The following is a 144,179-nucleotide window of genomic DNA, read 5'->3' as shown; positions in this document are numbered from 1 at the left end:
GAGGAGGCAGCCATAGTGTGTGATGAGGAGCCCTGTATACACTGAGGGGGCAGCCATAGTGTGTGATGAGGAGCCCTGTATACACTGAGGGGGCTGCCATAGTGTGTGATGAGGAGCCTTGTATACACTGGAGGCTGCCATAGTGTGTGATGAGGAGCCCTGTATACACTGAGGAGGCTGCCATAGTGTGTGATGAGGGGCCCTGTATACACTGAGGAGGCTGCCATAGTGTGTGATGAGGAGCCCTGTATACACTGGAGGCTGCCATAGTATGTGATGAGGAGCCCTGTATACACTGAGGAGGCTGCCATAGTGTGTGATGAGGAGCCCTGTATACACTGGAGGCTGCCATAGTGTATGATGAGGAGCCCTGTATACACTGAGGGGGCTGCCATAGTGTGTGATGAGGAGCCCTGTATACACTGAGGAGGCTGCCATAGTGTGTGATGAGGAGCCCTGTATACACTGAGGAGGCTGCCATAGTGTGTGATGAGGAGCCCTGTATACACTGGAGGCTGCCATAGTATGTGATGAGGAGCCCTGTATACACTGAGGAGGCTGCCATAGTGTGTGATGAGGAGCCCTGTATACACTGAGGGAGCAGCCATAGTGTGTGATGAGGAGCCCTGTATACACTGAGGAGGCAGCCATAGTGTGTGATGAGGAGCCCTGTATACACTGAGGGGGCAGCCATAGTGTGTGATGAGGAGCCCTGTATACACTGAGGGGGCAGCCATAGTGTGTGATGAGGAGCCCTGTATACACTGAGGGGGCAGCCATAGTGTGTGATGAGGAGCCCTGTATACACTGAGGGGGCAGCCATAGTGTGTGATGAGGAGCCCTGTATACACTGAGGGGGCAGCCATAGTGTGTGATGAGGAGCCCTGTACATACCTCCCAACTTTTGCAAAGAGCAAAGAGGGACATGTGCGCCGCGGTCCCCATAGCCACGCCCCCATAGCGACCCTCCATAGCCACGCCCCCATAGCGGCCCTCCATAGCCACGCCCCCATAGTGACCCTCCATAGCCACGCCCCCATAGCAACCCTCCATAGCCACGCCCCCATAGCAACCCTCCATAGCCACTCCTCTACAGTCACCACATGCTGCTGACTGAATAGTGCCCTATATAGTATCCAATCCCCCCAAAAATGCCCTATATAGTATCCAATCCCCCATTATAGTGCCCCACATAGTATCCAATGCCCCCATATATGCCCCACATAGTATCCAATGCCCCCATATATGCCCCACATAGTATCCAATCCCCCACATAGTGCCCAATCCCCCACATAGTGCCCCACATAGTGTCCAATCCCCCACATAGTGCCCCACATAGTGTCCAATGCCCCACATAGTGCCCCACATAGAATCCAATCCCCCACATAGTATCCAATGCCCCCATAAAATGCCCCACATAGTAGCCTATGCCCCATATAGTGCCCCACATAGTAGCCAATGCCCCCATATAGTGCCCCACATAGTAGCCAATCCCCCATATAGTGCTCCACATAGTAGCCAATCCCCCCATATAGTGCCCCACATAGTAGCCAATCCCTCCATATAGTGCCCCACATAGTATCCAATCCCCTCATATAGTGCCCCATATAGTAGCCAATCCCCACATAGTGCCCCACATAGTAGCTAATGCCCCCATATAGTGCCCCACATAGTAGCCAATCCCCATGTATGCCCCACATAGTAGCCAATGCCCCCATATATGCCCCACATAGTAGCCAATCCCCCATATATGCCCCATAGTAGTCAATCCCCCATATAGTGCCCCACATAGTAGCCAATCCCCCATATAGTGCCCACATAGTAGCCAATCCCCCATATAGTGCCCCACATAGTAGCCAATCCCCCATATAGTGCCCCACATAGTAGCCAATCCCCCATATAGTGCCCCACATAGTAGCCAATCCCCCATATAGTGCCCCACATAGTAGCTAATCCCCCATATAGTGCCCCACATAGTAGCCAATGCCCCCAAATATGCCCCACATAGTAGCCAATAACCCATATAGCGCCCCACAGAGTATCCAATCCCCCATTAGTGTGGCCCCAGCGGAAAAAACAAAAAAACAGTCACTCACCTGTCCTCCGGTCCCAGCAGCTCCTCTCCCGGCAGAGCGCGCACTCCCGTCATCCTCCAGGGCGGGCAGCGGGGTACAGAGACACTGACTGTGCCGGAAGTGACCTGCAGCCTCTATATGAATTACTTCCGGTACAGTTAGTGACTCTGTACTCCGCTGCCCGCCCCGGAGGATGACGGGAGTGCGCGCTCTGCCGGGAGAGGAGCTGCCGGGACCGGAGGACAGGTGAGTTACTGGTTTATTGTTTTTTTCGCTGGGGCCACATATATTGCGGGACACGGGGGGCCGTTCCGGGACCGCGGGACAGCACCCCAAAAACGGGACTGTCCCGCGAAATCCGGGACGGTTGGGAGGTATGCCTGTATACACTGAGGGGGCAGCCATAGTGTGTGATGAGGAGCCCTGTATACACTGAGGAGGCTGCCATAGTGTGTGATGAGGAGCCCTGTATACACTGGAGGCTGCCATAGTGTATGATGAGGAGCCCTGTATACACTGAGGGGGCTGCCATAGTGTGTGATGAGGAGCCCTGTATACACTGAGGAGGCTGCCATAGTGTGTGCTGAGGAGCCCTGTATACACTGGAGGCTGCCATAGTGTGTGATGAGGAGCCCTGTATACACTGAGGAGGCTGCCATAGTGTGTGATGAGGAGCCCTGTATACACTGAGGAGGCTGCCATAGTGTGTGATGAGGAGCCCTGTATACACTGGAGGCTGCCATAGTGTGTGATGAGGAGCCCTGTATACACTGAGGAGGCTGCCATAGTGTGTGATGAGGAGCCCTGTATACACTGAGGGAGCAGCCATAGTGTGTGATGAGGAGCCCTGTATACACTGAGGAGGCAGCCATAGTGTGTGATGAGGAGCCCTGTATACACTGAGGGGGCAGCCATAGTGTGTGATGAGGAGCCCTGTATACACTGAGGGGGCTGCCATAGTGTGTGATGAGGAGCCCTGTATACACTGGGGGCAGCCATAGTGTGTGATGAGGAGCCCTGTATACACTGGGGGCAGCCATAGTGTGTGATGAGGAGCCCTGTATACACTGAGGGGGTAGCCATAGTGTGTGATGAGGAGCCCTGTATACACTGAGGAGGCTGCCATAGTGTGTGATGAGGAGCCCTGTATACACTGAGGAGGCTGCCATAGTGTGTGATGAGGAGCCCTGTATACACTGAGGAGGCTGCCATAGTGTGTGATGAGGAGCCCTGTATACACTGAGGAGGCAGCCATAGTGTGTGATGAGGAGCCCTGTATACACTGGGGGCAGCCATAGTGTGTGATGAGGAGCCCTGTATACACTGAGGAGGCTGCCATAGTGTGTGATGAGGAGCCCTGTATACACTGGGGGCAGCCATAGTGTGTGATGAGGAGCCCTGTATACACTGAGGAGGCAGCCATAGTGTGTGATGAGGGGCCCTGTATACACTGGGGGGGCTGCCATAGTGTGTGATGAGGAGCCCTGTATACACTGGAGCCTGCCATAGTGTGTGATGAGGAGCCCTGTATACACTGAGGAGGCTGCCATAGTGTGTGATGAGGAGCCCTGTATACACTGAGGAGGCTGCCATAGTGTGTGATGAGGAGCCCTGTATACACTGAGGAGGCTGCCATAGTGTGTGCTGAGGAGCCCTGTATACACTGAGGAGGCTGCCATAGTGTGTGATGAGGAGCCCTGTATACACTGGAGGCTGCCATAGTGTGTGATGAGGGGCCCTGTATACACTGGAGGCAGCCATAGTGTGTGATGAGGAGCCCTGTATACACTGAGGAGGCAGCCATAGTGTGTGATGAGGAGCCCTGTATACACTGAGGAGGCTGCCATAGTGTGTGATGAGGAGCCCTGTATACACTGAGGGGGCAGCCATAGTGTGTGATGAGGAGCCCTGTATACACTGAGGGGGCTGCCATAGTGTGTGATGAGGAGCCCTGTATACACTGAGGAGGCTGCCATAGTGTGTGATGAGGAGCCCTGTATACACTGAGGAGGCTGCCATAGTGTGTGATGAGGAGCCCTGTATACACTGAGGAGGCTGCCATAGTGTGTGATGAGGAGCCCTGTATACACTGAGGAGGCTGCCATAGTGTGTGATGAGGAGCCCTGTATACACTGAGGGGGCAGCCATAGTGTGTGATGAGGAGCCCTGTATACACTGAGGAGGCTGCCATAGTGTGTGATGAGGAGCCCTGTATACACTGAGGAGGCTGCCATAGTGTGTGATGAGGAGTCCTGTATACACTGAGGAGGCAGCCATAGTGTGTGATGAGGAGCCCTGTATACACTGAGGAGGCTGCCATAGTGTGTGATGAGGAGCCCTGTATACACTGAGGAGGCAGCCATAGTGTGTGATGAGGAGCCCTGTATACACTGAGGAGGCAGCCATAGTGTGTGATGAGGAGCCCTGTATACACTGGGGGCAGCCATAGTGTGTGATGAGGAGCCCTGTATACACTGAGGGGGCAGCCATAGTGTGTGATGAGGGGCCCTGTATACACTGGAGGCTGCCATAGTGTGATGAGGAGCCCTGTATACACTGAGGGGGCTGCCATAGTGTGTTATGAGGAGCCCTGTATACACTGAGGAGGCTGCCATAGTGTGTGATGAGGAGCCCTGTATACACTGGAGGCTGCCATAGTGTATGATTAGGAGCCCTGTATACACTGAGGAGGCAGCCATAGTGTGTGATGAGGAGCCCTGTATACACTGGAGGCTGCCATAGTGTGTGATGAGGAGCCCTGTATACACTGAGGAGGCAGCCATAGTGTGTGATGAGGAGCCCTGTATACACTGAGGAGGCTGCCATAGTGTGTGATGAGGAGCCCTGTATACACTGGAGGCTGCCATAGTGTGTGATGAGGAGCCCTGTATACACTGAGGAGGCTGCCATAGTGTGTGATGAGGAGCCCTGTATACACTGGAGGCTGCCATAGTGTGTGATGAGGAGCCCTGTATACACTGAGGGGGCTGCCATAGTGTGTGATGAGGAGCCCTGTATACACTGAGGAGGCTGCCATAGTGTGTGATGAGGAGTCCTGTATACACTGAGGAGGCTGCCATAGTGTGTGATGAGGAGTCCTGTATACACTGGAGGCTGCCATAGTGTGTGATGAGGAGCCCTGTATACACTGAGGAGGCTGCCATAGTGTGTGATGAGGAGTCCTGTATACACTGAGGAGGCTGCCATAGTGTGTGATGAGGAGCCCTGTATACACTGAGGAGGCTGCCATAGTGTGTGATGAGGAGCCCTGTATACACTGAGGGGGCAGCCATAGTGTGTGATGAGGAGCCCTGTATACACTGAGGAGGCAGCCATAGTATATGATGAGGAGCCCTGTATACACTGAGGAGGCAGCCATAGTGTGTGATGAGGAGCCCTGTATACACTGGGGGCAGCCATAGTGTGTGATGAGGAGCCCTGTATACACTGAGGGGGCAGCCATAGTGTGTGATGAGGAGCCCTGTATACACTGAGGGGGCAGCCATAGTGTGTGATGAGGAGCCCTGTATACACTGGAGGCTGCCATAGTGTGTGATGAGGAGTCCTGTATACACTGGAGGCTGCCATAGTGTGTGATGAGGAGCCCTGTATACACTGGAGGCTGCCATAGTGTGTGATGAGGAGTCCTGTATACACTGAGGAGGCTGCCATAGTGTGTGATGAGGAGTCCTGTATACACTGAGGAGGCTGCCATAGTGTGTGATGAGGAGTCCTGTATACACTGAGGAGGCAGCCATAGTATATGATGAGGAGCCCTGTATACACTGAGGAGGCAGCCATAGTGTGTGATGAGGAGCCCTGTATACACTGGGGGCAGCCATAGTGTGTGATGAGGAGCCCTGTATACACTGAGGGGGCAGCCATAGTGTGTGATGAGGAGCCCTGTATACACTGGAGGCTGCCATAGTGTGTGATGAGGAGCCCTGTATACACTGGAGGATGCCATAGTGTGTGATGAGGAGCCCTGTATACACTGGAGGCTGCCATAGTGTGTGATGAGGAGCCCTGTATACACTGGAGGCTGCCATAGTGTGTGATGAGGAGCCCTGTATACACTGAGGAGGCTGCCATAGTGTGTGATGAGGAGCCCTGTATACACTGAGGAGGCTGCCATAGTGTGTGATGAGGAGCCCTGTATACACTGAGGAGGCTGCCATAGTGTGTGATGAGGAGCCCTGTATACACTGAGGAGGCTGCCATAGTGTGTGATGAGGAGCCCTGTATACACTGGAGGCTGCCATAGTGTGTGATGAGGAGCCCTGTATACACTGAGGAGGCTGCCATAGTGTGTGATGAGGAGCCCTGTATACACTGAGGAGGCTGCCATAGTGTGTGATGAGGAGCCCTGTATACACTGGAGGCTGCCATAGTGTGTGATGAGGAGCCCTGTATACACTGGAGGCTGCCATAGTGTGTGATGAGGAGCCCTGTATACACTGAGGAGGCAGCCATAGTGTGTGATGAGGAGCCCTGTATACACTGGAGGCTGCCATAGTGTATGATGAGGAGTCCTGTATACACTGAGGAGGCTGCCATAGTGTGTGATGAGGAGCCCTGTATACACTGAGGAGGCTGCCATAGTGTGTGATGAGGAGCCCTGTATACACTGAGGAGGCTGCCATAGTGTGTGATGAGGAGCCCTGTATACACTGAGGGGGCAGCCATAGTGTGTGATGAGGAGCCCTGTATACACTGAGGAGGCTGCCATAGTGTGTGATGAGGAGCCCTGTATACACTGAGGAGGCTGCCATAGTGTGTGATGAGGAGCCCTGTATACACTGGAGGCAGCCATAGTGTGTGATGAGGGGCCCTGTATACACTGAGGAGGCTGCCATAGTGTGTGATGAGGAGCCCTGTATACACTGAGGGGGCAGCCATAGTGTGTGATGAGGAGCCCTGTATACACTGAGGGGGCAGCCATAGTGTGTGATGAGGAGCCCTGTATACACTGAGGAGGCTGCCATAGTGTGTGATGAGGAGCCCTGTATACACTGAGGAGGCTGCCATAGTGTGTGATGAGGAGCCCTGTATACACTGAGGGGGCAGCCATAGTGTGTGATGAGGAGCCCTGTATACACTGAGGGGGCAGCCATAGTGTGTGATGAGGAGCCCTGTATACATTGAGGGGGCAGCCATAGTGTGTGGTAGATTCCCTTTAAAGGTATGTGTGTGTGTGTTTGGGGGGGGGGGGGGGGCGCCGAAAAAAAGGTTCGCACAGGGCGCCATTTACCCTAAGGCCGGCCCTGTGTGCACCTCTCCTATACCTGGAGCATTTAGCTGCTTGTTCCTATAGACTAGGATACTGAGTAGAGATCAGCAAACTGTTTAGGTTTGCAAGATCAAGAATGATCTGCATTTTAATCCTGTTGTCTGGAGAAGTTGGATGCAGTTCGAGGACTGTCTGAAAATCATGGATGCAGCCTATTGCCTGAGTGGTACATTTCCATAAACTATTGTATTTAGGTGAACAGAATGCACATTAGCAATCAGAACGGCAGCTATAGCGATTCATGCCAGTTGCAAACCGAAATCCACCATTTATGTCAGGCTAAGATCTGGCTGTGGGATGAAGACTAGAGACTGGCATAAGACATGAGGCTATGGCTATTTTGGATCACATGGGTCTTACACAGCACGAGTGCTAGCCACAATGAAAAAAGGGACAGAATACATAAAATATGCACAAGCCAAAAAGACAGAAATGGCTGCACATCGCACCCATGGCTGACACGAAAGCTTATTCAGCTATATATAAAACCAACATCAGAAGTTAGTATGTAATTTGGCCAAACCATATTGCCTCATGTACCACGTGCAGGTCTTCTGATACACATGAGTCCCTAACCAAAAAACATCACTGTGCCAGTCAGCAACCACAATTCCCGCAAAACGTGCGCAAGCAGAGAAGGGGGGCCACGGAATGGCCCTGCAACTCCATTGTCACGGGACCAGACCCTAAAGGGCCCCCCCGGACCCCGCAGGCGCCACCGACGGAAAAAGTGGACGGTATAGGATACATGTTACTACTCTAGATTATAAGGTACTTGTTAAAGTAGGCTCCAACCGAGGATCCTGGCAAGGTGCCAGACATCTGTGAGGTCACAAGAGTGGTTGCCCAGCAGTCTCAGTAGATACAGCAGCAGTCTCAGTAGATACAGCAGTTGTCTAACGCTTTGCAGCTGCTCATCCTGACTCAACGAGCACCTCCACCACCCCCAGCGCCAGTGACGTCTCCTGTTGGGCCGAATCTAAACCTGCCGTTGTCATTGACTCGAAAATGTATAGGGGTTTCAAGTCCAATGCCTTCCTGGACTTTGGTTCTGCATGCAGTTTCATCGCGGCATCCCTGGTCCAGAAGTGGCACCTCCCAATAGTCCGGCAAGCCAAACCGTTGACCATCTCCTCAGTCATGCTGCCAGTCCCTGAGCAAACTAGTACAGTTCCAGACAGAACCGGTGATCCTTCAGGTGGGGGATTGCCTTCTACATCTTGTTCCGTTCCTCCTTGGCAATACTGTGGGGATTTCCTTGGCTGCAGCTCCACGCCCCCAACCTTAATTGGAAGACCAGGGAGATCTTGCATTGGGGTACAGATTGCTTTCACCGTTGTCTGCAGTCTTCCCAGGCCTGGACTTTTTCACCACCAACAGACTCCTCCTGCTTCAATACCAAGATCTGGGACACTTTTTTCTGAGAAGGAGGCTGACACACTACCACCTCATTGGCCATACAATCATCTACCGTCTACCTGGGTGGTAGAGTGTATCCACTCTCGGTACCAGAAACTGAAGCCTTGTCCGCCTACATCAAGAGAATCTTCAGAAGGGCTTCATCCAGAAGTCCTCCTCTCTGGCCGGCGCGGGATTCTTCTTGCCCAGAAGAAGGACGGTTCCCTCCATCCATGCGCTGATTACTGGGGCCTCAACAAAGTAACCTTCAAGAACCAGTACCCCTTGCCTTTGATATCCGAGTTGTTTGATTGTCTTCATGGAGCCTGGATCGTCACAAAACTAGATTTCGGGGAAAGCTTAGAACCTGATTTGAATTTGTGAAGGCAATGCATGGAACACAGCCTTCAACACTAGGGATGGGCACTATAAATACCTGGTCATGCCCTTTGGCTTGTGCAATGCCGGGCAGTCTTCCAGGAATTTATGAATTACATCATAAATGTACCTCTTCCCAGCTATCCTTCAGCTCCCCATCTGGCCAATCTTTTCCACCTGCATATCTTCTGTCTTCATGGTCTGCCTCTACATATCGTCTCTGTCAGGGGACCTTAATTTTTTCTCCAGATTTTGGCATGCCCTCTGTTCCAAGCTCCAGGTCAAGTTGGATTTTTGTTCAGCCTACCACCCTGAAACCAATGGATAAGTTGGGAGGGTCCATCATGCCCTGGGAAATTATCTCTGCTTTTTGTCTCTGCTCGCTAGGACAACTGGTCTAGTCTGCTCCCGTGGGCTGAGTTCTCTTAAAACCATCTGGACTCAAGTTCCACAGCCAAGTCACCATTCTTTATCATCTATAGCGACAAACTGCTCAAAGATTTTTTGTCCATTTGGGAACAGGCACACCAATCCCTTGCCACACAAATGCTTGCCACCAGTCATATTAAGTCCCAGGCGGACAAGAAGAGGAGACCTTCTATAACCTTTGCTCCTGGTGACAAGGTCTAGCTGTCTGCTAAGTAGGTGCGGCTGAAGATCCCAAGTTGGGCCCATGGTTCCTAGAGCCATTTACGGTGCTGAAGCGTCAGCAGAAGCAGGTCAGAGGGAGAAAATACTTTTTGGTTGATTGGAGAGGTTTTGGTCCTGAGGAAAGGTCATGGGAGCCTACATGTTAGACCAGGACCATATCAAGAAATTCCTGCAGGCAATAAGGAGGGGAAGGCAAAAGGGGGGGGTACTATCATGGCTGCAGTTACGTCCCATCCTCTGGGCCGCTGAGACTCTCTTTTTGAAGGTAAGTTTTGTAAAACCTCTTCTTCAGATTTCCATCTGCCATTACAAAGACTTCACAATGTTACAAAGCCAGGAAAATGGGACACGTTAAAAAGTTGTAAGTTGTACTTGAGTAGTTAGAGAAATATAGAAGGACACTTGTGTATCGGTTTAAGGTCACAATGCCACATTCTAAACCACAGTGTTTTTATTTCTAGGTCATAAGGTAGAAAATAAAAGCAAATCTGTAAAAACCATAAAATGGCAAATGTTCCAGCATGTGATCCTAGAATACAAATGGACGACTCTCATATGTAATGTCCTATAATGTATATACACCCTTTAAGAACATAACTTTTAAAGGGGTGTTCCACTGTTCCAGTGTTTACAATCATATACTGCTGGGGTTGTATAGAATAAGATCTATTCTCGTGCCCCACCTTCTGCCCTTCTGAACTATCTAGCACACTCATTTTCATGGTACCTATGGTTTATAGGGCACCGGGTATATGATAATATTAAAGGGACAGAACACAAAGCTGTTGCTTTACATCTGTCACGAAGCATGTATGTCAGCAGTGAAGGACACTTAGAAGGATTCTGCTCTCCTTTGGTTGCTTCTGATGAGCCCCTGCTGTGTATAATGCAGAAGGCCAGCTTGATAGAATTACTGAGACTGACACAGAGCGCCTGACTCAGCGAGTCATTAACAGTAAGCTAGAGATGCTTACCCCAAAACAAATCAACTAGAGCCAGAGATTTGTGGTTTACCTCTATTTAAAAATCTCCAGTCTTCCAGTACTTATCAGCTGCTGTATGTCCTACAGGAAGTGGTGTATTCTCCCCAGTCTGACACAGTGCTCTCTGCTGCCACCTCTGTCCATGTCAGGAACTGTCCAGAGCAGGAGAGGTTTTCTATGGGGATTTGCTGCTGCTCTGGACAGTTCCTGACATGGACAGAGGTGGCAGCAGAGAGCACTGTGTCAGACTGGGGAGAATACACCACTTCCTGCAGGACATACAGCAGCTGATAACTACTGGAAGACTGGAGACTTTTAAATAGAAGTAAAGTACTCTGGCACTTGCTGGCACCAGCTGATCTGAATGAAAACATTTTTTGGTGAACAATCCTTTTAAAGCAATGTTACTTTTGTTCCATCCCTTTATGTAGTATGTAGTCCTGGTGTTGTGGTATCATTTAGAAACACGATGATGGGGGTTATTTATGTGATACCTGGTATAGAGATATTATCTTCATCTATTATAAAAAAAAAAAAATCTTAAATGTATTCCCCGGCTGTGTTAGAGGTCTAGAATAGAGAAGAAGTGTATCTGCGGTGTACTGTATATACTGACTGGGATAAGACCTGGTGAGGGGGGTCGGGGTACTATAATACCGGGGGATTCTTTGGATCTGAGTTTGTGCACGCCTGGCAATATGAAGCCCCCAGAGGTCAGGAAGAGGATCAGCGGGGATTCTGATCCTGAATTGATCTCAGCAGAAATTTCCTTTCTATAAACAATGAGACAGATGAACAATGACTATCGCACCGTCTCTCATCCCTTCTATAAGGGGCCTATTCCACCGGAAGATTATCGTTCAGATTATCGTTTAATTGTTCGGATCTAAACGATAATCGTTCGGTTGAAATGTAGTTAATGATTAACTAACGAGAAATCGTTGATCGCTTTATAAGACCTGGACCTATTTTTATCGTTGCCCATTCACAAATCTTTGGCACTGAATAAGACGTCGTTCGCAGTAGATACGAACACAATAGCGAAGAAATAGCGAAGTAAAAACTATCGCAAATACGATCATAAGTAACGATTATCGTTCCATGGAAATGAGTGAACGTTTTCAAGTCTTTTGCAATAGCGGTCGTTTGAGATCGTTAATTGTTAACCATTATGCGAACGATAATCGTCCGGTGGAATAGGGCCCTAACTCTTGCTGTTGGGATGGCAATCACCTGAGGATGGTGGTCCCAGTAATTTCATCTTCTCTCTCTTACATTGCTCCTCATTGCTCCTCATTGCTCATTGCTCCTCACTGCAGCTCATTGCTCCTCATTGCCCCTCGTTGCTCCTCGTTGCTCCTCATTGCCCCTCGTTGCTCCTCGTTGCTCCTCGTTGCTCCTCGTTGCTTCTCGTTGCTCCTCGTTACTCCTCATTGCTCCTCATTGCTTCTCGTTGCTCCTCGTTGCTCCTCATTGCCCCTCGTTGCTCCTCGTTGCCCCTCGTTGCTCCTCATTGCCCCTCGTTGCCCGTCGTTGCTCCTCATTGCTCCTCATTGCCCCTCGTTGCTCCTCATTGCCCCTCGTTGCCCCTCGTTGCTCCTCATTGCAGCTTGTTGCTCCTCATTGCAGCTCGTTGCTCCTCTTTGCTCTTTATTGCTCCTCATTGCAGCTTGTTGCTCCTCATTGCTCCTCTTTGCTCTTTATTGCTCCTCATTACTCCTCGTTGCTCCTCGTTGCTCCTCGTTGCCCCTCGTTGCTCCTCGTTGCCCCTCGTTGCCCCTCGTTGCTCCTCGTTGCTCCTCGTTGCCCCTCGTTGCCCCTCGTTGCTCCTCATTGCAGCTTGTTGCTCCTCATTGCAGCTCGTTGCTCCTCTTTGCTCTTTATTGCTCCTCATTGCAGTTTGTTGCTCCTCATTGCAGCTTGTTGCTCCTCGTTGCTCCTCATTGCTCCTCTTTGCTCTTTATTGCTCCTCATTGCAGCTTGTTGCTCCTCATTGCAGCTTGTTGCTCCTCATTGCAGCTTGTTGCTCCTCATTGCAGCTTGTTGCTCCTCGTTGCTCCTCTTTGCTCTTTATTGCTCCTCATTACTCCTCGTTGCTCCTCATTGCTCTTCATTGCTCCTCGTTGCTCCTCATTGCAGCTCATTGCACATTGCTCCTCACTGCAGCTCATTGCTCCTCATGGCTCCGCATTGCTTACTGTTAATGATCAGGTAAGAAAATAAAAAATCACACAGAAAACAATCTTTCTGATATCAGGGAAAGTAGGGAAAGAGATGGATTTATAATGTAAATGATCTCACACATAATGTCTCATTGTCTGATCATTGTCTTGTCTCATCCTATAGCTCCAGCCCTTCCACTTGGCCTCCACCTCCCGCACCTGATTTACCAACCTTTATGCCTGGATACAGGAGTGAATTATCTAATGATCTGGACGTCCTTCAGAGCAGATTCTCGCACAATGGCTGTGCTGGGCATGGGGCCATCCGGCACAGACTTATCCCTGAAGGAGGCGTGTCACCTAGGGGAGGGGATATCAATACACAAGGGTGCTGGACCCGCCTCCAGTGCATAGAACCGCCCTATTTGCATATCAAGGAGCTGGTGCAGATGGCGGGAACTGGGCAGCAATTTTTTTAAAAATGGACCGCACCACTGGCATCTAAGTGCCAGCACCGACCAGGCCATGTAAAAAAAAGGTTCTAAAGTTCTTTAGGACGCTGGCTCTAAGTGTAAACACAATGTAAGTCTATGAGAGGAGACTCGGAGATTGCCATCTTCATGGGGCCTTTTGATTGCTCTTAAAACCTTTTGGAATAATGTGGTGAATTTACATTTTTTAAAGGGAATCAGTCACTAGGTTTATTCCACCTTAAATGAGGGCAGCAGAAACTAGTGACATAAATGCTGAACAGATCGGTGTATTACTTACATCATTCTGCTCAGCCGTTCTCCTAATATGCAGGAGAATAAGATTCTTGCCACACCCCTCTGCCCGCCCTCCAGCTGCTGATTGACAGGTGACTGCCTATACACAGCATGAATAGATAACTGCCAATCAGCAGCTGGTGGGTGGAGTTTTCCGCTTCTCATGAATATCCAGGACTGCTGAGCTCATGCTGAGTTCTCTGTGAATTAGAGTAAACCTGAGAGTTACTATTCTATGTATAACACAGAATACAATTAACTATTTGGCTGAGCGCTGAAGTCTAGGTAATAAGGAGACTGAGCGAGTCAGTGATTTCTGGAAACCTGTTGCATCACTTGGAAGCGGCGGTGGATCGTCTGAGGAGAAGAATGCTCCGGATCAAAGTTATCGCTACAAACCATCTGCTGGAGACACATTACCAGGAAGAGGAAGATGAGGCCATGCAATCCCTCAGATGGAACTGGACTCAATGGATGGAAGTCTTCCTGGCAGAGCGGTGAGGACTAACGCATTAAAGGAATATTCCTCTCGGACAAAACCTTTGATATGCTGCTGCTTATAGTAACACAATAATCTCTGAGCTTTTCACAGGTTGGGTGTAATGACTATATGCTTTATACATTGGAGGTTTGTATGAGCACGAATTGCTCTATACCCTCCATATCCTCCATGTGCTCGATATGCTCTATACCCTCCATGTGCTCTATACCCTCCATGTGCTCGATATGCTCTATATGCTCCATATCCTCCATATTCTCTGTACGATCACTTGCATTGCGGTTTTAGGTACTTATTATTCACTTGTAATTACACTATGTGTAGGTGTGTGATATGCTAATTTGGCAGCTATAAACTGATGTCATTATGACCCTCCAACTATGCTTGAGAATGATTTTATGAGAAAATCGAAACATTGAATTTACTCTTGTATTTTTGCACTTTTGTGCAATAAATAGTGTGCTGCGGACTATTGCTTCATAGATAGATAGATAGATAGATAGGAGATAGATAATAGATAGATAGATAGGAGATAGATAGATAGATAGATATGCAAAAAAGGGGTCCGTGGAGCCTCAGTTACGAGTCTCAAAACACGGGAATAGCCAGATATCCCTCTCTCCAGAGAAGGAAGCCCATTGCCAAGGGGGCCTCCTAGTGGGGAGAGCACCAAACCACCCTGATACGTAGTCCCTACGTATCAGGGTGGTTTGATGCTCTCCCCACTAGGAGGCGCCCCTTGGCAATGGGCTTCCTTCTCTGGAGAGAGGGATATCTGGCTATTCCCGTGTTTTGAGACTCGTAACTGAGGCTCCACGGACCCCTTTTTTGCATATTTAAATTTTGTATGGGACAATCAATGGAGACTCGTAAATGAGTACTCCATTGGAATTTTTCACTGTTCTCCCTGAGTTCAGTGATTGTTGTGTTTTGTTAGATAGATAGATAGATAGATAGATAGATAGATAGATGATACATAGGAGATAGATAGATAGGAGATAGATAGATAGATGGATAGATAGATAGATAGATAGATAGATAGATAGATAGATAGATAGATATGTGGTGTCCCACCACGGGTGTTGCTAGTAGATACACCCTTCACAAAAGCCTGAACTATAAGTGTAAGTGGTGATGTAATCATACTTAAGTTCTGCCACTAGATGTCGCTAGTATGTAGATCTTGTACCTAGGTGTTGCACAGCTGTAGTACTCAAGGGGTTATTGTTGTTTGTGACTTGTGCACCAATGAGAGCTCTTTCTTCTTCTCTACTTATCTCTTTTTTCCTTTCTTCTTTTACACTCTCTTCTCACCCACTCACAGCAGGTATTTCATACCCTGTAGGAGGTAGTCACATGGGGAGAGGAAGTTTTAGTGAGTCTTAGTCACGTTGTTGAGCAGAGCGGACGCAATCCAGCATGGTCCCTACAGCAGCCAAGCTGGACCCTGGTTTATGCCAGGTCTCCTGTGAGAGGACAAGTCCAGTGTAGTCTTAGTCTAGCTGTTTAGCAGAACAGACACACATGGGAAGCACAGACACTCGTTTCCTGAAAGCAACTCTTCTACACACTATGCAGTGTTAAACACTCTCGGAGAAGACAAGTCAGGGATCATCCCAGCCCATGCCATGAACAAGTCTAAAGGAGGAACTGATCCAGATAAAGCAAAGTTGTAGAAGCCTACGTACTCTATCTCTAACATTTCTGCTCCACCCAGGTAACAAGGTCTGGGACTTGTGTCACCCTCTAGGACGGGTCGCCCAACACCTGTGGGCAATAGGTGGTGCAAAGACCAAAAGTTCTGGCAGAGCATAGTACTACATTCGGTTGGGACTCTCTCAACATTCTCCTCTCTACTTCTCTGAACCTTCTCTACTTCTCCACACGCAACCAAGTCAGCACAGCTATTCTACCTCTCAAGCTCTCAGTACAAGTCTTGTTAGTCAAGTCCAGAGTTTATTGTCAAGTCTGAAGTTTATTGTATACCGGTGTATCAAGTGTTTCTGCAGTAAAGAAGAGTTTATTTATTGTAACAGGACTCAGTGATTCTTACATATAGATGCAGTATATAGATATAGGATATAAATGCAGCATATAGATATAGGATATAGATGCAGTATATAGATATAGGATATAGATGCAGTATATAGATATAGTATATAAATGCAGTATATAGATATAGGATATAGATGCAGTATATAGATATAGGATATAGATGCAGTATATAGATATAGGATATAGATGTCTCTGTGATACAATTAGGGACCCGGTAATAATGTTCTATTATTTGCACACGTTCCTCTCCGGCCAATTAACCCATTGTTGTGTTTTTGGAGTGTGGGAGGAAGCCGGAGCCCCTCTCTACCCCTCTCCACCACTCTCCACCCCTCTCTACCCCTCTCTACATAACATCCTTCTATCCTTTCAGCTCTTACAAAGCAATAGCCGATGTTCTTTGAAAATTCAAGAGCTGAATCTGTCATTACTTGAACCTCAAGAACAGAAAGAAAAGGCAGAGACGGAGAAAGTACAATGAGACACAAAATCAGGAATTTTTTGTATTTCTTCTGAATCTCACTTCTCTTTCTATGAAAAAAAAAATCCCAGCGCACAATTTATGTTTTTTCTTTGCATTTTGTCATTTTAAGGCTGAAGTGCTATAGATAGTGTGTCAGCCTCTGTCTGCCGAACACTTGACAGGTCAAAGAGATCCAATGGCTGCTGCTTCCCCGAAATTAAATAAGATTTCATTTATAGGACAATTCTTTTATACAACATTAGAGAATCCAGTCCTCCAGACTGCCAGCTGGGAAGTATATATATATATATATATATATATATATATATATACACACAGCATTACATACAATATATATATATATATATATATATATATATATATATATATAAAACATTAGAGAATTAAGTCCTCCAGACTGCCAGCTGTAATGTATATATATATACAGCATTAGAGAATCATATATACACAACATTAGCGGATCCAGTCCTCCAGACTGCCAACTGGGAAGTATATATATATATATACAGCATTACAGAATCTCGTCCCCCAGACTGCCAGCTGGGAAGTATACATATATATATATATACAGCATAAGAGAATCCAGTCCCCCAGACTGCCAGCTGGGAAGTATATATATATATATATATAGCATAAGAGAATCCAGTCCCCCAGACTGCCAGCTGTGAAGTGTATATATATACAGCATTAGAGAATCATATATACACAACATTAACGGATCCAGTCCTCCAGACTGCCAGCTGGGAAGTATATATATATACAGCATTAGAGAATCCAGTCCCCCAGACTGCCAGCTGTGAAGTAAATATATATATATACAGCATTGCCAGTATACAGGCTGAGAAGTGGCCCTCTATGTGATAGGTGATTCTCATTACTCCATATCTCAGAAAAGTCTTGGCCACAAGGTGTCTCCATTCCTTGCAATCTGCTGTCCAATGGCTATTTCCAGGTGAAATCTGTCTCTAGTGAAACTGGTCCAGGACAGAACACATATGGTTGAGGTAGGTTAAGCATGTGCTATAGGCAGGAGAGATCCTGAGAGCCTGGGCTGTGTATCTGCAAGCTGAGCCAGTTTACCTGTCCAAGATGACTGTACCTGAAAGGTAAATCAAGGCTTCTATCTCATTTTTTCTCTTATTTCTGACCACCAGACAAATTACAGTCCCATCACTATGACCCTATTCACACATCCGAAATTTTAGCATACTGATATGGCTGGGATTTTGGATTTTAATAAAGATTTTTTGCTACGTAAATTCAGTCTTCAGTTGGTTAGTGGTAAATGTGTCACATAATGATATTTTTAAACAAATCTTTTGGAATTATAGATACACAGGTGACAGGTTGTAATATGCGATTTCTACAAAGACTGTATCTCTCTCTGGAGGACCTGACACAACCATGTATCACACATACAGTCCATTGATTTTATCCCATTTTAACCACTATTGATATGTTCTGCTTTGGTTGCTGACTACTGACTCCAAGTAGCCATAGGTTTCTAAGGGTGGGATAAAACATCACGATTGAGCATCCAGGGGGTAGTACCCCACCATGCCATATTAAAGGCAACCCTCAGGAGGGAAGTGTTTTTAAATAAAAAACTGAACACAAGAAAAGGAGGAAACAGTCAGAGGTTACTTGGGTAAAGATCAGAAACAACGTGAGAAAATATTACTTTACTGAAAGAGTAGTAGATGCTTGGAACAAACTTCCAGCAGAGGTGGTTGATAAATCTACAATAACTGATTATAAACCTGCCTGGTATATACATATATCTATGCTAAGATAATAAGAAAGAAAATAATATAAGAGCGGACTAGATGGAACAATTGGTCTTTTTCTGCCGGCAATCTTCTATGTTTCTAAGGTTTCTTCCATCTCTTAGTGGCCAAATGGAATAAAGCGCAAGTACTAAAGGGAATAAAAGAAACAAGTGTAATGATGGGTCCAAGCACGAGGAGGTGGAGCCCCTGGATCACCGGGAAGTGCTGGCATCACTCCCCCAAGAAGCGGAGTTGAAGGAGCTCCCGCTTGTGACCAGCGCCCGATGCAAGGCCACTTGAGCTTCGCAGTGGGAAACTCCCAGGTCGCTACCCTCAGAGAAGGACCTCGGTGACCACCGACTGGAGAACTGAAGCAGTGCTGGAGTCTGGGACTTGGTGCTCTCCTCCTGTGGTAGAAGTGCAGGATACAACGTTAGGGCGTAGTTCAGACTGAAAGTGAGTTGAAACAAGGAATGGACTGAGATCCAAATTGCTAGTAAATCGCAAGGAAGTGGAGCACAGACGTGGTGGCTGGCTGACACACAACAACAACTGAGCAAAGAGGTGAGGAGGTGGAGACTATATATACCGTCAGGAGAACATGCCAGAAGACTCCAGAGCCTGTGGCTGAGCTTATAAATACAGGTGGATAGGCGCATGCCGGCCACTAGAGGGAGCCCGATCCTCCAGGAGGCCAGCTCAGAGCAAGAGAGGCTGCCAAAGGACAAGCAGGCCGAGAGGAAGGGAGATGATCACAGCGCAGTGCGACCCAGAGCAGGTAGGGTGTAATGGACACGGCCGCGTGTCATTTCACAAGGAAGAGGGATACCCCTCAGATCCCAAAGAACTGAACCTGATCATATGTCCCTATTGCTTACAGAGCACAAAGAATAAAGGTAAGTTGCAACTGGTACACCGATCTGGCCAGCAAAATGAGGTTCACACATTTCAGTCTCAGCATGTTCTCAGCCATAAATACCCCAACTTCCGGCCGTACAAAGGATGTGCTGACAGGTCCTCTTCATCCAACCAAACCCTTAAAGAAGCTACAAAAAGAAACAAAATGCCCTAAACTGGCAAGGAAAAGACGCTTGCAGTGCCACAAGGGCTAGCCCCCATCTGGTCTACGCCTGACCGCACATTTACGTCTAATCGATATGTATAAAATCCGCTGAGCAAACAATGGTGATTGGACTGAACAGATTATCATAGAATAATTCAGCTTCATTCTGAACACTCGATGATCAGGTCAACGCTCCTCGGACCCTCGCAGGCTTCTTTCCAGTCTTCTGTATTATAGAACTCATTTTCACCCAATCCTCCTCATATTAGATGATAATTGGATCTGAGAAACTTGTGAATTTTGGAGAAGTAATTGGCTGGTAGGTAATAAGCCAGGGACATTGTTTCCGTCGCTTCTCCTTCGCTCCGGTTGTCCTTTGACCTAAAAAGTGAAGAAGACCCATAAATACCAGATTAGGAGATGTTTCTCCGAGACATTTGAAGCGATTTTGGTGCGACTGAGAGACCCTGAGAGTTTCCTATACATGGTGATCGCAATCATTTGCCGCTCTTGACTAGTTGAACCGTCCTCGGCTACTAATAAGTGAGTGTTTATCCGCCATTTTTTGCTTCGCTGCCCATTTCAATTAGGCTGGAACCAAAGTAATTATGTGCATCTTATTTTCCAAGCTTACATAAGATTATCGCCGCAGTAAACTATGAGGTTTTTGCTCTACGCGGTGCATTCTGCATGGCTCACTGTATAGTCTTTAAGGTAATAGCACCAAATAAAAAGACTGCGGGGAAGTGTAATTGCTGCTATTCAAATCACATGGAAAACTGTACGGAGCCGTCAGATTGTAAATGAGAGCGGGACTTTTATGGAACTGGTGTAAAAAAAGCAAAGAAAAGTAACCAGAGATGGCGATTCAACAGACGTTAGAATAGTGATGGCTCGAGAGATGAAGCATGAAGCTTTGGGAGCCTAATATTCTCATATTGGTGGCTTCTTGGGGGGTTCCGGTGCCCGAAGATTCCTTGAAAGGGTTGTAAAGTGTATGGCAACTTTCAATATCTTGTTGCTGTTATGTAGAAGACAAGAGCCTATACTTACCTGTCCATGCTCCCCCGGTGTCATCCCCTGGTGTTGCCGGTGACCCCCACTGACTGCAGCCTCCACTTCTGAGATGAATTAATCTCCGGAGTGACAGCCGCTCAGCCAATCACTGACTGAAATAAAACAGCGCCGCGGTCAGTGATTGGCTGAGCGGCTGTCACTTCTGTCTCATAAATAGAGGCGGCAGTCAGCAGGGAACACCAGCGACACCACAGAATGACACCGGGGGAGCGTGGAGAGGTAAGTATAGGCTCTTTATTGTTTTCTACATAGAAGCAAGATATTGAATGTTGTCTAACACCCTTAAAGGGTTCAACTAAAACCTTCTCACCACCTTGAGCTGCACCTGAAATCACCTTTTATATGTTTGGGTAATGCCCCAATGGATGTGGGCCTGGTGTACTGCCCTATTGGTTTGACTTGTGGCCTAACTCAGAAGTGGACTCCAAGTACCCTCTAGGTTTTTACCCTTTCCTCAGCTCCAGAATGTGGAAACTGGACTTCCAAGGTACCAGATCGCAGGTACGCTAAGCAAGTGGCCAAATAGGCCAGATAAACCTGGTGCCAAGAACTGTGGGTACAGGCAGAGGTGAGGCTGGTGCTGGCATGGGTGGTAGGCCTGCAGTCAGGTATCTGAGTCAGGTCCAGAGTAGCTTCAGCGTCAGGTCCTGGCAGATGAGTAGTGACAGGCGGCACTGGTTCAGCGTCAGGTCCTGGCAGATGAGTAGTGACAGGCGGCACTGGTTCAGCGTCAGGTCCTGGCAGATGAGTAGTGACAGGCGGCACTGGTTCAGCGTCAGGTCCTAGTAGATGAGTTGTGACAGGCGGCACTGGTTCAGCTTCAGGTCCTCGCAGAGGAGTAGTGACAGGCGGCACTGGTTCAGCGTCAGGTCCTGGCAGATGAGTAGTGACAGGCGGCACTGGTTCAGCTTCAGTTCCTGGCAGATGAGTAGTAACAGGCGGCACTAGTTCAGCGTCAGGTCCTGGCAGATGAGTAGTGACAGGCGGCACTGGTTCAGCGTCAGGTCCTGGCAGATGAGTAGTGACAGGTGGCACTGGTTCAGCTTCAGGTCCTGGCAGATGAGTAGTGACAGGCGGCGATGGTTCAGCATCAGGTCCTGGCAGATGAGTCGTGACAGGCGGCACTGGTTCAGTGTCAGGTCCTGGCAGATGAGTAGTAACAGGCGGCATTGGTGCAGCGTCAGGTCCTGGTAGATGAGTCGTGACAGGCGGCACGGGTTCAGCATCAGGTCCTGGTAGATGAGTAGTGACAGGCGGCACTGGTTCAGCGTCAGGTCCTGGCAGATGAGTAGCGACAGGCGGCATTGGGTCAGCGTCAGGTCCTGGCAGATGAGTAGTGACAGGCGGCACTGGTTCAGCGTCAGGTCCTGGCAGATGAGTAGTGACAGGCGGCACTGGTTCAGCGTCAGGTCCTGGCAGATGAGTTGTGAGCATATATGGCCCTAATTGGTCAAAACCAAGAAGTGCTTCCATGGAGCAGGAATCGAGAGAAAGCTGGGTGAAGGACACTCAGACCAGACAGCATTAAGGAGAGAAGGCAAAGTAGTCATCCCGGCCTGGTGGTGGTCTGTAGAGTCTGTGCAGACCCATGGATCTCTATGGTAACAGACCACCAACCCCAAGTAGTCTCATCCTCTAGTCATACCCTGCTTCTTGCTAGTAAGAAGTAGAGGAAATTTTCAATCACGACTATTGACACAGTTGTCTTATTGGGATTATAAAATGACTGTGTGAAGACCGACTTACAGATATGGAGTACATGGAGTGGTTGGTGTGGACTGTAAGGGGTGTCTGTGGAGGGCTGGAAGAGGAAGGCGGGCACACTGATAACTTATACAATAGTATATGCTCAGGAACATCAAGGTCAATAACATTCTATTATCAATAACATTCTTGCAACTTTTTTGTGTACAATACAGAGTCATGAATAATGAGCAGCGGAGGGGATAATGGTCGATAGATCAGCTGACCCCAACCTAACAGCAAAGTAGCTTCCATACCAGATACATGGAATTAGAGTAATAGAGAAACTTGTTGTGTGATTTTACACGTATGACGCGACTTTGTCCATCATTCAGTAATTCAGTAACGATAACGTCACGCCCTGGCAGCCGGCCATATTGCAGGGACTTGCCTGTATCTGTTATTGTAGCACTGATAAAGCCATCTGCTTATAAGTCAGCCATAGAAACGACGGTATTTTCCAGCTTTAGTCGTTGTTCTGTTTTATTCTCAAATTGCTCTCAAATCCTAATTATTTCCTGAATGTTCAATTCTGCAACGATTCAGAGTCATTTATTTTAATGTCTCACATTAAGGTACAGTAGGTCCTTGTACTTTATCACCTTGACTACTAAAAAATTCCACTCAATGGTCTGTACATCCCATTAACTCGCTGTTTCACACTGAGGGCTATATGCAGAACCCATTATATTTTACTGACCATTGTTCCACACATCGGCAAAAACCAGTGCGGCCAATCGCTGAGGGACGTTAGGATCTTCCTGTATCTGTTGTTTCTCTCGTCCTTTACCCTCTCATTTGGTTTCTCCGACCCCCTCAATCTACAGTATTTTCTCTCTGGGAAACCGTCCAGGAAAAATTAAAAACGTCCATCTTGGAACACTGGCGACTGCTTGAGGGTGATGCGGCTTTAGCAGAAGTGACCACACAACACCCATTACTAGCATTCTGCAGGTGTCACAACTTGCAAGATGAGATTGTAAGGGACAGGTTCCATAACTTATGTAACGATAAGCGTTGTGGATCCGCTGCACCACCACTAGACGTAAGCCGCACCAAGGAGTGAAGTCTAAGGGGCAGGTGGTCTTCACCAGAGCCGGGATGCAAGGCGGGATGGACTTGCTGCGACAGGCAACACCCAAGTGTCACCCAGGAATGCAGCAGGACACACGGCTGATACCACAGGCAGCAGGACAGATAGTAGGAACCACAGGCAGCAGGGACCACGGGATGGAAACACGGAGAGCTGGGACCACACACTTAGGGAAGCATGCAGAGGCTCCAACAAAGCAAGGGCAGGACAAGTGTAGGTATTTATAGTGTACAGGTGATTTAGAGCAAACCAATTAGGGACACACTGTCCCTTTAAATTGAAATTGTAAGCAGAGCCGGTGTGGTGCTATTGCGGAGGTACAGCCGGTCACTTGCCAGATGGTAGAGTCCCAACCCAAGTAGTACTGTGCTCTGCCAGGATGTTTTTGGAGGATGAGGTAGAGAGATAAGAATACCTGAGAGAGAACACTTGTGCCAGTGCATCGACCTTGGTCGGAATGAACCACCTGTTGCCCCACCAGTGTCCAGGGACCCGTCCTAGAGGGTGACATAATGCCCCAGATCTTTTTACCTGGGATGAGCGGAATGCTGAGGGTTTCCTGCTGACAACCGCACTGCGAGACAGAGTTCCTAGACTTTAGCAACTTTGCTCTATCCGGATCAGTTCCTAGCTTTATTTGACTTTTGTGGATACTGTCCTGCACTGTGACTTTCCTAGTCCACGGTGTGGGTTGAGATAATTTCTGACTTGTCCTCTCCTGTAAGGGGTTTAACACTGCATAGTGTCTAGTAAGGTTACTTGAAGAGAAATTGTCAGGTGCATCTTGACTTGCTTCCCCACCATACAGGAACCTGACTAAGACTGAACCTTTAAGGTGGGGGAACCTGGCAGAAGGCCAGGGCACAAAGGGACCACTGTAGGGAGCATTCTAGCTTGTGTCCTTCCCCTACAACATCCAACACAGAAGGACCTTTACACTTCCTCTACGCATAGGACTTCCTTTCTCCAGCATATCTAAAGTGCACTGTGAGTGGGTGAAGAGTGCATAAAGAAGAAGTAAAGTGACAGATGATAGGATAGAAGAAGACTCTCCTATAGGTTCACAGATCCATGTGACACACAAATACACAATAACCCTTTGCATACTTTAGCAGTGCAGCAACTGGGTACATATATCTACAATAGCGACATCTAGGGGTGAAACTTTATCACTACTTCATCACCACTTACAATAAGTACAGGCTTTTGCGAAGGGTATAACTAGTAGCAACGGCTGTGGTGGGGCACCACTATACACTTATATGTGGGACATTGACTACAGCCACGCTTGGGCCACTAAAGTCAATATGGTGCAGGCTCGCATGCGCACACATACAACGGCCTCCCATTCTGACAGTTTGCCGGCATACAGTATAAATGGAACATATGACAGAACCCTGACGTGCGCCTCAGAGATGCCTAATGTTCAGGAAATACAACAATCTGAGACGTTTGGAAATGACTTATACTCTGTAAAGGATGCCCGATAGGAAGGAACCATGACAACTTGCTTCCCGTTGAAGTCGTCTGTCGCCATGATAAAACTTTTCTCCAAATCTGAAATGTTATTTCTGGAATAATGATCCGTCTAATGAGAGAAATGTAACGCGGATGAAGTAGAAACACCGCGCGCACATGAATAGATTTCTATCTGGGTCATTTTGTTCTAAGGTCTGGAGCAAAATATATTAAAGCAATGATAAGTGTCTGTGATCCGTGAGTCATGATGGCCAGAAAGAACGCTGGAGTTGTCTTTAAAGCATTAACTGGAAAGGGAAATGAATCAGCCGAGACTTGTGAGATAAGACGGAGTAGGATGATACATATTGCCGGACACCTCATCCTATCGTTTCAGTATCGGGGAAGCGTTTGTTATGGAAGCTGCATGTAAACCGAGAGTCCTGCAAGTAACGGCCGGTGTCCTCAGCAGCGTCTGTTATCCATTAACCAGTCCTGCTGTTCTCTAAGGGGCAGAAGCGGATCCCCTGTTATTTATATAGTGGCAGTATATATATATATATATATATATATATATATATATATATCCACACAACAAGGCAGCCACCTGTATAATATTGTATAGGTCATCTAACACAGCTCACACTGATCGAGGGAGACTACAGAGGAATAAATAGGATCTTCTGAACCGAGATTTGCTCTTAACTTTGCAAAAAGTTCTATTCGCTAAAAAAACTTAACTTTTTGCAAGGTTCGGAACAAGTTTGTAAAGATGGCAGCCGCACGTCTAAAAAACCAAAAAATTTCCGTGCACCTGTCTGTGCCCCCTCGGTGTCCTCCTCTAGGTGTCTCCAGCGCCTTCAGCTCACTCAGCCAACTACTGGCCCCGGCGCTGTCTCATCTCAGTCAGATCATCGGAGATCAGAGGAGGAGGACTCTTTGGCAGCGTGGACAGGTAAGTATACATGAGCGACTTTGTGAGCCGCACTAAAATAGCTACACGCCTGCAGTAGTCCTTCTCATTGCCTGACTGGCAGAAATCTCCATCCAGGCAGCTCCATTATAAGTCTAAGCTGTTAGATAGAGATGATTGACAGTGAGGAGGTGAGAGGCTACCCCGTCCCCGCTCTTCTCCCCGCTCATGATCCATCTCAGCAGTGACACTCTAACATTTTTCCTGACCAGTACTGAGTATATATGAGGCAGCATATGAGGCAGCATCCTCCGGCTGCAACGTTTCAGCTACAACAGTCTTACTCCGGCATTGTTGCATCTGATGGAGAGTGGACGTTGTGCTGCCTCGTGTATACTTGCTGCTGGTTCGGATACAGCTGGGTTCTCGGCAGGGGAGGAGTGCTCTCAAACATTCCGATTTTTCCCATAATGAACTCTTTACTATCTTCTCCAAAGGTATGTCTATGTTCCAGCAATAATTTATGACAACATTTACAAACGCTGCGCCCCTGATGCAGATTCGCTGTTCTTCCCGAGCACTCAGACTCTTCCACCGTCCTCTTCTTCTGGTGACATGCCATACAGGCAGGAAATGCATGGAGATCAGCCGATGAGTGCTCAAGATCCAGGAAACTGGCAGCAGAGGGGGAGCAGGCCAGGAGGTAGACATCTGTTATGTTTCCTGCACACCAGGCCGCCTATTAACTCTAATTAACCATAAATAATGGGGACAAACAACGGCCCTAAGGAACAGGGATCATATTTTATATCTAGTATATAAAAGCACTGCAGAGACACCATCACATGTCTCAACGTCAGTGAACTAGCCAGACCTTCCTCCAGGAAGGAACAACCAAGCCAAGGAATGTCTCCAGTGAAGGAAACCACCCAAGCAAGGTATCCATCCACAGACAGCTGTTTCATGGTGTTTGCCCCTCATACACCAACGTTGAGACATGTGATGGTGTCTCTGCGGTGTTTTGGTTTATCTCTTTGAGGTCAAACAGCGTCCTTTTGCATGCACTTGCTAGGCGTTGCTCCAACTAGCCAGAATCCTACTCCACACTGATGAGGGGCAAGCACCCCGAAACAGCTGTCTGTGGATGGATATCTTGTTTGGGTGGTTTCCTTGACTTGTCAGCACCACACGCTAAGTTCCATTGTAATACCACATGGCGCTGTTTTTCAAAGAAAGCAACTATGTTTTTCTAATCCTTAATAACCCCTTTAAAAAAATGCTGACTAAACCACTTTAATCTACTTCCAGACTTAAAACTGATCTGACTTGCCCAAAGCAGCCAATCACAGCTCAGCTTTCATATCTTACAAGCTCCGGTAAAATGAAACTGAGCTGTGATTGGTTGTTCTGGACAAATCAGAGCAGTTTTTGCCGTTTGTATTATTCATCTTATACTGATACTAAATTACAGCCTGTGCTACAGTCCAGAGCTGCATTCACAGTTCTACAGGCTACAGAGCTGAACTCTTGCTAGGATTTCTTCTTGGCTCTACACGCAGCAATGAACTCACTGAATGTTCTCACTGACGACCATTAAAGTCTCGACGCTACTTTGGAGTAAATTGGCTGTAACTCAGCGCAGTACAAAGAAACTAAAGTCCTTTCAAGTGTAATCGAAGCCGATGATATTGATAAAGAAAACATTAAAATGATGTTAAAGGGCAAAGATGCTGCCGCTGATTCTGGGCTTTTCTGGGCTTTTCTGGGCCGGACTCAGTTTAACAAGTTACAGTGTGTTCTGTAATAATGGCCGGCACTTTTTTATTAGTCTATGAAAGTGATTTTTTTGTGCACTGTTTATAATGGAGAGAACTTTTTACTCCAACAGTGGAAAAATGTTCAAAAATGCTATAAATTCATAAAAAATAATCCCAAAATAAAGTCTATAAAAAAGTCGACCGGTTTCTCACATGCATCTTGATGTGTAAAGTTTATGCTACAGGTGCCCGGCTATTGCAACACTACAATTCCCATCATGCCTGGGCAGCCAAAGCAAAAGCTTATGTTTCATGTCCGGAAATGATGGGAATTGTTGTCTTGCAATAGCTGGAGGGCCGCAGGTTTGACACTAGTGGTTTTTTAACTGGTGCCAGATTAGTAATTTACTTCTATTAAAAAATCTCCAGTCTTTCAGTACTTATCAGCTGCTGTATGTCCTTCAGGAAGTGGTGTAATCTCTCCGGTGTGACACAGTACTCTCTGCTGCCACCTCTGTCCATGTCAGGAACTGTCCAGAGCAGGAAAGGTTTTCTGTTTCTATATATTTATTAGGTTTTAACAGACTTTTTCAAATAAGAACAGTTGTACAACTAAGAACAAACATTTCCAACAAACATTCATAATTTTCAAATAATTATACAAACATGTCCAACAAGAAAAGAAGAGTATTATAGTAGGCAAGGATCTGATTATACTTCAGAAACCATCCATAGTGATAATCCTTGTTTAATAAAATAGAAAATGTTAAGGTAAAAAATAGGAGCTTGTTGTCCATGGTGGTACATTGTAGGGCCTTGTGTGACCACCAGAAAGCATGTTTCCAGTCTTCTCCGGAGGGGGAAATATTCAGTTCTGCCGACCATTAAGCATATGGTCCAATTGCTTTAAATGAGGTCGTTTTCCCTAATATTTCATAAATAGGTTTAAGACCTTTCGGTTTGGATTTAATACATTTCACATTTGTATGTTTCCTAGTTAGTAGAAATTGTCGAAATTTTAGATATTTTTTTGGGAGGCCATATTCATTATACTCTCTGCGACCACCACCAGGAACTGTCCAGAACAGGAGAGGTTTTCTATTGGGATTTGCTGCTGCTCTGGACAGTTCCTGACATGGACAGAGGTGGCAGCAGAGAGCACTGTGTCAGATTGGAGAGAATACACCACTTCCTGCAGGACATACAGCAGCTGATAAGTACTGGAAGACTGGAGAATTTTTTATTAGAAGTAAATTACAGATCTCTGATTCCCACTATCTGGCACCAGTTGATTTAAAAGATTTTTTTTTGTGAACTTCAATTAGTTGATTTGTAAAATATTTTTGGGAACTCCCCCTTTAAGGGCGGCATTTGTCATATGTCGCAGAGGGCCCAGATGGGGAAAAAATCTACTCAGAAACATTGGGTTTAGGAATAAATTATCTCTGCCCTTTGCCACTGGTAGGGGTCAGTGCGTCACATTTACCATTATTTTACCGGAAAATGTCAGTGACAGGTGCGCCAATTGTGAACCAGCTCTGAGGTGGCGCAGACTTCACTGCGTTCTCATGGAGGAGCTCCGGTACGCAAGGGATTTATATGGCGGCATTGCGTCCCTACATAACTTCAGTGAGACCGTGCGCCACTGGGAGATTATTAAAACCGGAGCAGATAATGGCGCTCTTATTGAATCCCCCCAGCTAAGGGTTAATGTGGCCGTGGTCCGTACACAGAACACCGGGGGGGGGGGCTGATCTCTATCTCATTCCTGATATGATAGACCTGCAGAGTGCCGCTTTATGAGGTTCCTCTGAACTCTATAGAGAACATTGATGCACATGGGCAGTCATCCAGCGGAGAACAATACCGAGCCGGTAGACAGGTTTCAGATAACGTAGGGTTCGGTCATTTCCCACTGAAAACTCTGAAAAGTCAATTATTAAGATTTTCTTCTTCAGATTTTTACATTACCAGTCAAGCCTTTTGTACGCCATGATCAGCTGATCTTACAGGTCTTACCTAGAGATGAGCATAGCCGGATTATAATAAGGGCAATCTGGGCAACCGCCTGGGGCCCGAGCTCAAGAGGGGCCCAGCCAGATTGCCCCCATTATAATGCCGCCGATGTTGTCGGCCGGGATCAGCAGCTCTAGGGCTGAACAGTAGCAATAATGGACAGCTAGGATAGCCATCAACGGACTGAAGAAGCATGTCACATGACTAGGCCTCAAACAATGAAATGCAGGCTGATCATGTGATCATCAGCAACCGGTGGCCTCCTGGGTTCAAACTGTCCGTGAGGAGAAGAATGGCAGCTCCAGCATCTCATCCATGGGGGAGGGGGAGGAGCCACCAGGGCAGTCAAAGAATCTAGGCCTTCATCCCCTCCCCCATGTGTACTGTTTATTTATTTTTGGTAGGAGCCGTCCTCACTCACTCTGTCTGTGAAGACGCTTCCCTCCCTGCAGACTCAGTGCCCCCCGGCCCCCTGTAGGGGGAGCTGCAGCTCATTGCACTGCAGAGGACAGAGGGAAGCTAGCGGGGAGATCACAATGTCACCCTTCCTTACCAACAAAATACAGAAGGACAGCGCTCCATAGCACGGATCAAAGGTATAGCAGACAGGGAGGAGACAACGTGTAAGGAGACCCTCACCTGGTGGGGTTGTGCTATAGGTAGAGGCACAACACTCGTCAAAGCATGTATAAAGGACCGCAGCCACTCCCGCTATCCCAAGGGAATGATATGCATAAAAACCTCCAACACCAACGAAGCACGGATCAAAGGGCGCAGGTCCGGGAAGAATAGAATAAATATTGACGTATAAAATATTTATTGAGACTCGACGCGTTTCGGAACCACACCGGTTCCTTTCTCAAGAGTCATTATATTTATATAGTCAATCTCAAGAGTCATTATATTAGTCAGATAGATAGATAGATAGATAGATAGGAGATAGATAGATAGATAGGAGATAGATAGGAGATAGATAGATAGATAGATAGATAGATAGATAGATAGATAGATAGAAGATAGATAGAACGATAGATAGATAGATAGATAGATAGATAGATAGATAGATAGATAGATAGGAGATAGATAGATAGGAGATAGATAGATAGATAGATAGATAGATAGAAGATAGATAGAACGATAGATAGATAGATAGATAGATAGATAGATAGATAGATAGATAGATAGAAGATAGATAGGAGATAGATAGATAGATAGATAGATAGATAGGAGATAGATAGATAGATAGATAGATAGATAGGAGATAGATAGATAGATAGATAGATAGATAGATAGATAGATAGATAGATAGATAGGAGATAGATAGATAGATAGATAGATAGATAGATAGATAGATAGATAGATAGATAGGAGATAGATAGGAGATAGATAGGGCCACCAAAAACCAAGGCTAGGTAACCATCCACAGACAGCTGTTTCGGGGTGTTGCCCCTCATCAGTGTGGAGCAGGATTCTGGCTAGGTGGGAGCAATGCCTAGTAGAGCCATAAGAGAAACAGATTGCTGATCTCAGTGAGACCACCCAAACGATAACACTGCCTGGTGAAAGCGCTCAATGCAGTGAAATCCATTGCCCTCTGGGAAACATGAATCTGCAAAAGAAGAGCCTGTGGAGCCTCATCAAAGAGTCTCGAAACACAGGGCTAGCCAGATATCCCTCCGGGAAGGACCCAGCCAAGGTGCCTTGGTTTTTTTCCCCTTGTCATTACATTGACTTAAAGGCCACTTAATATGGTGGTTTTGGTGGTTTCCCTAGAGAAGCCACCCCTTGGCTGGGTCCTTCCCGGAGGGATATCTGGCAAGTCCTGTGTTTCGAGACTCTTTGATGAGTCTCCATAGACCACAGGATACAGCTATAGGCTATACAGTCTTAGGATACAGCCATAGGCTATAAGATACAGCCATAGGATACAGCCATAAGCCATAAGATACAGCCATAGGCCATGGGATACAGCCATAGGCTATAGGATACAGCCATAGGATACAGCCATAGGCCATAGGATACAGCCATAGGCCATAGGATACAGCCAAAGGCCAAAGGATACAGCTGTAGGCCATAGAATAGAGCCATAGGCCATAGGATAAAGCCATAGACCACAGGATACAGCCATAGGTCATAGGATACAGCCATAGGTCATAGGATACAGCCATAGGTCATAGGATACAGCCATAGGTCATAGGATACAGCCATAGGTCATAGGATACAGCCATAGACCATAGGATACAGCCATAGGCCATAGGATACAGCCATAGGCTATAGGATACAGCCATAGGCCATAGGATACAGCCATAGGCCATAGGATACAGCTAAAGGCCAAAGGATACAGCTGTAGGCCATAGGATAGAGCCATAGGCCATAGGATACAGCCATAGACCACAGGATACAGCCATAGGTCATAGGATACAGCCACAGGTCATAGGATACAGCCATAGACCATAGGATACAGCCATAGACCATAGGATACAGCCATAGGCCATAGGACACAGCCATAGGCCATAGGATGTATCCATGTTTTCCAGGACTCCCTAGGGGACACTCATCTTCTGCCGAAGTCAAATGCAGAGAGTTCCAGATCAGGAGATCCCAATCTTCCTCTAGCTTCCCTGATTTCTGGGCCGGACCTCTGGCCACGGAGGCCCTCTACATCCAGACGCTTCCCTGCTAGTCTACAATGCATAGATATGTTGTAAAATTAAGTTTTAAGATTAGAGATGAACAAACTTTTCAAAAGTTTGGTTTGGAAAATTCACTGAACATTAAAGTAAAGTTCAGTTCTAACAAACCGCAATAAATCAGCCAAATGCTTCCAGGTGTTTAGCTGTTTTACTGCGGTTTGTAAAGGCCGCTCATCATACTTACCTTTCCTCATTCCCCCGATGTCTGTCTTTTCTGGTGACAGCCTGCTCAGCCAATCACTGTCCACGGTGCTGTCCACGGTGCTGATTGGCTAAGCAGGCTGTTACTCATGTTTCAGGAGTGACTGCCTGCTTAGCCAATTGATTGGGATGGGGCAGCACTATGACCAGTGATTGGCTGAGCGGGCTGTCACTCTACGGGAGGCTGAAGACACCAGAGGTCACCAGGGGTGCACGGACAGGGGAGAATAACTTCTTTTTGTTTGTTTTTTTTAGATATCCTGTCGCCATCTTCCCCAACCTGTCCGAATTTCGCTAAAAGTTCGGTTCAGTAGCAAACTGAATATCTGAATGTTCAGAACGAATCCGGGTTCGGTCGACTCGGCTCGCTCATCCCTAATAAGGGGGCTCTCTGTGCTGGTTTATAAAGAGTCGCCTGCCTTCCAGCTGTACAGCCCCCTCTCTCAGTCCTCAGGCTAATCCTCCTCCCGCAGTCAGCGCCTGGGGGCAGGGCTTGTCGGGAATGGGGTGGGGCTTATCATGACATACCGCCGGTTCAGTTCCGGCAAAACTGGGATTCTGGGGGAAGCAAGTGCTGGGGGGGGCCTTGAGGTGCTGTGGGCCCCTGGTACTTGCTCGAATAGGCTGAGTGCTGACGCCGGCCCTGACCAGAAGTATCACCAGGACCTTCAGATCAGTAACATTGTTATGGGGGGATCTGATCTGGAAATCACCTGCTCGACTGGAACGTCTCACTGCTTGGGGGTACTCGACTGGAACGTCTCACTGCTTGGGGGTACTCGACTGGAACGTCTCACTGCTTGGGGGTACTCGACTGGAACGTCTCACTGCTTGGGGGTACTCGACTGGAATGCCTCATCACATGGGGGTACTCGACTGGAACGTCTGGCTGCATGGGGGTACTCGACTGGAACATCTGGCTGCATGGGGGTACTCGACTGGAACATCTGGCTGCATGGGGGTACTCGACTGGAACGTCTCACTGCTTGGGGGTACTCAACTGGAACGTCTCACTGCTTGGGGGTACTCGACTGGAATGCCTCATCACATGGGGGTACTCGACTGGAACGTCTGGCTGCATGGGGGTAGCTGGTTTGAGAAGGTTGAGAGACACTGATATGGGCATCTCACTGAGTAGCAGGGGCTGGCTGGCAAATTTTAGCCTGGGGGGCAAGCACACAGCACTGGCCCATGAGTAGCCGCCTCGTGGCCCATCCTTCAAGGACCACTCTAGGCCCTCACTTATTACGCTCCCCACATCAGTGCAGGGAAGGTAGATGCCACCCACTCCAATACTTTCTCCAGTAGCACTGTTCTCACACTTCGGATAACACATTCGGCCCTTCCAGTAATTTGTAAACAGGGAATTCCTACTGCTCGCTGTGACGGGGTCGGGGATCTCTTTACTGTATAAGTATATGGGACGGCTCAGCGTTGACACGGAACCATCCCATAGACTTACATTGACAAGGTGACTTCTGGCCCCTTCACACAGAGCAGTAGGAATTCCCTGTCACAAATGACCAGAAGGGAAGGAGACGTTACCCCAATGGTTGGAACATCGCCGCTGGCAGAAGTACAGGCCTGGGGTGCCATCTACCGTCCCTGCACTGATGTGGGGTGGGTAATAATAGGTAAGGGCTGGAGTGCTCCTTAAAGGGAACCAATTAGCACAATTGTGGTGATATGGTTTTCCGCTGCACAGTATAGATATACTATGCAGCTCCCCGAGGCTACCAGCCACTGAGTATAAGATGGTGGGAAAGCTGGGTGACCTCCATCTTACTGAGTATAAGATTGTGGGAAAGCTAAGTGACCATAATATACTGAGTATAAAATGGTGGGAAAGCTGGGTGACCATATTATACTGAGTGAAAGATATTGGGGAAGCTGGGTGACCTCCATTTTACTGACTACAAGATGCTGGGAAAGCTGGGTGACCTCCAACATACTGACTACTATATAATATGCTCCAAAATACCCTACAAACTGTGTATATTGTTCTGTATGAGTGCATATTGTTCTGTATGGGTGCATATTGTTCTGTATGAGTGCGTATTGTTCTGTATGGGTGTATATTGTACTGTATGGTTCTGTATGGGTGTGTATTGTACTGTATGGGTGTATATTGTGCTGTATGGGTGTATATTGTACTGTATGGTTCTGTATGGGTGTATATTGTTCTGTATAGGTGTATATTGTACTGTATGGTTCTGTATAGGTGTACTGTATATTGTTCTGTATGGTTCTGTATGGGTGCGTATTGTTCTGTATGGGTGTATATTGTTCTGTATGGGTGTATATTGTACTGTATGGTTCTGTATGAGTGTAAATTGTTCTGTATGGGTGTATATTGTTCTGTATTGGTGTATATTGTTCTGTATGAGTGTATATTGTTCTGTATGGTTCTGTATGGGTGTATATTGTTCTGTATGGTTCTGTATGGGTGAGTATTGTTCTGTATGTGTGTATATTGTACTGTATGGGTGTATATTGCACTGTATGGTTCTGTATGGGTGTATATTGTTCTGTATTGGTGTATATTGTTCTGTATGGGTGTATATTGTTCTGTATGGTTCTGTATGGGTGTGTATTGTTCTGTATGGGTGTATATTGCACTGTATGGTTCTGTATGGGTGTATATTGTACTGTATGGTTCTGTATGGGTGCATATTGTTCTGTATTGTTCTGTATGGGTGTATATTGCACTGTATGGTTCTGTATGGGTGTATATTGTACTGTATGGTTCTGTATGGGTGTATATTGTTCTGTATGGTTCTGTATGGGTGTGTATTGTTCTGTATGGGTGTATATTGCACTGTATGGTTCTGTATGGGTGTATATTGCACTGTATGGTTCTGTATGGGTGTATATTGTTCTGTATGGTTCTGTATGGGTGTGTATTGTTCTGTATGGGTGTATATTGCACTGTATGGTTCTGTATGGGTGTATATTGTACTGTATGGTTCTGTATGGGTGTATATTGTTCTGTATGGGTGTGTATTGTTCTGTATGGGTGTATATTGCACTGTATGGTTCTGTATGGGTGTATATTGTTCTGTATGGTTCTGTATTGTTCTGTATGGGTGTATATTGCACTGTATGGTTCTGTATGGGTGTATATTGTTCTGTATGGTTCTGTATGGGTGTGTATTGTTCTGTATGGGTGTATATTGCACTATATGGTTCTGTATGGGTGTATATTGTTCTGTATGGGTATATATTGTTCTGTATGGGTGCATATTGTTCTGTATGAGTACGTATTGTTTTGTATGGGTGTATATTGCACTGTATGGTTCTGTATGGGTGCATATCGTTCTGTATGGGTGTATATTGTTCTGTATGGGTGTATATTGTTCTGTATGGGTGCATATTGTTCTGTATGAGTGCGTATTGTTCTGTATGGGTGTATATTGTTCTGTATGGGTGCATATTGTTCTGTATAAGTGCGTATTGTTCTGTATGGGTGTATATTGTACTGTATGGTTCTGTATGGGTGTGTATTGTACTGTATGGGTGTATATTGTGCTGTATGGGTGTATATTGTGCTGTATGGGTGTATATTGTACTGTATGGTTCTGTATGGGTGTATATTGTTCTGTATGGGTGTATATTGTTCTGTATAGGTGTATATTGTTCTGTATGGGTGTATATTGTTCTGTATGGTTCTGTATGGGTGCGTATTGTTCTGTATGGGTGTATATTGTTCTGTATGGGTGTATATTGTACTGTATGGTTCTGTATGAGTGTAAATTGTTCTGTATGGGTGTATATTGTTCTGTATTGGTGTATATTGTTCTGTATGAGTGTATATTGTTCTGTATGGTTCTGTATGGGTGTTTATTGTTCTGTATGGTTCTGTATGGGTGAGTATTGTTCTGTATGTGTGTATATTGTACTGTATGGGTGTATATTGCACTGTATGGTTCTGTATGGGTGTATATTGTTCTGTATTGGTGTATATTGTTCTGTATGGGTGTATATTGTTCTGTATGGTTCTGTTTGAGTGTAAATTGTTCTGTATGGGTGTATATTGTTCTGTATGAGTGTATATTGTACTGTATGGTTCTGTATGGGTGTATATTGTACTGTATGGTTCTGTATTGGTGTATATTGTTCTGTATGGGTGTATATTGTTCTGTATGGTTCTGTACAGGTGTATATTGTTCTGTATGGGTGTATATTGTACTGTATGTTCTGTATGGGTGTATATGGTTCTGTATGAGTGTAAATTGTTCTGTATGGGTGTATATTGTTCTGTATGGGTGTATATTGTTCTGTATGGTTGTATATTGTTCTGTATAGGTGTATATTGTTCTGTATAGGTGTATATTGTTCTGTATGGTTCTGTTTGAGTGCGTATTGTTCTGTATGAGTGCGTATTGTTCTGTATGGGTGTATATTGTTCTGTATGGGTGCGTATTGTTCTGTATGGGTGCGTATTGTTCTGTATGGGTGCGTATTGTTCTGTATGGGTGCGTATTGTTCTGTATGGGTGCGTATTGTTCTGTATGGGTGCGTATTGTTCTGTATAGGTGTATATTGTTCTGCATAGGTGTATATTGTTCTGTATGGGTGTGTATTGTTCTGTATGGGTGTATATTGCACTGTATGGTTCTGTATGGGTGTATATTGTTCTGAATGGTTCTGTATTGTTCTGTATGGGTGTATATTGCACTGTATGGTTCTGTATGGGTGTATATTGTTCTGTATGGTTCTGTATGGGTGTGTATGGTTCTGTATGGGTGTATATTGCACTGTATGGTTCTGTATGGGTGTATATTGTACTGTATGGTTCTGTATGGGTGTATATTGTTCTGTATGGGTATATATTGTTCTGTATGGGTGCATATTGTTCTGTATGAGTACGTATTGTTTTGTATGGGTGTATATTGCACTGTATGGTTCTGTATGGGTGTATATTGTTCTGTATGGGTGTATATTGTTCTGTATGGGTGCATATTGTTCTGTATGAGTGCGTATTGTTCTGTATGGGTGTATATTGTACTGTATGGTTCTGTATGGGTGTGTATTGTACTGTATGGGTGTATATTGTGCTGTATGGGTGTATATTGTGCTGTATGGGTGTATATTGTTCTGTATGGTTCTGTATGGGTGTAAATTGTTCTGTATAGGTGTATATTGTACTGTATGGTTCTGTATAGGTGTACTGTATATTGTTCTGTATGGTTCTGTATGGGTGCGTATTGTTCTGTATGAGTGTATATTGTTCTGTATGGGTGTATATTGTACTGTATGGTTCTGTATGAGTGTATATTGTTCTGTATGGGTGTATATTGTTCTGTATTGGTGTATATTGTTCTGTATGAGTGTATATTGTTCTGTATGGTTCTGTATGGGTGTATATTGTTCTGTATGGTTCTGTATGGGTGAGTATTGTTCTGTATGTGTGTATATTGTACTGTATGGGTGTATATTGCACTGTATGGTTCTGTATGGGTGTATATTGTTCTGTATTGGTGTATATTGTTCTGTATGGGTGTATATTGTTCTGTATGGTTCTGTATGGGTGTGTATTGTTCTGTATGGGTGTATATTGCACTGTATGGTTCTGTATGGGTGTATATTGTACTGTATGGTTCTGTATGGGTGCATATTGTTCTGTATTGTTCTGTATGGGTGTATATTGCACTGTATGGTTCTGTATGGGTGTATATTGTACTGTATGGTTCTGTATGGGTGTATATTGTTCTGTATGGTTCTGTATGGGTGTGTATTGTTCTGTATGGGTGTATATTGCACTGTATGGTTCTGTATGGGTGTATATTGCACTGTATGGTTCTGTATGGGTGTATATTGTTCTGTATGGTTCTGTATGGGTGTGTATTGTTCTGTATGGGTGTATATTGCACTGTATGGTTCTGTATGGGTGTATATTGTACTGTATGGTTCTGTATGGGTGTATATTGTTCTGTATGGGTGTGTATTGTTCTGTATGGGTGTATATTGCACTGTATGGTTCTGTATGGGTGTATATTGTTCTGTATGGTTCTGTATTGTTCTGTATGGGTGTATATTGCACTGTATGGTTCTGTATGGGTGTATATTGTTCTGTATGGTTCTGTATGGGTGTGTATTGTTCTGTATGGGTGTATATTGCACTGTATGGTTCTGTATGGGTGTATATTGTTCTGTATGGGTGTATATTGTTCTGTATGGGTGCATATTGTTCTGTATGAGTACGTATTGTTTTGTATGGGTGTATATTGCACTGTATGGTTCTGTATGGGTGCATATTGTTCTGTATGGGTGTATATTGTTCTGTATGGGTGCATATTGTTCTGTATGAGTGCGTATTGTTCTGTATGGGTGTATATTGTTCTGTATGGGTGCATATTGTTCTGTATAAGTGCGTATTGTTCTGTATGGGTGTATATTGTACTGTATGGTTCTGTATGGGTGTGTATTGTTCTGTATGGGTGTATATTGTGCTGTATGGGTGTATATTGTTCTGTATGGGTGTATATTGTACTGTATGGTTCTGTATGGGTGTATATTGTTCTGTATGGGTGTATATTGTTCTGTATAGGTGTATATTGTACTGTATGGTTCTGTATAGGTGTACTGTATATTGTTCTGTATGGTTTTGTATAGGTGTATATTGTTCTGTATTGGTGTATATTGTTCTGTATGGGTGTATATTGTTCTGTATGGTTCTGTATGGGTGCGTATTGTTCTGTATGGGTGTATATTGTTCTGTATGGGTGTATATTGTACTGTATGGTTCTGTATGAGTGTAAATTGTTCTGTATGGGTGTATATTGTTCTGTATTGGTGTATATTGTTCTGTATGAGTGTATATTGTTCTGTATGGTTCTGTATGGGTGTATATTGTTCTGTATGGTTCTGTATGGGTGAGTATTGTTCTGTATGTGTGTATATTGTACTGTATGGGTGTATATTGTACTGTATGGTTCTGTATGGGTGTATATTGTTCTGTATTGGTGTATATTGTTCTGTATGGGTGTATATTGTTCTGTATGGTTCTGTTTGAGTGTAAATTGTTCTGTATGGGTGTATATTGTTCTGTATGAGTGTATATTGTACTGTATGGTTCTGTATGGGTGTATATTGTACTGTATGGTTCTGTATTGGTGTATATTGTTCTGTATGGGTGTATATTGTTCTGTATGGTTCTGTATGGGTGTATATTGTTCTGTATGGGTGTATATTGTACTGTATGTTCTGTATGGGTGTATATTGTTCTGTATGAGTGTAAATTGTTCTGTATGGGTGTATATTGTTCTGTATGGGTGTATATTGTTCTGTATGGTTGTATATTGTTCTGTATAGGTGTATATTCTTCTGTATAGGTGTATATTGTTCTGTATGGTTCTGTTTGATTGCGTATTGTTCTGTATGAGTGCGTATTGTTCTGTATGGGTGTATATTGTTCTGTATGGGTGCGTATTGTTCTGTATAGGTGCGTATTGTTCTGTATGGGTGCGTATTGTTCTGTATGGGTGCGTATTGTTCTGTATGGGTGCGTATTGTTCTGTATGGGTGCGTATTGTTCTGTATAGGTGTATATTGTTCTGTATGGGTGTATATTGTTCTGTATGGGTGTGTATTGTTCTGTATGGGTGTATATTGTACTGTATGGTTCTGTATGGGTGTATATTGTTCTGAATGGTTCTGTATTGTTCTGTATGGGTGTATATTGCACTGTATGGTTCTGTATGGGTGTATATTGTTCTGTATGGTTCTGTATGGGTGTGTATGGTTCTGTATGGGTGTATATTGCACTGTATGGTTCTGTATGGGTGTATATTGTACTGTATGGTTCTGTATGGGTGTATATTGTTCTGTATGGGTATATATTGTTCTGTATGGGTGCATATTGTTCTGTATGAGTACGTATTGTTTTGTATGGGTGTATATTGCACTGTATGGTTCTGTATGGGTGTATATTGTTCTGTATGGGTGTATATTGTTCTGTATGGGTGCATATTGTTCTGTATGAGTGCGTATTGTTCTGTATGGGTGTATATTGTACTGTATGGTTCTGTATGGGTGTGTATTGTACTGTATGGGTGTATATTGTGCTGTATGGGTGTATATTGTGCTGTATGGGTGTATATTGTACTGTATGGTTCTGTATGGGTGTATATTGTTCTGTATAGGTGTATATTGTACTGTATGGTTCTGTATAGGTGTACTGTATATTGTTCTGTATGGTTCTGTATGGGTGCGTATTGTTCTGTATGGGTGTATATTGTTCTGTATGGGTGTATATTGTTCTGTATGAGTGTAAATTGTTCTGTATGGGTGTATATTGTTCTGTATTGGTGTATATTGTTCTGTATGAGTGTATATTGTTCTGTATGGTTCTGTATGGGTGTATATTGTTCTGTATGGTTCTGTATGGGTGAGTATTGTTCTGTATGTGTGTATATTGTACTGTATGGGTGTATATTGCACTGTATGGTTCTGTATGGGTGTATATTGTTCTGTATTGGTGTATATTGTTCTGTATGGGTGTATATTGTTCTGTATGGTTCTGTATGGGTGTGTATTGTTCTGTATGGGTGTATATTGCACTGTATGGTTCTGTATGGGTGTATATTGTACTGTATGGTTCTGTATGGGTGCATATTGTTCTGTATTGTTCTGTATGAGTGTATATTGTACTGTATGGTTCTGTATGGGTGTATATTGTACTGTATGGTTCTGTATGGGTGTATATTGTTCTGTATGGTTCTGTATGGGTGTGTATTGTTCTGTATGGGTGTATATTGCACTGTATGGTTCTGTATGGGTGTATATTGCACTGTATGGTTCTGTATGGGTGTATATTGTTCTGTATGGTTCTGTATGGGTGTGTATTGTTCTGTATGGGTGTATATTGCACTGTATGGTTCTGTATGGGTGTATATTGTACTGTATGGTTCTGTATGGGTGTATATTGTTCTGTATGGGTGTGTATTGTTCTGTATGGGTGTATATTGCACTGTATGGTTCTGTATGGGTGTATATTGTTCTGTATGGTTCTGTATTGTTCTGTATGGGTGTATATTGCACTGTATGGTTCTGTATGGGTGTATATTGTTCTGTATGGTTCTGTATGGGTGTATATTGTTCTGTATGGGTGTATATTGCACTGTATGGTTCTCTATGGGTGTATATTGTTCTGTATGGGTATATATTGTTCTGTATGGGTGCATATTGTTCTGTATGAGTACGTATTGTTTTGTATGGGTGTATATTGCACTGTATGGTTCTGTATGGGTGTATATTGTTCTGTATGGGTGTATATTGTTCTGTATGGGTGCATATTGTTCTGTATGAGTGCGTATTGTTCTGTATGGGTGTATATTGTTCTGTATGGGTGCATATTGTTCTGTATAAGTGCGTATTGTTCTGTATGGGTGTATATTGTACTGTATGGTTCTGTATGGGTGTGTATTGTTCTGTATGGGTGTATATTGTTCTGTATGGGTGTATATTGTTCTGTATGGGTGTATATTGTACTGTATGGTTCTGTATGGGTGTATATTGTTCTGTATGGGTGTATATTGTTCTGTATAGGTGTATATTGTACTGTATGGTTCTGTATAGGTGTACTGTATATTGTTCTGTATGGTTTTGTATAGGTGTATATTGTTCTGTATTGGTGTATATTGTTCTGTATGGGTGTATATTGTTCTGTATGGTTCTGTATGGGTGCGTATTGTTCTGTATGGGTGTATATTGTTCTGTATGGGTGTATATTGTACTGTATGGTTCTGTATGAGTGTAAATTGTTCTGTATGGGTGTATATTGTTCTGTATTGGTGTATATTGTTCTGTATGGGTGTATATTGTTCTGTATGGTTCTGTATGGGTGTATATTGTTCTGTATGGTTCTGTATGGGTGAGTATTGTTCTGTATGTGTGTATATTGTACTGTATGGGTGTATATTGCACTGTATGGTTCTGTATGGGTGTATATTGTTCTGTATTGGTGTATATTGTTCTGTATGGGTGTATATTGTTCTGTATGGTTCTGTTTGAGTGTAAATTGTTCTGTATGGGTGTATATTGTTCTGTATGAGTGTATATTGTACTGTATGGTTCTGTATGGGTGTATATTGTACTGTATGGTTCTGTATTGGTGTATATTGTTCTGTATGGGTGTATATTGTTCTGTATGGTTCTGTACAGGTGTATATTGTTCTGTATGGGTGTATATTGTACTGTATGTTCTGTATGGGTGTATATGGTTCTGTATGAGTGTAAATTGTTCTGTATGGGTGTATATTGTTCTGTATGGGTGTATATTGTTCTGTATGGTTGTATATTGTTCTGTATAGGTGTATATTGTTCTGTATAGGTGTATATTGTTCTGTATGGTTCTGTTTGAGTGCGTATTGTTCTGTATGAGTGCGTATTGTTCTGTATGGGTGTATATTGTTCTGTATGGGTGCGTATTGTTCTGTATGGGTGCGTATTGTTCTGTATGGGTGCGTATTGTTCTGTATGGGTGCGTATTGTTCTGTATGGGTGCGTATTGTTCTGTATGGGTGCGTATTGTTCTGTATAGGTGTATATTGTTCTGTATGGGTGTATATTGTTCTGTATGGGTGTGTATTGTTCTGTATGGGTGTATATTGCACTGTATGGTTCTGTATGGGTGTATATTGTTCTGAATGGTTCTGTATTGTTCTGTATGGGTGTATATTGCACTGTATGGTTCTGTATGGGTGTATATTGTTCTGTATGGTTCTGTATGGGTGTGTATGGTTCTGTATGGGTGTATATTGCACTGTATGGTTCTGTATGGGTGTATATTGTACTGTATGGTTCTGTATGGGTGTATATTGTTCTGTATGGGTGTATATTGTTCTGTATGGGTGCATATTGTTCTGTATGAGTACGTATTGTTTTGTATGGGTGTATATTGCACTGTATGGTTCTGTATGGGTGTATATTGTTCTGTATGGGTGTATATTGTTCTGTATGGGTGCATATTGTTCTGTATGAGTGCGTATTGTTCTGTATGGGTGTATATTGTACTGTATGGTTCTGTATGGGTGTGTATTGTACTGTATGGGTGTATATTGTGCTGTATGGGTGTATATTGTGCTGTATGGGTGTATATTGTACTGTATGGTTCTGTATGGGTGTATATTGTTCTGTATAGGTGTATATTGTACTGTATGGTTCTGTATAGGTGTACTGTATATTGTTCTGTATGGTTCTGTATGGGTGCGTATTGTTCTGTATGGGTGTATATTGTTCTGTATGGGTGTATATTGTACTGTATGGTTCTGTATGGGTGTAAATTGTTCTGTATGGGTGTATATTGTTCTGTATTGGTGTATATTGTTCTGTATGAGTGTATATTGTTCTGTATGGTTCTGTATGGGTGTATATTGTTCTGTATGGTTCTGTATGGGTGAGTATTGTTCTGTATGTGTGTATATTGTACTGTATGGGTGTATATTGCACTGTATGGTTCTGTATGGGTGTATATTGTTCTGTATTGGTGTATATTGTTCTGTATGGGTGTATATTGTTCTGTATGGTTCTGTATGGGTGTGTATTGTTCTGTATGGGTGTATATTGCACTGTATGGTTCTGTATGGGTGTATATTGTACTGTATGGTTCTGTATGGGTGCATATTGTTCTGTATTGTTCTGTATGGGTGTATATTGCACTGTATGGTTCTGTATGGGTGTATATTGTACTGTATGGTTCTGTATGGGTGTATATTGTTCTGTATGGTTCTGTATGGGTGTGTATTGTTCTGTATGGGTGTATATTGCACTGTATGGTTCTGTATGGGTGTATATTGCACTGTATGGTTCTGTATGGGTGTATATTGTTCTGTATGGTTCTGTATGGGTGTGTATTGTTCTGTATGGGTGTATATTGCACTGTATGGTTCTGTATGGGTGTATATTGTACTGTATGGTTCTGTATGGGTGTATATTGTTCTGTATGGGTGTGTATTGTTCTGTATGGGTGTATATTGCACTGTATGGTTCTGTATGGGTGTATATTGTTCTGTATGGTTCTGTATTGTTCTGTATGGGTGTATATTGCACTGTATGGTTCTGTATGGGTGTATATTGTTCTGTATGGTTCTGTATGGGTGTGTATTGTTCTGTATGGGTGTATATTGCACTATATGGTTCTGTATGGGTGTATATTGTTCTGTATGGGTATATATTGTTCTGTATGGGTGCATATTGTTCTGTATGAGTACGTATTGTTTTGTATGGGTGTATATTGCACTGTATGGTTCTGTATGGGTGCATATTGTTCTGTATGGGTGTATATTGTTCTGTATGGGTGCATATTGTTCTGTATGAGTGCGTATTGTTCTGTATGAGTGCGTATTGTTCTGTATGGGTGTATATTGTTCTGTATGGGTGTATATTGTTCTGTATGGGTGTATATTGTTCTGTATGAGTGCGTATTGTTCTGTATGGGTGTATATTGTTCTGTATGGGTGCATATTGTTCTGTATAAGTGCGTATTGTTCTGTATGGGTGTATATTGTACTGTATGGTTCTGTATGGGTGTGTATTGTACTGTATGGGTGTATATTGTGCTGTATGGGTGTATATTGTGCTGTATGGGTGTATATTGTACTGTATGGTTCTGTATGGGTGTATATTGTTCTGTATGGGTGTATATTGTTCTGTATAGGTGTATATTGTACTGTATGGTTCTGTATAGGTGTACTGTATATTGTTCTGTATGGTTTTGTATAGGTGTATATTGTTCTGTATTGGTGTATATTGTTCTGTATGGGTGTATATTGTTCTGTATGGTTCTGTATGGGTGCGTATTGTTCTGTATGGGTGTATATTGTTCTGTATGGGTGTATATTGTACTGTATGGTTCTGTATGAGTGTAAATTGTTCTGTATGGGTGTATATTGTTCTGTATTGGTGTATATTGTTCTGTATGAGTGTATATTGTTCTGTATGGTTCTGTATGGGTGTATATTGTTCTGTATGGTTCTGTATGGGTGAGTATTGTTCTGTATGTGTGTATATTGTACTGTATGGGTGTATATTGCACTGTATGGTTCTGTATGGGTGTATATTGTTCTGTATGAGTGTATATTGTTCTGTATGGGTGTATATTGTTCTGTATGGTTCTGTTTGAGTGTAAATTGTTCTGTATGGGTGTATATTGTTCTGTATGAGTGTATATTGTACTGTATGGTTCTGTATGGGTGTATATTGTACTGTATGGTTCTGTATTGGTGTATATTGTTCTGTATGGGTGTATATTGTTCTGTATGGTTCTGTACAGGTGTATATTGTTCTGTATGGGTGTATATTGTACTGTATGTTCTGTATGGGTGTATATGGTTCTGTATGAGTGTAAATTGTTCTGTATGGGTGTATATTGTTCTGTATGGGTGTATATTGTTCTGTATGGTTGTATATTGTTCTGTATAGGTGTATATTCTTCTGTATAGGTGTATATTGTTCTGTATGGTTCTGTTTGAGTGCGTATTGTTCTGTATGAGTGCGTATTGTTCTGTATGGGTGTATATTGTTCTGTATGGGTGCGTATTGTTCTATATGGGTGCGTATTGTTCTGTATGGGTGCGTATTGTTCTGTATGGGTGCGTATTGTTCTGTATGGGTGCGTATTGTTCTGTATGGGTGCGTATTGTTCTGTATAGGTGTATATTGTTCTGCATAGGTGTATATTGTTCTGTATGGGTGTGTATTGTTCTGTATGGGTGTATATTGCACTGTATGGTTCTGTATGGGTGTATATTGTTCTGAATGGTTCTGTATTGTTCTGTATGGGTGTATATTGCACTGTATGGTTCTGTATGGGTGTATATTGTTCTGTATGGTTCTGTATGGGTGTGTATGGTTCTGTATGGGTGTATATTGCACTGTATGGTTCTGTATGGGTGTATATTGTACTGTATGGTTCTGTATGGGTGTATATTGTTCTGTATGGGTGTATATTGTTCTGTATGGGTGCATATTGTTCTGTATGAGTACGTATTGTTTTGTATGGGTGTATATTGCACTGTATGGTTCTGTATGGGTGTATATTGTTCTGTATGGGTGTATATTGTTCTGTATGGGTGCATATTGTTCTGTATGAGTGCGTATTGTTCTGTATGGGTGTATATTGTACTGTATGGTTCTGTATGGGTGTGTATTGTACTGTATGGGTGTATATTGTGCTGTATGGGTGTATATTGTGCTGTATGGGTGTATATTGTACTGTATGGTTCTGTATGGGTGTATATTGTTCTGTATAGGTGTATATTGTACTGTATGGTTCTGTATAGGTGTACTGTATATTGTTCTGTATGGTTCTGTATGGGTGCGTATTGTTCTGTATGGGTGTATATTGTTCTGTATGGGTGTATATTGTACTGTATGGTTCTGTATGAGTGTAAATTGTTCTGTATGGGTGTATATTGTTCTGTATTGGTGTATATTGTTCTGTATGAGTGTATATTGTTCTGTATGGTTCTGTATGGGTGTATATTGTTCTGTATGGTTCTGTATGGGTGAGTATTGTTCTGTATGTGTGTATATTGTACTGTATGGGTGTATATTGCACTGTATGGTTCTGTATGGGTGTATATTGTTCTGTATTGGTGTATATTGTTCTGTATGGGTGTGTATTGTTCTGTATGGGTGTATATTGCACTGTATGGTTCTGTATGGGTGTATATTGTACTGTATGGTTCTGTATGGGTGCATATTGTTCTGTATTGTTCTGTATGGGTGTATATTGCACTGTATGGTTCTGTATGGGTGTATATTGTACTGTATGGTTCTGTATGGGTGTATATTGTTCTGTATGGTTCTGTATGGGTGTGTATTGTTCTGTATGGGTGTATATTGCACTGTATGGTTCTGTATGGGTGTATATTGCACTGTATGGTTCTGTATGGGTGTATATTGTTCTGTATGGTTCTGTATGGGTGTGTATTGTTCTGTATGGGTGTATATTGCACTGTATGGTTCTGTATGGGTGTATATTGTACTGTATGGTTCTGTATGGGTGTATATTGTTCTGTATGGGTGTGTATTGTTCTGTATGGGTGTATATTGCACTGTATGGTTCTGTATGGGTGTATATTGTTCTGTATGGTTCTGTATTGTTCTGTATGGGTGTATATTGCACTGTATGGTTCTGTATGGGTGTATATTGTTCTGTATGGTTCTGTATGGGTGTGTATTGTTCTGTATGGGTGTATATTGCACTATATGGTTCTGTATGGGTGTATATTGTTCTGTATGGGTATATATTGTTCTGTATGGGTGCATATTGTTCTGTATGAGTACGTATTGTTTTGTATGGGTGTATATTGCACTGTATGGTTCTGTATGGGTGCATATTGTTCTGTATGGGTGTATATTGTTCTGTATGGGTGCATATTGTTCTGTATGAGTGCGTATTGTTCTGTATGGGTGTATATTGTTCTGTATGGGTGCATATTGTTCTGTATAAGTGCGTATTGTTCTGTATGGGTGTATATTGTACTGTATGGTTCTGTATGGGTGTGTATTGTTCTGTATGGGTGTTTATTGTACTGTATGGGTGTATATTGTGCTGTATGGGTGTATATTGTACTGTATGGTTCTGTATGGGTGTATATTGTTCTGTATGGGTGTATATTGTTCTGTATAGGTGTATATTGTACTGTATGGTTCTGTATAGGTGTACTGTATATTGTTCTGTATGGTTTTGTATAGGTGTATATTGTTCTGTATGGGTGTATATTGTTCTGTATGGGTGTATATTGTTCTGTATGGTTCTGTATGGGTGCGTATTGTTCTGTATGGGTGTATATTGTTCTGTATGGGTGTATATTGTACTGTATGGTTCTGTATGAGTGTAAATTGTTCTGTATGGGTGTATATTGTTCTGTATTGGTGTATATTGTTCTGTATGAGTGTATATTGTTCTGTATGGTTCTGTATGGGTGTATATTGTTCTGTATGGTTCTGTATGGGTGAGTATTGTTCTGTATGTGTGTATATTGTACTGTATGGGTGTATATTGCACTGTATGGTTCTGTATGGGTGTATATTGTTCTGTATTGGTGTATATTGTTCTGTATGGGTGTATATTGTTCTGTATGGTTCTGTTTGAGTGTAAATTGTTCTGTATGGGTGTATATTGTTCTGTATGAGTGTATATTGTACTGTATGGTTCTGTATGGGTGTATATTGTACTGTATGGTTCTGTATTGGTGTATATTGTTCTGTATGGGTGTATATTGTTCTGTATGGTTCTGTACAGGTGTATATTGTTCTGTATGGGTGTATATTGTACTGTATGTTCTGTATGGGTGTATATGGTTCTGTATGAGTGTAAATTGTTCTGTATGGGTGTATATTGTTCTGTATGGGTGTATATTGTTCTGTATGGTTGTATATTGTTCTGTATAGGTGTATATTCTTCTGTATAGGTGTATATTGTTCTGTATGGTTCTGTTTGAGTGCGTATTGTTCTGTATGAGTGCGTATTGTTCTGTATGGGTGTATATTGTTCTGTATGGGTGCGTATTGTTCTGTATGGGTGCGTATTGTTCTGTATGGGTGCGTATTGTTCTGTATGGGTGCGTATTGTTCTGTATGGGTGCGTATTGTTCTGTATGGGTGCGTATTGTTCTGTATAGGTGTATATTGTTCTGCATAGGTGTATATTGTTCTGTATGGTTCTGTATGAGTGCGTATTGTTCTGTATGGGTGTATATTGTTCTGTATGAGTGTGTATTGTTCTGTATGGGTGTATATTGTTCTGTATGAGTGCGTATTGTTCTGTATGGGTGTATATTGTTTTGTATGAGTGCGTATTATTCTGTATGGGTGTATATTGTTCTGTATGGGTGCGTATTGTTCTGTATGGGTGTATATTGTTCTGTATGGGTGCGTATTGTTCTGTATGGGTGCGTATTGTTCTGTATGGGTGCGTATTGTTCTGTATGGTTCTGTATGACCGTATATTGTTCTCTATGAGTGTGTATCATTCTGTGTGTGGGGGCACAGCAGTCTGAAATGTGTGTGTGTGGGGGGGGGAGGGGGGGGGGCAAAGCAGCCTGAAAAGGGGGGGGACCGCAGCCTGAAGGGGGGGGGACCGCAGCGTGAAGGGGGGGCACAGCAGCCTAAAAGGGGGGGGGAGGGGCACAGCAGCCTGAAGGGGGGGCACAGCAGCCTGAAGGGGGGACACAGCAGCCTGAAAGGGGGGGGGGGGGGGGGGGGGGGAGAGGCAAAGCAGCCTGAAGGGGAGAACACAGCAGTCTGGGGGAAGGCTCACACAGCAGCCTTAGGAGGTACATATCAACTACAGGTGCAGAGGGGCAATGCAGCCTGTGGAAGAGGGTGCAGCTATAGGGGGTAAAGGGCAGCAGGTACAGGGGGTTGGGGGAACAGATGCTAGTGTGTGTTTGCCTCTGTCAGCCCAGCCCAGCAGACAGCCCTCTCCTCTCTGTCCCGACCTCCCTCCTATCTCCTGCATTTATAGCTGCTGAGCAGAGAGCAGGACACGAGGGGGATGGTCAGGGAGCAGGAGCCTGGAGCTGGAGGTTAGCAGCAGCCAGCCTCCTCCTCTCCACACTGTGTAATACAGGAAGTCCCGGGCCAGGAGGAACATGGGACGGTACACAGGGGGCGGGGCTTAACGGGGGCGGGGAGCAGCCACTGGCATCACAGAGCGGCCCTGCAGCACAGGCAGAGATGAGAGCGCTGGGGCGGTAAGCAGCCTCAGTGCGGCCCTGTAATGTACTGGGGAAGGCCGGCCCGGGGGGCAGATGCCACCCTGCCCCCCGGCCCAGCCCGCCCCTGCTGAGTAGGGGGGGACTTGTGGTGTTATGATGTTTGAGAACATCTCCTTCAGCTCTATGGAAAAGACTCGGATGAGTTTTGCTCACGCAGGTTCCAGGCGTTACCAAACAAAACTCCAAATAAGCCGAGCTGAAGGCCGAACCCAAGAAGCCTCTGATAGTGTGACGGGATGACCAGGATCTGGCCGTGAATACACACTCGTATAGGCGTTGTATTATTAAGTCAGGCAGGAGATGAGCGGCAATCGCTTCCTTCTTTTCCCCCCGACCTGAATAAAGAAGCAGAAACAGCTATAAAAACACCAAAGTGTGTGTTCGCATGGGCACAACTATATGTAACACACAAGGGCACAACTATATGTAACACACAAGGGCACAACTATATGTAACACACAAGGGCACAACTATATGTAACACACAAGGGCACCACTATATGTAACACACAAGGGCACAACTATATGTAACACACAAGGGCACCACTATATGTAACACACAAGGGCACCACTATATGTAACACACAAGGGCACCACTATATGTAACACACAAGGGCACAACTGTATGTAACACACAAGGGCACCACTATATGTAACACACAAGGGCACCACTATATGTAACACACAAGGGCACCACTATATGTAACACACAAGGGCACCACTATATGTAACACACAAGGGCACCACTATATGTAACACACAAGGGCACCACTATATGTAACACACAAGGGCACCACTATATGTAACACACAAGGGCACAACTATATGTAACACACAAGGGCACCACTATATGTAACACACAAGGGCACCACTATATGTAACACACAAGGGCACAACTATATGTAACACACAAGGGCACCACTATATGTAACACACAAGGGCATCACTATATGTAACACACAAGGGCACCACTATATGTAACACACAAGGGCACCACTATATGTAACACACAAGGGCACCACTATATGTAACACACAAGGGCACCACTATATGTAACACACAAGGGCACCACTATATGTAACACACAAGGGCACCACTATATGTAACACACAAGGGCTGCTCACCGGTGATGGACTCGGAGTGAAATTTGAATTCTCCAAAGTTAAAGACAGGAGGAGCCCTGAGAGCGACGCGCGGTACACTGAGTAAGTGCAGACTAAAAATAGCCGGACGTCGGCTGCATGGAATACAAACTCCTCCATCTCCCGGCTCTAATTCACTTCAAACAAAAAAAAAAAATAAGTTAAAGACACAACAAAAGACAAGATGGAATTAAAATCCCATTGTTCCTAATCTCGTGAGGAGCATCTGAGCATGGAGAGCCGGACTGTGTGCTACCTCATGCTGTATGTGACTTACCTGCACCCTGCCTGCCCGGAGCCGACTGATGCCTGCCAGCTGTGTGACTGCAGCCGGGAGAGCCTGGTGTGCCCGCCACCTCCGCACCCTCCACCTGCCCTGGAGCTGTGAGTATCATCACCTACCTCTCACTATGGAGGCAACTGTCACGTGTCACCACCGCAACGTCTTATAGTCGTGTAACCGGGAAAGTTTCATTGTGTTATATTATAGAGATGAATGAATATTCCTATATACTGTATATACTGTATACACTCTGATTGGGTGACAGTGAGGTTCTATAGGAAGGTCTGTACAGTAGCTGACACCTAGAGATACAACTTCTTTATGGTTATACTGCTATGTGATATAGTAATATGGTTATACTGCTATGTGATATAGTAATATGGTTATACTGCTATGTGATATATGGTTATACTGCTATGTGATATAGTAATATGGTTATACTGCTATGTGATATAGTAATATGGTTATACTGCTATGTGATATATGGTTATACTGCTATGTGATATATGGTTATACTGCTATGTGATATATGGTTATACTGCTATGTGATATAGTAATATGGTTATACTGCTATGTGATATATGGTTATACTGCTATGTGATATATGGTTATACTACTATGTGATATAGTAATATGGTTATACTGCTATGTGATATAGAAATATGGTCATACTGCTATGTCTTATATGGTTATACTGCTATGTGATATAGTAATATGGTTATACTGCTATGTGATATAGTAATATGGTTATAAAGCTATGTGATATATGGTTATACTGCTATGTGATGTAGTAATATGGTTATACTGCTATGTAATATAGTAATATGGTTATACTGCTATGTGATATAGTAATATGGTTATACTGCTATGTGATATATGGTTATACTGCTATGTGATATAATAATATGGTTATACTGCTAAGTGATATATGGTTATACTGCTATGTGATATAGTAATATGGTTATACTGCTTTGTGATATAGTAATATGGTTATACTGCTATGTGATATAGTAATATGGTTATACTGCTATGTGATATATGGTTATACTGCTATGTGATATAGTAATATGGTTATACTGCTTTGTGATATAGTAATATGGTTATACTGCTATGTGATATAGTAATATGGTTATACTGCTATGTGTTATATGGTTATACTGCTATGTGATATATGGTTATACTGCTATGTGTTATATGGTTATACTGCTATGTGATATATGGTTATACTGCTATGTGATATATGGTTATACTGCTATGTGATATATGGTTATACTGCTATGTTATAAAGTAATATGGTTATACTGCTATGTGATATATGGTTATACTGCTATGTGATATAGTAATATGGTTATACTGCTATGTGATATAGTAATATGGTTATACTGCTATGTGATATAGTAACATGGTTATACTGCTATGTGATATATGGTTATACTGATATGTGATATATGGGTATACTGCTATGTGATATATGGTTATACTGCTAAGTGATATAGAAATATGGTTATACTGCTATGTGATATATGGTTATAATGCTATGTGATATAGTAATATGGTTATAGTGCTATGTGATATAGTAATATGGTTATACTGCTATGTGATATATGGTTATACTGCTATGTGATATAGTAATATGGTTATACTGCTATGTGATATATGGTTATAATGCTATGTGATATAGAAATATGGTTATAGTGCTATGTGATATAGTAATATGGTTATACTGCTATGTGATATATGGTTATACTGCTATGTGATATAATAATATGGTTATACTGCTATGTGTTATATGGTTATACTGCTATGTGATATATGGTTATACTGCTATGTGTTATATGGTTATACTGCTGTGATATATGGTTATACTGCTATGCTATATATGGTTATACTGCTATGTGATATAGTAATATGGTTATACTGCTATGTGATATATGGTTATACTGCTATGTTATAAAGTAATATGGTTATACTGCTATGTGATATATGGTTATACTGCTATGTGATATAGTAATATGGTTATACTGCTATGTGATATATGGTTATACTGCTATGTGATATATGGTTATACTGCTATGTGATATATGGTTATATTGGTATGTGATATAGTAATATGGTTATACTGCTATGTGATATAGTAATATGGTTATACTGCTATGTGATATAGTAATATGGTTATACTGCTTTGTGATATATGGTTATACAGCTATGTGATATATGTTTATACTGCTATGTGATATAGTAATATGGTTATACTGCTATGTGATATATGGTTATATTGGTATGTGATATATGGTTATACTGCTATGTGATATATGGTTATATTGGTATGTGATATAGTAATATGGTTATACTGCTATGTGATATAGTAATATGGTTATACTGCTATGTGATATATGGTTATACTGCTATGTGATATAGTAATATGGTTATACTGCTATGTTATATATGGTTATATTGGTATGTGATATAGTAATATGGTTATACTGCTATGTGATATGGTTATAATGCTATGTGATATATGGTTATACTGCTATGTGATATAGTAATATGGTTATAATGCTATGTGATATATGGTTATACTGCTATGTGATATAGAAATATGGTTATACTGCTATGTGATATATGGTTATAATGCTATGTGATCTAGAAATATGGTTATACTGCTATGTGATATATGGTTATAATGCTATGTGATATAGTAATATGGTTATAGTGCTATGTGATATAGTAATATGGTTATATTGCTATGTGATATATGGTTATATTGCTATGTGATATAGTAATATAGTTATACTACTATGTGATATAGTAATATGGTTATAAAGCTATGTGATATAGTAATATGGTTATACTGCTATGTGATATAGAAATATGGTTATACTGCTATGTGATATATGGTTATACTGCTATGTGATATAGTAATATGGTTATACTGCTATGTGATATATGGTTATACTGCTATGTGATATAGAAATATGGCCATACTGCTATGTGATATATGGTTATACTGCTATGTGATATAGTAATATGGTTATACTGCTATGTGATATATGGTTATACTGCTATGTGATATATGGTTATATTGGTATGTGATATATGGTTATACTGCTATGTTATATATGGTTATATTGGTATGTGATATAGTAATATGGTTATACTGCTATGTGATATATGGTTATACTGCTATGTGATATAGTAATATGGTTATAATGCTATGTGATATATGGTTATACTGCTATGTTATATATGGTTATACTGCTATGTGATCTAGAAATATGGTTATACTGCTATGTGATATAGTAATATGGTTATAGTGCTATGTGATATAGTAATATGGTTATATTGCTATGTGATATATGGTTATATTGCTATGTGATATATGGTTATACTGCTATGTGATATAGTAATATAGTTATACTACTATGTGATATAGTAATATGGTTATACTGCTATGTGATATAGTAATATGGTTATACTGCTATGTAATATAGAAATATGGTTATACTGCTATGTGATATATGGTTATACTGCTATGTGATATAGTAATATGGTTATACTGCTATGTGATATATGGTTATACTGCTATGTGATATAGAAATATGGTCATACTGCTATGTGATATATGGTTATACTGCTATGTGATATAGTAATATGGTTATACTGCTATGTGATATATGGTTATACTGCTATGTGATATAGTAATATGGTTATACTGCTATGTGATAAAGTAATATGGTTATACTGCTTTGTGATATAGTAATATGGTCATACTGCTATGTGATATATGATTATACTGCTATGTGATATAGTAATATGGTTATACTGCTATGTGATATATGGTTATACTGCTATGTGATATATGGTTATACTGCTATGTGATATAGTAATATGGTTATACTGCTATGTGATATATGGTTATACTGCTATGTGATATATGGTTATACTGCTATGTGATAAAGTAATATGGTTATACTGCTATGTGATATATGGTTATACTGCTATGTGATATAGTAATATGGTTATACTGCTATGTGATATAGTAATATGGTTATAATGCTATGTGATATATGGTTACACTGCTATGTGATATAGTAATATGGTTATACTGCTATGTGATATATGGTTATACTGCTATGTGATATAGTAATATGGTTATACTGCTATGTGATATAGTAATATGGTTATACTGCTTTGTGATATAGTAATATGGTCATACTGCTATGTGATATATGGTTATACTGCTATGTGATATAGTAATATGGTTATACTGCTATGTGATATAGTAATATGGTTATACTGCTATGTGATATATGGTTATACTGCTATGTGATATATGGTTATACTGCTATGTGATAAAGTAATATGGTTATACTGCTATGTGATATATGGTTATACTGCTATGTGATATATGGGTATACTGCTATGTGATATATGGTTATACTGCTATGTGATATAGTAATATGGTTATACTGCTATGTGATATAGTAATATGGTTATACTGCTATGTGATATAGTAATATGGTTATAATGCTATGTGATATATGGTTATACTGCTATGTGATATAGTAATATGGTTATAATGCTATGTGATATATGATTATACTGCTATGTGATATATGGTTATACTGCTATGTGATATATGGGTATACTGCTATGTGATATATGGCTATACTGCTATGTGATATAGAAATATGGTTATAATGCTATGTGATATAGTAATATGGTTATAATGCTATGTGATATATGGTTATACTGCTATGTGATATAGTAATATGGTTATAATGCTATGTGATATATGGTTATACTGCTATGTGATATATGGTTATAATGCTATGTGCTATATGGTTATACTGCTATGTGATATAGTAATATTGTTATTGTGCTATGTGATATATTAATATGGTTATACTGCTATGTGATATAGTAATATGGTTATTCTGCCATGTGATATAGTAATATGGTTATACTGCTATGTGATATAGAAATATGGTTATACTGCTATGTGATATAGTAATATGGTTATACTGCTATGTGATATATGGTTATACTGCTATGTGATATAGAAATATGGTTATACTGCTATGTGATATAGAAATATGGTCATACTGCTATGTGATATATGGTTATACTGCTATTTGATATAGTAATATGGTTATACTGCTATGTGATATTGTAATATAGTTATACTGCTTTGTGATATAGTAATATGGTTATACTGCTATGTGATATATGGTTATACTGCTATGTGATATATGGTTATACTGCTATGTGTTATATGGTTATACTGCTATGTGATATAGTAATATGGTTATACTGCTATGTGATATATGGTTATACTGCTATGTGATATATGGTTATATTGGTATGTGATATAGAAATATGGTTATACTGCTATGTGATATAGTAATATGGTTATACTGCTATGTGATATATGGTTATACTGCTATGTGATATATGGTTATACTGCTATGTGATATAGAAATATGGTTATACTGCTATGTGATATATGGTTATACTGCTATGTGATATATGGTTATACTGCTATGTGATATATGGTTATACTGCTATGTGATATAGTAATATGGTTATACTGCTATGTGATATATGGTTATACTGCTATGTGATATAGTAATATGGTTATACTGCTATGTGATATATGGTTATACTGCTATGTGATATATGGTTATACTGCTATGTGATATATGGTTATACTGCTATGTGATATAGTAATATGGTTATACTGCTATGTGATATATGGTTATACTGCTATGTGATATAGTAATATGGTTATACTGCTATGTGATATATGGTTATACTGCTATGTGATATAGTAATATGGTTATACTGCTATGTGATATATGGTTATACTGCTATGTGATATATGGTTATACTGCTATGTGATATAGTAATATGGTTATACTGCTATGTGATATATGGTTATACTGCTATGTGATATAGTAATATGGTTATACTGCTATGTGATATATGGTTATACTGCTATGTGATATATGGTTATACTGCTATGTGATATAGTAATATGGTTATACTGCTATGTGATATAGTAATATGGTTATACTGCTATGTGATATATGGTTATACTGCTATGTGATATAGTAATATGGTTATACTGCTATGTGATATATGGTTATACTGCTATGTGATATATGGTTATACTGCTATGTGATATAGTAATATGGTTATACTGCTATGTGATATAGTAATACCTAATACTGACCAGATATTGTATATAGGCCTTACTGCATAGGTTGTCAAACAAAATAACGTGTAAACCTGTGGGGGGGGTCATGTCTCTGGGCGGGGGGGGGGGGGGGGGGACTTGTACTCATGATCAAAGACTCAGAATAAGATTATTGGTGAAAATTGTTTTATTTCAAATCAGCTGGTGTCAGATGGTTGTATAGATTTGTAATTTACTTCTATTTAAAAAATCTCAAGTCTTCTAATGCTTATCAGCTGCTGTATGTCCTGCAGGAAGTGGTGTATTCTTTCCAGTCTGACACAGTGCTTTTTATTACAATTTTTCAAAATTTGATGCAACCAAAAATGCGTATTTTTGCACTTTGGAATTTTTTTGCACTTACGCCGTTTACCATGAGGGATCATGAATTAAATAAATTAATATTTCGGGTGATTACGCATGCGGCAATACCAAACATGTTTATTTATTTATTTATTTTTGTTTATAACATGGGAAAAGGGGGGTGATTTGGAATTTTATTAGGGGAGGGGGTTATTTATTATTAAAAACGCTTTATTCTTTTTTTACCAACAGTAATTAGAAGCCCCCTGGGGGACTCCTATATACACAGCACTGATCCCCCTGGGGAATTCATATATACACAGCACTGATCCCCCTGGGGGACTCCTATATACACAGCACTGATCCCCCTGGGGAATTCCTATATACACAGCACTGATCCCCCTGGGGGACTCCTATATACACAGCACTGATCCCCCTGGGGACTTCTATATGCACAGCACTGATCCCCCTGGGGGACTTCTATATACAAAGCACTGATCCCTCTGGGGGCTCCTATATACACAGCACTGATCCCTCTGGGGGCTCCTATATACACAGCACTGATCCCCATGGGGGACTCCTATATACACAGCACTGAACCCCCTGGGGACTTCTATATACACAGCACTGATCCCCATGGGGGACTCCTATATACACAGCACTGAACCCCCTGGCGACTTCTATATACACAGCACTGATCCCCCTGGGGGACTTCTATATACACAGCACTGATCCCCCTGGGGGCTCCTATATACACAGCACTGATCCCTCTGGGGGCTCCTATATACACAGCACTGATCCCCATGGGGGACTCCTATATACACAGCACTGAACCCCCTGGGGACTTCTATATACACAGCACTGATCCCCCTGGGGGACTTCTATATACACAGCACTGATCCACCTGGGGGACTTCTATATACACAGCACTGCCGCATGACGGGTATATCAATCTATAGGTTATATAGGTTATCAGTCTATTATTTTAATCTCTATATATGACAGATTAGGATAAAGATTGCAGAGAAGGGACCCCGACAGATCAGACATATATGGTACAATACATGAAAAGATTACAGCCGTCTATTGGGGAGAACTCAATTATATCATATTGTTTTACAACTAAAACAAAAAGTTTATTGTGTCACACTGATATGTAAACAAATGGGATTGATTGGAGCTCCGAGGTGAGACCCCTCCCAATTTCTAGATATAGTCAGTAGACGATTACCCCCCCCCCCCCCGCGCGCGCATGCGCTCAACGTCTTACAATGGAGCCGCCTAATGCAATCGGGAGTCAGATAAGCAGCATAAAGCAAGAGAGGCAGCTTACACCCCGCTCTGTATTCAAACCTCTATGGGAAATTTTTTTCTTTATTATTTTTTTTTTCTTACGCCACTGTGCTGCATAGTTTAGGGATATACAAAAAGTTAATCTATAAGGAAACACAAGTTGATATTCACGCTGTAAACAGTAAAGCGGAAGATACAGAACCGGCTGTGTTTCTACTCCATGGAGTGATCAATGGAAGAAAAAAAAGTATGGTTACAGTTTTTTCCATGGAGAATTTTGTTTTTTTTTTCTTTCAGGATCTGTAGCTTCCCCCTGAGATCTCCGATCTTTAGAACAGGATACGGTATATAGAAGCGAACGAGCTCAGAAAGTCTATCCCTTCTCTCTTATTTATTGCACAATAATATCTTATTCCCTTAGTCGGGAAAAGACGCCGTCCGGGTCGCTAGAATACACAGAGAAAATGAACCTATAAACGTTAGTCGGCTTTCAGGAGCTGCTGGACACCAACACTCGCCTAATGTCCCGAGACAATGGGTCCTAGTGCCGCCGTCCCTTATGGAGACCACATCTCCGCACAGGATCTACCATCCATTGATGTACATACAGACAATGGAAATTCTGCTTTGGTTGGATTGCAATGAAAAATACAATTCGGTCTCGGTTTTTGTCCAGAAGAAGAAGGTACGATTCAAAGTTCACTACGGCAGTAGGCTATCTGAGTTCTGGACGGCGTTCCATCTTCCGCAGACAGGATTGTGTTTACACACTTACTTCCATGCCATTAATTCGTCCACTGTAGCTTTTAGCCGTGCGTTGTATCCCCGCATCACTGCCAGCCGAGAGTCTTCCAGCTGCCGTATCTAGGAGCTGTCAAGCTACCAAGGATTTTCTTCTGATACCTAAACTCGGAGATCCGCACCCACACTATAGGACCCAGTAACGGGACAAGAGCTAAGAGCGAATGAGGGGGCACTTGTAGACTGATCAAAAAAATTACTTCAACCCCACCGCTCAGGTCCCCGCTGTTCGCATTTCTGGCTCCTGATTGGGAATAACAGAGCAATTGGCTGACGGAAACTTCTGACTGGGTGCATTGATTCTCCACATTGCAAATGAATCTGATGCAAATAGTGATCGAGAAAAGTCCGTTGTATCATCTATTCTCACATGTAATGCTCAGGATAGTTGTTTCCCTTACCAGATAAAATCCAAATCATCACAGGTAAAACGGGTTCAAAATTCAAAAGTGTCCACCGCTGCAGTCCTCTATCTGTCTTCACTATCATCGCTCAGCCAATCAGCAGCTGCAGCAATGTCCCGCCTCAGTTGGCTAATTGGCAATAGTGAAGACAGATAGAAGACCAGACCAGTAAGGGGCCTATTCCACCAAGCGATAATCGGCCGATTATCGCTCAGTGGAATAGAGACAACGATCAGCCGTTGATCATGTCATCGGCTGATTGTTTATTTAGGTGCAGACCTAAAACCATTGGGCACCGACTGTGCATCGCTACGTGGAATAGCGGTGTACGGTCGGTGCCCGATGATTTAAAAACAGCATACATTACCTATCCATGCTGCAGGGCTTCTCCTGCGCTCCTTTTCTCCGGGTTCTGTGCGCAGCAGCAGCTTCGGATCGGCCTGTCTGAGCTGACAGACCTCTCAGCCAATCATTGGCCAGGACCGCCGTGTCTAGTGATTGGCTGAGCGGTCTGTCCGTTTAAACAGGCTGCACCGAAGCTGCGGGAGACCGGCAGCCTGGATAGGTAAAGTATGATGCTTAAACAAGGGCTCCAAGGACATCGGTAACAATGTCCAGGCAGCACTTGTTTCAAGATTCTCGACCCGTGGACTAGGCCCAGTAAGTGAGCGCCGATCTCGCAGATCGGAGCGAGTTTACATTGTTGATCGGGTCCCATCGGCCCGTGTAATAGGACCCTAATTCAGGTCTCCATGGATACAAAGATGAAGTCAGACAATGAGGCATTATCATTTGATTGTGTCTCCATATACATAGAGACCCGACATTCCGGATTAGCTGAGGATCTCCCTACTGATCCGGAAGGGCTGATCATCGACCAGCTGTCACTTTCAGATTAACCAGGTACCTGGCGCTCTGCTAAGCAGGAGGCACCTGGTAAATACTGGAGTCTCCTATTATTTTCAATAAGGCTTACTCCCGTCTAGCACTCGTCTTGAGTATTTTTGTGCTCGCTTATCTCTACAAGTAACACAATCTCCTTAATTTTGCAAACAAATGCAAGGAGTAAACTTGTGCAGGGCACCGCAAGCCAAAACTATGGGTAACGGGCTGAATGGGGGACCCCTCCTTGCTCCTGCAACTGGTAAGGAAAGAGAACAAAAAACAGACTTTATGAACCCAAAATACTGGGCTTGAGATTTGTAACTAGAGTTTTTCTATGGATTATGAAGTGAATAGGTAGCGGTCCATGTGGGGTGCAACACATCATCAAATCAGATGGGGACATTTATCATTTGCACAATCATTCATGAGCTTGCACACTTTTCACATGCTGTGCAAAAATCTCGGGTCCATGCCCAAAGTTTACCACCAAGCCATGGCCCTCGAGAAATCTTATGCAATGCACTTTTTCTTTTGGCTAAAAAAGCTACGCCAGGGTCTGACAGGAGGACTACTGCACAACATTTTAGCACAAAACAAAAGCGCACATGATAAATCAGGCTAAAAACCTGAACCACGCCTCCTCCGAATAAAAAATTTCAAAAATAGCGTAGCCGGCACAAACTGCTCAAAAACTGGGCAAACGCCTTGATAAATGTTGCTTCAAAAATGTACAATGTTCTCAAAAACATCAAATTAGCCAAAGACAATCATGTATGCGCCCCTAAAAAAATAAGCAAAATAAGATTATTGTTTTATAAGGCGACATTTTTGGAAAACTACAAGGAGGAAGGTGTCCCCAACCATAAAGGAGATCTCCGCGTCCTTCCTAAACAAACACCATTAGAATATTCATGCAAGGCTGCCGACATATTCACAACAAATAATAGAAATGGCTGCATGGTAGGTTGTGGTGCCAGGCAAAGCGATACAAGACGCGGCTGCGAGGATCCTTTCGTGGACTCGATAGCATCATTTCTCACTTTTAGCTTCCTCTCCGCTCTTCTCTACGGCTTTTAAGGTCTGGAAGTAAAGAGGTGATTTTAGGGAAAAGGCAATACTGAAAAAACGCAGTGAGCCGTAAACTTGCTTACAATTTTATGAGGCATTTGAAAGAAAAGATTTCTTCTCTTTTTTTATGAAAAAAGTGCCATTTCCCACAATTATGGTTTTCGACTCAATTTCACTGCGACGTTCCCACATTCATGCTTGCTGAATTTATAGACGCTCTCTGCTGTAGGGAATCGGTTTCGTGCCGATGCTGATAATACTATCAGGGGGCAAAGCTTTTTGTTACTCATTTTTTCCCAGAAAATAGAATAAAAAAATCACAGACCACAATTTTTTCGATAGCACATCAACAAAGCAAACGCAATATGATGGCATGAGTCCCAGAGAAGCCACATTTAAAGGGGCAGTCCAGTAATTAGAAAAAATTATTCCGGTTCCGAGTTCCGGTTACTTCTCTATCCTATGACTATTGCTGGAATCACACGCAGCAGTTTTTGAGCCGAAAGTGGATTCTAATGGGCTGGAAAATATACAGGGAGGACTTCTACTTCTCTTCCCTGTTGGATTCTCTTCAGGTTTTGGCACAAAGACTGCGGCGTCTGATCCCGGCATACGGCCTGCATGCAGCTCTGCTGATTCGGATGTGGATTGTTGGGCGGCAGGGTGAATTGTATTCCGTTTTTTCCCATCTGGGAAACCGTTTGATTCGTGTGATTTCACATTGTATTTCAACTATATTTTAACTTATTGGCAGAAACTGACACTGAAGTCATAAATGCAAAGGGTTAACTGTATCTTTATGCTGACTGACTGTGCCCCCTGCCTATGAGAAAGTACGTCTGGTCACCTCCCTCTTCTAAGCCAATCAGAGCATACCAAGTATCATACCAAGTATACCTATCTCTCTGAACCAATCAGTGTTTGAGTTACCTCAAGAGTCTCTCCACCAATGGGAATCTTCCCTGTAGCACATAAATGGATGGACTGAGATCTGTGGGCATGTTCTATAGTGAGAATCAGAACGAGAGACAGTCAGATAATGAGCCTTCCCAGGGGGCTGATGGTTGTTTCAGTGATCCAGTCAGAGTCTGTTCCGGTGTTCCTGTATACCAGATCTGCAGTGCTGATCACCTAAGGTGCGACTACCGCCGAGTCCACGCTACCAGGTCCTTCATTGTCTCTCATCTTCGTGTCTTCATCCAGGGTTGGAGAACTGTGCTCTTGTGTATGGGCTCCCTGGCTCCACCATCTTTCTTCAGGCCTCTGGTCACAGACGGTACAGATCGGCTCCTGTATATGCCCCTCAGGTGTCGTGTGACAGTTTCAACAGAATTCCCTGCGAGTAAGATTTTCTCTCTCTTCTCTCAATGCACAGCAAGCCAAACTGTGCAGGACCCTGTCAGTAGAGTCTGATTCTAAATGGACTGACTACTCCTTAAGTAGTCGCCTATCTCCCTAAAGTCTCCTCTTTAAAGTCATAACGCTCAAGTCAGGTATAACCTTTCCCATCACAAATTCTTCCAAAACTAAAGTCTCCAGTTTCCCTGCTGGCAGCAGAGAGGCTATTTAAAGGGAAAGTGACCAGCTGACTACCTGTAAGACCATGATGGCACAATCAGGTTTGTATTGTATTGGACTGTATTTAAGAAACTGTTCAGTAGAGTTTTGGGGGGGAGAACTGTATTTTGACAAAAGTTTTTGTAGATGTGGAAGTTCGGTAGCGCATCACTCTGACCCGTGACAACAGCGATGACATCGGCACTACAATACCCAGCTAGCCTGCACTACAACACCCAGCTAGCCTGCACTACAACACCCAGCTAGCCTGTACAACACCCAGCTCGCCTGCACAACAACACCCATCTAGCCTGCACTACAACACCCAGCTTGCCTGCACTACAACACCCAGCTCGCCTGCACTACAACACCCAGCTCGCCTGAACTACAACACCCAGCTCGCCTGAACTACAACACCCAGCTCGCCTGCACTACAACACCCATCTAGCCTGCACTACAACACCCAGCTAGCCTGCACTACAACACCCAGCTCGCCTGAACTACAACACCCATCTAGCCTGCACTACAACACCCAGCTAGCCTGCACTACAACACCCAGCTAGCCTGCACTACAACACCCATCTAGCCTGCACTACAACACCCAGCTAGCCTGCACTACAACACCCAGCTCGCCTGAACTACAACACCCAGCTCGCCTGAACTACAACACCCAGCTCGCCTGCACTACAACACCCATCTAGCCTGCACTACAACACCCAGCTAGCCTGCACTACAACACCCAGCTCGCCTGCACTACAACACCCAGCTCGCCTGAACTACAACACCCAGCTAGCCTGCACTACAACACCCAGCTCGCCTGCACTACAACACCCATCTAGCCTGCACTACAACACCCATCTAGCCTGCACTACAACACCCATCTAGCCTGCACTACAACACCCAGCTCGCCTGAACTACAACACCCATCTAGCCTGCACTACAACACCCAGCTCGCCTGAACTACAACACCCAGCTAGCCTGCACTACAACACCCAGCTCGCCTGAACTACAACACCCAGCTAGCCTGCACTACAACACCCAGCTCGCCTGCACTACAACACCCAGCTAGCCTGCACTACAACACCCATCTAGCCTGCACTACAACACCCATCTAGCCTGCACTACAACACCCAGCTCGCCTGCACTACAACACCCATCTAGCCTGCACTACAACACCCATCTAGCCTGCACTACAACACCCAGCTCGCCTGAACTACAACACCCAGCTAGCCTGCACTACAACACCTTCTGCAGATCCCCCAGCGCTTGGCCTCTCACAGATCCCGGAGCGACAGGTTGTTGTGCATTGTGTTACACACCTTTATATGCTCATAGTGGCTGTAGATGTTTTTGTTTTTCCTGGTGTATCCCCTGATAAAGCTTCCCACATTGTGGGTTTCTCCTGTACGCGGACACTTTGGCCTCACATCCTCTTTCTCAGTTTTCATCCTAATTAAATGAAGCAACAAGAGATAAAGGAGAGAAGTTTATTTTTGCTCAGTTTGTTTTGTCTGGAAACGACTCCTATTCATGATGATAATGCGATGGGATTCTACATCTGTACAATGTATTGTTATATATTGCTGCACTTATAATAAAGAGCCTATTCTTACCCATCACGCTCCCCCGAGGTCCTCCTGTCTCGTCTTAGGGTCCCCCCTCATCCGGCCTACTCTGAGACAGACTCATCTCAGCAGTGACAGCCCACTCAGCCAATCACTGGCCCCAGCGCTGTCCTGGCTGTCAGTGATTGGCTGAGCAGGCTGTCCTGGCTGTCAGTGATTGGATGAACAGGCTGTCCTGGCTGTCAGTGATTGGGTGAGTGGGTTGTCCTGGCTGTCAGTGATTGGCTTAGCGGGCTGTCCTGGCTGTCAGTGATTGGATGAGCAGGCTGTCCTGGCTGTCAGTGATTGGATGAGCAGGCTGTCCTGGCTGTAAGTGATTGGATGAGCGGGTTTTCCTGGCTGTCAGTGATTGGCTTAGCGGGCTGTCCTGGCTGTTCGTGATTGGCCAAGCAGGCTGTCCTGGCTGTCAGTGATTGGATGAGCAGGCTGTCCTGGCTGTCAGTGATTGGATGAGCGGGTTGTCCTGGCTGTCAGTGATTGGCTTAGCGGGCTGTCCTGGCTGTCAGTGGTTGGATGAGTGGGCTGTCCTGGCTGTCAGTGATTGGATGAGCGGGCTGTCCTGGCTGTCAGTGATTGGATGAGCAGGCTGTCCTGGCTGTCAGTGATTGGATGAGCAGGCTGTCCTGGCTGTCAGTGATTGGATGAGCAGGCTGTCCTGGCTGTCAGTGATTGGATGAGCAGGCTGTCCTGGCTGTCAGTGATTGGATGAGCAGGCTGTCCCTGTGTGGTGAGGTAAGAATAGGCTCTTTATTATTTTCTAAATAAGCAATAATAAAGCAGCAATATATTAAAACTTTTAAAAGACCAGAGTATACTCATCTTTTAACTTAAAGGGGTGCTCTGGTGAAAATATCTTTCTTTAAAATCAACTGCTTATATAGAAGAGAAGTTATAGAGATTTGTAATTTATTAACAAATCTCCAGTCTTCACCCTTTATACAGTATAGCAACCCTACCCCCCTATATACAGTACAGTATAGCACCCCTATATACAGTATAGCCCCCACCCCCTATATACAGTATAGCACCCCTATATACAGTAAAGCAACCCTACCCCCTATATACAGTATAGCACCCCTATATACAGTATAGCACCCCTATATACAGTATAGCAACCCTATATACAGTATAGCAACCCTACCCCCTATATACAGTATAGCAACCCTATATACAGTATAGCACCCCTACCCCCTATATACAGTAAAGCATCCCTACCCCCAATATACAGTATAGCACCCCTATATACAGTATAGCAACCCTATATACAGTATAGCACCCCTACCCCTATATACAGTATAGCACCCCTACCCCCTATACACAGTATAGCACCCCTACCCCCTATATACAGTATAGCACCCCTATATACAGTATAGCACCCCTACCCCCTATATACAGTATAGCACCCCTACCCCCTATATACAGTATAGCACCCCTACCCCCTATATACAGTATAGCACCCCTACCCCCTATATACAGTATAGTGATGGCAGACTATGCTATTCTTTTTCTCTTGCCTCCTTATGTTGTAGTGAAGCAGAATACAGTGAATTCTATATCCATGTCTGGGCACACAACGTATAGGCCATCATATACATCAATGTGCAATGTCTCATTCAAGAGGCTCGGAACACAGGACTAGCCGGATATCCATCCGGGAAGGGACCAGCCGGGGGCGGCTCCTGTAGGGAAACCACCAAATCCACCATATTAAGTGGCCCTATAAGTCAGTGTAATAACAGTGTTATCTCTGACTGGTCTCCCTGAGATCAGTGATCTGTTTCTCTTATGAGATACATCAGACACCTTTTTGCTCCATTTACATCCTCTATGCATCATATACAGTATAGTACTATATGGCCACAGTCAAAGAGCAGCTACAGATAGTCCCCGGCCTCTATGCATCATATAGAGCAGCTACAGATAGTCCCCGGCCTCTATGCATCATATAGAGCAGCTACAGATAGTCCCCGGCCTCTATGCATCATATAGAGCAGCTACAGATAGTCCCCGGCCTCTATGCATCATATAGAGCAGCTACAGATAGTAGTGCTGGGATTGTTCAGCTCCGGTTACACATCACATCAGTCTGTATTCTTGTGCCAGGTTTTTTTTTTTTGCTCCGGTTACTCAGTTATTTCGTCCTTTGATCGGTGATCTGAGTGATTGTGTGAGATTTCCATCATCACTACACGGCCCAGCATGATATTAAACAATGTACATGGCCTGCCCTGCTCCCATCCTAATGGTCCTAGAGCTAACAGAGAAGAACACGACGGAACTTCAGCTGTAACTGTGTCCACCCGAAACCAACGGAACGTTACACTGAAAACATTGCTTTCACACGATTGTATCGATTGTATAGTACAGATTGTATAGTATAGTATAAATCGTATAGATTGTATAGTATAGGAGAGATTGTATAGTATAGTATGGTATAGTTTGTATAGTATAGTATAAATCATATAGATTGTATAGTATAGGACAGATTGTATAGTATAGTATGGTATAGTTTGTATAGTATAGTATATATTGTATAGTTTGCATAGATTGTATAGCATAGTATAGTATAATATAGATTGTACAGCATAGTATAGTATAATATAGATTGTATAGTATAGTATAGTATAATATAGATTGTATAGTATAGTATAGTATAATATAGATTGTATAGCATAGTATAGTATAATATAGATTGTATAGCATAGTATAGTATAATATAGATTGTATAGTATAGTATAATATAGATTGTATAGTATAGTATAGTATAGTATAATATAGATTGTATAGTATAGTATAGTATAGTATAATATAGATTGTATAGCATAGTATAGTATAGTATAATATAGATTGTATAGCATAGTATAGTATAGTATAAAATAGATTGTATAGTATAGTATAATATAGATTGTATAGCATAGTATAGTATAGTATAATATAGATTGTATAGCATAGTATAGTATAATATAGATTGTACAGCATAGTATAGTATAGTATAATATAGATTGTATAGCATAGTATAGTATAGTATAATATAGATTGTATAGCATAGTATAGTATAGTATAAAATAGATTGTATAGTATAGTATAATATAGATTGTTTAGCATAGTATAGTATAATATAGATTGTATAGCATAGTATAGTCTATATAATAAAAATAAATGTCAGTCTGTCTGTCCCGTATAGACTTCCAAACGCCTGAACCGTTTGACCCCAAATTTGGCACACAGATACTTTGGGTACCCGGGAAGGTTATTGCGAAGGTCCCGTCCCCGCCAGATGTACAGGAGGGGAGGGGGAGGGGGAAGAGCGGCGCCCCATAGAGATGAATGGGAAACCCCCTTCTCCATCTATACAGTACATGTATACAGGCCCCTTACTCCATCTATACAGTACATGTATACAGGACCCCCTACTCCATCTATATAGTACATGTATACAGGACCCCCTACTCCATCTATACAGAACATGTATATACAGGACCCCCTACTCCATCTATACAGTACATGTTTACAGGACCCCCTACTCCATCTATACAGTACATGTATATACAGGACCCCCTACTCCATCTATACAGTACATGTATATACAGGACCCCCTACTCCATCTATACAGTACATGTATATACAGGACCCCCTAATCCATCTATACATGTATACATGGCCCCCTACTAAATCTATACAGTACATGTATACATGGCCCCCTACTCCATCTATACAGGTATACAGGGCCCCCTACTCCATCTATACAGTACATGTATACAGGACCCCCTACTCCATCTATACAGTACATGTATATACAGGACCCCCTACTCCATCTATACAGTACATGTATATACAGGACCCCCTACTCCATCTATACAGTACATGTTTACAGGACCCCCTACTCCATCTATACAGTACATGTATACAGGACCCCCTACTCCATCTATACAGTACATGTATACAGGACCCCCTACTCCATCTATACAGTACATGTATACAGGACCCCCTACTCCATCTATACAGTACATGTATACAGGACCCCCTAATCCATCTATACAGGTATACAGGGCCCCCTACTAAATCTATACAGTACATGTATACATGGCCCCCTACTCCATCTATACAGGTATACAGGGCCCCCTACTCCATCTATACAGTACATGTATACAGGACCCCCTACTCCATCTATACAGTACATGTATATACAGGGCACTACAGGTGTACAGGTCCCCCTACTCCATCTATACAGTACATGTATACAGGGCCCCCTACTCAATCTATACAGGACATGTATACAGGGCAGTATTACCAGCTGCTGCTGCCCTAAGCCTGAAGGTGCCCCATCCTCACTCACCAATTAGCATCAAGATAGGTAGGTAATAGCTCCACATGTCACATTTAACACCGCCACACCAGGCCTGACCAATACCGCCATACTGTAACTGGATAACACCGCCACACCTGACCTGACCAATACCGCCACACTGTGACTGGATAACACTGTCATACCAGACCTGACCAATACCGCCATACTGTGACTGGATAACACTGCCATACCATACCTGTTCAATACCGCCATACTATGACTGGATAACACTGCTATACCAGACCTGACCAATACCACCATACTGTAACGGGATAACACCGCCACACCAGGCCTGACCAATGCCGCCATACTGTGACTGGATAACACTGCCATACCAGACCTGATCAATACCGCCATACTGTGATTGGATAACATCGCTATACCAGAACTGACCAATACCACCATACCTCCCTCGAAAAGACACCAGATTTTCTGGCAAGTCTGAACGGGAGGGTACTGCCCCTCTGCAAGGTGCTACCCTATGCACCAGACCATGGGTGCCTAATGGTAAATACGACCCTGCAGGTATACAGGACACTACAGGTATACAGGACCCCAAAACTATACACTACAGGTGCAGGGGACCTCCACCAACTATATACTACAGGTATACAGGACCCCAAACTATACACTACAGGTATACAGGACCCCAAAACTATACACTACAGGTATACAGGAACTCCACCAACTATATACTACAGGTATATAGGACCCCAAACTATACACTACAGGTATACAGGACCTCAAAACTATACACTACAGGTATACAGGACCTCCACCAACTCTATGCTACAGGTATACAGCACCTTCACCAACTCTATACTACAGGTATACAGGACCCCCAAACTTTACACTACAGGTATACATGACCTCCACCAACTATATACTACAGGTATACAGGACCCCAAACTATACACTACAGGTTTACAGAAATCCAAAACTATACAGTACAGGTATACAGAACCTCCACCAACTATATAATACAGGTATACAGCACCCCCACCAACTCTATACTACAGGTATACAGGACCCCAAAGCTATACACTACAGGTATACAGGAACTCCACCAACTATATACTACAGGTATATATGACCCCAAACTATACACTACAGGTATACAGGACCTCCACCAACTCTATACTACAGTTATACAGAAACCTCAAACTATGCACTTCAGGTATACAGAACCCATGAACTATATACTACAGGTATACAAGACCTCCACCAATTATACACTACAGGTATCCAGGACCCTCAAACTATAAACTACAGGTATACAAGACCTCCACCAACTATACATTACAGGTATACAGCACCAACTATATACTACAGGTATACAGGACCCCCGAACTGTACAGTACAGGTATACAGGACCTTTACCAACTATACACTGCAGGTATACAGGACCTCCCTCAACTATACACTACAGGTATACAGCCCCCCCAACTACACACTACAGGTATACAGGACCCCCCCAACTATACACTATAGGTATACAGCCCCCCAACTATGCACTACAGATATGCAAGACCCCTAAAAACGATACACTGTGGGTATACAGAACCCCTCCAACTATGCAGTATACACTAATTCCACTGATTGTATAACATAGTATAGTATAGTATAGATTGTATAACATAATATAGTATAGTATAATATAGATTGTATAACATAATATAGTATAGTATAATATAGATTGTATAGCATAGTATAGTATAATATAGATTGTATAACATAGTATAGTATAGTATAATATAGATTGTATAGTATAGTATAGTATAGTATAATATAGATTGTATAGTATAGTATAGTATAGTATAATATAGATTGTATAACATAGTATAGTATAGTATAATATAGATTGTATAGCATAGTATAGTATAATATAGATTGTATAACATAGTATAGTATAGTATAATATAGATTGTATAACATAGTATAGTATAATATAGATTGTATAGTATAGTATAGTATAGTATAATATAGATTGTATAGTATAGTATAGTATAGTATAGTATAGTATAATATAGATTGTATAGCATAGTATAGTATAATATAGATTGTATAACATAGTATAGTATAGTATAATATAGATTGTATAGTATAGTATAGTATAGTATAATATAGATTGTATAGCATAGTATAGTATAAAATAGATTGTATAGTATAGTATAGTATAATATAGATTGTATAGCATAGTATAGTATAATATAGATTGTATAACATAGTATAGTATAGTATAATATAGATTGTATAGTATAGTATAGTATAATATAGATTGTATAGCATAGTATAGTATAATATAGATTGTATAACATAGTATAGTATAGTATAATATAGATTGTATAGTATAGTATAATATAGATTGTATAACATAGTATAGTATAATATAGATTGTATAACATAGTATAGTATAATATAGATTGTATAGTATAGTATAGTATAATATAGATTGTATAGCATAGTATAGTATAATATAGATTGTATAACATAGTATAGTATAGTATAATATAGATTGTATAACATAGTATAGTATAGTATAATATAGATTGTATAGCATAGTATAGTATAGTATAATATAGATTGTATAGCATAGTATAGTATAATATAGATTGTATAGCATAGTATAGTATAATATAGATTGTATAACATAGTATAGTATAATATAGATTGTATAGCATAGTATAGTATAATATAGATTGTATAGCATAGTATAGTATAATATAGATTGTATAGTTTGTATACTACAAACGCTTGTGGCCAATAATGATCCCATGTCAAAGGGGCAGCAATCAGCCGACAAACAAAAAAAAAATTTCATTGACTGACTGCGTCTTCTGTTCATCCATCAGGATGGTAAATAGTCGCCAGCTTCCTGTGTAAACGAGAATGTGCAGCCAACTATCATAAAATGAATGGGCAAAAATAATCTAGCGATTGTTCGTGAGGCCCGGCTGCACAACTGAACAAAGTCCAATCTCCCTGGTCAGTGATCTTTTATGGCCTCGGATAAAGCATATAAAGGATTTCTTAGACCAGTGGCACAGGCACCATGGAGGAAGACCACGCAGCTGCTACAGGGCCCATGCGGCAGGAAACATCATCTGCCTCCGATGGTAGGGCTTCCTGCCCTGACAGTCTCTGTTTTGGATAGTGTAAACCAAACCTAATAGAAACTTAATATCATAAGAGTGAGGATCCAGACCAGAGGTGTAAGGACACGGACCCACAAGTATAATGCTTTATTTTTAGTACTGCCCCCTCATATGGGGAAGAGAGACTTTATGGGCCCCCTCAGCTCCTGGGCCAAGGTGAAACCATACTGTCTACACCACTGGTCCAGGTATTGATAGCTCCACCAAGAAGTAAAACAATTGGTAGAGCAATGAGCTTCTCTGTTCTCCATGCAGCTAGCTGTAGATGGCTTTCCAGTAGCCTATATTCAGCCAGTTGTGGTTATCCTGCGCAAGTAAAACAAATGCCGAGATGGTAAAAGAAAACAAAGATTAGTCGAGCACCTGGCCCACGTTATTTTAAGGCTACATGTAAATTTTTGAGTATTTTTTCTAACCGTGATCAGAAACTGGAAAACCGGTGTTTGAGTTTTGTGGTCTTTGCCCCATTGATCACACAAGGTTTTGTCGTGGAGATCGTCTTTGAGTGGTTGATGGTTTTCACTGATACTTGTTCCTCGCATTTATCTCTGCAGTAATTTCATGGACCATAAAGTAGTTTTGTGTTATTTTGCTACAATTCGACAAAGTGATTTTCTTGGTCCATTGCACCAAACTTTGACTTTCGACCACATCTACTTCTGTCTGTAGATGGATGTAAAAGAGTAAAGTAGTAAAACCTGAAGACACCCAGCCACTCAGCTCATAGACGCTCTACCAGGTACACAACCACGAGGATTCCGCTATGGGACTTTGTCAGCGCTGTTATACCGCACCCCCAAAACAATTAAAAAGAACCAGTAGTAAGGTTTATGACACAAGTTACGTGACTAATGAAGGAAGAGTCCGTTACGGTATATGAGGTGTGTCAGGAAGAGTCCATGCAGAATAACAGTGTTGTAGTTACGTTCTCCCCCCGTATGTATGTATGTTTGGTTCTTATAGCGAGACGGAACATCATTGCGTTTAGCAGAGGACAATTCCCTTAGGGCTTTAAGGAAACAGAATTTCTCTCTCCGCCAAGGACGTTAGGACGGGAGAAGCCGCGGCTCTCATAGCCCACAAGCATATTCACAACTTTACATTTTAAAGCGTGTAAATTGTCGAAGACACTTACTGAAATTGCCGTCTCCTTTCTTGCAGGTCATTATCCCAATTTTCCTTTAAAGTTATTCCATCTGAGGTATTTCAGAATTTTCACCAAGACGTCTTAAAAATGTAAGTGTTTTTACTGGAAGAGCGAGTAATTATTCTGTTACCGTATTGACCTGTATTGAATACGTCTCATGCGTTGAGGATTAAGTGAAGAAGCCGTTAGTGACTGTAATGGAACCAAAGTCATTGATCGCTTTCCTGTAGATGTAAATGTGCAAGTCATCGGCTTCTCCAGAGGATCCTGTGTGATCCCGCTCACGGCCGTCAGCGCTCCGCTCATGTCTCCGCTCCAGGAGTGTGGAAAGGAAACAACAAGATTATTCATCCCATTCTATCTGTATTCAATGTGACCGGGTTCATAGCTTCTTGGTCGGTGGAAGGGAAGGGATCAGTCGGATAATGAAACATGTTTTTTTATTCTCATCGGATTCTGTTTTCTAAATTTTTTTATTTTTTTTGTACATTATGCTGGGGCTGCCATATTGCTTGTGCCTTTCTTCACAGCATTTAGTGATATGCTTTACAGCAATTCCCACAGACATAGCCAACAATAGACAGGTGCTGTCCCATTGAAATGAATGGAAAAGGTGTCTGGACATGCTCTGTGACCTTTGAAGAGGTCATTTCATAGGGAGGGGAGGCTGAATCGGGAGCTTCATCTATTGTCTATACACTGTTGTCACCTTTTGCTGTACTTCTGTACATATCACTTTCCACCAGTCTCCTCTGTATCATCACAGACAAAGGAGGAGGTCTCAGCTCAGTTTTAGGGAGGGGAGGCTGAGTCGGGAGCTTCATTTATTGTCTTTACACTGTTACCTTTTGCTGTAGTTCTGTACATATCACTTTCCACCAGTCTCCTCCTTATTATCACAGACAGAGGAGGAGGTCTCAGCTCAGTTTTAGGGAGGGGAGGCTGAGTCGGGAGCTTCATTTATTGTCTTTACACTGTTACCTTTTGCTGTAGTTCTGTACATATCACTTTTCACCAGTCTCCTCCTTATTATCACAGACAGAGGAGGAGGTCTCAGCTCAGTTTTAGGGAGGGGAGGCTGAGTCGGGAGCTTCATCTATTGTCTTGTCTTACACCTTTTTGCTGTAGTTCTGTACAGATTGGTTTCCAGCAGTCTCCTTGATGAGTCTTGTCCATTTTCCAGCAGATTGTGTAGCTGCTGCTGCTGAATCTTCTAGCGTTAGATCTGACCCATGTGAAAATAACTTTACAATATGGCGTCTAGTCTATTCCAGCTTTTTGTTGTGATCTGCATAATTTAATTCATTTTCACCATTGATTTGACCTAACAGCAGTGACGTAGCTGTAGAGGTCTCACCAGTTGCAGCTGTGATCAGGAGGGCCCAGGGGCCCCTCACCACATTAAGGTTGCCTGCTTATCCCAGACCTGCTAATATTCATCTTCAATGCTCAACATGTGGAGATCTGTGCAGCAGCACTGACAGGAGCAGAGGTGACGCATAGCTTAGAGGTCATGACAATCCTTTCCGCTCACACCTGTATCTGCCTAAGCTGTTCACAAACAAAAATAAAACTGTAACTTTTTACTATATAGATTGTTTTCACTACTATATCTAGTTCTGGCCGAGGCAAGACGAGCGTTAAGGCTCTGGAACCTGCAGCTCCAGGAACCCTGAAGAGCGATTATTATAGAAAATAGTGGCTGCCCAGGTACATAAGTCTGTAGACACCTGAACTTCGCTCTCCGCTGGTTATATATACTGTATGTATATACCATGGGTCTCCAAACTGCGGCCCTCCAGCTGTTGCAAAACCACAATGCCCATCATGCTTTGGATTTGGCTGTCCGGGCATGATGGGAAATGTAGTGTTGCAACAGCTGGAGGACAGCAGTTTGGAGACCCATGGTATATACAATAATACCCCAGTATTATCCGCTCCTGCCTCTCTTTCCACCCCCGCCGCAGGGAACACCTGTTTAGAGCAGGGATTCCTGTCATTATGAGGGGAATCCCTGCTGCTTCACAATAAGTAGTGGTGCACAAGGCATCACAGGCATCACTACTTACTGCTAGGGCAGAGGAGGTAAGTGGTGATGCTGTTGCGTCACCACTTAACTCTTTACATTCTGTGGGCCGGATGCTCTGCACCCATGAAGTGGGAAGACCAATTAAACACAGTTACATTGTTCCCTATGGAAACACACAACTCAGTTTTTAAACTGCTCGGTTCTGGAACAGCCTTCAAGAACCGATTGTGAGGATAGAGGTATTACTGTGTATATATTTTACAGATGAGAGAACTTGATGAGAATTTGGGGTCACAAACCCAAACAATCGGCATTTAAATCCCCCTGCCTGGAGACGGTGGATGCAGCCCGAGGACTGCCTGGATGGATACAACCATAGACCTTAGGCTGTGCCCATTTTCCAGGCAGTGGGAATCAAATGCCGATGGGGGGGGGTCATCTTCTGCAGTGAGGCCCCATGATTGTTAGCTATACCCCTGACATATATACTTTGCTTTATTATAGTTATATTACTTTGTAATGTTTTGTATTTTGTATTTCTCTGCTTTGAATCATTGGGCGGCAGCAGTAAGGGCTGACACGGGCCTCTCTGCTGCCACCAATGTTCATGTCAGGAACTGCAGACCTTGCTCCCCCATTCTGATCAGTGGAATACTACTAATTATATCTGAGAATATCAATCTGTATATTCGGCTGGATCCGCTTATGTGCCCGTGCTGGACCATCCTGTGCCGCCTTTTTCTATACATTTTTCTCATGGATCTCCATTGATTCAGTCATACGGGACCATCCAGGGCCCTTGTACACGGCAATGAGTGCGCTGTGCGTATGAACCTTGACACTATATACTGAAGTCCCTTTGTGTTGTTTTTTTCTGCATTTTTTCGGACCACACATGACAAATGACGATAAGATAATTCTGTGAAAAAAAGGAGAAATGAAAACCAGAAATCAACACAACTTAAAGTTACTGTGAAATCTGTGGGAAGAAGCGCAGTACATGGCGATCTCACTAACCTCCGAGGAGGTCATCCTCATTAACCCCCAGAATGCTGGACCATCCTCCTATTCTAAAAGTGTAAAATTCTGTGGATTTTCTTTGCTTTCTTGTCTTTTACTTATTCCATCCAGTTTATTCGATTTCTATTATGGCCCCCTGGGATTTTTCCTCTCCTCCTATGAAGGCAGACGGTCTTTTAGGTCTGCGCCACTGTCAAAGCATAGGCCTCATTCAGTCCATAGCACTTCTGGTGGATAAATCAGTCACATACGTCGGGTTTCCAGTGTATACGTTACATTATATGGTTAGTTCCAGTATATGTTGGGTTTTTCCAGGATTCAGATGGTCGGCATATACAGGTGATAAATACTGTTAGTGGGCCGACCCATTTAAAGGAAAATGAAGTACAACGACTTTGATTATTAGGAAAAGTTACGTTAGCTTGATGTGTATGGGATCCCGGCCGGAGCGTGTACACATAATATACACCCCCACCGAGACCCCTAGCCGCTCCGTAAAAAAGAAATGACATTTCAGTTTTCTGCGGCCACTATTCATTGAATAGTGGTCGCAGAAAACCATGTCAGTGCACACTATGGAGCGCGCGGCATAACTATGCTCAGCCAATCGCGGCTGAGCAGCTGATGACGTGCCGGAGGGGGGCCGCCATGAGGGAGGGTTGGAGCGGTCCGGCCGGCCTCGTGAAGATGACGCGATCGACCCAAGATGGCAGCCAGGGTCAACAGTAATTCAGTGAGTATAATGCACCACACTTCCAGGGGTGGGGGAACACGAGGAAGGGGGCCATTCACTTAAATAACACACATTACAAAGTTGTATAACTTTGTAATGTGTGTTATTTAGTGAATAAATGTGTAGCACCGAACTACCCCTTTAACAGATAGTGTTGGGCAGGTTGGATTTTTACTGGCTGACTCTATTGTTCTGGGAGGGATAAACTGGTATCAGAGCTGTCTGGCAGTGGCTTACTCTTCCCTTCACCTGATTTTTAGCCAGGAATGAAATAACTGTTGGCCAAAAAAACATTCCACACAGATAGCCGCCAATCACTGAGTAGGACCGCCCACTTGACTTTTTAAACTTTTTAGGAATAAATGACTAGTTATCCTGGACCTTTTTGCACACAGCTATATATTAATCTGCTCAGCTCCTCCTGCTCTATACCATGCTACCTGCAGATTGGACGCCATTTTCATGGTGACAGGTTCCCTTTAATTTCAGTTTATACCAAATATAAACCAGCCAAACCTACAACCAGGCCAACTTACAGTGTACATCTAACAACATTAGTGGCGGCATTACCGCAGGTACTTTTCTATACATAAAATAATTGGATTATTTACCAACCCGGTAGTCCAGGGCTGACCTTGACATAAATTTTTTTTCCAAAAATTTCAATCCTTAACACATTGCTTTATGGAGTATATGTGAAGCCTTTATGGAGTATATGTGAAGCCTTTATGGAGTATATAAGAAGCCTTTATGGAGTATATGTGAAGCCTTTATGGAGTATATGTGAAGCCTTTATGGAGTATATGTGAAGCCTTTATGGAGTATATCTGAAGCCTTTATGGAGTATATCTGAAGCCTTTATGGAGTATATAAGAAGCCTTTATGGAGTATATGTGAAGCCTTTATGGAGTATATGTGAAGCCTTTATGGAGTATATAAGAAGCCTTTATGGAGTATATGTGAAGCCTTTATGGAGTATATGTGAAGCCTTTATGGAGTATATAAGAAGCCTTTATGGAGTATATAAGAAGCCTTTATGGAGTATATGTGAAGCCTTTATGGAGTATATGTGAAGCCTTTATGGAGTATATGTGAAGCCTTTATGGAGTATATGTGAAGCCTTTATGGAGTATATAAGAAGCCTTTATGGAGTATATAAGAAGCCTTTATGGAGTATATGTGAAGCCTTTATGGAGTATATGTGAAGCCTTTATGGAGTATATGTGAAGCCTTTATGGAGTATATGTGAAGCCTTTATGGAGTATATAAGAAGCCTTTATGGAGTATATGTGAAGCCTTTATGGAGTATATGTGAAGCCTTTATGGAGTATATGTGAAGCCTTTATGGAGTATATGTGAAGCCTTTATGGAGTATATAAGAAGCCTTTATGGAGTATATAAGAAGCCTTTATGGAGTATATGTGAAGCCTTTATGGAGTATATGTGAAGCCTTTATGGAGTATATGTGAAGCCTTTATGGAGTATATGTGAAGCCTTTCCAGCTGTTTGAGGACACTTCTTTGCTCCGATCGCTCCTCACTCCCGCACATCTGCCTTCATTCAGTGACAGAGAAACCCTGGAAGACTAAAGAACCAGGAGGAATCTTCTTCTCACGTGTTCTCCTCCTCCATCAGTGACGGCCTATAACCTGCTCCCTCTTACTCCCATCTTCATTGGATCTGGCTGCAGATTATTTATCAGGATTATTTTATTACTATTATTTCTGGTAACTTTAAGTGTCTGACCTTGATGTGAAGGAGGAACAGCTGTTCCCGAAGAATGGAGAAGTATTAGTTATTTCCATGAACTTACTCTGACCAGGACACATCATTGCCGATAAAAATAGATGAAAATAGTTCAGAGGTGGTGATGATGCGGAAAAGCAAAAAGTTCTATATAGTATATTCTGCTCCATGCGGATTAGTCATCTGACCTACCTAAATAATTGACGTTGCCCACTAGAGATGAACAAACTTTTAAAAAAATTGGGTTACCTGTCCACACTCTCCCGATGTCCGCTGCTGATCCCAGTCGCCTCCACTTCCTGGCAGAGAGAAGAGTGACAACCTGTTCAGCCAATCACTGGCCATGGTGCTGTCCCATCTTAGTCAGTTAGTAATTGGCTGAGGGGGCTTGAAGCAGCCGAAGACGTTGTAGACCCCCAGTAGGACACCAGGGGAGCGCGGACAGGTGAGCTTAACCTTTTGTTTGCTTGTTTTCTATGTGTAATAAATTGTGCGGCGGCCATCTTTACAAACTCATTACAGACTTTGCAAAAAGTTTGGTTCGGTACTGAAATGAATCTGGGTTGGTAAGAGACAGTTTGCTCATCTCTATTGTCCACCCATCGAAAGGTTCCAGAAGGGTTTTTGTACATTACATATGATAGTATGGTTAAGTAAAAGTTAATCTGAAGGATTGGAGAGGATGTGGGTGATGGGATCTTGTCTTTGTTGATCCAGAGGAAGGTAAAAAAAATCCAGTAAGTAATAAACCAGTCTGAGAAAAAGAGGAAAAATTATGGTGATCGGACTGGATAAATATTCAGACAAGAATCCCTTACATTACATAATTCTACAGTCACATCATGTTTTCTGTCAGACATTGGGGTGTGGGTGATGGGATCTTGTCTCTGTTGATCCAGAGGAAGGCAAAAAATCCTGTAAGTGATGAAGTAAGTAATTATGGTGATCGGACTGGATAAACATTCAGACAAGAATCACTTACATTACATAATTCTACAGTCAGACATTGGGGTGTATGTCAGTAACCTGTGAAGATGGGATGCCGACATATCGCCCCGTGTGCTCCCAATGGGCCACACATAGTTTAAAGGGAATGTGTCCCCTAAATTTCTCTTACTGATTGGAGTCAGAAACTAAAATTTGCTGCTTTATTCTAATTTGTTTCTATTTCCCGACTGTAATATTTTTTTATTTCATGTTTTGTACATTGTTATGGGGGCGGCCATCTTGCCTGGCCTGTTCTTAACAGCACTTAGTGATATGCTTTACAGCAAGACTCATGGACATAGACGACAATAGACAGACTCTGTTCCCTGGAGATGAATGTGAGACATTACTGAGCGCGCTCTGTGACCTGTGAAGAGGTCATTCTACAGGGAGCTGCTATCGTCTCCTCTATCTGTCACATGACGCTGCAATGCTGTACAGATCACTTTACAGCAGCCTTCTCTTATCACCACAGGGTCAACAGGAATTCTCAGTCTGTGAACTGTCATGGGGATCGGATGGGTGATGATGTTATCCTGTATTTTACAGTCAGCCATAAAGGAGATAGCACTTCCTCTGACACATTGAGCACTGTGATTTTATGTGGGTCATGCTGGGGATCACATGACCCAGCCACAGTAATAAATTACACTGTAGGACTAGTGCTGGAGACAAGGCAAAAAAAAAAAAAAACGGACTTCTTTAAGGAGTGTTAGTACATTCTTCCTATGTGTTTTTGTACACCGATTATATTTATTATTATTATTGTTATTAAATGTAAAGTAATACTGTGTATATATATATATATATATATATATATATATATATATATATATATATATATATATATATATCTTGTGGGCTAATATATACTGCTATTATTTTCATGCTGTGTGTGGATGTGACTCTCCACATGTCCTCACACTCCCATCCTTCTCTGCCAGACTCTGGGGATTGGGGAGTCAGGGAGGGTCACCGCCATTGCTGAGGGAGCACCGGTCTGTCACCCCTGCACTTTGTGATTCTACTAAACAAAACTCAGCAACCTTTTCCAATACGAGTGCAAAGCAAAAAGCTAAAATCCATGAAGAAAACATTTTGATGGAATATAAAGTAGATAATGAGAGTGAAAGAGTGATAGCTACATGGACGGAGTAAATTATACAAAGGACTGCGCTACAGGAAGCGTCAAGAGTCAAAAGAAAGAATGTATCTATTTATACTTTACAATAACGAGCGGGGGGGGGGGGGCTAGGGGTCATCTCATGCACTCTGTCAGTAAGGACTAACAAGGAGGGTAATCCCTATGCACTCTGTCAGTAAGGACTAACAAGGGGGGTAATCCCTATGCACTCTGTCAGTAAGGACTAACAAGGAGGGTAATCCCTATGCATGCACTCTGTCAGTAAGGACTAACAAGGAGGGTAATCCCTATGCACTCTGTCAGTAAGGACTAACAAGGGGGGTAATCCCTATGCACTATGGGCTAGGGGTCATCCCTATGTGCTCTGTCAGTGAGGATTAACGGGGGGGGGGGGGCTAGGAGTAATCCCTATGCACTTTGTCACTGAGGACTAATGGGTCATCCCTATTTGCTCTGTCAGTAAGCACATAGGCAAGGTGGCAATGACCGCAGCCCGACAGTCACGAGAAATCAGTCTTGGGTGGACACCTTGGAACAGTTTGGTCAAACTTGTAGCCAATTGCGACCCCACTGCAGCTCCATCCATTCCGCCTCCATGGAGCATAGAGAGTAAAAGGAGCAACTGTGCTGCACGCATGGGGCCCACAGATCTATCCTGCAGGATTCGGGGATCCATTCTGAGGATGGCAGGAGGCCTCAGTGATCTCTTGTGCATACTCTAGACAGGACGTACCAACCCCAGATGGAGCACCATTTAACCCTTTGAGGACCAGGCCCAAAATGACCCAGTGGGCCGCGCAAATTTTGATCTTAGTGTTTCCGTTTTTCCCTCCTCCCCTTCTAAGAGCTCCAGCACTCTCAGTTTTCTATCTACAGGCCATGTAAATGTTTGTTTTTTACAGGAATAGTTGTACTGTGTAATGGCGTCTTTTGTATGATGGAATCCCAAATATATTATTTATGAAGATATAAATAGGTGAAATCGTAAAAAAAGAATGCAATATGGTAACGTTTGGGGGGGTTCCTGTGTCTACGTAATGCACTATATGGTAACAGCGACATGATACTATTACTCTATAGGTCAGTCCGAACACAACCATATGCAGGTTACACAGATTCTCTAATGTTATATATTTTTTAAAAATGAAATCCTTTTTTTTTGGCAATTAATTATAAATAAAATGGGCCTATTGTGACGCTTATAACGGTTTTATTTTTTCACCTACGGGGCTGTATCGGGTCTCATTTTTTTCTGCCATGATCTCTAGTTTTTATTAATACCATATTTGTGAAGATCGGACGTTTTGATCACTTTTTATACATTTTTTTTAATATATAATGTAACATAAAATCGGTAATCCGCGCACATTTTTCCCCTCTTTTCGTGTACGCCGTTTACCGTTCGCAATGACGCTTGTTATATTTTAATAGATCGGACAATTACGCACGCTACGGTATATTATATGTTTATTTGTTTATTTATTTTTATATGTTTTATTTATATAATGGGAAGGGGGGGTGATTTCAACTTTTATTGGGGGAGGGGTTTTGGGGTAGTGTGTTAGCGTTTTTAACTTTTTTTTTTTACACTTTTGAAGTCCCTTTGGGGGACTTTTACATACAGTACTTTGATTTCTACACTGATGATTGCTATGCCATAGGCATAGCATTGATCAGTGTTATCGGCGATCTGCTCATTGAGCCTGCCTGTGCAGGCTCAGTGCAGCAGATCGCCGATCGGACCGCACGGAGGCAGGTGAGAGACCTCCGGCAGTCCGTTTTACTGATCGGGAAACCCGCAGTCACACTGCGGGGGTCCCGATCGGTAAGTGACAGGGGACTCTCCCTGTCACTTACACTTAAACGCCACGGTCGCGGCGTTTAAGGAGCTGGTGACACGCGGCAGCGCGATCGCTGCAGCGTGTCATTACCAGTGAGGTCACAGCTGCTGATTGCAGCCGGCCCCCACCTGCTATGAAGCGCGCTCCGCTCCGGAGGGCGCTTCATAGCCGGAGAAACACCCAGGGCGTACAGTTATGCCCTAGGTCGTCTGGGGACAAACTTCCATGGCGTAACTATACGCCCTGGGTCGTCTAAGGGTTAACAGCATTTAGACATATATGCTTTACAGCAAGCCTCACAGACATAGACAGTAGCTGTCCCATTAACATAAATGGGAAAGATGTCTGGGTATGCTCTGTGGCCTTTGCAAAGGTCAGTCCATCAGTGAGGGTGAGGCTCAGTTATGAATTTCATCTATCGTTGTCTCTGTCTACTGGTGTCACCTGACGCTGTAATACTGTACTGCACTTTCCAGCAGTCTCCTCCTGATCAAACCAATGCAAAGTCTGCACTAGATTAGCTGTAAGACACCTCCACACTACCAGAGTCCACCCAGTCCAGCTATAACAACTGTATCCAATATATAATGAGGAAGGAGGAGTCTGGGCCTCCTAAAACATGACCCCTAGCCATAGGGATTGTGGGAACGCATATGCAATGCACACCCAATAACAGTTCAAAGTAGAAACCAGGACGTGATCAGAGAATAAACCAGGAAGTGATCAGAGAATAAACCAGGAAGTGATCAGAGAATAAACCAGGAAGTGATCAGAGAATAAATCAGGAAGTGATCAGAGAGGAAACAAGAAAGTGATCAGAGATCAGGAAATGATCAGAGAAGAAACCAGGAAATGATTAGAACCCAGGAAATGATCAAAGAATAAACCAGGAAATGTTATGTGAAGAAACCAGGAAGTGATCAATGATGAAACCAGGAAGTGATCAGAGAAGAAACCAAAAAAGTGATCAGTGACAAGGAAGTGATCAGAGAATAAACCAGGAAATGTTATGTGAAGAAGCCAGAAAGCAATCAGAGAAGAAACCAAAAAAGTGATCAGAGAAGAAACCAGGAAGTGATCAGAAAAAAAAAACAGGAAGTGATCAGAGAGTAAACCAGGAAGTGATCAGAGAGTAAACCAGGAAGTGATCAGAGAGGAAACAAGGAAATGATCAGAGACCAGAAAGTGATCAGAGAAGAAACCAGGAAAGGTTATGTGAAGAAGCCAGGAAGTGATCAAGGAAGAAATCAGAAAGTGTGATCAGAGAAGAAACCAAAAAAGTGATCAGGAAAGAAATCAATATGTGATTGCAGAGGAAACCAGGAAGTGATCAGAGAAGAAAACAAGAAATGTTTAGAGAAGAAACCAGGAAATGTTCTGAGAAGAAGCCAGGAAGTGATCAGAAAGAAAACAGGAAGTCATCAGAGAAGAAACCAGGAAGTGATCAGAGAAGAAAACAAGAAATGTTTAGAGAAGAAACCATGAAATGTTCTGAGAAGAAGCCTGGAAGTGATCAGAAAGAAAACAGGGAAGAGAGAAGAAACCAAGAAGTGATTAGAGAAGAAATCAGAAAGTGATCAGAGAGGAAACCAGGAAGTGATCACAGAGGAAGGAAGGAAATGATCAGAGACCAAGAAGAGATCAGAGAATAAACCAGGAAGTGATCAGATCATTTGGGACAAAGAACAATACGATGATGTTATTGTACCTAAAAATGACAAGTCTTCTCCTTTACATTATGTATTCCGTATTTAGAAAATAAGTCACTTCTTGTTGTAACCATTTACAAAGGTGTTGTCCCCGTGACCTCTGGGTGTCAAACCTATGTCCACCGATCCTGCATTACGGTGTAGCAGAGCCGACTCACCAGGAGAGACATTCACAAGTTATGAATATTTGTTGCGGCAATCCTCTGAACCTTACGGAGACTGTTACTCTTCAGTTTCGGCTGGACGTGGCTGCAGTCTGTAGGTTTAATCAATCCGCTATTTATCACGTTATTATTGTCCTCTGCTCATTTCCACCACATTCCTCCGAGCGCGGAGCCAGCACCAGTGATGTCAGAGATCGGTGGAGTTTTTTCTCAGACAGAAATATTTACGCTTCCACCAGTCTATAGAATAAACAAGTCAAGGTTACTTGGCTTCTCAGCCGCTTTTCGTAATGAGCCTTAAGTCCTCGTTCACAAGGCGCTGCTCCGGGATGAGGTGCTTTATTCTCGATGTTTTCATGGTATCCCTTTTACCTGTTTATTATCTATCTTTCTAAATGGGGGGGTTCAGAAGCAATGGTGGCTGTCCAGGAGCTGTCACTCCCACTACTGTCAGTGTCCAGCTCTTAATAAACAGCTGGGATCCTTTCAGATAGACAACGCCAGCTCACCATAGCCACGTGGACTCTTGTAGTGCTCGGACCGCTCTACAGCTCCAGCTGCAAACACTCGTACAAACAGTCTGAATGTCCAGCACAATGAAGTTTCTTCTTATTTATACAATAGTTAATAGTTGATTCCACATACAGGCTGAGGTATTGGAGGTGACGCGTTTTAGCAGAGAGTCCATGTGACACATATATAGTCACAAACTGAAATGTCTTTGAGGGAGGTTACATGACGGGTGACGTCTCACTCAACTACCCCGACGCTGTGTACATAGGAGTTTGTAATTAACCCTTTGGTAACCAGCCATACACGTTTGTGGCGCTCCCTAAGGAGAATTAGCGCCATATTATACGGGCCAGTGACTTGGTGTAGGCGAGCGCTGATCTGTTAGATTCTCTGCTAGATATTTGTAGCCAGTAGTGCATGACCCAAAAACATTTGTGACTTCCGTGTAAATACAATGAACACATTTGTTATGGCCTCATTTATTATTTCCATTGAATGTTAACCACGTTCCCTCCATTTAGACTCGTAGAGCATAGTTCCTGGTTTCTTAATTCCTGCACTTCTTTAAAGAGGGATCAGTAAGAAGAAAATTACCCAACGGTAACACAACAGCACATTAGTATCCTCTAACTGGCTGTTAGTTTCCTTTTAAAGAGCTCAGAGCGAGTCGGCACTGATGAAATGATGGGTACAAGTACCTTTAAAGAGTTTTCCAAAATAAGAAAAAACTAGGGCACTCACCATTTCATGCGGCTTCCATTTCAGGTGACTTCTTTTACTTCAGCGCAAACCGCGAGAACGCAAACAGTAAGTTGTGAAGTGTTTGGCATCCCCGCCTGATTTAGCACGCCTGTCTGGATTTAGGTTTCCATGAAAAAGTCACACCAAACTGTGAGTGCTCTAGTTTTTTCTTATTTTGGATTGTATTGGTGGACGACGCTGTCTTTTCTGAAGGGAGCACCCGTGCACTGACTGCTACACCTACTCGCACCTGTTTTCATGAAAGAAGGACCAACTCACCGGGACATGTCTTTGGTGCACGGATCTGAATCCATTCCTCTATGATTTTCTCCGTGCATTGAATAAAGCAAATAATAACATAAGTGACGTCGGGTGTGATAAGTAAGAACGCAGCCAGGTTGTGTTTGGACACAGAATTACAAAGGTCAAGCTCGTTGTTCAGCGCGTTCAATGACACATTCCACTTACCGTGGAGTAAAAGCCTCCTCACAGGCGAAGGCTGAATGAGCAACACAGCTTGTACTTATTATGTAATATTAAGGCTACACTGCGAGAACATGAGGTAAGAATATCTAAAAAGGTTAAAAGAACAAAACACATTCAGTTGGAAGCATCTATTGTTTTAGCTCAACAATGAAACACATACAACTCCATCCTTTACATAACCATGAGATGATCAGCACCGGGGATTTCAATCTATGGAAATGATGGTCCGTGGAAAAAACAGCAATTAGGAAACTTTTTGCATTACAATAATGTAGAAGAAAACCATTGTTTGGGGTCAAGGTCTAGTAGCTAAGTGAGTGCATGTCTCGCGGTCCTCTCTGCAGAGCGTATATCCATGTACAATGCCATAAAAAGTGTTGAGTTTTCAATAGTCGTGGTCTTGAGAAACCATTTGCTTTGGTAAACCTTGGGAGCTCCAAGGGCTTATCCAGGACCCCAAGGTCAATGGCTGCAGATAAAACAGGAATGGACATCCTGAAATCCAAAATGCTCAATCTTTCTTACTTCAAGCATTAAATTTCAGTTTAAAATTACTAACCAATCACATTTGAATCATTGGACAATCAGGTGGAACTTGACCAATATTTTTTTTTTTTTATGGCCACCTAAAGGTGTTAATGTAATTTCTAAAACCTTTTGACACGTCACATAGACATCTCAAAAGTTTTAAATTGTTAGGATCTGAGAGAGCCCGCCACTGATTTCTAGAAATGGTAGAAAAGCTTACAGCAGTGAGCTTCCTTCTCCGGCTTGGTGGTCAGTCAGTCTGATTGCAGGACAAGGGCTCTGTAGGCTTATAATGGAGCTCATCTCCTGGAATCGGTGGGACTAAGGATTTATTAAGACTAGAGATGGCCGAACCTCAGGATTTTGCAGGTTCCATTGAACTTGAACTTGAACCGTCTGGAATTCGGGGATACAGCCTAGGTAATAGGCTGTATCCCGGAATTCCAGGCAGTACCCAGGCTGTGTCTCCTCCTTCCCCTCGGAACAGGAAGGCATCGGGAATCAAATGCTGCAGGTTCGAGAATGTTCGAGTTTGATCGAACCTGTAAAATCCTGAGGTTCGATCATCTCTAATTAAGACTGGCATACTTGTACTTGAACACCAGTCTTAAATAAAGCCCCACCTGGGGCAGGGGGCACCTGGTTAAATACTGAAGTCTCCTATTCATTTCAATGGGGTTCAATACTCGAGTAACAAGCACTCAGGCAACACTAGTTTCGAGTGATATGATGAAACAATTTCCTAAAAGGTACACGATGGTCAGAATGCTCCCATAGTCCAGGTCCTTAAAGGAGAAGTCCCATGAACGGTAAAAACGGTAGGCAGACGGGGGTGGGTGAGAAAATAAAAAATAAGTGAACTCACCCATTCTTGTGCCTCTGTAGCACCGCTCCCGGGTCTCGTTCACAACAGCCGGGGTCCTGCAGCTGTGCTAGCTACAACATCATGACCCTGACTGAGTGATTGCCTGATTAGACAATCAGGGACTGGGGCGGGACACTGGGCAATAACTCAGCCACACTGCGACGTTGCTGCTGCAGGAGCCAGGTACGTGCTGATGAACGGCTTGTTTGTTTTTTTCGCAGAGTATAACCAGTTATAACCAGTCATTTTGTAGAGCCCTTAGAGTCCTATTCCACGGGCCGATGGGGTCCTGATCAATAGTGTAAACGAGCGCCGATCTACTAGATCGGCGCTCGTTTACTGGGCCTATTCCACGGCCCGATAATCGTTTAACGAGGGCTGCAGGGACATTGTTACCGATGTCCTTGCAGCCCTTGTTTAAACATCCTTTACCTAACCATGCTGCAGGGCTTCTGCTGCGCTCCTTCTCCCGGTCCCGCGCACAGCAGCAGCTTCAGAGCAGCCTGTCTGAGCTGACAGACCGCTCAGCCAATCACTGGCCTCGGGGATCCCGGCCAATGATTGGCTGAGAGGTCTGTCAGCTCAGACAGGCCGCTCCAAAGCTGTTGCTGCGTGCAGGACCGGGAGAAGGAGCGCAGGAGAAGCCCTGCAGCATGGTTAGGTAGAGTATGCTGTTTGTAGAATCCTTGGTAGCCCACTGTGCACCGCTATTCCACGTAGCGATGCACGGTCGGTGCCCAATGGTTTTAGGTTTGCACCTAAATAAATGATCAGCTGATGACGCGATCATCGGCTGATCGTGGTCTCTATTCCACGGAGCAATAATCAATTCGGCCGATTATTGCTCCGTGGAATAGGCCCCTTGGTCTTCAGGGGTCCTCGTGGCTTCCAGGATCTTGACCTTTCACAGATGTTTTGTGCTCCCCCAGCTGCTGATGTCTTTTCTATCCTCTTGTCTGCCCCTCGGCTACTTTGTCAAAAAAGTCGACACCTGCGCAGAAGCAAAATCAGGTCTAGAGATGAGCGAACCTTTCAAAAGTTCAATTCAGCAGGTTTAATGTATAGTTCAGGTTCATGCCGACCAAAAAAAGGGGCCACCCTGGTATTTCCCTATTTATGTTCCAATACTCCCAGCTGAGTGGGACTTAAGGGGCTATTTATCAGGGTGGTGTGGTGCTCTCCCCATCATGGAGGCCCCCCGTGGCAACAGGCTAGAGATATCTGGCTATCCCGTGTTTTGAGACTCGTAACCGAGACTCCACGGACTCTTGTTTTGCATATTTCATGCCGAACCAAACTTTAACAGACCGCATTAACAGCCTGCAGGTTTCTAACCGTTTTAATGCAGTTTCTAAAGGCTGCTCCTTATACTTTACATGTCCATGCTCCCTCAGGGTCCTTCTTCTCCGGTCCCGTCCCGGTGTCTTCTATGGTGAAGCCCCACTCGGGCCAATCACTGGCTGATTAGGATTAGACAGCACCAAGGCCTGTGATTGGCTGAGCAGGCTGTCACTCTAGAGACAAGAGTGACAGCCCACTCAGCCAATCACAGGCAGCGGTGCAGTCTGTCCTAATCACCACAGAAGACACCGGGACGGGACCAGAGAGCCACCAGGAGACACCTGGGGACCGCAGACAGATGAGAATATGTTTATTTATTTATTTACAAGAGCAGCGCCATCTTCCCAAACCCCTCCGAACTTTGCAGAAAGTGTTTGGTTTGGTAGCTAATTTAACGTTTTGCAAAGTTTGGAACAAATCTTGGTTTGGGTGGCTCAGTTTGCTCATCTCTTATCAGGGCATATAACCAGTATAGAGGTCTGACATCTGCTTGGGAGCCTCCTCTAGCTGCCAGATGAGAGAATTAGCGTGTAAGAATGTCTCTCGGTCTGGAGGACCCAAATGGCCATGAAATATAACGTAACATAAACATTTTGACATGAATTATTGGAGACCATGGTTGTTCCCGACTCTGTATCCCGAGCATCAAGCTTTTCGATAAGACAGAACAAGTACATGGTTTATCGAGATAACTTAGGAAACATTTCTTCTTCTCGAAAGCAATTTACAGATTATTTTAGAATAAAAAGTCTATCTGTACATTCTCCTGAGCGGAGACGTTCCTTTCTGCCCTATACGCTATAAGAGATTGGAGCAATGTTTTTATCAGACATTTACGAAGAACATTGTGTTCCCTGGCCGGTCCATTTCATTTTTCAGTGAGGTCAGGATTGTGAATATCAAAGCATCTCATAGATTTTATTTTGTACTGTGAATATCTCGCTGCTGTTTCTGTGTGCGGACGCCATCGAGAGACACCGGAGCACTTAGCAGATACTGGAGCTCTGCCGGAGGGTCCCGGGGAGCGGACGTTGCTCTCATACCGCAAATGATTGACTGAGCGTACACGGATATACTGTTTCTTGTTGCTTTTATATATTTTCACCTTGGCTCTGACGTTTGTCTTTTTATGTCTTAAATGTAATAGCTAATGTGTTGTATATAGACGCACGGACGCATTCAGTGACCTCCTACCGAACACAGCAATAGATACAGCACATACGGACGTTAGATGGTTGTCTGGCTGGTTTTGTCAACCTGAAATTTATCTTGGGGTTTCCCACTGCTGACCGCATGTATTCTGTAGGGAAGTATATTTCCTTCCATTGCAGCGCCACCTGTGGAGAAATGAGGCATTTTACATTGCGCCCAGTGGAATCAATAGGTCCCCCTTGTAGTATACCGATGTACCAGATAACCAGACAACCCCTTTATCCAAGAGCTCAGACCAGTAGATGACTAGAAATGTGGGGAATATTTCACAATAGAATGAGGAAGGTGGTGATCCAGATGGGACCATAGCACCGGGAAGATCTCCTTTGTAACCGGCACTGGTGCTCAGGTAAACCAGATTGTTAGTGTGTAAGTGTACTGATTGGAGTAACACATAAATGCACTACTTGACCATACGGTGATTTATTAAATGCAACGCGTTTCAGCGCAACAATGAGAGAACCGGCCTTTCTCAAGCACCATGCCCGCTCTCTCATTGTTGGGCCAGACACCATTTCCAGATACCATGTCCTACAAGTTACTTACACTGCTTGTTCCTGTCATATAAAAACTTTTTAGAATGATCCTATGGACACATCAAAAGTTTTGACTGTTCGGTGTTTGGGTGTTTAGATACTGCCCCCCCATCAATTGTTGAAAGAAGCGGGGGAGGAGCACCTGGCGGAGGGCTGTTTCTCTGTCTCTCTCTGCTCTGTACACGGTCACATCAGGGGAAGCAGTGAGCGCTTACCCCCAGCCCCTGTCCCTGCTTACCTGCCGCAAGCAACAACTGGGCAGCAGTCCCTACACTGCTAAGGGCTGAGGCCGTCGGGGGTGGTGAGAATAGTCCGCAGTCACATATGAGCCACTAATCAGAGCCGGAATCAGCAGAGGTCAGGTACATAGGATAGAAGAACACAGGGTAAACACTGGGGAAGTCAAGCCCCGGGCTGTTCACCAAGCCTTGACCCCCCCACCCCACTGTAACAATGACAGCACTAGCATAGTGTCCATAGTACAGGATAGATAATGTCATGATGCCCGGATTTGTGCAAAATTGTGGTAAAAAAGCAGCAACATTTGCAAATCACAGCAGAACTGTAGCCAGGAGACAATAAACCACTGAAAGTATAAGTCCTTTTGGGTGGCCATGGGCCCCCAGGAGCTAAAGGCCCCGGGCTACCACCCGAAACAGACCTATTATAATCCCCTACTGATGGTGAGTGTATATGCAGTATATATCTAGTATATGTAGTATATATCCAGTATGTGTAGTATATATCTAGTATATGTAGTATATATCCAGTATATGTAGTATATATCCAGTATATGTAGTATGTATCCAGTATGTGTAGTATATATCCAGTATGTGTAGTATATATCCAGTATGTGTAGTATACATCCAGTATGTGTAGTATGTGTCCAGTATGTGTAGTATATATCCAGTATGTGTAGTATATATCCAGTATATGTAGTATATATCCAGTATGTGTAGTATATATCTAGTATATGTAGTATATATCCAGTATATGTAGTATATATCCAGTATATGTAGTATGTGTCCAGTATGTGTAGTATATATCCAGTATGTGTAGTATATATCCAGTATATGTAGTATGTGTCCAGTATGTGTAGTATATATCCAGTATGTGTAGTATATATCCAGTATATGTAGTATATATCCAGTATGTGTAGTATATATCTAGTATATGTAGTATATATCCAGTATATGTAGTATATATCCAGTATGTGTAGTATATATCCAGTATGTGTAGTATATATCCAGTATGTGTAGTATATATCCAGTATATGTAGTATATATCCAGTATGTGTAGTATATATCCAGTATATGTAGTATATATCCAGTATATGTAGTATATGTCCAGTATATGTAGTATATATCCAGTATGTGTAGTATATATCCAGTATGTGTAGTATATCCAGTATATGTAGTATATATCCAATATATGTAGTATACATCCAGTATGTGTAGTATATATCCAGTATGTGTAGTATGCATCCAGTATATGTAGTATATATCCAGTATGTGTAGTATGTGTCCAGTATGTGTAGTATATATCCAGTATGTGTAGTATATCCAGTATATGTAGTATATATCTAGTATATGTAGTATTTATCCAGTATGTGTAGTATATCCAGTATATGTAGTATATATCCAGTATATGTAGTATATATCCAGTATATGTAGTATATCCAGTATATGTAGTATATATCCAGTATATGTAGTATATATCCAGTATGTGTAGTATATATCCAGTATGTGTAGTATATACAGTATATGTAGTATGCATCCAGTATATGTAGTATATATCCAGTATGTGTAGTATGTGTCCAGTATGTGTAGTATATATCCAGTATGTGTAGTATATATCCAGTATGTGTAGTATATATCTAGTATATGTAGTATATATCCAGTATATGTAGTATATACAGTATACGTAGTATGCATCCAGTATGTGTAGTATATATCCAATATGTGTAGTATATATCCAGTATGTGTAGTATATATCTAGTATATGTAGTATATCTAGTATGTGTAGTATATAACCAGTATATGTAGTATACATCCAGTATATGTAGTATATATGCAGTATGTGTAGTATATATCCAGTATATGTAGTATGTGTCCAGTATATGTAGTATATATCCAGTATATGTAGTATATATCCAGTATGTGTAGTATATGTCTAGTATATGTAGTATGTATCCAGTATATGTAGTATATATCCAGTATATGTAGTATATATCCAGTATATGTAGTATATCCAGTATATGTAGTATATATCCAGTATGTGTAGTATATATCCAGTATGTGTAGTATATATCCAGTATATGTAGTATATCCAGTATATGTAGTATACATCCAGTATATGTAGTATATATCCAGTATGTGTAGTATATATCCAGTATATGTAGTAACTACATCCCAGCTGTAACCAGGATCATGTATCCATCACATCGCCGTCTCCTGTGTTGAGAGAACATGGTTATATTTCACATGTAACTTTTTCACTGTTTCATATATATATTTTATTACAGAGCAATATCCCAAAGTGATTCACTAGAAACGATTTCTAATCGCGCATTCGCCAAACTTCTAAACCTGACAGAATTGTAAGTAGTGATCGCTTCTCATTTCCCTTGCTTTCGGCCGTTATCATTGTTATAATTGTATATATATATATATATATATATATATATATATATATATATATATACACCCTCCCTACATTTATTGTGGTTACTATGCTTCAGTCTTAAAGCGAACCTGACCCATTAAACACGCAGTTAGCTCAGCCAGCCAAACAGTATAAAGCAGGAGGAGCTGAGGAATCTGTAAAAGATACAGTGTAACCAAAGGTCCTGCCTCTTCTGTGGTTAGGAGTCCTGTGGGCGGTCCTAATCAGTGATTTGCAGACAAGTCTGTGTTCATGCTCATACAGCCAAGGCTGACGCTCATTGAGAGGCTCCACCCACTGGACTCCTCAGCTTTAAAAGAACAGGGACGTCAATAAGCACATTATACTGAATCTTTCAACACAATAATGACACAAATGTGATTGGCTCTTCCGGCTCTGTAATGTGCCGCTGGTAGATCAGATACTAATAGTTTTTCCATGCTGACAGGTTCCCTATAAAGGATAATGAGGAGGAAGTATAACTTATGTATAAGAAGTACCCAGTGCAGTCATGGCGCTGCCCGTACCTCTCAACGATCCCTCGTCATGTGACCTTTAACCCTGTTGTATTCCAATAAAGTTAGAGCTGCTGTATTCCTACAATGTTAGAGCTGCTATCACTTGGTGTATGGAGCCAGTCATGTGGAGCTCAGATACGACGACGGAAGAATTACTCATAACAACCGATCAGCAAATGTTATTTCTAGAATTATTGGCTTTTATGGCCCAGGGGGAAAATATTACCTGATCCTGGGACCAATCATTCTAGATCTAATCCTTTCCATTCAAGCTCCGACCTGAAATGTAATATCAATTTATTTTTCTCCTTCTAGAACAATCAGGAATACGAAAAACCTCTTTTATATTGGACGCGGAGCCTTCGCACATCTGCCGAAATTAAAATATTTGTAAGTTATTTATGATTTAAATTCTGGTTTTAAAGACTTTCCTGGAAAAAAAAAACCTTACCTCTTGTAACAGCTGGAGGGCCGCACCTGTGACCTAGATAGATACAATGATATACTGATCCACTATAGATACAATGTAATACGGATCCACTATAGATACAATGTAATACTGATCCACTATAGATACAAAGTAATACTGATCCACTATAGATACAATGTAATACTGATCCACTATAGATACAATGATATACTGATCCACTATAGATACAATGTAATACTGATCCACTATAGATACAAAGTAATACTGATCCACTATAGATACAATGTAATACTGATCCACTATGGATACAATGTAATACTGATCCACTATAGATACAACGTAATACGGATCCACTATAGATACAATGTAATACTGATCCACTATAGATAGAATGATATACTGATCCACTATAGATACAATGTAATACTGATCCACTATAGATACAATGTAATACTGATCCACTATAGATACAATGTAATACGGATCCACTATAGATACAATGTAATACTGATCCACTATAGATACAATGATATACTGATCCACTATAGATACAATGTAATACTGATCCACTATAGATACAATGATATACTGATCCACTATAGATACAATGTAATACTGATCCACTATAGATACAATGATATACTGATCCACTATAGATACAATGTAATACTGATCCACTATAGATACAATGATATACTGATCCACTATAGATAGAATGATATACTGATCCACTATAGATACAATGATATACTGATCCACTATAGATACAATGTAATACTGATCCACTATAGATACAATGATATACTGATCCACTATAGATACAATGTAATACTGATCCACTATAGATACAATGATATACTGATCCACTATAGATAGAATGATATACTGATCCACTATAGATACAATGTAATACTGATCCACTATAGATAGAATGATATACTGATCCACTATAGATACAATGATATACTGATCCACTATAGATACAATGTAATACTGATCCACTATAGATACAATGTAATACTGATCCACTATAGATACAATGTAATACGGATCCACTATAGATACAATGTAATACTGATCCACTATAGATACAATGATATACTGATCCACTATAGATACAATGTAATACTGATCCACTATAGATACAATGTAATACTGATCCACTATAGATACAATGTAATACTGATCCACTATAGATACAATGTAATACTGATCCACTATAGATACAATGTAATACTGATCCACTATAGATACAATGTAATACGGATCCAGAATACAGGACAGGAAACAGTGATGAAGCGCTGACATTTCCAGGATTCAAAATAAATTCTCACAAAATGGAGAAAAAACGTCCAGCTAACATCTGGCCGCTGGTGTTTTTATTAGCGTTTTAAGGCAGCGGGAAGCCGGCCTAAATCTACTGCAACTTTGGTGTCTCCTGTTGTCTGCAATCCTGCTTGGCATGGGCGCACTACCTCCCCTGGCATCACGGTACCATATGGGCACTAACCCTGACACCCCAAACACTAGAAAGGTCTGGGCGGCCTCTGTTACCTCTAATCAGTGACGGATTAGCAGCTTGTCAGAACATCTCAGTGATTTTCCATGAGCCTCCTAGGTAAAGTGCTGCAGAATCTGTTGGCGCTATACAAATCCATATTATTATTATTATTATTATTATTATATTATTATTATATTATTAGTATTATTATAGCTGACAGTTTCTCATTAATCAGTTATTTATTCGGTGGAGTCTTACCGCTCGTCCAGCAACAAACCAGCTCTCAGACAAAAGGAAAAAAATAAATAGCTTCTTCATGCACTAATACGAATACTGACATAAAACTTAAGGGCCTATTCCACGGGTCGTTTAGAGGAGCAAACAAGCGCTCTCAGCGCTCGTTTGCTCCTCGTTCCCCGCTCACTGCCGCCGCTATTCAACGCGGCTGCAGCGAGCGGGTGAGTGCGGTAGGGGGCGGCGGGGAGCTGCGGGGGGGCTGCCCGGGTGATCGCTGATCGTCTGGGCAGCCCATAGGATATAGCAGCGTCTGCTGCCGACGCTCCTATTCAACGGAGCGACGGCAGCAGATCGCTGCTGTATCAGTCGCTTGTATTTCAACATGTTGAAAAACAAGCGACTGCAACGATCAGCCGACATGAACCATGTCGGCTGATCGTTGCACTCTATTCCACGGGACGATTATCGATTTAGAGAGGTTTAGGAAAGATTTACTAGACGCTTGAAAAAGGGTAAAAAAAAAACTTTACCTAAACTTAATGTGGCTGCAGCTTCAGCACCGTCCTGCGCCAACGTGCCCCCAATCACCCGTCTACATATATACAGTACACGCCCACTGACCTGCAGCGTCACCACCGTCCTGCGCCAACGTGCCCCCAATCACCCGTCTATACGTGTATATACGGTATATGACCACTGAGGCCGCAGCTTAGCATCATGTGAACGACGTCCATAACATTAGTGCAGCACCAATCGGGGGGACCCTGGATCATGGACAGTGCAAGGTTTTTTTTATATATTTTTTAACCTTTTCCAGTCTCCAGTAATTGTTTAAAAATATCAGAAAATCATATAAATAACCTTGCTCCCAGGAGGCGGAGACTCTGCATTGGCTATAATGGAGGCGGAGACTCTGCATTGGCTATAATGGAGGCGGAGACTCTGCATTGGCTATAATGGAGGCGGAGACTCTGCATTGGCTATAATGGAGGCGGAGACTCTGCATTGGCTATAATGGAGGCGGAGACTCTGTATTGGCTATAATGGAGGCGGAGACTCTGCATTGGCTATAATGGAGGCGGAGACTCTGCATTGGCTATAATGGAGGCTGCCGGGAAATTACAGAATATACAGAAGAGTTTGGAATCAATCTGGTGACCTTTCCCATGAGCGATCGGGACGTTCTCGGAATGACTTTGCTGACTATAGACATTAGAGACGGCCGCTCACAGTCACTCACAGCTGACATTGCATTTCACATGAAGGGTTAATATAAGATTGCGGCCAATCAGAAACCTGCGGTCAGTCCGTGTGGTCACTTATCTGTTAGCTTCGCGGCTGGAGCAGTATAAGGTCACACGTTGCGGAACACAACATCACTTTAATTTTACACCGATTCCTGTAATCACTTCTGGACGTTACACACGTGGATCCTTAGTAGAAAGAAGAGAACGATTTGTTACATTGTGTTACAGCATCGTCTACCACTGATACTAAAGGAGCCCTGCACCGAGATGGGACGGTCCTCATCCCCCTCACAGCTTCTTATTATATTTCATCCCAATTCATTCTGTTCATCCCAATTCATTCTGAGTTAAAATAATCTGTACTTACCCTTGCCATCCCCCATAGCCACCATACTTATGGAGCCCCACTATGAGTTTGGAGTTGGAATTGTCCGATCAGCCAATCAGTGGCTTCAATGGGACGTAAGGACATCCGACTTCAAACCCAAAGGAGCTGCATGGTAGGACTGGGGCTCCATAACAATAGTGGTAACAAAGAATCAAGTAGGTAAGTACAGATTTTTTTTAAGCACCTGCCTGGGCGGAATTTTTTTTTTTTTTAAAGCACTCCCTAGATTCATGCCTGCAAAAATCTTTTTCTTTCAAATCAACTGGTGCCAGAAAGTTATATAGATTTGTAATTTATTTCTATTTAAAAATCCCCAGTCTTCCATTACTTATCAGCTGCTGTATTCCCTGCAGGAAGTGGTGTATTCTCTCCAGTGTAACACAGTGCTCTCTGCTGCCACCTCTGTCCATGTCAGGAACTGTCCAGAGAAGCAGCGAATCCCCATAGAAAATCTTTCCTGCTTTGGACAGTTCCTGACATAGACAGCGGTGGCAGCAGAGAGCACCGTGACAGACTGGAGAGAATACACAACTTCCTGCAGGACATATAGCAGCTGATAAGTACTGGAAAACTAGAGATTTTTAATTAGAAGTTATACAAATCTGTAAAACTTTCGGACACCAGTTGATTTGAAAGAAAAAAATGTTTCGCCAGAGTTCCCCTTTAAATACTGGAGTCTCCCATTGATTTTAATGCAGGAACTCGTGCAGAGGGATTAGTGTTACAAATGGAGGAACACTTCCAAGGAGGAGATTTCGTGGCGCACGGAGGTTCTCAGGACAAGTTGTAGAATAAAGTTATTTCAGCATAAAGGCAACGCGTTTCTAGGCTACAAAGCCTCTTTCTCAAGCCAAGATTATATGCATAGATACAATAGCAACATGGCGGTATTTAAAAGACAAAAAAATCGCGCCAACCCTGTAATTAGGGGTCGGGGCTATCTGTCAATCATGTGTCATAAAAACATGGAATAAACAATAAATAGCTTCTAAAAAACCTTTGATCTTGAGCCTACAGGAAAGGTGTAATGGTATTGGTACTTTATGAATGGAGAAAATACAGTTTATCGGGCTAAGGGGAATCACATGATCCGGTCCTCCTCCTCCATTTGTAACACTAATCCCTCTGCACGAGTTCCTGCATCCTGTCCTGGGCATTGGAGCGGCAGCACCGAGGTCTCCTTATTTCCATGCGCAAAAAGGTGTTGTGCTCTTAGTACAACCGACCAGGTGAGCACACTCCTCACCACTGTCCTTTTGTAATTGTTGTGAAACTGGTTCACCCAGGGAGCGCCTTTTGTCTTGTGTTTCCAGCACTCGTTTTATTACCATTGATTTTAATGGGATTCATTACTATATTGAAAAATACTCAACCTGAGTAACGAGCACTCGACTATTTTAGTGCTCGCTCAATACTAATGATGTCATAATGACAGTATGATCATAGGGGGCAGTATAATACTATACTATATAAGGCTATGTTCACACTACGTAAGTTTCCGGCCGTAGCGCGTTCCGTGAATAAGCGGCCGGAGACTTACGTAGTTTGCGTACAATGGAAAGTATACGATGTACGGCTGCACCATTCACACTACGTACGAACTTACGCCCAGATCGTACGCGGCGCCGTAAAAAATGAACCAGACCATTGCCGTATGCCATAACTTACGCCTGTAGCGTAACATGGGGTCACGTACGTAGTGGTGATTTCTTCATTTTTGCAGCTTTTTAGAACAATCCAAAAAATTCTGTGGGGTGTCCGGGGCTAGGCGAAGATATCCAAGTAAAAGACCGCTGTCAGATCGCTACGTAGGGCGCTCGGGAAGCGTAAGAAGACTTCGGGTGTAAGTTCGCGGTCCGTACGTAGCGGGCCGCAAGTAGCGTAAATTTCCGGCCAGAGTTTAACACGTATATGTCCGGCCGCGAAAATATATATTTTCGCGGCCGGACATATACGTAGTGTTAACATAGCCTAATACTATATGGGCAGTATAATACTATACTATATAATACTATATGGGCAGTATAATACTATATGGGCAGTATAATACGTTACTATATAATTCTATGTGAGCAGTATAATACTATACTATATAATACTATATGGGCAGTATAATACGTTACTATATAATTCTATGTGGGCAGTATAATACTATACTATATAATACTATATGGGCAGTATAATACTATACTATATAATACTATATGGGCAGTATAATACTATATGGGCAGTATAATACGTTACTATATAATTCTATGTGAGCAGTATAATACTATACTATATAATACTATATGGGCAGTATAATACTATACTATATAATACTATATGGGCAGTATAATACTATACTATATAATACTATATGGGCAGCATAATTCGTTACTATATAATACTATATGGGCAGTATAATACGTTACTATATAATACTATATGGGCAGTATAATATTATACTACATAATACTATATGGGCAGTATAATACTATATGGGCAGTATAATACGTTACTATATAATACTATATGGGCAGTATAATACTATACTATATAATACTATATGGGCAGGATAATACTATACTATATAATACTATATGGGCAGTATAATACTATACTATATAATACTATATGGGCAGTATAATACGTTACTATATAATACTATATGGGCAGTATAATACGTTACTATATAATACTATATGGGCAGTATAATATTATACTATATAATACTATATGGGCAGTATAATACGTTACTATATAATACTATATGGGCAGTATAATACGTTACTATATAATACTATATGGGCAGTATAATATTATACTATATAATACTATATGGGCAGTATAATACTATATGGGCAGTATAATACGTTACTATATAATACTGTATGGGCAGTATAATACTATACTATTTAATACTATATGGGCAGTATAATACATTACTATATAATACTATATGGGCAGTATAATACTATACTATATAATACTATATGGGCAGTATAATACTATACTATATAATACTATATGGGCAGGATAATACTATACTATATAATACTATATGGGCAGTATAATACTATACTATATAATACTATATGGGCAGTACAATACGTTACTATATAATACTATATGGGCAGTATAATACTATACTATATAATACTATATGGGCAGTATAATACTATACTATATAATACTATATGGGCAGTATAATACTATACTATATAATACTATATGGGCAGTATAATACTATACTATATAATACTATATGGGCAGGATAATACTATACTATATAATACTATATGGGCAGTATAATACTATACTATATAATACTATATGGGCAGTACAATACGTTACTATATAATACTATATGGGCAGTATAATACTATACTATATAATACTATATAGGCAGTATAATACTATACTATATAATACTATATGGGCAGTATAATACGTTACTATATAATACTATATGTTCTATCATGACGCGCAGAAAGTCTGTGACAGTAATAACCTATAACACTCTATAAATCCTGTGATACAGAAGCTTCTCACCTACAGTCTATATTACTGGGAGGAATGAATGAGGTTTTGTTGGTTGGGGGGAGCGGTGTGCTCTCTGGTTTAGAGGGTTTCTATGTGATTATGACAATGCCCCCCCCCCCCCCCCCCCCCCGGGTCCTTTCGGTTACTGATTAGTCGTTGCTGAACATTCTGCATTAATGACGGATGGAACAGAAGCCGAAGTGACGACTGTGCGAAGCTTCAAAGGGTTACCAGGGACGACAGATTCTAATAGCAGAGAAAGAACACCTGTGACTGCCAACCGCGCACGTACCCCACGTCAGGACCGGCTGCCAGCAATGTTATATAAAGGGAGAGGGTGTGTGATAGACCCCCGCACATGCAGAGAGCCCAGATCAATGGATATAGTCACCACCTACAGCCAGTAACCCCGAGCAATCAAGCTGGCATCAACCCAAATGGGATCTGCAGAGGTTTCCTGACATAGAAAATACCGCATTGGATTTTAGGTAATGGGGGGGGGGTCACTTGGGCACTTGTCATAGTAGCCTGAAGTGGTATAGGACCCACCCAATACAATAAGTACAGTTTTGCAATAACTTAGGTGCTTGTAGTTGAGGTAGAGACCAGGTGCTTGTAGTTGTGGTAGAGACCAGGTGCTTGTAGTTGAGGTAGAGACCAGGTGCTTGTAGTTGAGGTAGAGACCAGGTGCTTGTAGTTGTGGTAGAGACCAGGTGCTTGTAGTTGTGATAGAGACCAGGTGCTTGTAGTTGAGGTAGAGACCAGGTGCTTGTAGTTGAGGTAGAGACCAGGTGCTTGTAGTTGAGGTAGAGACCAGGTGCTTGTAGTTGAGGTAGAGACCAGGTGCTTGTAGTTGAGGTAGAGACCAGGTGCTTGTAGTTGAGGTAGAGACCAGGTGCTTTTAGTTGAGGTAGAGACCAGGTGCTTGTAGTTGTGGTAGAGACCAGGTGCTTGTACTTGTGGTAGAGACCAGGTGCTTGTAGTTGTGGTAGAGACCAGGTGCTTGTAGTTGAGGTAGAGACCAGGTGCTTGTAGTATGAAGGTGTTTTGCAGTAGAGGTAGAGCAGAGGAGAGGAGATGTCAGAGGGGCTGTGCCCAATGTAGAAATGTCCTCTGCCGGAACAGTAGAGGTGTGTAGAAGAATAGAATAGAGAATACTTGTACTCACAGATGACTTCTAGTCTAGCCGCCTTATCCTCCCTAGCTGCTAGCTACCCGTACTAGGTGGGTAATATAAGCCCCAGACCTTGTTATCTGGGTTGAGCAGACTCCAGAGTCTTCCGAGTTGTCATGCGCTGTGCAGTCGAATACGTAGACTTTTCCTAGTACCTTTGTTCCACTGGGGTCAGTTCCTATTACTTCTGAAGGTAACTTCCCTGCACGGTTTAGAGAGGTTCACGGCGTGGGCAAGGTGATCCCTGTGCGGCTTCTCTCCCCTTGTAGAAAGCTTTGCACTGCATAGCGGTTCCAGTGGTCATAGCAGAAATAACTTGTCTAGTTGCGACCCTGTTAGACTGGTCATGTCCTCCTCCCACTCCCTAGCTGGACCAACTAACTCCTCCCACTAGGAACTAAGCCCTAACCTCAGGGATCTATCTAACCCTGGCTGTGATTGGTGGGCTGTGTGTGCAGAGAAGAGAGCGAAGGAAAGAAAGGAGGGAAAGCACCTGCAGATGTAAGTGGCCAGAAAGGCAACACATGACACATGAAACAAAGTGGCCAAGTTTATAATAGAATAGTAGGTAATTCCTGGCACAGCTATAGAGTTCATATTCACATACAGATACTCACAGGGTGCAGCTAGCTCAATGGGATCAAGATCAGATGACCTCCATGATGCTCAGCCTCAACAGATAGCCCAACAATGTAGTAGGTAGATATAATTAATAGGCGGCACTCACCACTCCAAGAAACGGTCATGTAATAAACAAACAATTCACCGATACAGATTTGTGGCAGACAAACAGATGCAGGGGCGATTCACAGGCAACAGCTGTTTCGCGCTGGCTTGTACTTCTTCTGGCCTAGGCTGTTATTCATTATATCTTCCTTCTAAAAAAAACGGCCATGTTTATCTAAGCCGAGACAACCGCTTCCATTTCCTTTTAACTGTGTATATACGAAATAACTTAAAGTAAATTAAAACAAACTCTTGAAACTATGAAAAAAACATAAGTAGAAATCTCAGTGTGAATATTAGAGTAACCCAGATTGCAGAGCCCGTCTGTAATTTTCCCACCAGGATGCGGATGTCTCTCCTGTAATCCTTATTAGAGATGCAGAGTTGTGCGGTCAGCCGCTGCACAATAATCTTACAAAAAAAAAAGAAGAAATGATGACAACATTATGAGGCAGCCGTCAATTTGTCAGCGGTTTCATTATTAATGCGGTAATATCATAAGGTAGAGTGTCTGCGATGACCTCCGTCGTGTGATTAACAGCGCACGTTCCCCCTTCAGACTTCTAGAAATTGCCTCCAAGCTCAACCTCCAGACCTTATCTTATTTAATTAGGATCCTGACTCCAGCGTTTGCCGCGCCGCTTCCATATTGCGAGGTGACCTGTTGGGCCGGCGGTTCATTTAATCATGAAGTGTGTTCTTTACGTGACGTCTCCGGGCGAGAATTCTACAAGTCAATAGCAGCCGGTAAATTAATCACCTAAATTGCAGGAGCCACGGATTCCCATGGAACGTCCCACCAGATTTAAGGCCGTCCTCATCACTCGCCAGTTCATGTTACTCCGCATTAATAGCCAATTATTTCTTATATCTATAGACTCCGCTTAATAAGAGGATCAGGCGGCTCGCGCTGCATCTTTATGGCTCACAGACAGCGACTTGTGGAAACACTCCGGCCGCCGCTCTAGTCGCCGTCACCTATTTGCAGATTATACCGGATTATCAGTTGCTGTAGAACATACTAGCATAATGGATTAGACGTTATTTTGGGCACTTTGCATTGCGGTTATATTACCGGATGGTTTTTTTTATATTTTGTAGGAGTATTTATAATACGGGAATTCGGAAATTTCCAGATGTCACAAAAATCTTCTCGATAGAATTGAACTTCATTTTGTGAGTATAATGACCAGTCGGTGTTATTGCTGTCATTTTAATTAAAAGAAGCCATTCAGGTTTTACAACCGAAGTTTTTTACAAAATTTACTCAAGTATAAAGGTCCTTAGTACTTTTATCAGCCTTACCTAACACTCGTAACGGCTTTGGCCGTCGGTATAAGATGTATGGAGCTTTCCCGACAGTCAACCACCTAATAATGTTGGTGGTAATAGGGGTCAGATGTGATGGAAAATCGCTGCCTGATCCCCTTTGTTCTGGGAGAGAGAAGCTTCAATCAGAGCGGTCTGGTTGCGGCTTAACCCTTACCTCTCCATAAAGAACACCGGGACACTTGGCTATGCTGAACACTCCTGTGTATGGGGAGAATGGGAGGAGGACGGGAGAGATAGTGAAGGTATATGGCCACCTTAGAGGGATATTCTGGCCTGGGTATTTTTGGCCAATGGAGGAGGTGGGTAAAAACAATTATATGCACTTACCTCCCTGGCTCCAACGCTGCCGTCTGCGCTCCTGTCCCCTGGTGTGAAGCCGCCTGCTGGTCTTGAGATGTCGCAGACCAGTTCAGCCACTTGCTGATAGAGGTGGGACACCGCTACGGCCGCTGGATGGCTGATCGGGCCTGCGACATCATATCTCAAGACTAGGAAGCGGCCGCACACCATGGTACAGGAGCAGAGGAGCGCAGGCGGCAGCGCTGGAGCCAGGGAGGTAAGTGCATATAATTGTTTTTACCCATCCACCAATTCAGGGAACATCTTATTTTTCCATTAAGAAGAATTCACACATATTGTTGAACAAAAAAAAAAAAAAAAAGAATATTTATGATATACTATACAGTAGTTGTCATCATCACAAACCAACATAACCAGCATATCCCTGGTGGCGGTGGCGGGGGGGTTAGATTCGGGGGAGGCCATCCTGTAAATCCTCCACTATGCCTTATATTTGGAGAATGTTTTATTTTTGGGGAAACAGGGTATATTAGGATTTAGGTTTAGCCCCCCCCCCCCCCCCCCCCCCCTCCAAAAATCTTTTTAAAAAATTCTTGCCTTCTAAGATCTATAATACTTTTTTTTTTTTTTTTTAAAGCTGCTGTATGTTCCACTTTTTATGGCCTCTTTACTCGCCATATAATGTATTACACGTATGTTATATCTATGTATTGCATAGGCGAAAAAGTTATTTGTGGAGTGGAATTGGAGAATGTAGTAAAATATGACATGGTAGAGGGGTACTCTGACAAAACATGGTTCCAGAAAGTTAGAGATTTAAAATTTACTTATATTTAAAAATCTCCAGTCTTACAGTACTTATCAGCTGCTGTAAGTCCTGCAGGGAGTGGTGTATTCTCCCCAGTCTGACACAGTGCTCTCTGCTGCCTCTCTGTCCATGTCAGGAACTGTCCAGAGCAGCAGCAAATCCCCATAGAGAACCTCTGCTGCTCTGGACAGTTCCTGACATGGACAGAGGTGGCGGCAGAGAGCAGTGTGTCAGACTGGAGAGAATACACCACTTCCTGCAGGGCATACAGCAGCTGATAAGTACTGGACGACTGGAGATGTACAAACAGAAACAAAATTACAAATCTGTGTAACTTCCTAAAACCAGTTCATTTGAAAAAAAAAATGCTTCACCAGAGTCCCCCTTTATCTTTGCTCTGGGGCTCAGTATAATTATAACAAGTTTTACTACAGTAACATAAGTCAGTGTATATTCTGTGTGCTGTGTAGCGGCTCGTTTTGTCCAGGGGGAGTAATTAATCTCTGCTAAGCAAAAACACTGGAGCATGCAATGCCACACACAACCTGAGGAGATGAGGGGCGCTGTTTCTGGAAGAAAGTAACTATGTTATACTATGATATACTATATCAACCAGTTGAGGAGGGGGGGGGGAGCATTAAGTGTATTGTGCAGGAGACAATAGGCAGCAGGTATATGTACGGCATGTCTCCCCGCCGGCCGTCCTTGGCTCCCGTATCCAGTAACCTCATACACTGTTCCATCATGGCTCCTGTACGTCACCGTGTCCGTATTGTCGCTGACGTCTCTGCTCTTCCTCCAGGGAAATCTACGACAATCTACATATAACAGCGATCCCAGCAAACGCCTTCCAGGATATGAACAATGAGTCGCTGAGTCTGTAAGTAACACAATGTATTTCTGGGGCTTTGTTTCCGGCGCGGTGAGCGGGATCCTTCCATATGATACTGAATCTCATTTTTCTTCAGTTATATCTCCAAACCCCAAAGAGAACTGATGGGACCATCTATGAGGGGGGGTAACAATGGCTTCCTGCCGCCTGCTGGGGGCCGTCGTCCAGGACTGATGCACAGAGGACGTTGTATATATTGTATACTAGAAAATGTACCCGGTGCTGCCCGGGTATAAAGTGTCAGGGTGTTAATTAGATTTGTTCCAAGGTCACCCAGGGGGCCAATCTATGCCCTTGGTTTTTTTTTTTGTTTAAGGGGAAATCGCCAGGAGCCCTATATACCCCTATATACCTGACAGTACTGCACTGTTTATGTAAATTGTAGCTCATGCTCATTAGAAATAAACTAAAAACTTTAAACATCCTAAATACCTAATAGCCAAACTGAGATGTCATGTGATCAGACTGTATACAGAGCCTGGTTATATACAACATTGGCAGTGTTATATACAACATTGGCAGTGTTATATACCGCCTGGTTATATACAACATTGGCAGTGTTATATACCGCCTGGTTATATACAACATACCTTGGGCCTTGTTTATTGCCATTGCAAATGATGCTTAACAGGAAACTGCAATCGTCTAAAAGGTATTGTTTCATCTCAATTAATCAGTGGAATTAGTGTATACCTGCAATGTATAGTTGGTGGAGGTCCTGTATACCTCTAGTATATAGTTGGTGAAGGTGCTGTTTACCTGTAGTTTACAGTTTGGGGGTCCTGTATATCTGTACTGTATAGTTTGGGGGTCCTGTATACCTGTAGTATATAGTTGGTGGAGGTCCTGTATACCTGTAGTGTATAGTTTGGGGGTCCTGTACACCTGTAGTGTATAGTTTTGGGGTCCTGTATACCTGTAGTATAGAGTTGGGGAGGTGCTGTGTACCTGTAGAGTTTTGGGGTCCTGTATACCTGTAGTGTATAGTTTTGGGGTCCTGTATATCTGTAGTGTCCTGTATACCCATACCTCCCAAGTGTCCCTCTTTTGGAGGGACAGTCCTTACTTTTGACCCATGTCCCTCTGTCCCTCTTTGCCCCTTACATGTCCCTCTTTTTGACCCACGTTCCTCTGTCCCTCTTTGCCCCTTACATGTCCCTCTTTTTGACCCACGTTCCTCTGTCCCTCTTTGCCCCTTACATGTCCCTCTTTTTGACCCACGTTCCTCTGTCCCTCTTTGCCCCTTACATGTCCCTCTTTTTGACCCACGTTCCTCTGTCTCTCTTTGCCCCTTACATGTCCCTCTTTTTTAACTAGGAATTAGATTTGCATTAATAAACCTTCAATGTCGTTCTAGAAAGAGTCTGGTTTCTTTCTGCATAATAGACCCAAACTTGCATATTATTCTATCATGTGGTGCAAGCTGGATCCTAAAGGTTGTTATATTCCCATGAATCATGTGACATTATGGCCGCTGTCACACATGCAGACTCATTGAGTTCTATGGCCCCATACACACATCTGTAGGTGTTTCTGATCCATTTGGGGACATGATCCATGCTGCAACAAAACGATGAAGCCATTGTGCGTCTGTGTCACCTATCTGACAGGGATCCCTGCAAAGGCCGACAGGAAATGAAACACATCTGTAATCCTGTCCGCACTTTTGGGTCCGCAATTACAGACAGCGTTACTGAAGTGTGAATGCGACCTAAGGATGCAGTCACACATACAGGATCTGCTGCAGATTTGCAGATATAGATGTAAATAAATGCATCAATCTGCAGCAGATCCTGGATGTGTAAATGCATCCTTAAATGAAAAAGAAATGCCTGTAAAATTTTCCTAGCATGAACCACAACTGTCCCTCTTTGGCATCCAAAATGTTGGGAGGTATGTATACCTGTAGTGTATAGTTTTGGGGTCCTGTATACCTGTAGTTTCCTGTATACCTGTACTGTATAGATGGAGTAGGGGGTCCTGTATACATGTACTGTATAGATGGAGTAGGGGGTCCTGTATATACATGTACTATATGGATGGAGTAGGGGGCCCTGTATATACATGTACTGTATAGATGGAGTAGGGGGTCCTGTATATACATGTACTGTATAGATGGAGTAGGGGGTCCTGTATACATGTACTGTATAGTTGGAGTAGGGGGTCTACCAGTTATTACTGTGGATGTTGTGAGGCAGCTTCCCTAGCAACCATTGCTCCCTGTGAAAATGAAAGCAGTAATCCTATTGGTTGTCAAGGCTCCAACTGCCATTTCTGCTGGAGACATGCAGCTAATTATATCACCTGTGTGTGCAGTGTGGAGATTTTGCAATATCTACATAGGTGTATAGAGGCCCATTTCCAGCAACTATCACTCCAGTCTTCTAATGGTACAATGTGTTTGCTCATTGGCTCAGAAGGCTAATTGATGATTAGAAAACCCTTGTGCAATCATGTTCACACATCTGAAAACAGTCTAGATCGTTACAGAAGCTACAAAACTGACCTTCCTTTGAGCAGATTGTGTTTCTGGAGCATCACATTTGTGGGGTCAGTTAAACGCTCAAAATGGCCAGAAAAAGAGAACTTTCATCTGAAACTCGACAGTCTATTCTTGTTCTTAGAAATGAAGGCTATTCCATGCCAGAAATTGCTAAGAAATTGAAGATTTCCTACAACGGTGTGTACTACTCCCTTCAGAAGACAGCACAAACAGGCTCTAACCAGAGTAGAAAAAGAAGTGGGAGGCCGCGTTGCACAACTGAGCAAGAAGATCAGCACATTAGAGTCTCTAGTTTGAGAAACAGACGCCTCACAGGTCCCCAACTGGCATCTTCATTAAATAGTACCAGCAAAACACCAGTGTCACCATCTACAGGGAAGAGGCGGCTGCCGTATTTTGGGCTTCAGGGCAGAGTGGCAAAGAAAAAGCCATATCTGAGACTGGCCAATAAAAGAAAAAGATTAAGATGGGAAAAGAACACAGACATTGGACAGAGGAAGACGGGAAAAAAGTGGTGTGGACGATGGATGAATCCAAGTTTGAGGTGTTTGGATGACAAAGAAGAAGGTTTGTGAGACGCAGAAGAAATGAGAAGATGCTGGAAGAATGCCTGACGCCATCTGTTATACATGGTGGAGGTCATGTGATGGTCTGGGGTTGGTGCTGGTAAGGTGGGAGATTTGTACAGGGTAAAAGGTATTCTGAATAAGGAAGGCCATCACTCTGCACCGCCATGCCATACCCAGGGGACAGCGCTTGGTTGGAGCCAATTTCATCCTACAACAGGACAATGACCCTAAACACCTCCAAATTGTGCAAGAACTATTTCCAGCAGAAGCGGCAGCTGGTATTCTATCATAGGTAATGGAGTGGCCAGCGCAGTCACCAGATCACCACCCCATTGTGGGAGCAGCTGGACCGTATGGTACGCCAGAAGTGCCCATCCAACCAATCCAACTTGTGGGAGCTGCTTCTAGAAGCGTGGGGGGCAATTTCTCCAGCTTACCCCAACAGATTAATAGCTATGGCTATGGCATGGCATAGCACATCGGTCGCTGTATACTGAGGCATGGTGTAGCACATCAGCTGTATATACATCAGACCTATGAGAGTAGCCTATGTTGGCGCTGTATACTGAGGCATGGTGTAGCACATTGGTCGCTGTATACTGAGGCATGGTGTAGCACATCGGTCGCTGTATACTGAGGCATGGCGTAGCACATCGGTCGCTGTATACTGAGGCATGGCGTAGCACATCGGTTGCTGTATACTGAGGCATGGCGTAGCACATCAGTCGCTGTATACTGAGGCATGGTGTAGCACATCAGCTGTATATACATCATACCTATGAGAGTAGCCTATGTTGGCGCTGTATACTGAGGCATGGTGTAGCACATCGGTCGCTATATACTGAGGCATGGTGTAGCACATCGGTCGCTGTATACTGAGGCATGGTGTAGCACATCAGCTGTATATACATCAGACCTATGAGAGTAGCCTATGTTGGCGCTGTATACTGAGGCATGGTGTAGCACATCGGTTGCTGTATACTGAAGCATGGTGTAGCACATCGGTCGCTGTATACTGAGGCATGGTGTAGCACATCGGTTGCTGTATACTGAGGCATGGTGTAGCACATCGGTCGCTGTATACTGAGGCATGGTGTAGCACATCGGTTGCTGTATACTGAGGCATGGCGTAGCACATCGGTCGCTGTATACTGAGGCTGCTGAGTAGGCACTTTGCAGTATACTAGTTTTGTAGTGTTCGGTGGTCGCACTGTGTACAGTTCATATTTAGGCTCCAAGCATATAGAATATTTGGCATCTTTGTAATTTTTTCTTATTTTGCATCCTGGACACAGTCAGTAAGCAGGTTTATACTTGTCTTCTTTTTCTGATCTGTCATAGAAGCAGGAAAAGGTAATAAAGCTGTGGCGGATCTGTCGGAAGTTGGATGCCGCCCTAAGGCCGCCAGGAAAGCATGGATGCAGCCTATGGTTGTATCCATGTTTTCCAGGACTCCCTAGGGCTCCATCCAACCTCTCCAGCTGTAAGGAGTCAAATTCTGAGCATTGGGGGTCAGAAAACGTTGCAAAACCCGACCAGTTCAGGACGTCCACAGAATACGACTTGTCACAGCGATCAGTATAAGTCATGTTGATGAGAATAGATCCTCATACGCAGATGTGAACAGAGTCTAATATATATAAGTAACCATGTGTAGGTATCAGACATGTCCATGTTAATCAGAATCTCTGGGTGTACACAGTGACCAGCCAGCCTGCTTGCTGATCTTTTCCAGGTAGTAGGTACTCTGTGGACCATTAAAAGGGAACTAAAGGGGAAAAAATTGTTCAGATCAACTGATGTCAGAAAGTTATATACATTTGTAATTTACTTCCATTTAAAAAAAATCTCCAGTCTTCCAGTACTTAACAGCTGCTGTATGTCCTACAGGAAGTGGTGTAATCTCTCCAGTCTGACACAGTGCTCACTGCCATCATCTCTGTCCATGTCAGGAACTTTCCAGAGCAGCAGCAAATCCCCATATAAAATCTCTCCTGCACTGGACAGTTCCTGACAGTTGCAAGAGGAGCCCTGCCCAAAGTAGTGAAAGTGCTCTGCCGGAACAGGTGTATAAGGGATAAAAAGATACTCATATTTGCGGACGCCAATAGTGGCTCTGAACCTCCTTATTCCCCCATGTTGCGAGGTACCCGTCCTAGGTGGATAATACTAGCCCCAGTCGGCAGTTATCTGGGTGTAGCAGACTTCCAAAACTTCCCAGTCGTCCTGCGTTGTGCAGTGGGATACGTAGACCTTAAACAGTAGCTTTGTCCTATTGGGGTCAAATCCTCTTGCTTCAGGATACTGCCCTGCACTTTTTAGAGAGGTTCATGGCGCGGGCAAGGGTTTTCCTAGGTGACTTTTCTCCTCTAACTTGAGCATACCACTGTATACTCGCTTTTGTGGATAGTTGGAAAACTTTGTAAGAAGGTAGTCTCTCACACATCCATCTACTTGGACCTCCAACTACTAACTCCCTAGCTTCCTCCCACCAGGAACTAACTCCTCCTCCAGGGGCTAAAACAAAACCCGTCTGTAAGTGGTGGGGCTGAATGTGTGTGAGAGAGAAAAGAGAAGAGTTAGGACAGAAAGAACAAGCACCTGGGATTGGTCAGAATCACACATGTGGCATAACACAATTAGCCCTTTGGTAACTTCAGCTGTGCAACAGACAAAACAGTAGTGCCACCTAGTGGGAAAAACACAGAACTACATCTCCCACTCTTGCGAAACTGAGGGATTGACTTGCTAAGGTGTTTTAGACAGCACCAGTGGTGGGACACCACACCACCCTATATACAGAGCACCACCCTATATATAGGACACGGTATATAACAATGGGGATTCCAAAGTGCACAATTCCTTCCTGGACCTTCACTTCACCAGGACACGAGGAGGAGGATTCGGTGACTTGGTGGTTATCCAGGAATAATCACATAATAAGGAGATAAAGGTATTTCTGCAAAGTGAATTTCTGTACAACAAAAAGTGAAAAAAAACTGTGAAAAGCCGCTTGTTTCTGCAGCCGCCGGCGCTCGTCCCGTCCGTGTTACCCTGACCCGTTGTGTTTTTCACACTTTAGGAAACTTTTCAGAAATGGATTTGAAGAAATACAAAACTATGCATTCAATGGCACCAAGCTGGATCAACTGTAGGTATAACCATCTCATTCTGTACAGACCGCAGATAGGAGGCTAACCCTGCACATATCACTCACTACTTACAGGGGAACTCCGGAGAAAGAACCAACTGGGGTCAGTTATACAGACTTGAAAATTACATCTATTTAAAAATCTCAAGTCTTTCAGTACTTATTAGCTGCTGTATGTCCTGCAGGAAGTGGTGTATTCTCTCCAGTCTGACACAGTGCTCTCTGCTGCCACCTCTGTCCATGTCAGGAACTGTCCAGAGCAGGAGAGGTTTTCTATGGGGATTTGCTGCTTCTCTGGACAGTTCCTGACATGGACAGAGGTGGCAGCAGAAAGCACTGTGTCAGACTGGAGAGAATACACCACTTCCTGCAGGACATACAGCAGCTGTTAAGTACTGGAAGACTGCAGATAGAGGTAATTTATAAATCTGTATAAATTTCTGGCACCAGCTGAATAGAAAAATACTGGAGATTATTATATAGATTTTAAATATGTACATAGAGAAGTGAATATAAGTGTACAGTGTGTATATCTGCACATTTACTGTACACTTTATATACAGTATATAGCAAGGGATGATATTGGTTAAAAAAGAACTAGTGAAACATTACTTAAACTTTTTCCTATAAAGTAAATAATAAAAAAAGTCATCAGTATAAAATTATGCATATTTTTATACCAGTTTTGCCTGTGAGAAATTAAAGGGGTACTCCGGCAAAAAAACTGGAAACCTGGAACCCATCAGTCTCAGCATGTGATAACGGTGGCTGAAGAAGCTGGATGCAGCTCTAAGGCTTCCTGGAAAACATGGCGACAGCTATAGGCCATAGGCTGCATCCACCAGGACTCCCCAGGGCGGCATCCAGCTTCTCCAGCCGCCGCTAATCACCTGCTGAGACTCCCGGGTTGGGATGGTTTCCGCATGCTTGAGTTACGCTCATCTAATGGTTGATTCATTGACTCGTTCTGGAGGTGAAATATTGTTCGGGGGATTTATTCTGATATACATGTACGGTATCTGAAGGATATTTCCCTGCTATGCGGCAATTGGTGTGTATATATATATATATCTGCCTTGTAAGAGTTTTTATAGTCTTCATCTCATACAGTAGGGTTAAGGGGATTGTTCACCAAAAAAATTTATTTCAAATCAACTAGTGCCAGAGATTTGTAATCTACTTCTATTTAAAAATCTCCAGTCTTCCAGTACTTATCAGCCTCTGTATGTCCTGCAGGAAGTGGTTTATTCTTACCAGTCTGACACAGTGCTCTCCATGTCAGGAACTGTCCAGAGCAGCAGCAAATCCCCATAGAAAACCTCTCCTGCTCTGGACAGTTCCTGACATGGACATAAGTGGCAGCAGAGAGCATCGTATCAGACTGGGGAGAATACACCACTTCCTGTAGGACATACAGCTGCTGATAAGTACTGGAAGAGTGGTAAGAATACACCACTTCATACAGGACATACAGCAGCTGATTGTTACTGGAAGACTGGAGAGAATACACCACTTCATGCAGGACATACAGCAGCTGATAAGTACTGGAAGACTGGAGAGAATGCACCACTTCCTGTAGGACATACAGCAGCTGATAAGTACTGGAAGACTGAAGATTTTTAAATAGAAGTAAAACCAGTTGATTTGAAAGAAAAAGATTTCCGTTGGGGTACCCCTTTAATGGTTGCGCTTAATGGACTCTTTTTCCAGCTTAATCCACTATAGGGCTATGTTCACACAAAGTTCATTTTTGTAAACTTACGAGGGTTGTTGCAATCAGCAACAACGGCCGTACTTTTTACGAAAATATACATTGCCTTGTCTTTTATGGAATCCCGGCCGGAGTGCATACACATAGTATATATATATATATATACATACACATAGTATACGCTCTGGCTGGGATCTTTTACGGTGCCGTAGAGACATGTCAGTGCGCACTTCGGACTGAGCGGCTCCGGCCGCATGCTCCAGTGTGCAGTGGAGAGTTCTGATGCGGGCGCGCAGGGATGCAGTAGCGGGCGGGATGATCTTTTCAGAGACGTCTCTTACGTAGTCTGCACATGGCCTATAACTGTGTATTAGAAGTGTCAGGTATAACTATGGCGGCAGTATTTTTGGGCACGGCTTGTACCACCAGGGGCAGGCAGATATTAGTATGCAGCAGTCGGTGACTATCAGCATTGGATGTAATTACTATCTGCCGCACGCAGGTCTCTTAATGACAACAAAAATCTACAACGTTTCCATAATGATGCCTTAAAGGGAGCCACCGGACCAAACAGTCTGTGAGTACAATCCGCAGCTTGTCTCTTCACATATTAATAATTCTGGGAAATCGTTCCTTCTATCTCCACCTTCTCAGAACATGTGACGGTGCAGCCGAGCTCAGTGACGTTTGTTTGTTTCTAGTCAGTAATTTAGTCATGTATATGTAGAATGTATCCATTATTATCAGCATGTTCATGTTACACATAAAGAAGAGTAAAAACCTTAAAGGGGTACTCCACTCATACATAACTTCTGATATGTTGCTGCCCATGGTGAGACTAACAATTCCTTCTATACTTGTTATTATCTATTTAGTCTCCTTCCCCTAGTTCTCAGCTGCTGCTTTCTGCTGAAGACACAAAAATCTGTGTGTGAGCTTTTCTCTCTGTCTCCCCCTCCTGTCCCCTCCCTTCTGAGACAGCTGATGTAAACAAGTCCTTGGCAGGCTGTATATGCAACATTGTAGCTTCTTTGTAATCATTAAAAATCTCCAGTCTTCCAGTACTTATCAGCTGCTGTATGTCCTGCAGGAAGTGGTGTATTCTCTCCAGTGTGACACAGTGCTCTCTGCTGACACCTCTGTGCATGCCAGGAACTGTCCAGAGCAGGAGAGGTTTTCTATTGGGATTTGCTGCTGCTCTGGACAGTTCCTGACATGGACAGAGGTGGCAGCAGAGAGCACTGTGTCAGACTGGAGAGAATGCACCACTTTCTGCAGGACATACAGAAGCTGATAAGTACTGGAAGACTCTGCCCTTGCAGAGACCAGGTGATTCATAAGAACTTTTAACCCCCCCCCCCCCCCCCCAAGGGTGCGTGCACACTACGGAAATCCCGCGTATGACCCGCAGCGTATTCAGTCGCTCGTACCCGTATGCAGCGGTGCGCGTCTCTGCCCGTGCGATAGACACTATTCTATGCACGGGCGGATTCTGCATTCCGCCGAAAGAAGTGACATGTCAATTCTTTCGGCGGAATGCGGAATCCGCCCGTGCATAGAATAATGTCTATGGCACGGGCAGAGATGCGCGCTGCCGCGTGTGGGTGCGAGCGACAGAATTCCGTAGTGTGCACGCACCCTAAAAGAGGGAGGAGGCAATGTGACACGTCATTCTGAATGGTGACTTCCGGTAACCACTGCCTGTCCGGTCCCTACAGACCCCACAGTCATGCCACTAGAGCCGCCGCACACACAACCCATGTGTAACCTTAGTCCTCAGAAATGTCAGATAGAAAGTGGATGTGGACGTGTTCTTTGTGTTCTAGAGACATCTCATCAACGGCCTTAGAGCATCTCCCCGTCCACGGACTCGAATACATCCAGATCCTAAGAGCAGAAAAATCCTATTACCTGAAGAAACTGCCTCCTCTGGACAAACTGGGCAGCTTGGTGGTGGCAAACCTGACCTACCCCAGCCACTGCTGCGCCTTCGTCAACATGAGACTAAAAGAGTAAGTGACCAATCAGGCGACTGGGAATGTCATGTATTATAATGACACCATGAAGGAGGAACCAGATCTCATATCAATGTGCCGGAGTTACCGAAACTTTACAGAGCTTATGCAGACTATGCAGGTTTATCAGCTCAGTTCCATTGAAGTGAATAGAGCTTAGTTGTAATACCACACACAACCTGAGGACTGGGTGGCTCTGTTTTGCAAGGAAGTAGCTGGGTTTTTTTCTAATCCTGGAAAATCCCATTAAGGGTGTGTTCACATGTATCATTGCAGTGGATTACCTGTCGCACCCACTGGTTGGCTGAGCAGGATGTCAGGAAGCTGAAAATACCGCTGCAAGTATGTAAACCTAATCAAAATGACAGTACCGGGATTTGCAACAGATTTATATATATATAGTATAGCAAAGATACAGTATATATAGTACAGCACAGATATAGATATAGATATAGTATAGCTTAGATATATAGTACATACATAGTATAGCACATATATGGAATAGCACATATATACAGTATATGCAGGGCTGATTCCGGATTTTCAGCTGTCTAAGGCGAAATCTGAAGTGTCCTGCATACAGTATATGGTAACGTTTAAAGTATATGGAATATTTAGTGTGAAGAAATGTTGTCATGTTTTATGGTGCTCACTGTACGGATGAGGAAGGGTATAACTCAGTTATCATCCGCTGGTTACTAGACCTCCATGGGGCTGCATAAACCATCACCAGCAACGATACATTGTATACTCGGCTGCTCAGGTAACAGTCGCTGATTACTGTACCATAATACATTGTATACTCCACTGCTCAGGTAACAGTCGCTGGTTACTATACCATAATACATTGTATACTCCGCTGCTCAGGTAACAGTCGCTGGTTACTATACCATAATACATTGTATACTCCGCTGCTCAGGGAACAGTCGCTGGTTACTATACCATAATACATTGTATAATCAGGTAACAGTCGCTGGTTACATACCATAATACATTGTATACTCCGCTGCTCAGGTAACAGTCGCTGGTTACTATACCATAATACATTGTATACTTTGCTGCTCAGGTAACAGTCGCTGGTTACATACCATAATACATTGTATACTCCCCTACTCAGGTAACAGTCGCTGGTTACTATACCATAATACATTGTATACTCCGCTGCTCAGGTAACAGTCGCTGGTTACTATCAATGATCAGTGAACAGTAAAATGTTTGAGTTGAACCTCTAACAGTAGTGAAGTTTGATTTGAAGTTCGACTCGAACTCGAACCCTATTAAAGTCAATAGAGATGTTCGGGTCAAATTTGACACCTATATGTAGTAGGAGAAACTGTAATTATCATCCAGAAGAGTAAACTGAAAACATGGAAGAACTTCTAGCATGAAATTTGGCTTTAAGAATGAAAGAGATGGGCGAATAGTGAAATATTCGATAATTTCAATAGAATAGCTCCCGCTATTCGCAGGAATATAGAATCCCATTAGACCCAGAGAATATAGACCCAGAAGTTGAATGGGTCAAGACCAAGTCCAAAAACATTAATGTTAAGGCGCAGATAGTCATGGACCATGGTCTTAAGGCACTCTATGTGAGTCATGATGCTGCCCTGCCTTGCCAGCGTTGATGAGGTGGTAAAAATTGATTGCCAAATGTCACCCAGTACGGTTCTGCCACACTGCCTGCTGCGGCGGCTACTTGTGATTCTACTACTGTCGCGTTGCTGACGCTCTTCTGCTGTGACATTAGAATGTGAAGACCCAAAAGATGTCTCGAGTTGGTCAATGAGCACTGTCACTCAAATCCTGCATTCTTTTATCAATTTCTGAGGGTGGAAGGAAATTGCTCACTTTGGTCTTGTAACGTGGATCAAGGAGGGTGGCCACCCAGTAATCGCTGTTCATTTTCATTGCCTTGATGCGTGGATCACGTTCGAAGTAATGTAGCATCCAAGTACTCATGTGTGAGATGCTACCGGGATCTCCCAAGCCTCAGAGTCGAGGGGCACTAACAGGATCTTCATTCTCTTCCTCCTCCTCCCCCTGTAATCTGTGCCCACCTCTTACCAGTGAAGGGGAATCAGTAGCGGTGGTGTCCACCCCTGCCTCCTCATTCTTCTCCTTTACTTCCTCCTGACTGTCACCAGAGGCCTGGCTAGCCTTATGTGCTCTACCGTGGGAGCTGTACTGCCGGCCTGCACCCGCCCTCAACCTAGAACCAGTGCCTAAAGGAGACCTATACAACTGTGTAACAGTTGAGTCCTCTACATTCTCCGGTAAGGTTCCGTGTCTACCTTCTCCTCTTCCTCCTCCTCCATCATGACTGTTGAGACTTGCTGCTGCAGAGTGCCTAACGCTTGTTCCAGTAAGGCAGAGGCAGTTCCAGAGGCAGTGTCAGCCACCAAAGTCACCCAGTGAGCAGTCAAGGATATGTCACGACCTTGACCGTGCTAACTGGTCCATGTGTCTGTTGTAAGATGGACCTTGGTAGACACAGATGCAGCTAACGCACTTGAGATATTTCCTGCAATGTGCTGGGCCAGGGCAGGAACAGCTTTTCTTGCAAAGAAATGTCTGCTAGGCATCTGATACTGGGGACATGCCAGGGCAATGGTGACATTTAGTTTATTGGCCTTGGGATGGTTGGGGTGAAAGCATTTCTTATGCTCCCACACTTGGTACACAGAAGGCTGGCTGCCGGACTGGCAGCTGTACGGCGTGCAGGTCACACTGGTGGTAGGCGAAGGTGTCAGCCGTGTTGGTGGCGGTGGGGAGCGGCCGACAGGATCTTTGAGTGGAGATGGTGCTTGGTCGTGCTGCTCCGGCACATAGGCAGAAGAGGGCTGCTTTGCTTTGGAAGTGGAGGAGGCTGTAGATGTGACGGTAGTTGGAAGCCCAGGACTTGTGTGGCCTTTTTTCTCCGAGCGACTATTCCACAGCAATTCATGCTTTCCATGAAAGCATTCATGCTTGATCAAAAATTGCCCAGGCTTCACAGGTTCAGGACCTCTTAGATGGCGAACACCTACTACCGGTCTCCCCACTGCCACCACTGACCACGGCTGGTGCAGTATCAGTGGGCTTGTGCGACCATCCTCTCCCTTTCTTAGGTGGGACCCGCACTGTAACTACTGTAACCTGCACGTTGGATCCCCGATGTCGTCGTCATCATCATCATGACAGGTAACTTCCTCTATCTGACATCCTCAAACTGCGGGCTTTTTTTAGCTTATAGGAATACAGCTATATTAAATATTCAAATGCACGTACACAAATGAGATGTTTGTTTAAGTAATGTATAACAGATGTATGCAGACCAAAATATACTTTTAGGCACTATGTATAAATTGGCAAATCCAATATGCAGCCTGCAATCCCCAAGATACGTATTGCTGTGGTTGCAATGGTGTCTATGGACAGGAAAATGCTTGTTGCAAATATGCTAGTGTAACTATGATGAACACCCCATTAATCTCTCTAATCTCAATGCCTATCTGTGTAATATCACTAATCTCACTACCTATCTGTGTAATATCACTAATCTCACTACCTATCTGTCAGATAGCTGTCTGTACAGAAAAGTGAGTGAGGAGACAATGGCATCCAGAAAGCAGCATAGGGACTAATCGAAATGGCTGCATGCAGGGAAATGATACACTGCGAGTGAGGAGACAATGACATCCAGAACAAAGCACAGCAACTAATTGAACTGGCAGCGTGCAGGCAGACCATAGTACACTGAGATTGCCGTCCATACACCACCCTGAATGAGGAGAAAATGGAGCCCAGAACGCGGCACAGTGACTTTTTTGTGACATGGTCATGTGATTTTAGCAGCCAATGAAACCCCCATACCTCAGCAATGACGTTTCTGCTCTGAACTGATTGGCTGGCAAAAAAGGCACTCGAACGCTAACTCAAACGAACAGTAAAGTGTTCGGTTCGAGTTCCAGAAAATCGAGAGGTTCGACTCGAACTTAACTTTTCTCGAACAGTTCGATCAACACTGGTTACTATACCATAATACATTGTATACTCCGCTGCTCAGGTAACAGTCGCTGGTTACTATACCATAATACATTGTATACTCTGCTGCTCAGGTAACAGTCGTTGGTTACTATACCATAATACATTGTATACTCCGCTGCTCAGGTAACAGTCGCTGGTTACTATACCATAATACATTGTATACTCCGCTGCTCAGGTAACAGTCGCTGGTTACTATACCATAATACATTGTATACTCCGCTGCTCAGGTAACAGTCGCTGGTTACTATACCATATTACATTGTATAATCAGGTAACAGTCGCTGGTTAGTATACCGTAATACATTGTATAATCAGGTAACAGTCGCTGGTTAGTATACCGTAATACATTGTATAATCAGGTAACAGTCGCTGGTTAGTATACCGTAATACATTGTATAATCAGGTAACAGTCGCTGGTTAGTATACCGTAATACATTGTATAATCAGGTAACAGTCGCTGGTTAGTATACCGTAATACATTGTATAATCAGGTAACAGTCGCTGGTTAGTATACCGTAATACATTGTATAATCAGGTAACAGTCGCTGGTTAGTATACCGTAATACATTGTATAATCAGGTAACAGTCGCTGGTTAGTATACCATAATACATTGTATTATCAGGTAACAGTCGCTGGTTAGTATACCGTAATACATTGTATAATCAGGTAACAGTCGCTGGTTAGTATACCGTAATACATTGTATAATCAGGTAACAGTCGCTGGTTAGTATACCGTAATACATTGTATAATCAGGTAACAGTCGCTGGTTAGTATACCATAATACATTGTATAATCAGGTAACATTCGCTGTGCTGGGAGTTTGTTACAGTATTTTGGACAGTCGTTTTTCTTTATTTTCAGTAGTAGTTTAACTTTATGACTTTGTAGTTTTTTATATAATCTATATGGACCCCACCATATTACTTCTCTCCTTCTTTCTGCTGGTCCACTAATAATAACCTAGTAGGTGAGCCAAGTGCTCCATCAGTAAGGGAGAGGACATAGTCCTGAGTGTTATACAGAGCCATGTGCTCCGTCACTAAAGAACAGTCCTGAGCAGTGGCGTAGCTATAGGGGTCGCCATGGCGACCGGGCCCCTAAGCTAGGGGGGCCCACACGGCCCCCCTTGCCACTTCCTCCTGTGCTCCCCCAATATGGGGGGGCCGCGGCAGGGGCGGGCTGGGCCAGGGGGCATATGCCCGGTCCCCCCGTGCAGTTGAATGGCCGTGGCTGCCGGACCTCTTTAAGTTCAGTGAGCCTACGGGATGCCGGCCCTGGCCGAAAGCTCGCTGATGCAGGACCGCGGCGCCTGGACTTCTCCTCGCTCCTCCTCGGCAGCTGACATGTGATGTCATCACGTCACATGTCAGCCGCCGTGCAGTAGAGAGGAGAAATCCGGGCGCCGCGGTCCTGCATCAGTAAGCTTACGGCCAGGGCCGGCATCCCGGTGGCTCACTGAACTGAAGAGAAGCTGCCAGGCCTGAGGGAGATCAAGGATCCAGGTGAGGTGAGTTTATTTTGTTTTTTTCCTTTTTTACATAAATGTTGCGATGTGGGGGGCTGCACAAGGGGTCTATACTGGGGGTGTATACTATGAGGGGGGTATACTATGAGGGGGGGGCTGCACAGGGGGTGTATACTATGAGGGAGGGTCTGCACAGGGGGTGTATACTATGAGGGGGGGTCTGCACAGGGGGTGTATACTATGAGGGGGGGTCTGCACAGGGGGTGTATACTATGAGGGTGGGGTCTGCACAGGGGGTGTATACTATGAGGGCGGGTCTGCACAGGGGGTGTATACTATGAGGGGGGCTGCACAGGGGGTGTATACTATGAGGGGAGCTGCACAGGGGGTCTATACTATGAGGGGGGGCTGCACAAGGGGTCTATACTATGGGAGGGGGGCTACACAGGGGTCTATACTGTGGGGGGCTACACAGGGGGTCTATACTGTGGGGGTCTACACAGGGGGTCTATACTGTGGGGGGGCTACACAGGGGGCCTATAATGTGGGGGGCTACACAGGGGGTCTATACTGTGGGGGGGCTACACAGGGGGTCTATACTGTGGGGGGGCTACACAGGGGGTGTATACTATGAGGGGGGTCTGCACAGGGGGTGTATACTATGAGGGGGTCTGCACAGGGGGTGTATACTATGAGGGGGGGCTGCAAAGGGGGTATATACTATGAGGGGGGGGGCTGCACAGGGGGTCTATACTATGAGGGGGGGGCTGCACAGGGGGTCTATACTAAAAGGGGGTGCTGCACAGGGGGTCTATACTATTGGAGGCGACTACACAGGTCTATACTATGAGGGGGGCTGCGCAGGGGGTCTATACTATGGGGGGGTACACAGGGTGTCTATACTATGAGGGGGGGCTGAACAGGGGGTCTATACTATTAGGGGGGCTGCACAGGGGGTCTATACTATGAGGGGAGCTGCACAGGGGGTCTATACTATGAGGGGGGGCTGCACAAGGGGTCTATACTATGGGAGGGGGGCTACACAGGGGGTCTATACTATGGGAGGGGGGCTACACAGGGGGTCTATACTATGGGGGGCTACACAGGGGTCTATACTGTGGGGGGCTACACAGGGGGTCTATACTATGAGGGGGGGCTGCACAGGGGGTCTATACTATGGGAGGGGGGCTACACAGGGGGTCTATACTGTGGGGGGCTACACAGGGGTCTATACTGTGGGGGGCTACACAGGGGGTCTATACTGTGGGGGGGGGTTACACAGGGGGTCTATACTGTGGGGGGCTACACAGGGGGTCTATACTGTGGGGGGGGTTACACAGGGGGTCTATATCTACATTATCTGTACTCAGAGATATCACTGTGTTATCTGTGGTGTTACATAGGACTGCAGGTGACATCTACTACATTATCTGTACTCAGAGATATCACTGTGTTATCTGTGCTGTTCATAGGACTGCAGGTGACTACTACATTATCTGTACTCAGAGGGATATCATTGTGTTATCTGTGGTGTTACATAGGACTGCAGGTGATATCAGGTGACTTCTCCAGGTTGCAGAAGTTCAAACTTCATTGTGCCCTGCTGATAGGTTATTATGGGAGTTTTGCAGCATGTGGCTCTTCAGGTTGCAGCACTACAACCCCCATCATATCCAACTGGCAGTTTATGATGAGAGTTGTAGTTTTTCAGCTGGAGCGTCAAAGATTGGAATACAATGATTAGACAATTACACAGTACAGTCCATTAATTATAGGGGGCAGTAGTGCAGTACATGAGGTGGAGGCAGTGACAGTCCATTATCTATAGGGGGCAGTAGTGCAGTACATGAGGTGGAGGCAGTGGCAGGGCATTAGAACATGGTGGCACATTAGAGTAATTGGATATAACGTTAGATAGGACTTTGCCTGATCGGGTGAGATGGGGGGGGGCCCAAGCTAACATTTTGCACCAGGGCCCATCAGCCTTTAGCTACGCCCCTGGTCCTGAGTGTTATACAGAGCCATGTGTGCCGTTACATCCACCTACATCCATACTGTATAGTAACAAGTGCCGGATACCAGTTATCCACTATGTATGTATACAGTATATATCAGCTCTCCTCTATCCAGCTGTAGGAAATGTACATTAATGGCTTTATTACCCTCCGACATTGAGCTGGATCCGGCCATTACTGCTGTTTCAGAGATTTGTCATCAGCGTCGGAGGTTGTGATAAGGTTTCGGCCCGACCTATAAACCATCGTCTCCACTGACGCATAAACTTGTACAGTAACAATAGCTTCCCGGCCAAGTGAGCCGGTGCCACGTAATGGCTGCGACTCTGTGAGCTATCACCACCGCCGCCAGACCGACACCTCTTCCTTCTGGAACCATTCATTAAACAGCCATATTATAACTTATCTCCTCACATGGAGAATACTTCATATCGCTGATTTCCCAGTCCTACATAAAGCTTTGTCACTGTCTCATAAAAAGTTCCACCATTTTCCGTTCTTTACATTCTGTGGGGTGCACGGTCTCAGTCCTGTTTAGTCTTGTGCCGTGTGAGCGTGAAGGACATCAATCCCGCTGCTTCTGGAGATAACTGGAAATTTTACTCAACACTTCTTCACATACAGTCCAATCCCTGGATCACAGGGCGCAGGAGGCTAAAGGGCCGTTCACACGGGAAGATTATCGGGCCAAAAAGTACTGATAGTACTGATCAATGCTGTGCAATGGCATAGCATCCATCACTATATATAATCTAATGATTCCATATTTAACTGTAAAAAAAAGAATAGTAAAAAAGTTTTAAAAAATGTAAAAAAAAAAAAAAAAAAAAAAAAGCCTTATAGAATAAAGCTCCAATAAAAGTTTACATTTTCTATTTTCCCATTATAAAAATATGTAAAAAATAAACATGTTACATATGGTAGCGTTCAGAATTGTCCGCTCTACTAAAATATAACAATATTGTTCCCGCACGGTAAACTGTGTAAACGAAAGGAGGAAAAATATATATTTATGTTTACTTATATATTAAAAAAAAAAAATGTATAAAAAGTGGTCAAAATTTTTCTGTCACACTAAAGTAATACCAATAAAAACTAGAGATCAAGGTGTAAAAAATGACCCCCACCATCCCTGTAGGTGGAAAAGTAAAAGCGTTCTGGCTCCTAGAAGGCGTGAAGGAACATTGCTTCAGAGTGACCTGGACGTCAAGGCACCAATCACCTCTGCCATGAAGGGGTTAATATAAATTAATTAAATCCCAATAATTCTTAACCTACTAACACTAATGGTGCGTTTACACAGACAGATTTCTCTGACAGATTTTTTAAGCCAAAGCCAGGAATGGATTTGAAAAGAGGAGAAATCTCAGTCTTTCCTTTATGACCTGTTCCCTGTTTATAGTCTGTTCCTGGTTTTGGCTTCAAATATCTGTCAGATAAATCTCTCTGTGTAAACGCACCATTAGTTCTTTTAACTCTCCTAAAATCCATCCAGCAGCAACAGCATATACAGTATACACAGCAGCTACAGCATATCCAGTATACACAGCAGCTACAGCATATCCAGTATACACAGCTTATACAGTATACACAGCAGCTACAGCATATCCAGTATACACAGCTTATACAGCATATCCAGTATACACAGCTTATACAGCATATACAGTATACACAGCTTATACAGCATATACAGTATACACAGCATATACAGTATACACAGCAGCTACAGCATATACAGTATACACAGCAGCTACAGCATATCCAGTATACACAGCTTATACAGCATATCCAGTATACACAGCTTATACAGCATATACAGTATACACAGCTTATACAGCATATCCAGTATACACAGCATATACAGTATACACAGCAGCTACAGCATATCCAGTATACACAGCTAATACAGCATATCCAGTATACACAGCTTATACAGCATATCCAGTATACACAGCTTATACAGCATATCCAGTATACACAGCAGCTACAGCATATACAGTATACACAGCAGCAACAGCATACAGTATACACAGCTTATACAGCATATACAGTATACACAGCAGCTACAGCATATACAGTATACACAGCTTAAACAGCATATACAGTATACACAGCTTATACAGCATATACAGTATACACAGCTTATACAGCATATACAGTATACACAGCTTATACAGCATATACAGTATACACAGCTTATACAGCATATACAGTATACACAGCTTATACAGCGTATACAGTATACACAGCTTATACAGCGTATACAGTATACACAGCAGCTACAGCGTATACAGTATACACAGCTTATACAGCATATGCAGTATACACAGCATATACAGTATACACAGCATATCCAGCATACACAGCAGCTACAGCATATACAGTATACATAGCATATCCAGTATACACAGCTTATACAGCATATCCAGTATACACAGCTTATACAGCATATACAGTATACACAGCATATACAGCAGCTACAGCATATACAGTATATCCAGCATATACAGCAGCTACAGCATATACAGTATACACAGCATATCCAGCAGCTACAGCATATCCAGTATACACAGCATATCCAGTATACACAGCTTATACAGAATATATAAAATATACACAGCTTATACAGCATATACAGTATACACAGCATATACAGCAGCTACAGCATATACAGTATACACAGCATATCCAGCATACACAGCAGCTACAGCATATACAGTATACACAGCATATCCAGCTGCTACAGCGTATACAGCAGCTACAGCATATACAGTATATACAGCAGCTAAAGTGTATACAGTATATGCACCATATACAGCAGCTACAGTGGATACAGCAGCTACAGTATATACAGCATACACAGTACACATATACAGCAGCTACAGTATATACAGCATATCCAGCAGCTACAATATATACAGCATATCCAGCAGCTACAGTATATACAGTATACACAGCATATCCAGCATATACAGCAGCTACAGCATATACAGTATACACAGCTGCTAGTGTACACAGCAGCTACAGCATATACAGCAGCTAAAGTGTATACAGTATATGCAGCATATACAGCAGCTACAGTGGATACAGCAGCTACAGTATATACAGCATACACAGTACACATATACAGCAGCTACAGTACAGCACATCCAGCAGCTACTATACAGCATCTACAGTATATACAGCATATCCAGCAGCTACAATATATACAGCAGCTACAATATATACAGCATATCCAGCAGCTACAATATATACAGCATATCCAGCAGCTACAATATATCCAGCAGCTACAGTATATACAGCATATCCAGCAGCTACAGTATATACAGCATATCCAGCAGCTACAATATATACAGCATATCCAGCAGCTACAATATATACAGCATATCCAGCAGCTACAGTATATACAGCATATCCAGCAGCTGTGAACTGAAAGAAAGGGAAAACCTTTATTACTCATTCATGAACTATGCCGGTGCCATTAGCCGCTCCGATCCTCCTGGTGCCAGGTCCTATAGCAGGTGTGAACAGATTCCTTACATACTGTATGGGAATATTGTTATCATTCCATCCTGGAATAAATCACTTCATATCCCGTCTCCATTCTCTAATATTTTGCAAACCACACAGGTCATATCACACATTAGCTGGGTCAAGAGAAGAAGACGATTGGTCTCCAGTCAATAAAAACAACGTTAGGATCCAAAAACACCCAGGACGCCATCTTAACGTACTTCATAAAAGAGACAAGAAGAGGGCACTCACCCATGGTTTCACTTCTTTATTGAGTTCCCCTAGATTCCCTGCAGGGTTAAATTTCATGTCCGCTCAGCCAATCAGCGACTGGGGCGGGACACTGTCCTAGTCATTGACTGGCTAAGTGGGCAATCGCTCAGCTGGGCTGTGACATTGCAGCTGGAAGAGCTGGGTACATGATGTACACCGATTTCAGCTGAAGATGACAACTGGCAACCGTCAACAGGACCCAGGAGCGACACTTCGGAGACACGAGGAGGGGTAGGTAAGTTTACTTGTTTATTATTCTCTCTCACCCCCGTCTGCTGATTTTAAAATTTGTGGGACTTCCTCTTCAATTTTTGCAGATTGCGGATCCATACATATACGGACAGTGTTAACAGCTCAATTTAAACCAATGGGCTCTAAACTTATCCGTAATTGTGGATCCACAATTCTGGACAAAACTACGGAAGGTGTGACCGCAGCCTGACCCCTTACAGTTACTGGGGACGGTTTTGTACAATTTGAGCTAGATCTGGTATCTCTAGTATCTGGTAGTTCTCGGATATCTCTGGTGTATCTGGTATCTGGTATCTCTGGTAGTTCTCTGGTATGTGGTATCTCTGGTAGTTCTCTGATATCTCTAGTAGTTCTCTGGTATCTCTGGTAGTTCTCTGATATCTCTAGTAGTTCTCTGGTATCTCTGGTATCTCTGGTAGTTCTCTGGTATCTGGTATCTCGGGTAGTTCTCTGGTATCTGGTATCTCTGGTAGTTCTCTGGTATCTCTGGTAGTCCTCTGATATCTCTAGTAGTTCTCTGGTATCTCTGGTAGTTCTCTGGTATCTGGTATCTCTGGTAGTTCTCTGGTATCTGGTATCTCTGGTAGTTCTCTGGTATCTCTGGTAGTTCTTTGGTATCTGGTATCTCTGGTAGTTCTCTGGTATCTGGTATCTCTGGTAGTTCTCTGGTCTCTGATATCTTTGGTAGTTCTCTGGTATCTCTGGTAGTTCTCTGGTATCTCTAGTAGTTCTCTGGTCTCTGATATCTTTGGTAGTTCTCTGGTATCTCTGGTTTGCAATCTTTGCAGATTGCGGATCCATACATATACGGACAGCTCAAACTTATCCGTAATTGTGGATCCACAATTCTTGACAAAACTACAGAAGGTCACTGAATATAATATAGCAGCACAGGCAAAATTAGAAAAAATAGATTAGTGCACGCCTCACCAGACTGGGCTCAATGTCCGGGATAATCCAATGAATTTGAAGGAGACAGCACTTTGTAAAGTGAAAAACAGTGACCTTTATTCACACCTCAATGTTGCGACGTTTCGGCTATACACAGTAGCCTTTCTCAAGCATGATGCTTGAGAAAGGCTACTGTGTATAGCCGAAACGTCGCAACATTGAGGTGTGAATAAAGGTCACCGTTTTTCACTTTACAAAGTGCTTTCTCCTTCAAATTCATAAAACTACGGAAGGTGTCACTGCAGCCTCTCCCCTTACAGTTACTGGGGAAGGTTTTGTACAAATTAAGCTGGATCTGGTATCTGGTGGTTCTCAGATATCTCTGGTGTATCTGGTATCTCTGGTAGTTCTCTGGTATCTGGTATCTCTGGTAGTTCTCTGGTATCTGATTTCTCTGGTATCTGGTATCTCTGGTAGTTCTCTGGTATCTGGTATCTCTGGGGTATCTGGTATCTCTGGTAGTTCTCTGGTATCTGGTATCTCTGGGGTATCTGGTATCTCTGGTAGTTCTCTGGTATCTGGTATCTCTGGTGTATCTGGTATCTCTGGTATGTCTGGTAGTTCTCTGGTAGCTATCTGGTTTCTCTGGTATCTGGTTTCTCTGGTATCTCTGGTACCTGGTAGTTCTCTGGTATCTCAAGGTATCTGGTATCTCTGGTAGTTCTCTGGTATCTGGTTTCTCTGGGGTATCTGTATCTTTGGTACCTGGTAGTTCTCTGGTATTTGGTTTCTCTGGGGTATCTGTATCTCTGGTATCAGGTAGTTCTCTGGTATCTGGTTTCTCTGGGGTATCTGTATCTCTGGTATCAGGTAGTTCTCTGGTATCTGGTTTCTCTGGGGTATCTGTATCTTTGGTACCTGGTAGTTCTCTGGTATTTGGTTTCTCTGGGGTATCTGTATCTCTGGTATCAGGTAGTTCTCTGGTATCTGGTTTCTCTGGGGTATCTGTATCTCTGGTACCTGGTAGTTCTCTGGTATTTGGTTTCTCTGGGGTATCTGTATCTCTGGTATCAGGTAGTTCTCTGGTATCGCTGGTCTCTGGTATCTCTGCTATCTAGTATCTCTGGTAGTTCTCTGGTATCTGGTTTCTCTGGTATCTGGTTTCTCTGGTATCTCAAGGTATCTGGCATCTCTGGTAGTTCTCTGGTATCTCTGGGGTATCTGGCATCTCTGGTACCTGGTAGTTCTCTGGTATCTCAAGGTCTCTGGTTTCTCTGGTATCTCAGGGGTATCTGGTTTCTCTGGTAGTTCTCTGGGGTATCTGGTTTCTCTGGTACCTGGTTTCTCTGGGGTATCTGGTTTCTCTGGTAGTTCTCTGGGGTATCTGGTAGTTCTCTGGTATCTCTGGGGTATCTGGTTTCTCTGGTATCTCTTGGGTATCTGGTGTCTCTGGGGTATCTGGTTTCTCTGGTAGTTCTCTGGTATCTCTGGGGTATCTGATTTCTCTGGTATCTCTGGTATCTGGTTTCTCTGGTAGTTCTCTGGTATCTGGTATCTCTTGTAGTTCTCTGGTCTCTCCGAGTTCTTTGCGTCTTTATTGCTGTAATATTGTATTTTATGCTTTAGTGGTTCCTTACACTTATAGAGACGATACCAGCCGTTACATTTTCTTCATTTCTTTCCAGACTTGTTTTCTTCCTGTTATATATTTCTTGCTATAATCCACTTTCATTTACTACGACCTTCTTGTCAATCACTGAAGAGCAGACAGAGATCAGTACAATGTTATTATAGCTTTCAGCCATAATACGTCCATAAACACAGGACAGATATATTGTCTTCACGTTTAACCCTCTTGTCTCAAGTTCTCCATATTATAAGGCCCCCTAGAAAAATAGGTCAAACTGTATGACCCCTGAGGGGGGGCAGTCAGTTTTTTGTGCAGCCGCATGGAATCCCATTTGGAGTGTATACAGTGTGAATACCCGCTGACCGGGATTACATAGAAAACAATGTGAATCCGCCTTTTCAATACATAGCGGCCCCTGTTGCAATCTGCAACAACGGCCATTATTTATTGAAAATATACAGTGTGTGAATGAGGCCTTAAATTGTGTAGTGACCCCCCCCCCAACTGGTTGCACCCAGTAGTCGCCAAGCACGTAACACACAGAGCTCCCCCACATTGTTATATAAAGGGATTACTGACGTGATGCTACACCCATATGGATTTATACAGTTCATACTATTCTGCATTCGGTGAACGTCCCTGGTGACATATCCTGTCTGTGACTGCTACAAGGAAAATTTATGGCCGGCCCAAACCTCTGCCAGCAATAAGAGCTGAGCACTGGGGATCTTAGGAGCCGGACCATGTCAATCAGCAAACCGTCAGAGCGGCTTTTCTATGGAGAAGGAGTTATGGTCATCATACAATCACTTTAAGTCATAAACAGCTGCTCTTAGATAGAACGCAGGATTTCCCCAGTCTAGAATTTTCAATTTCCTCTATACGACGCAAGATTGCAGTCAGATATCCCGCATTGCTTCCATTCTCCAAGGATATTGCTATACATGTATGTATCTATGCACCAGAATGGGCTGCACTGGAGAACTAATAGTGTGCTTAATCATTCCTAACAGTACAAGATCTTTGTGCCTTTTAGACTTATATCAGACTGGACCTATTCTCGTACTATACATTGACATTGGGTGACAGATCCACATTACCTACAGTCCACCGGCTGACAGGTGCTGAAGGTTCTTGATCAATATTATCATTATAAATGTTATTTCCAATTAAACGTTTTATCAGTTAGAGGACACCATACACATTATAGAACAACAATCATCTAGACCCACCGATTGTGGCAGGACTGGCTGTATATTGTGCATGAGGCCTGTATAATGTGTATGGGGAGGATTGGCCATATTTGCCTTATAGATAAGCTTTTACCAGAGGAGTCTGACCATGCCGAACTGCCCCTCACCCCATCTAGTACCGAGCTAAGGGGTTCATGTGAATGGGGTGAAGGGGAGACATATAATATACCTTTACCCTACATATAAATTTGCCTGTATAACCTTTCCCATAGGGTTGACTACACACACAAGCCTTCTCTGCCTATAGTTAAACTGTTTCTGCCATTTCTAGTAACTTCCGACGTGACCCTTGGCTGTATCTTAGAAGGGCAGTGGGTTTCAGGAGTGAGACCCAGTGTGATCTGTAAGTTCTGACATGTCTGACGACTAGTGTTAAGTGGAGAGGCTTGACTGTTCGGCAACAGCCACAGACTGTATCCATGTTCTCCAGGACTCCCTAGAGCGGCATCCAACCTCTGTAGCTGCATGGAGTCAAATGCTGAGCATTCGGCCTCTCCGCTCCTGAGGACACATTCCCAGTAACGCTATTGACTCCTAACCTGTATCCTTCAGCCGTTCCTCCCGTCTCCCCTTCCTAATAATCCCTTTCTATTACTTTTTAATTGTATCTTCTCTTCGACTCCCATAGTGGGGATGTTTCCATTGCTTTGTGTTGAGTTTTTCTCTAAGAATTTATCAGCACCTTAAAAATGTGATCAAGTAAAGGAAAGGGGAGGGATACCCTGCTGTTCTTTTCTCCATATGACAGCACTTTGTAGATGCACAATCCTCTAACATCGCTTTGTACAGGTTTTGTTAACCTTAAAATCAATAGAAAGCAATGTTAAAAAAAAGTACAAGTAAATAAAAGTGACAGCAAAGTTCATTGTTTTGATGTTTCATTACATTCTGTTCTCCGTTCTCCCCCCAGGCTTAACTTCCCTCTTGCGTTAGTCGGAAACTTAACAAACCAATGTGATAATTCACCGAAGAAGCAACCGAATGACACCAAGTAAGTGGGTACAAATGACTGTTAGTGGGGCTGCCCGTCTGTCCAAGGACCAAGTGTTACTACCATTTAAATAAACTTTTGACATGTCCCAAAGATGTAAAAGGTTTTGATTAATTGAGCGGGTTTTGAGACATAGCCGGGAGTAGAGTGCAGAAGAGGAGGATAGAGGAGATGGGAGGGGTCTGGAGGGGGGCGGTGCACTGAGAGATAGATGCACTGGGGACCAAAACCAAATCAAATCAAATACAAATAATCAAATACAAAACATTCAGCAACAGCTTAGCCTCTGCAGAACTAAGGGATCAGCCATATGGGGATCCACCATGTCCAATTGCTTGACATTTGCCATTGTGCATACAGGTCTCATGTTGTTTCCACATTAGATAAATCGGAAAATCCCAACAAAATCGCTCAACTCAGCTGACTTTTATGTACAGCCATGATAAGGATTGTCATCATGAGTACATAAGAGTCAATTAAAATGAGGATCACAAGAATCCATGTTTTGGGTCAGCTTGACAAAGTCCATAAAGGGGTCTGTTGGGATACCCACACCCATTTACTTGTCAGGCATGTTAGTACTCAGTATTCTTCATACTTTGACTATACAAAATAGTGAAAATAGAGCAATTTGCCTGTAAAACAGCAAAGCCAAAGATAACAATTTTGTTGAGCCGGTTATCTTAAGTCTATGGGGGAAAGAGAGATCAGACATGCTGAATTCAATACGTGGTGGCCTTTCATTCACAGAGAGATAAGGTACTGCCAGAGGTTCCTGGCAGCACCTTATTCCCTCACCCTACACATGCTCTCTTGGCTGAACCAAGCACACAGCTGTATGGGAGGAACAGGAGGAGTAGTGGCCACCTATGAGCCAGGATTGGTTCCATCTATATACACTAATCATGGTTCAGGGTGGGAATTCTAAAAACATATAAACAGACACCTATACCATTTCGTTATATATGCTGAACCTATTTTTTTGCATCTCTCCAGTTCAGAGCTATCAGTGGACTACGAATATTTGTGCCCGCCGAGAACCCTCAGATGCACCCCGGAGCCCGATGCCTTTAACCCTTGTGAGGATATAATGGGCTATGACTTCCTTCGAGTCCTGATCTGGATAATCAGCATACTTGCTATTGCAGGAAATGTTGTCGTTCTCCTTGTCCTGCTGACCAGTCGGTACAAGCTAACAGTCCCTCGCTTCCTGATGTGTAACCTGTCGTTTGCAGATTTTTGCATGGGTATTTATCTCCTGCTTATAGCATCGGTCGACTCCAAGACGAAGAGTCAGTACTATAACCATGCTATTGACTGGCAGACAGGGAGTGGCTGCAGTGCGTCGGGCTTCTTCACGGTATTTGCCAGTGAGCTTTCTGTGTACACGCTGACTGTGATAACCCTAGAGAGGTGGCACACTATAACCTATGCAATGCAACTTGATCGTAAGCTGCGTATAAGACATGCAATCCTGATCATGCTTGGAGGCTGGATATTTTCATTGTTAATCGCCATTCTCCCACTTATTGGTGTAAGCAACTACATTAAAGTCAGTATATGTCTGCCAATGGACATAGAGACCCCTCTTTCGCAGGCGTACATCATCATCATCTTGGTGCTCAATGTCATCGCCTTCATCATCATATGTGCCTGTTACATTAAAATCTACATTGCCGTTCAAAACCCGGAGCTCACGCCGACCAACAAAGATACCAAAATAGCCAAGAAAATGGCGGTGCTCATCTTCACCGACTTTACCTGCATGGCACCAATATCGTTCTTCGCCATTTCTGCTGCCTTCAAAGTTCCCCTTATCACTGTGACCAATTCCAAAATATTGTTGGTCTTGTTCTACCCCGTAAATTCCTGTGCCAATCCGTTCCTATATGCAATCTTTACCAAAGCATTCCGAAGGGATTTCTTTCTGCTTATGAGCAAGTTTGGTTGCTGTAAGACTCAAGCGGAACTTTACAGAGTCAACAACTTTACTGGTTATACCTCCCACTGCAAGACCGACAGCTTAGATACTGGACCAAAAAAGACCTCTCGAGCGGAACTGCATCTGGCCAACTTTGATTGCCAGTACTTCAAGGTAAATGACAAACCGACATGTCTGGACACTTAGGTATACAACTCAACCTGTGATCTTTATTTAAACTGCACTAAAGATTTCTTAAGAGGAAACTCTATGTAAATATGTACATCTATTTATGTATATATGAGATTTGACTAAACTAGTGATTCCCAACCAGAGTGCCCTGGGCCTCCAGTAGTCAACTGGAAAAAACTCTTGTAGCTTTAGCAGACTAACCACAAGTAAGAAACCAAAGGCCGTCCACAAATACTGGACTACAATGGGTGTTGCAGAGTCTGGACAATTATCCTCAGATTTAAGACTGAAGGGATAAGATGTGAGCCCTAAGTGTGATTACTGTGAGGGGGACAAGATATCAGCTCTGAATGTGATTAGTTTTTTGTTGTTGTTTTTTTTGTTTTTTTTTGGGGGGGGGGGCATGTGAGCCCTGAGTGTAAATGCTGCCAGGAGGAAGGGCTGTAATGCGATTGGTGTCTCTGGGGATAAGGGTACCAATTAAACGAAGATATTTTTAACGATTAACAATTGCAAATGAGATCTACCTGAAATCGTTCAACATATTACACAGAACAATAGTCGTTAGTTACTACGAGCGTTTACACCACCTGATCCCAGCAAATGGAGAAATGATGTGGAAATACACTGAGCGATTAGTGAACGATTAACAATTTTAGGTTTCGCTCAAAAGATGCGACCAACAACACACAATTTTTTCTAACGTTGACTGCATACACATAAAACGATTATCATTGAAACTTGAACACCATTATGATTTTCCCATAATCGTCCCGTGTAATATAATCGTCCCGGGTAATAGGGCCCCAAGATATAAGCCCTGAATGTGATTGCAGCTAGAATGGATGAGATGTGAACAAGAAGTCTGATATTTTGTTTGGGAGTGGAGGAGGTAGGACAGGATTCTTCAAGATTTTTTTTTTTATTTTTTCAGAGGCTGGGAAACACGGGACTTAATGGTGGATATTTTAATTCTTGTACACAGGTATTTTTGTATATTATGTTCTATAGGAACAAGTAACAAGTAAACAAGTGCCGATAGAGATTGTGCTAGCATAAAGAAGGTGTTAATAAAATTATGTTTTAAATAAACTGGCAAAACCTTGATGTTTTGTAAACAAAGGCAACGTAAAGTGTTAAAAAACAGTGAATACCTGGAAATGACTCATGGGGGAAAAAAACTATAAAAACTGCTTCAAGAAGGTTGGAATGAAATAAACTGTATATATGCAAATGTAATGGTGATATATGTAAATGATGACTATAGTAGATGCAAAGGGAACGGTAACTGGGGGAATCAATTATCTATAAGAAGACAATACTACCTTACTTCTCTAGCCTGGATACAAGATGAGATACAGTTGGTGTCTCTACTCTGGATCCAAGATGAGATACAGTTGGGCTCCTCTAGTCTGGATCCAAGATGAGATACAGTTGGGCTCCTCTAGTCTGGATACAAGATGAGATACAGTTGGTGCATCTAGCTTTGATACAAAACGAGATACGGTTGGTGCGTCTAGCCTGCATCCAAGATGAGATATGGTTGGGCATGGAAGATACAGGTTCCATAAAGTGTCCTGCAACAGTTTGGCTCAAAGATGTTGAATCTGTTCTTGTACATTCGGTACACTCATACAGTAGGTTGCCACAGCCGGTCTCACCAGTGCTCGATTGGTGATAAATCTGGCTACTGGGTTTTCGAGAAAGATTTGTACTCTAGTAGAGAGGTCCCTGGAAATCCCTTGCTGTGTATGGGCGACCATTCTCCTGAAGTTGTTAGCTCTGCCAAGTGCCGCAGGATATCCTGCACATCTCACCGTCATCCATGTTTTGATGAGATACAAGGTTACTCCTCTCTGAGTCGTTGTCAAGAATAGTGTTAAAGGATGTGACTAGTATTAAAGGGAATCCGTCAGCTCCCGGGCCCTACCTAAGGTGCTGACAGTGTGCTGTAGCTGGCAGACCCCTAGTAAGCATGGTGCCTTTTTGGTAATTTTCCGTGCAGCGGATTATGTACAATCTTATGTCTCCTACTGTCACAGAGCAGTTGTTCGTGCCACACTTGTCATGCATCCTCCTCCCTCTTCATGAATAATCAATGCTGCCCGGCCTCCTGCTCGCTCAGCTGTTAAGATTGCAGATCAGTCCTCTGTAGGCAGGTTATCTCTGAAAGAATCTTTCCTCTGTAATGTGTTGGAGCTGTGGTCTAGGGGTAACTCACTTGTCTAGAGTCCTGCCAGCCGTTCATTCTCTGGTTCAAATCCCCTGATGGAAATTAAACTGATGTCTTTTTTTTCCCTCATTATTGTATCATTTTTAAGGCTATGTTCACACACACAGTATTTTTGGTCAGTATTTTGCAACCAAAACCAGTAGTGGATTGAAAACACTGAACGGCTATGTTCACACACTGTTGAAATTGAGTAAATGGCTGTCTTTTAATGGCAAATAATTACAGATTTTTTTAAAACAACGTCCGATATTTGCCATTAAATGATGGTCATCTGCTCAATTTCAACAGTGTGAGAACATAGCCTTTCTGTGTTCTCAATCCCCTCCTGGTTTTGGTTGCAAAATACTGACCAAAATACTGAGCAAAAAATACTGTGTGAACATAGCCTTAAAAATGATACAATAATGAGAAAAAAAAGACATTATTTAATTTTCATCAGGGGATTTGAATCAGAGAATGAACTGCTGTCAGGTCCCTAGACAGGTGAGTTACCCCTAGACCACAGCTCCAACACATAAGGGAGGAGAGATTCTTTCAGAGATAACCTTCCTACAGAGGACTGATCTGCAATCAGCTGACAGCTAAGCGAGCAGGAGGCCGGGCAGCATTGATTATTCATGAAGAGGGAGGAGGATGCATGACAAGTGTGGCACGAACAATTGCTCTGTGACAGGAGACATAAGATTGTACATAATCCGCTGCATGGAAAATTACCAAAAAGGCACCATGCTCACTGGGGGGCTGCCAGCTACAGCACACTGTCAGCACCTTAGGTAGGGCCCGGGAGCTGACGGATTCCCTTTAAGTGTATACACATCTGTGGAACAATTACATTCAACGAGTGCACAAAGATGCATAATTCATAGTACATATAATAGTAGTTTTTCTATAATAACCTCCGATCCTTGATAAAGTTATGAGATGAGTGAACTTCGAGTACGGTCAGAATCGTCCGAACGTGAACTCCCGACATTTGAATACCAGTGACTGAAGTTGGATGCAGCCCTAGGGAGCCGGTAAAACATGGATACAGCCATAGGCTGGGTTCACACTATGTATATTTGAGGCTGTATTTGTGAGGCTGTATAGCAACCAAAACCAGGAATGGATTGAAAACACAGAAAGGCTCTGTTCACATAATGTTGTAATTGAGTGGATGGCCGTCATTTAATGGCAAATATTTGCTGTTATTTTAAAACAACGGCTGTGGTATTGAAATAATGGCCGTTATTTACTGTTATATGGCGGCCATCCACTCAATTTCAACATTGTGTGAACAGATCCTTTCTGTGTTTTCAATCCACTCCTGGTTTTGGTTGCTATGAGGACCTGACATGAGAACCAAATACAGCCTCAAATATACATAGTGTGAACCCAGCCATAGGCTGCATCCACCAGGACTCCCTAGGGCTGCATCCAACTTCTTCAGCCACCGGTATTTGAGTGCTGAACAATCGGAGCACGCTCCAGTTGCGCTCATCTCTATAAATAACCAATCTTCCAGGTATAACATCAGCCATGGATTCCCCCGGTGTCTTGACCAGTATACTCCGGATTGAATAAAACTCTTGTTTGAATGTGAGTTGTGGAGTGCTGCGGTCTTTTCCTCGGATATATTCCATGGTGGTCTCCTGTGTAACATCCATCAGATTCAGCAACATCTCACAGCAGATGCCAAATGATGAAAAACCTTTATAAGTAAGTTGCACCCAGTGACTCCTGCTGGCTCCTCTCTGATACACAGGGTGCATACACTGCATGACCATAGTGTTCAGATGAAGGTGATTTTATAGATATATTTCGGTCCGACAAGTGTGGACCCCAGAGTATCACCGGTAATATGTTTACTTCAATAATGCATTCAGGATTTTATACTTTTCTTTGTCTATCACCGTTCTGAGCCACCACTAGGATTGTAACATTTTCTGTAGTTAGGAAAATAGAGAAGTGCAATCCATGACTTGACAAGCTAGATCAAGTGTGCACCCTGAGGGTTTTACGGTTGGCGAGGGGTTCCCCAAGCGTCTTATTCTTTGCTCAGCCACAAGGTCGGGGTTAGGTACTTACAGGCTGCTCACTCCTGGTAGAATATCCTATGTACTAGGATTCTTCGTGAAGTTCCACAAATTCTCTATAGTTTATAACTGAGGGGTGTAGACAGGTGGTTATAGCCGCTTTACATGACCAGGCCCATCCTGAATCCCTGTACACCATCAGCTGGATGTGCTGGCAGGGACATGTTCCCAGCCTTAGGGTACTATTCCACAAAATGATTAACGATAAGCAATTTCAAATGACCGCTATGGCGAACAACTTGAAATTGTTCACCCAATTACACAGAATGATGATTGTTACTTTTGATTGTTCTTGCGGTCTACATGTCGTCATTACCGCGTTCGTGGCTACTGCGAACGAACAAACGACGTCATTACATTCGAAGAATTTGCAAACGATCAATGATAAAGATAGGTCCAAACTCTGTCAAACGGCCAATGATTTCTCGATCGTTGTGTGCCGTTACACTAAACGATTATCGTTTAAATCCGAATGATCTAATGATTCTTTGAATGATAATCGTCCCGTGTAATACCGCCCTTAGACATAGAACTTAACTACTAGGTTATACAAATACAGATAAATGTTGACAATGTTCTCCAACAGAGATAAGCGCAACTCAAATATCGATAGCTGAAGAAGTTGGATGCCCCCCCAGGGAGTCCTGGAAAAACATACATATCATATAAAAGAAAAACGATCCAGCTCAATTCAGTAAAACCAGTACTTGCACTTTATTGGAATTCTTTAAAAGTCAGGACATAATACACCAGCGTGCTACACACTTCTAGGCTCCGCTGACATGTTTCGTACGCATGAGCCCTTGCTCACAGACCTCGGCCTTCTGTCCTCACTGGGTATAAGTGCACGTTACAGGTAAATTCACTAATTTCAGGTGTGCAATACCCAGGGGGATCCTACTTGGCTAGTGATTTACCAAACAATCCCTATACCAAAACATATACTATGTAATACAATATAAAACAATACAAAAAGGCTAAAAACACATGTATGCTACTACTGATAATGGTATTATTCATTTCCACAATGATATATTTGTATACACAAGATGAAACATGGTTGTGCAGCAAATGCTTAGAGGACGCACAAGAAACGCACAATGTTTGTAACACCAGTCTGAACTTTGACATATGTGAAAAATATGAAAAATGTAAAAAAATCCTATAAGATGGCAAGTTCACTATTATGACATGTAGATATAATGTGCATGTAAAGTCATACTGTTCTCCCATCTTATTTTGAAGATACTGACACTATTATGAGATATTACTATGTCAGATTATACCATAAAATAGTGTAATATATAATTAGGAAACTATAGCAACATTACCACCACACATTGCAATTGTGGCATAAATAATGCCTACTGAGATAAACATTAGTAATAAAACAATAACTCTTTACAGATACTAAGGCCCGCAGACATGCTAGTTTTGAGCATATATTACCAATATGCTTCTCTGTACCTCAAACATTTTGTTGTGTCACCACCTCTGGCTTTTGGAGTTACCTTCTCTATGCCGTAAATAACAAAGTCTTTCACTGACCCTTGGTGGTTTTGTATAAAATGGAGTGATGCTCCTGATTTCTGTCTTGTCAGATTACCTGTAATATCATTGATGTGCTCTAGAGCTCTTATTTTTAGTTACCGGGTGGTACATCCCACATTTTTTATTGCAACATTTGCATTCTATTATATAAACTACATTTTTAGTGTCGTAATCTGTGTGTTGTTTTATTTAATAGTTCTTGTTGCCCTCAGGACATATGCATCCTCAGGACTGCGTACAACTTCTTCAGTCACTGGCAATCAAATGCTGCACACTCGGGTTGCACTCATCTCTATTGTCTAATGATATCCATTCATGTACAAAGGCAGCATATACTACAATTAAATCAAAGACAATTAAATCATTTTTTCTAGAGATGAGCGGAACTTCCGATGATTCAGCATCTGATTACCGTTGGATGAAGAAGTTGGATGCCGCCCTAGGGTGCCCTGGAAACCATGGCTCCAGCCTATGCTCCAGCTGCACTCATCTCTAGTTTATTCTATATGTTTTCTCCCTACACCTTTATGCCTCACATTGTAATACACTCTGCACAGCCGATTCCCTTCCTAGTGGGACCACATTTGTATATAGCGTTCTGTAATTGGAGCTTTCATACTGGGAGCTCCATGAAACATCATTTTCTAGGAGCAATTTACAAATTTCGGGATTATTTTTTTACAATGTGCGATATTTTTCGTAATCCGTTTTACTGCATGTGCTTTATTTTTGGATTATTAGATTATAAAAAGCAAGGAGATAAATGTTATATCCTATTCCCATTATCTCATCCCGCAGTTTGAATCAGTTTGATAAAATTGACATAATTTCTACCCCAAAAACATTTATTTATTTATTGTTTTTTGACTTCAATAAAATCATTTAAGTGCAGGTTCCTTCTATTCTCCCACACAATCTATCCAGTCCACGATGGGAACCAAGAAAACTTTTCTGTAGCTTTGTACTGATTTTTAGCTCTTGGTTTTTCCTCCTTCTATAAACATTTCTAGGCCTAGGAAATTCATTTTATATTCGTCAACTTTTTGGATAAAAAAATAAGATTTAATCAGGAGCTTTATCAGGACTGGCGTACCCATCCCCCACCCCTTTTTCCCAGCCAGATATGCTAAGGAGCACTCCTAGTAAATTGTCTGGCACTGCGCAACAAATCTACACCTACCTCGACAGCGGGCATAAATCATGATAAATCAGGTGCGTGAGAAGGCCACGCCCCCTCCCCACCTCTCAGGCGAAGCTGCCCCTTTTCCATGACATACACCAGGGATGCATGTTGATAAATGTACGCAAGGTCTTCTCCTGCTGTCAGTGTATTATATTTCTGTTTCAAATTGAAGGAGTTATCCAGGATTAGAAAACGCACAATTACTTTCTTGCAAAAACCAGCGCCACCCTGTCCTTAAGTTGTGTGTGGTATTACCATTCAGCTCCATTCATTTCAATGAGCTGCAAACCCACACCCAAACTGAGGACCAAAGTGGTGCTGTTTCTGGAAGAAAGCGGCCATGTTTTTCTAAGCCTGGATAATCCCTTTAAGATCAACCAAAATTGATGATCTTATGGTATAAAACCAAAAATTCTAGAAAAGGGGTTGGCAACAGCATAAAGTACATGGACTCCTAACTGTACTGAGCTGGGGCAAACTTCATGCCCATCACACTTGTCAAAAATTATTTTTAGGACAAATTTTCTATGCAAATATGAACATTTATTGGAATCCCGGTATTTCTCTTCTATAACATATTATATAACTATTTCTTTTCTATAACTTTACATTTTATATTCTTTATCATCTTTTAATTTCAGTAATTTTGCTCCTCCTGGAATTCATCACTTCCTCCTATTTACTGGTGGGGTCACCTTAATTCCATGTATTCCCATCTCACAGCAGACTGTACATCACCACCTTCCTTATCAGGGTGACTACTGTTTGTTACTCCTTAAATCCCTAATTGCCTCTCGCCCCCCTTAGATTAGAGCGTCTTCTGTTATCACTGATCCTCCCAAGTTCATTAATAATGACTCCTTTGAAGACTTCTATGAACTCATTTATTGACTCCTGGAATGAAGTCCAATCGCCGTTTTAA

General features: G+C 43.0%; 1 protein-coding gene across 3 annotated transcripts; it reads left to right on the top strand.

Moving 5' to 3' along the window:
* The first annotated feature begins 51,461 nt into the window (after positions 1 to 51,461).
* On the top strand, positions 51,462 to 137,569 carry LHCGR (luteinizing hormone/choriogonadotropin receptor). Of its 3 annotated transcripts, XM_069954353.1 has the most exons (11): positions 51,462 to 51,779; positions 74,517 to 74,591; positions 94,622 to 94,696; positions 95,595 to 95,669; positions 105,609 to 105,683; positions 107,750 to 107,827; positions 113,994 to 114,062; positions 116,276 to 116,350; positions 117,600 to 117,785; positions 134,022 to 134,102; positions 135,099 to 137,569. In XM_069954353.1, the coding sequence occupies exons 1-11, from the start codon at positions 51,628 to 51,630 to the stop codon at positions 136,228 to 136,230; spliced, it is 2,073 nt and encodes a 690-aa protein (XP_069810454.1). In that variant the 5' UTR covers positions 51,462 to 51,627; the 3' UTR covers positions 136,231 to 137,569. The 3 variants fall into 3 exon arrangements, with proteins under 3 accessions (XP_069810454.1, XP_069810455.1, XP_069810456.1); XM_069954354.1 differs by lacking the exon at positions 113,994 to 114,062; XM_069954355.1 differs by lacking the exon at positions 116,276 to 116,350.
* Positions 137,570 to 144,179: the final 6,610 nt, after the last annotated feature.

This window comes from Dendropsophus ebraccatus, chromosome 15 (genome assembly GCF_027789765.1).
Source record: "Dendropsophus ebraccatus isolate aDenEbr1 chromosome 15, aDenEbr1.pat, whole genome shotgun sequence".
Lineage (NCBI taxonomy): Eukaryota > Metazoa > Chordata > Amphibia > Anura > Hylidae > Dendropsophus > Dendropsophus ebraccatus.
Note: the sequence above shows the minus strand (reverse complement) of the source record. Positions and strands in the feature narration are given on the sequence as shown.

Coding starts and splice junctions, on each gene's coding strand:
- LHCGR (XM_069954353.1), top strand. CDS start 51,628: ATGGAGAGCCGGACTGTGTGCTACCTCATGCTGTATGTGACTTACCTG. Junction 95,670..105,608: donor CTGCCGAAATTAAAATATTT/GTAAGTTATTTA, acceptor TATATTTTGTAG/GAGTATTTATAATACGGGAA. Junction 134,103..135,098: donor AAGCAACCGAATGACACCAA/GTAAGTGGGTAC, acceptor GCATCTCTCCAG/TTCAGAGCTATCAGTGGACT.